General features: G+C 45.4%; 1 protein-coding gene across 3 annotated transcripts; it reads left to right on the top strand.

Moving 5' to 3' along the window:
• Positions 1 to 2,374: 2,374 nt before the first annotated feature.
• PRSS23 (serine protease 23) lies at positions 2,375 to 118,144 on the top strand. Of its 3 annotated transcripts, none has more exons than XM_040340098.1 (2): positions 2,375 to 2,623; positions 116,385 to 118,144. In XM_040340098.1, exon 2 carries the CDS (start codon positions 116,401 to 116,403, stop codon positions 117,526 to 117,528), a length of 1,128 nt encoding a protein of 375 aa, XP_040196032.1. In that variant the 5' UTR covers positions 2,375 to 2,623; positions 116,385 to 116,400; the 3' UTR covers positions 117,529 to 118,144. The 3 variants fall into 3 exon arrangements, with proteins under 3 accessions (XP_040196032.1, XP_040196031.1, XP_040196030.1); XM_040340097.1 differs by lacking the exon at positions 2,375 to 2,623 and adding an exon at positions 17,429 to 17,731; XM_040340096.1 differs by lacking the exon at positions 2,375 to 2,623 and adding an exon at positions 75,810 to 75,877.
• The last annotated feature ends 26,035 nt before the right edge of the window (positions 118,145 to 144,179 follow it).

The raw sequence follows: 144,179 nt of genomic DNA on the forward strand, positions 1-144,179 counted from the left end.
CCTATCAGTGCCCATCTGTGCCACCCATAAGTATCCATCAGTGCCACCCATAAGTGCCGCCTATGAGTGCCCATCTGTGCCGCCTATGAGTGCCCATCTGTGCCGCCCATGAGTGCCCATCAGTGCCGCCTATGTGTGCCCATCAGTGCCGCCTATGTGTGCCCATCAGTGCCGCCTATGTGTGCCCATCAGTGCCGCATACCAGCGCCGCCAATCAGTGCCACCTCATCTGTGCCCGTCAGTACTACCTCATCGATGTCCATCAGTGCCATCTCATCGGTGCCCTTCTGTGCCGCCATATCAGTGCCCGTAATTGAAAGAGAAAACTTACTTATTTACAAAAAAATTAACAGAAAAAAATAAAAACTTAATTTTTTTTCAAAATTTTCAGTCTTTTTTTAGTTGTTGCGCAAAAAAAAAAATCGCAGAGGTGATCAAATACCACCAAAATAAAGCTCTATTTGTGGGGAAAAAGGGACGCCAATTTTGTTTGGGAGCCACGTCGCACGACCGCGCAATTGCCATTCAAAGTGCGACAGTGCTGAAAGCTGAAAATTGGCTTGGGCGGGAAGGTGCGTAAGTGCCGGGTATGGAAGTGGTTAAGGAACTGTATTGATGAGATCTCTCGGAGTTCCTACCTCTGCACACCTGCTGTGGCCATTATGAGGGGCTCTCAATCTCCGTGTTGGAATGTTATTTTATATTATGAAAAATTGGAACAAGAGCCGCTTGAATACACAAAGGTGAGTGGGAACACCAAAGCCTCCCAGGTGGATAGGAACAGAGCTGGGAATTATGACCGAGAGATATCACTGTTGGAGTATCCAAGATATATGAGAAGGCATGTGCTAACTCAACACCCCCAGGCATCGACCATAACCAAAATATCACTTTTTGGCCCTTTCAACTTTATCAACCTTGCAAGAAGTTCTTTGTAGATCCATAAAACGACATTATCTTGTGTTATCACTGACAGTAAAAGTTAAACGGTTACTTACAATGAAGATGTCATCATTGATTTTCCTCTAGCGCTAAGCACCCTGCCAATGTTTTTCTTTCCAGACGTAGACAAGAGAATTCATATTGCAAATTTACACAGCGCTGACAAGTTATGCAGTGCAAGCTCTGCGGAGTACAAAGATGATTCTCATCAGTTGCTTCCCACCTAACAAGCATACAGTGTAACCTTGGGAACATTAGAAACAATGCTAAAGAAGAGTCATAGTAGGCAGTATGTAAAGGCAAGGGTGTGGAGGAAAAAACAATGGGCTAGATTCAGGTAGGGGCGCGCATAGTTACGGCGGCGCAGCGTATCGTATTTACTCTACGCCGCCGCAACTTACAGGAGCAAGTGCAGTATTCACAAAGCACTTGCTCCGTAAGTTGCGGCGGCGTAGCGTAAATGGGTCCGGCGTAAGCGCGCGTAATTCAAATGTGGAAGGGGGGGGGCGTGTTTTATGTAAATCTATGATGACCTGACGTGATTGACGTTTTTTCAATGCGCCGTCCGTGTACATATCCCAGTGTGCATTGCTCCCAAGTACGGCGCAACGACGTATTGGTTTCGACGTGAACGTAAATTACGTCCAGCCCTATTCGGGGACCACGTACTTACGCAAACGACGTAAAAAAATTCAAAAATCGAAGCGGGAACGACGTCCATACTTAACATTGCGTGCGCCACCTAATAGCAGGAGCAACGTTACGCCGAACAAGCCTTACGCAAACGACGTAAAAAACTACCGCCGGGCGCACGTACGTTTGTTAATCGGCGTATCTAGGTAATTTGCATATTCTACGCCGAAAACAACGGAAGCGCCCCTAGCGGCCAACGTAATATTGCACACAATTATACGCCGCCGCATTCAAGTTACGTCGGCGGAGGAAGCCTATTTTTTAGACGTATCTGCCTTGGAGAATCGGCGTAACGATACGCCGACGCAGGTTTGAAATTACGGTGGCGTATCTGGAGATACGCCGCCGTAAATGCTTGCTAAATCTAGCCCAATATATTCAGTGATAAATAACAGCGCAAATATCATGCAACATAAATGTTTGCATTTTATTCTCCAGGGCCTCTTCTTACAGAAAACACATACTGTACTTTTTGAGGGGCTTTACAGTAATTTGTAACATACATTGAGATACAGATGTGTACAAAAAATGAAAATAATTGTCCTGGCAAGTTCCCATGCATTTTATTTCTAGCCAGTTGCTTCCCATAGAGTCTCCAGTGCCACTTGCAGGTGCTGCCATCAGCCAGCCCCCTTCCCCTGGCACTCCCAGTCCATGTAGTATTCTGGGAGAGGCTCCCATAGACTTCCCATTCTCAGTCCTATTGTAGTCCCAGGCTGAGAAGCAGAGAGTCAGATCCCAGGCAGAGAAAGCAGAGGTGTCGGGACTCCCTCTGCTGTTCTGGGTGGGAGGGATCACGTGGCTCTCTGCTGACTTTTCTCCGCACAACTTTCCCTGGAGTTGTCAGATCTGCTCGGAGAGGGTCAGGGGGACACCTGCACTGAGGACTGCTCTATGGGGACACCAACACTGTGATATCCCACCAGGGAGACATGATCCAGCCTGTCCTGCTGGGATCCAAGCTCTGAGCTCTGTCTGCACACATCTGGTAAGACCACATCTCCTGATTCATGGGTTACACACTTCTCTGCTCCAAGGATTCTGTGAATTAGAAAAGAAATGGCAGTTGCAGCTCCTGTGCCATAGACAGACTAAGCTGCTGTGCTGGGGGACTACAAGTCTCAGCATACCCTGACAGTCAGCTGTATCTGATGTTAATTTTTTTTTGTGTTTAATCTTGCTGATCACTATGCATCCTTTCTGGATGATAGAAATTTTTGAATGACATCACATTGACTAATATATTAGGACATTAGCTCATTTAGAGGGACTGTCCTCCTTTTGTGACAAAATCCCATAATAATAAAATAATAATAATAATATTAAAATCCCAACTGTTCCTCACTTTTAATGTATATAGAGATCTATAAAGGTTTATCACAGACATTTTCTGCTTTGAAGATTCAATAAATTATAACAAGTGAGGGTTCTTGCTCTTGTTACAGTTCTTGTTGTATAGGCAGCCTAAACTATTGAGGAACTACAAGTCCCAGGATACCCTGAACAGCCAGCTGTACCTAATGTGCTTTTTTTAGTATAGTTTAATCTTGATAATCACTATGTATCCTTTCTAGAAGTTTTGGAATGCCATCTTGTTGACTAATATATTAGGACAGAGATCTTGCTGATCACTATGGGCTAGATTCAGCAATGATTTACGCCGGCGTACCTATAGATACGCCACGTAAATTCAAATCTGCGCCGGCGAATCTCCTTTCTGTATTCAGAAAGCAAGATACGCCGAAATTAGCCCAAGATCCGACTGGCGTAAGTCTCTTACGCCGTCGTATCTTAGGGTGCATATTTACGCTGGCCACTAGGTGGCGCTTCCGTCGTTTTCGGCGTAGAATATGCAAATGACCTAGATACGCCGATTCACAAAACGTATGTGCGCCCGGCGGAATTTTTTACGTCGTTTGCGTAAGGCTTTTCCGGCATAACGTTGCTCCTGCTTCTATGAGGCGTACGCAATGTTAAGTATGGACCGCGTTCCCGCGTCGAATTTTGAATTTTTTACGTCGCTTGCGTAAGTCGTTCGCGAATAGGGCTGGACGTAATTTACGTTCACGTCGAAAGCAATGACGATTTGCGTCGGAATTTCGAGCATGCGCACTGGGATCCTTTCACGAACGGCGCATGCGTAAAACGTAAAATGCGCGGGGTCAACAATAATTTAAATAAAACACGCCCACATCATCCCCATTTGAATTAGGCGGGCTTACGCTAGCCCAGAATACGGAACTTGCGCCCTAATTTACAGCGGCGTAATGTATCGGAGATACGTTACGCCCGCACAAAAGTACGCTGGGCTACCTGAATCTAGCCCTATGAATTCTTTCTGGATGATAGAAGTTTTTGAATAACATCCCATTGACTAATATATTAGGACAAAGCTCATTTAGAGGGACTGTCCTTCTTTTGGGACAAAATCCAATAGTAAGAAAATAATAATAATAATAATAATAATAATAAAATCCCATCTGCTCCTCACTTTTAATGTATATAGAGATCTATAAAAGTTTATTACAGACATTTTCTGCTCCGAGGATCCAATACATTATAAAACGTGAAGGTTACAGTTCTTGTTGTACTATAGGCAGCCTAAACTGTTGAGGAACTACAAGTCCCAGGATACCCTGAACAGCCAGCTGCACTTGATGTTCTCTTTTGGTTACTGTTTAATCTTGCTGATCACACTGGGGCAGATCCACAGACATCTGCGCTGGGCGCAGCGTATCTAAGATACGCTACGCCGCAACTTATCTTTTTAAAATGTAATCTACGACGAATCCGCGCCATAAGTTACGGCGGCGTAGTGTATCTATCGCGGCGTAAGGGCGCAAAATTCAAATGGATCTAATGGGGGCGTGTTTTATGTCAATACGTCGTGACCCGACGTAAACTACGTTTTTTTGGAACTGCGCATGCGCCGTCCCTGGGGTATCCCAGTGCGCATGCTCGAAATTAAACCGGAACCCGCCAATGCTTACGATGGTGACGTCATTCTACGCAAATTCCTATTCGCGAACGACTTAAGCAAACAACGTAAAAAATTCAAAATTGTACGCGGGAAGGACGGCCATACTTAACATTGAGTACGCCTCAGTATAGCAGCTTTAACTATATGCCGGAAAAAGCCGAATGCAAACGATGGAAAAAAATGCGCCGGGCCGACGTACGTTCGTGGATCGCCGTAAATAGCTAATTTGCATACTTGACGCGGATTTCGACGGGAACGCCACCTAGCGGCCGCCGAAAAATTGCAGCTTAGATCTGACGGCGTACGAAGACGTACGCCTGTCGGATCTAGCCGAGATGCTGTCGTATCTTGTTTTGAGGATTCAAAACAAAGATGCGACGCGGGAATTTTGAAATTACGCCCGCGTATCAATAGATACGCCGGCGTAATTTCTTTGTGGATCTGCCCCTATGTATCCTTTCTGGATGATAGAAGTTTTGGAATGGCATCCCATTGACTAATATATCAGGACAAAACTGATTTAGAGGGACTGTCCTTCTTATGGGACAAAACTATAATAATAACATAATAAAATCCTATCTGTTCCATACTTTTGATGTATATAGAGAGCCATAAAAGTTTATTGCAAGCTTTTTCTGCTCCAAGGAGCCAATAAATTCTACAAAGTAAATGTTTTACAGCTTTGGTTGTACTATAGACAGCCTGAATTGCTGAGGAACTACAAGTCCCAGGATATCCTGAACAGTCAGCTGTAATCTGATTGTACTGTTTTTGTTACTGTTTAATCTTGCTGATCACTATGTATCCTTTCTGGATGATAGAAGTTTTTGAATGGCATCACATTGACTAATATATTAGAACAAATCTGATTTAGAGGGACTGTTCTTCTTATGGGCAGTGCCGGGACAAGGTCATCTAGAGCCCAGGGCGAACATGCTAAACTGTGCCCCCCTGCCCACCAAGATGCATTATGTGCCAGCAAAAATCCCCCCCCCCCCAAAAAAAAATTGAGTGCTAATTTGCATGCTTACCCCCTAAGCATAAATCCCCCTCCTCCCCGTACACATCTGCCTCCCTGTTGAAATCCCTTCTCCCATCCCCCAAATCCCCCTAGCACAAATGCCCACTAGCACAAATCCTCTACCCCTCTTATTTCCCCCTCAGTACAAATCCCTCCACCAATACCCCCTCCTAGCAAAAATATCACCAATCATCCCTACTAGCACCCCCCCCCCCCCCCATCATGACAAGTCTTATCCCCCTACTGCCTCCCAAATTCTCCCTGCCAACACAAATTACCCCCCCCCCAATCTTCATGCAGTGCCCCCCCTTCCTCACATGAAACCACAGTGCCCAGGGCGGCTGTTCCTCCTGCCCACCCCTTGCCCCGGCCCTGCTTATGGGATAAAATTTAATAATATAAAATAATAAAATCCTATCTGTTCCATACTTTTGATGTATGTAGAGATCCATAAATGTTTATTTAGAGGGACTGTCCTTTTTCTGGACAAAATCAAATAGTAATAAAATATTATTAAATCCCCTCTGTTCCTCACTTTTATTTTTTTATAAATTTTTTACACAATCTCTCACTTTTAATGTATAGAGATCTATAACAGTTTATTAAAGAAATTTTCTGCTCCAAGGTTCCAATTCATTATAAAAAGTGAAGGTTACAGCTCTTGTTACAGTTCTTGTTGTACTATAGGCAGCCTAAACTGTTGAGGAACTACAAGTCCCAGGATCCCCCGAACAGCCAGCTGGACTTGATGTGCTTTTTTTTTTGTTATTGTTTAATCTTGCTGATCAATATGTATCCTTTCTGGATTATAGAAGTTTTGGAATGACATCCCATTGACTAATATATTAGGACAAAACTGATTTAGAGGGACTGTCCTCCAAAATCCCATAATATTAATAATAATAAAATCCAAACTGTTTCTCACTTTTGATGCATATAGAGATCTATAAAAGTTTATTGCATGCTTTTTCTGCTCCAAGGAGCCAATAAATTCTACAAAGTGAATGTTTTACAGCTCTGGTTGTACTATAGACAGCCTGAACTGTTGGGGAACTACAAGTCCCAGGATATCCTGAACAACCAGCTGTACCTGATGTTCTCTTTTTAGTATAGTTTAATCTTGATAATCACTATGTATCCTTTTTAGAAGTTTTGGAATGCCATCACGTTGACTAATATATTAGGACAGAGCTCATTTAGAGGGACTGTCCTTCTTTTGGGTCAAAATCCCATAATAGTAATAATAATTAAAATCCTTTTCCTCACTTTTGATGTATAGAGATCTATAAAAGTTTATTGCAGACGTTTTCTGCTCCAAAGATCCAATAAATTATAAAAAAAAGTGAAGCTTATGTTCTTGTTGTACTAAAAGCAGCCTAAACTGTTGAGGAACTACAAGTCCCAGGATACCCTGACAGCTTTTGTAATTTATAGTTGTAGCTGGTGTGAAGGTTTTTTATATTATTATTGTTTGTCCCTGGATTTCATTTTGGTGAGCCCTTTATAGCCCATTACAGACTTTTTCTGCTGCATTGAATTAATAAATAATGGTAAGGTTACAGCTCTTGCACTAGAAGCAGCCTAAACTGTTGGGGGAACTGCAAGTCCCAGAATCTCCAGTTGTTCCTGATGTGAAGTTTTTTAATGTTTACACCTGGGTTTACTCTTGTTGGCATTTGCTGACATCCCATTAACTATTAGGATCAAATAATATATTATAAGTTTATTAAAGGTAGTTTCTGCTCTGACATTTCAATAAATTAAGGGTTATAACACTTGTTGTGCTATATGCAACCTAAACTGTTGAGGAACTACAAGTCCCAGCCAGGATATCATGACATCTCTTGCCAGCTGTACCTGGTGTGAATCTTTTTTTATTGTTTGTCCCTCAATCCTGACAAGCTCTTTATAGCAGCTCCTGTGCCTTAGACAGCCTAGGCTGCTGGGGAACTACAAATCCCAGGATACTCTGACAGCTTTTGCAGATAGGGGAAAGGGAATAGCCGCTCCAGGTGGGAACCCAGGTGAATATCCTCTGTTGCAGACAACTCAGGTGCAGGCAATGCACTTAGCAAAGCAGGAACAAAGATTGTCTCTGGACAGCCGCACTCTGAACAACTTGTAGCCTTTTATTAAAAGAAGGACAGCACTACAAGTCACAGCAAAATAAAATAAAACCTGACTGCTGACGCGTTTCGCACTGAAACTAGTGCTTAGTCATCACTAGATTGGATTAAAAACTAGTAATTGGACTTTGAAGGCACACGATAATATAGGTAAGAGAACTAAGTAAATGTATTAAAGGAATGTCATAAAAGCAGTTATAAACATAAAATCAAAAAGAAATCAGGTTGATAACTGGTCCACATAGGCTGTTTACAATGATATTACAATTCTACCATATAGAGCTCAGATATAAAGCATGATTCTAAAATTGACTCAAATATTGTAAAACCGAGTGGTATCCAGAGGAGTAGGAGGACTTGCCCTACATATTGCGCGCTATGAAAAGCGCTTCCTCAGGAGCATAGACATTTCAATTCACACAGATTGACCTTGTGGGGTAAAAAACGATCGGTCTTTTTTGGAGCCTAACGTTGGCTAAAGTTCACCAGGATACTGATCAAGCCAGTTAGGGGGATAATATCATGGGAGCAACAGAGTTGCATTAAGTGGTAGGGCAATCAGTTGCTGGTAAGCAAAAAAGACTCCAGGTCCAGGGGTATATGCGGATGGCGAGGCTGTAGGCTGGGTAAGTTAGGCCAGATTGCTAGTGAGCCAGTTGCCAGCTTGTAAGTTTCCAATCCAAGTGGATGGAGGTAATGTACAAGCAAAAGCAAAACAAAGGGTCCTTAGAACCAACAGCCTTATTGCATGTCCGTGTGGATATCCCCTGGTTGATGGAGGACGCCTGTACGGTCATCACTAAGCACTAGTTTCAGTGCGAAACGCGTCAGAGGTCAGGTTTTATTTTATTTTGCTGTGACTTGTAGTGCTGTCCTTCTTTTAATAAAAGGCTACAATTTGTTCAGAGTGCCGCTGTCCAGAGACAATCTGGACAATCTGCTCAGAGGATTCAATAAATTACAAAAACAAGTCAAGGTTACAGCTCTGCTTGTACTATAGGGACGCTAAACCGTTGAGGAACTACAAGTCCCAGGATATCCTTACAGCATTTGTAATTATCAGTTGTTGCTGGTGTGACTTTTTTTTATTGTTTGTTTTTTATTGTTGTTTTATTGTTTGTTTTTTTCTTGTCTGAGCTCTTTATATTTCTTCTGGACTATAGAAATTCTTGGCGCCTCTTATATATAATATATTTATAAAAGACGGAGATTATTTGGAGGGACTGTCCAAGCTTTGGGACCAAATCCCCTTGGTCCCTCAGTTTGACATGTAGAAATCTGTAGACTTTTTCTGCTCTAAGAGTTCAATAAATTAAAAAAGTAATGGCAAGGTTACAACTTGTTCTATAAGCAGCTTAAACTGTTGGGGGAACTACAAGTCCCAGGATGTCCTGACAGCTTTTGTTATTGCCAACCAGTGGAGGTTCGTCCATAGAGGGCGCTGGAGCGCCGTCCCCTCTGGCTCTCACCACCACTGAGTCTAATAACATAGATTCATGCATTGCACGAATCTATGTTATTATCGCCGCTGCCGCTGTTCTATTCAGATGGTCGGCGCTCATGTCCGGCCATCTGAATAACGGCAGCTGATTGGCCAACAGCTCTGATAGGCTTTTCCGAGTACAGCCCTCGGGACCCGGAAGCTTATACAAGGAACGCACTAAGGATGCGCTCCTTGGATAAGACTGACAGGCGTCTCAGCCAATCAGGTTGGCTGATTCTGGCTACTGGTAACCTGATTGGCTGAGACGCCTGTCAGTCATCGAGGGCGGTAGAAGACATCGAGGGACGTGGATGGCTGACTCCAGTAAAGGTAAGTGCCGGGCGGGGGGGGGGAGAAGGGGCACTTTACAGGGCACAGCGGCGACATCAATGGGCACAGTGGCGACAATAGGCACAGTGGGGACAATGGGCACATCGGTGACAATTAAAGGGCACAGCGGTGACAATTAAAGGGCACATCGATGACAATTGATGGCACAGTGGCTGTGTTTGATGGCATGGCACAGTGGCTGCGTTTGATGGCATGGCACAGTGGTGACAATTGATGGCACAGTTGCGGCGTTTTATGCCATGGCACAGTGGCTGCGTTTAATGGCATGGCACAGTGGTGAGAATTGATGGCACAGTGGCTGCGTTTGATGGCATGGCACAGTGGTGACAATTAATGGCACAGTGGCTGCGTTTGATGGCATGGCACAGTGGTGACAATTGATGGCACAGTGAGGCTGCAATTTTTTTTCCGTTTGCGCCCCCCAAAAATTTTGAGCACCAGCCGCCACTGTTGCCAACTGTTCCTGATGTGAAGTTTTTTAATGTTTCTCCCTGGATTTAATATTGATGACCCCTTAATATCCCTTCTGAATTATAGAAATTCTTGGCATCCCTTTGGCTAATTTATTAGGGTGGGAGCTCATTAAGAGGGACTGCCCCTCTTTTAGGACATAATCCCCATCCCCTATTTCTGATGTCTATACATCGGTGTAAATTCATTAGATTTTCTATTCTAAGGATTCAATAAAAATAAAAATTAAGCTCTTGTACTATAGGCAGCCTAAACCTTTGGAGAACTACAAGTCCCAGGATATCCTGAAAGCTTTTGTTATTGCCAGCTGTTCCTGATGTGTAGTTTTTTAATGTTTGCCCATGGATTTACTCTTGTTGAAAAGGAAGTATCTGGATTATGTAAATTCTTGGCATTTACTAACATCCCATTGACTAATATCCTAAAAAAAAAAATAGATCTCACTTGGAGAGACTGTCCTTCTTTTGGGACGAAATTTCCTCTGTCCCTCAGTTCTGATGTATAGACATCTGTAAAAGTTAATTATATGATGTTTTTTAACCTCCCTGGCGGTATGATTCTTTTTTGGTTTTAGGTGCTGAAAGCGGTACAATTATTTTGCATGGAAATTTGGCGTTTTATATTGTAGGCCTTTAATTCTTAAGAATAACTCACTTAAATCTGTCCAAACAAGAGTCTAGTAGACATCTCGGGTATGATAAAGTTTGAAACACAAAATTATAATATAATAAATAACTATAAATAATTATACCAAATAATAATATAATTATAATAAAAATTATTCAATAACGTAATCAAATAAAAAACACTGAAATTTGCTCAGTTGCAGAATCGTCGCTGTCATTACTTTTATTTTTTGATGACGAATTTCCCCACAAATCGCTATCGCTCAATTCTGCAAGTGATTATAATTTATTATCGCTGTTTTCTAGCTGCTCTAAAAGCACTTTTGACATAAAGGGACACTTTTTGGTTGCTATGGACAATCTCCAGTTTCCAGGCAGAAAGAACAGTATTTATTATATAAAGTGTGTGTAGGACACTGGGCAGACCACTAGGGACAAAGGGGGTGTGTATTTTTTTCATACAATCTATAAGATTACAGTATACTGTATATGTACTGTGTATTTACTTTTTTGAATTTGGCGCCGATCTCCGCTCCTGTGCGTCGTAACGTCGCAGGGAACAGAGCTCGGCGGCACACAGGCACTGTGTGAATCGAGCGAGGAGGCAGCTCGATCATACAGGATCCAGGGACAAGGTAAGTAACTCTGCCTGCCTGGATACTGTGATGCGAGCCCGAGTCTGGCTCGGGGATACCGCTAATGGTACAGGATTTCCACCCAGAGCCAGACTCGGGAATACCGCTGGGGAGGTTAAATGATTTTGCCTGGATTTAATCTTGACGAGCACTAAGTATCCCTTGTAGATTATGGAAGGTCTTGGCATTTAAGGACATCCCATTGACCAAAATATTAATAAAGGACAGAGCTCACTTGTAGGGACTGCCTCTCTTTTGGGACGAAATCCCTTCTGCTCCTCAGTTCTCATGTATGGAGATCCAGAAAAGTTCATGATGTGTCATTTTTAATGACTGTCCCTGGATTTAATCTTGAGGACCACTAAGTATCCCTTCTAGATTATAGAAATTCTTGGCATTTAATGACATCATGTTGACTAATATATTAATAAAGGACGAAACTCATTTGGAGAGACTGTCCTTTTAGGACCAAATCCCCTCAGTCCTGATGTATAGTGATCCAGAAAAGTTCATCATGTAAACTTTATTAGTGATTGTCTCTAGCAAATGTATCCCTTCTCGAAGGTTCACATCTATGCAGTTGCGGTTGATGTGGTTTTCAAGCACGTTCTAATTTTTTTAACCTGTATTTTTGCATGCAGTTTTCATACCTTTTTCTTTGAAAAACTTTGAATAGCTGGTTGCTAAGGAGCAGGCTGGGAAGCTGGCCCCTGCGTCTTTGACAACCGATGAGTCATCAGCTGTCAGCAGGGTTCCCCGCTGACAGCTGAATGTAAAAAAAAGAATTGACAGCAGAAAAAAAAAAACTGAAAAAAAATACATCATGGAGCCCCCCCCTCCAAATCCATACCAGGCCCTTCGGGTCTGCTATGGATTTTAAGGGGAACCCAAACGTTTTAAGGGGCCAAACGTTTAAAAAAAATGGCATGGGGTCCCCCCCAAAATCCATACCAGTCCCTTATCCAAGCATGCTGCCCGGTAAGGCAGGAAAGAGTGGGGACGAGTGAGTCCCCCACTTCTGAACCATACCAGGCTGCAGTTGATGGTTAGCATTTGTCGCAGGCGGACCTTTTTTTTTCCTTAGCAACCAGCTATACAGAGTGTGTCAAAGAAAAAAAAAACACTTGTGTTTTTGGTGCGACTCCATTGAGGTCTATTACACACAAAATGCAATCTGCTGTGGGAAAAAAGTCCCTGGCCCTTTCCAAGAAACGCAGTGCCACAAAATGCACGGATGTGAACTACAGTGGAACCTCGGATTTCGAGTAACACGGTTAACGAGCGTTTGGCAATGCGAGCACTGAATTTTTAAAAATCGTGACTCGGTTTGCGAGTGTTGCCTCACAAAATGAGCATGATTCAGGCCAAAGCGGTGTGCAGTACCGCTTTTGGCCTGAGGTGGAGGGCACCGGAGCAGAGCAGAGCCGAACCTCGCCGATCGCAGCCGATTGGCGCCATTCGGAAATGCACGGAAAGGCCCAAGGACAGCATGACTGACCTCAGCAAATCTCGGGTAGGAAGTCTTTCCGAGGTTTGCCGAGGTCAGCCGAAGTGTCCTCTGGCCTTTTCGGCCATTTCCGAGGCTCTCCGGCGCCCCCTGCCTCTGGCCACATGCGGTATTGCATCCCATTGAAGTCAATGCGGAACTAATTATTTTAGTTTCCATTGACTTCCATGGGGAAACTCTCTTTGATATGCGAGTATTTTGGATTACGAGTATTCTCCTAAAACGGATTATGCTCGTAATCCGAGGTTCCACTGTACATCCATAGGAAACCATGCTAAATGGACTGTAGTGCGTTTTTGCAAAACGCACCAAAAAAAACACATAGGTGTGAACCGAGCCTTTAAGAATTCTTGGCATTTAAAGTGAATGTAAACCCAATTTATGAAATTTGATCTGGGCACATATATCTGCAGTGCTTTTCTTATCTCTCTTCAAAGAGCTATGTCCATTAGCTCTCACCTGAACTGTTCCTCTGTTATCAGGCTGATAACTCCTGACAAATTCTCTGACACATCAGACAAAAGCAGCCTGAAATTTCTGTCAGGGGAGGTTGCTATAAATAGATTAGCAGGGAGCAGGCCCTGTTACAAAACACCTCTAAGAGGCTCCGTCCAATGACGGCACGATCACTTGTAAACAAAACAGCGTCGTGATGACGCCGTTTCCTCCCTCCCCTCTCTGTACCGAACGGTACAGTGTGAGAGGAGAGGGGAGAGAGCGGATGCAGCACGAGTGCTGTGGGCTGGATCTGTGACAAATGCACAGATCCCTGCTCAGCCATCCCTGCCCCATACCAATACTGTGCAATACCCCACACCACTCTGCAATACCCCACACTACTCTGCAATACCTCACACTACTCTGCAATACCCCACAATACTCTGCAATACCCCACAATATCCTGCAATACCCCACAATACCCTGCAACGTCGCCTATGGGGATTTTTAAGTAGCAAAGTTTGGCGCCATTCCACGAGCGTGTGCAATTTTGAAGGGTGACATGTTGGGTATCTATTTACTCGGCGTAACTTCATCTTTCACATTATGCAAAAGAATGGAGAAAAAATACTAAATTTGCTAAATTTTTTAACAGAAACAAAGAAAAAATCATTTTTTTTTACAGAATTTTCAGTCTTTTTTCTCTTATAGCGCAAAAAATAAAAAACCCAACGGTGATTAAATACCACTAAAAGAAAGCTCTATTTGTGTGAAAAAAAGGACAAAAATCCCCTCTGCTCCTTAGTTCTGATGTGTAGACATCTACACAATTTAGTAATATTTACTTTCTAAAGTGTTACATTACATTACACTTTTCATCCAGTCGCTACATTATTGCAGTTGTTATTTCGAAAATCCAGTCATGGTGGATAAAAGCATTTAAAGGATTAATCCAAGGCTTTGAGTACACATGTATTCTTCCAGGTCCGTATAACTGGGGGCATGGCGGGGGTGTGTCTGTCCTTAGTATACTTTGTGTTACAAGGCGTCCCTCTTTGTTATCTCAGAAAGTTGGAAGGTATGCAGAAATGATTTACAGTATCTCACGAAAGGAAGTACACCCCTCACATGTTTGTGAATATTTTATTGTATCTTTTTATGTGACAACACTGAAGAAATGACACTTTGCTACAATGTAAAGTAGTGAGTGTACAGCTTGTATAACAGTGTATAATTTGCTGTCCCCTATAAATAACTCAACACACAGCCATTAATGTCTAAACCGCTGGCAACAAAAGTAAGTAAACCCCTAAGTGAAAATATCCAAATTGGGCCCAAAGTGTAAATATTTTGTGTGGCCACTATTATTTTCCAGCACTGCATTAACCCTCTTGGGCATGAAGTTCCCCAGAGCTTCACAGGTTGCCACTGGAGTCCTCTTCCCCTCCTCCATGATGACATCACAGAGCTGGTGGATGTTAGAGACCTTGCGCTCCCCCACCTTCCGTTTGAGGACGCCCCACAGATGATCAATAGGGTTTAGGTCTGGAGACATGCTTGGCCAGACCATCACCTTTACCCTCAGCTTCTTTAGCAAGGCAGTGGTCATCTTGGAGGTGTGTTTGCAGCTCAGTCTCTGAAGGGAGAGGATCATGCTCTGCTTCAGTATGTCACAGTACATGTTGGCATTCATGGTTCCCTCAATGAACTGTATCTCCCCAGTGCCGGCAGCACTCATGCAGCCCCAGACCATGACACTCCCACCACCATGCTTGACTGTAGGCAACACAATTGTCTTTGTACTCCTCACCTGGTTGCCGCCACATGCTTGACACCATCTGAACCAAATACGTTTACCTCGGTCTCATCAGACCACAGGACATGGTTCCAGTAATCCATGTCCTTAGTCTGCTTGTCTTCAGAAAACTGTTTGCAGGCTTGCTTGTGTATCATATTTAGAAGAGGCTCCCTTCTGGGATGACAGCCGTGCAGACCAATTTGATGCAGGGTGCAGCGTATGGTCTGAGCACTGACAGGCTGACCCCCCACCCCTTCAACCTCTGCAGCAATGCTGGCAGCACTCATAAGTCTATTTCCCAAAGACAACCTCTGGATATGACTCTGAGCACGTGCACTCAATTTCTTTGGTTGACCATGGTGAGGCCTGTTCTGGGTGGAACCTGTCCTGTTAAATCACTGTATGGTCTTGGCCACCCTGCTGCAGCTCAGTTTCAGGGTCTTGGCAATCTTCTTATAGCCTAGGCCATCTTTATGTAGAGCAACAATTCTTTTTTTCAGATCCTCAGAGAGTTCTTTGCCATGTTGAACTTCCAGTGACCAGTATGAGAGAGTGAGAGCGGTAACACTAACGAGTCACATGACACTGGGGAGGGAAAATGGTTAATTGTGCCCAATTTGGACATTTTCACTTAGGGGTGTACTCACTTTTGTTGCCAGTAGTTTAGACATGAATGGTAAGCCCTTGTGGTGGGGGGACAGCACCTCTGTAAGGGAGGACTTTTCATTTTCCCGGAGTTCAGCATGTCAAATCGGCGGCAATTGCCGGCAATGGCACCGTCCTAATCGGTCTGTACTACTTTTTGCAATTTCGGCCCACGATTTACATTGACATCTGTGCAGAAACCTGCACAGATGTCTGTCATCGCGGTCGAAATTGGGACTGACAAGCGTGAGTGACTCCCGCAACCCTGTGTGAACTTGGGCTAAAATGCAAATCAATTTAGAACTTTTTTGAATTGAGTTTTTCTGGATATTTTTGTTCTGTCTCTACCATTAAAATTATAGACTGATCATTTCTTTGTCAGTGGGAAAATGTACAAAATCAGCAGGGGGTCAAATACTGTATTTCCCTCACTGTATGGGCATAGCTCACATGTGAATGCTGCATTTTTCTGCCCTGCAAACATGCAAAAAAGGCATGCAAACGCACTGAAACACATTACAGTGCACATCGAGGCCCAAGGAAAGAAAGAAAGGACTGTACTGAAACAGTAAAACGCATCAAACGCACCGTAATGCACTGCAATGCATACAAAATGCATCAAAATTGCACCGCACGCCAGTTCAGTGAAAAAGAACCCCGAGAAATAATAATAAAAAAAAACATCTGGAATGATTCTGGAAACGCATCAAAAACACACTGGATTGCGCCAAAAACACGTTAAAAAACGTGCATGCAAAAATGCATCCAGAACGGATCTAAAGTGCGTTTTTGTGGTGTATACCAGTCCCAAGTGCCGGTTCACACCACATGCAGTTCAGTTGGTTCCTTTTCTGTATCAAAAATGCATGGAAAGAAGGCAACATGGTTTCCAATTACATAGTTTACACCAGTGCAGTCAAATTCCAGGGCTTTCCAGGTCCAGAAAAAAAGTAGAACATGCTACATTTTTCCTGCACTGGACTGTACTGTAAAATGCATAAAAAACGCACCGGAATGCACTGGAACTCATCAAAAATACATCATAAGCGCACGAGACCTCCGTACAGTGCCGAAAAACAGGAAAAAAGAAGAAAAAAATAACTTGGAATGCATCAAAAGCGCATTTGGAACATGTCAAAAATGCGTAAAACCCGCGCATTCAGAAATGCATCGGGAAAGGATCTGGAGTGCGTTTTTGTGGTGTGAACCAGCCCTAAAATGCATATCAATGCACCAGAATGCATAAAAAATGCACCAGACCCCAGTACAGTGAGGGAAAAATAGGAGAAAAAAAAGCCCCTAGAAAGCATCCGGAAACGCATAAAAAAGGCACTGCGACACATTAAAAGTGTGCATGCAGAAACGCATTCCAAGATGCATTTGTAGTGTGTTTTTGTGGTGTGAAATAGGCCAAAATGCATGTTAAACGCACGTTAAACACAACACACAAAAAAAAACGCACTGCACAGATGTGAATCGACCCTTCCAGTGACGCGTAGATTTTATCGCATTCCTGGGGTTCAGTTTTTACCTTCTCTTCTCTATCCAGCATAATCATTTATTTTTTTAAGTAAAAACTATTGATACATTTTATTTCTAGCCAGTTGCTTTCCATAGATTCTCCAGTGCCCCTTGCAGGTGGTGCCATCAGCCAGCCCCCTTCTCCTGGCACTCCCAGTCCATGTAGTATTCTGGGAGAGGCTCCCATAGACTTCCCATTCTCAGTCCTATTGTAGTCCCAGGCTGAGAAGCAGAGAGTCAGATCCCAGGCAGAGAGAGCAGAGGTGTCGGGACTCCCTCTGCTGTTCTGGGTGGGAGGGATCACGTGGCTCTCTGCTGACTTTTCTCCGCACAACTTTCCCTGGAGTTGTCAGATCTGCTCGGAGAGGGTCAGGGGGACACCTGCACTGAGGACTGCTCTATGGGGACACCAACACTGTGATATCCCACCAGGGAGACATGATCCAGCCTGTCCTGCTGGGATCCAAGCTCTGAGCTCTGTCTGCACACCTCTGGTAAGATCTCCTGATTCATGGGTTACACACTTCTCTGCTCCAAGGATTCTGTGAATTAGAAAAGAAATGGCAGTTGCAGATCCTGTGCCATAGACAGACTAAGCTGCTGTGCTGGGGAACTACAAGTCTCAGCATACCCTGACAGCCAGCTGTATCTGATGTGATTTTTTTTGTGTGTTTAATCTTGATGAGCACTATGCATCCTTTCTGGAAATATAAAAGTCCATGACATTTAATGACATCCCATTGACTAATTCGTGGTTGCATTCACAACTGAGCGTAGCGATTTATTAGCGTTTTTATTGAGAGTTTTTGAGCGTTTTTAGAAGACTATTACAAGCGTTTTATTAGCGTATTACAAGCGTTTTTATTAGCGTATTACAAGCCTTTTACAGCTTTTTGTTTAGCCAATGTAAAGCACTAGGGGGAGAAGACGGAGAGGAAATTAGGGGTGGAGAGCAGAAAAGCCTAGTAAAACGCTCACATCGGGCATTTCTATAGAGGTGTATGGAGCCAACAACACTTATACAGGGGGTCCCCGACTTACGAACGGGCTAGGGACTGTAGATTTGTTCTTAAGTTGAAAATGTTCGTAAGTCGGAACAGCATGCGCAGAACGGCAATTACGTCATTTTCTGATGTTCCGTCATATGTTAAAAGGGGCCATTGAAATGACTTGGATTTGGCTTGTTGAGCGTTTTAGAGCTTCAAGCAGCACATCGCTCAGGTGTGAATGGACGCAGCTCACTTGGAGGCACTGTCCTGCGACCAAATCCCCTCTGTCACTCAGTTCTGATGTATAGACATCTGTAACAGTTCATCAAGTGATGTTTTTTAATGTCTGTCCCTGGATTTATTCTTGAGGACCACTAAGTATCCCTTCTAGATTATAGAAATTCTTGGCATTTGATGACAATGACATATTAATAAAGGACGAAACTCATTTGGAGGGACTGTTCTTCTTTTGGGACCAAATCCCCTCAGTTCTGATGTAGAGACATCTGTAAAAGTTCATGATATGATGTTTTTTAATGATTGTGCCTGGATTTAATCTTGATGAGCGCTAAGTATCCCTTGTACATTATGGAAGGTCTTGACATTTAATGACATCCCATTGACTAATATATTAATAAAGGACAGAGCTCACTTGGAGGGGTTGCCCCTCTTTTGGGACCAAATTCCTTCTGTCCCTCAGTTCTGATGTATGGAGATCCAGAAAAGTTCATGATGTGACATTTGTTAAGACTGTCCCTGGATTCAATTTTGAGGACCACTAAGTATCCCTTCTAGATTATAGAAATTCTTGGCATTTGATGACAATGACATATTAATAAAGGACGGAACTCATTTGGAGGGACTGTTCTTCTTCTGGGACCAAATCCCCTCAATTCTGATGTATAGACATCTGTAAAAGTTCATGATATGATGTTTTTTAATGATTGTGCCTGGATTTAATCTTGATGAACACTGGGTATTCCTTGTAGATTATGGAAGGTCTTGACATTTAATGACATCCCATTGACTAATATAATAATAATAATTAAATATTGAGGACCACTAAGTATCCCTTCTGGATTATAGAAAATCTTGGCATTTAATGACAATGACATTAATAAAAGACTGAACTTTTTTGGAGGGACTGTTCTTTTTTGGGGACCAAATTCCCTCTGTCCCTCAGTCCTGTTGTATAGAGATCCAGAAAAGTTCATGATGTGACATTTTTTAAGACTGTCCCTGGATTAAATATTGAGGACCACTAAGTATCCCTTCTATATTATAGAAATTCTTGGCATTTGATGACAATGACATATTAATAAAGGACGAAACTCATTTGGGAGGGACTGTTCTTCTTTTGGGACCAAATTCCCTCTGTCCCTCAGTTCTGTTGTATAGAGATCCAGAAAAGTTCATGATGTGACATTTTTTAAGACTGTCCCTGGATTTTATTTTAATTAATGACATATTAATAAAGGATGGAACTCATTTGTCCCTCCGTTCTGATAAAGAAAAGTTCATGATGTGAACTTTGTTAATAATTGTGCCTGGATTTAATCTTGATGAGTACTAAATATTCTTTCTGGATTATAGAAGATCTTGACATTTATCATATTGACTAAAATATTAATAAAGGAACTCATTTAGAAGGGCTTTCCTTCTTTTGAGACCAAATCCTCTCTGCTCTTCAGTTCTGATGTGTAGACATTTACACAAATGAGTAATATTTACTTTCTAAAGTGTTATGCCGCGTACACACGATCATTTTTCGGCATGAAAAAAACGTTGTTTTTAAAAAATGTCATTTTAAATGATCGTGTGGGGGCTTCACATCATTTTTCAGGTTATGAAAAACGACAAAAAAAAAAAATTCGAACATGCTGCATTTTTTAACGTAGTTTTAAACAATGTCGTTTTTCGGGTTGTAAAAAATTATCGTGTGTGGGCTAAAACGATGTTAAAAACCTGCGCATGCTCAGAAGCAAGTTATGAGACGGGAGCGCTCGTTCTGGTAAATCTACCATTCATAATGGAGTAAGCACATTCATTACGCTGTAACAGACAAAAAAGCGCAAATCGTCTTTTACTAACAAGGAATCAGCTAAAGCAGCCCAAAGGCGAATGGAACTTCCCCTTTAGAGTGCCGTCGTACGTGATGTACGTCACCGCGCTTTTCTAGATCATTTTTTAAAAACGATGGTGTGTGGGCAACGTCGTTTTAATGATGAAGTTGGAAAAACTTCGTTTTTTTTTCAACATGCTGAAAAACAACGTGAGATACGCTGATTCACGAACGTACTTGCGCCCGGCGCATAAATATACGCGGTTTACGTAAGTCGTACGTCCAGCGTAAAGTTATTCCCCATCTATGAGGCGCAACTCATGTAAAGGTATGGACCAGGGAACAGCCGTCGTATTTTACGTCGTTTACGTAGTAGTACGTGAATAGGGCTGGGCGTAAGGTTACGTTAACGTCGTAGGCAGTGATTCAACGTATCTTAGGGAGTATTTTCGACGTGATTCTGAGCATGTGCACTGGGATGCGTCCACGGGACGGCGCATGTGCCGTTCGTTCGGCCCATCATTTGCATGGGGTCACGCTTCATTTAAATGGATCACGCCCACTTCCACCTACTTTGAATTAGGCTGACTTACGCCTACGAATTTACGTTACGCCGGCGCAACGTTGGGAGCATTTGCTTTGTGAATTCCATGCTTGCCTCTCTGCGTTGCGTCGGCGTAGCGTAAAAGAGATATGCTACAGCGGCATATACTGTATATGCGCCGATGTATGTGAATCCGGGCCATAGAGTTTATAGGTGGCCGTCCTTGTGATTTCAAAAAGTTGGAAGGTATGCAGGAAGGATTTATATTTAGAATTTTACATTTCCTATAATAAAAGTGTATGTATAGCCAAAACTTTTCTTTTATGTCATTTTGGATAGAGCAGTGGTCTCCAAACTGCGGCCCAGGGGCCAGATGCGGCCCTTTGCTTGCTTTTATCTGGCCCTTGGGGAACTATTTCATTCACTAATACCAACAATGGTGCATTGGTTCTCCTACTGACACCAACAATGGGGCCCAATGACATTAACATTGGGTCACAATTCTTCCCAATGAAACCAACGATGGGACACAATTCCTCACAGCGACACCAAGGATAGGGCACAATTCCTTACAATGACACCAATGATAGGGGACAATTCCTCACAATGACACCAACAATGGGACCCAATGACGGGGCACAATTACTCCCACTGAAACAAACAATGGGGTGTTCATTTTTCCCACTGATGTCAGGACCTTTTCGACTCCCACTGACCACTGTCCAGCCCTCGTAAACTCTGAAGGACAGTAAACTGGCCCTTTGCTTAGAAAGTTTGGAGACCCCCTGGAATAGAGGAAGGAGGGGTTCAATTCAGGTTATTGTTTGCCGGGGAGATTTTCTTACACTTTCTGTCTTGGAGATACAGTGAGAGGCAATCTCCCCTAAGTGAGGGGAATTCCCATTTTATGCCCCGTACACACGATCGAAAAATCCGACAAGAAAAGTCAGATGTGAGCTTTAGGACGGAAATTCCGACCGTGTGTATGCTCCATCGGACTTTTGCTGTCGGAATTTACCCCAACAAAAGATTGAGAGCTGGTTCCCAAATTTTCCGATGAAAAAAATTCCTTTCGGAAAATCTGATCGTCTGTAGCAATTCCAACGCTCAAAATTCTGAAGCATGCTTGGAAACAATTCGATGCATGCATTGAACTTCATGTTCTGACAGTCTAAAGTTCAGAGAACTTTTGTGTGACCATGTGTATGCAAGCCAAGTTTGAGCAGAATTCCATCGGAAAAACCATCCAAGGATTTTCCGACTGAAAATCTGATCGTGTGTACACGGCATTAGGCTTTGTTTACACTTGGGGGACTTGTCATGCAACTTTGAACATCAAAGTTGCATGACATATCGTTCCCCACGTTTTCCAGTGATACCCATTCATATATGTGCGACTTAAAGTTGCAGCAACTTCAAAGTAGTTCATGCACTACTTTGGTCTGACTTTCAACTTGAGGGCCATAGATGATGTCCTAGCGGACGAAACACGTCGGGAGGACTCCATTGTTGCCACATTTTATACAAAGCGCTTGAATATCATCACAAATGTAAGTGCTCTGACTTCATTAAACTTTTGATATGTAATATAGAGTTATGCTATGTGGCAGTTTTTTTCTTCTATTATATGACACAACCCTTCTACATCTATTTGGGATTCCCTGGACCATCATTTCTATGAGACAACCCACTAGGAAGTCACCTTTCCCTGAGATTCTCTCTATCCTGCTGGTGTTTGTCATCTCTGGCACAGCATCCTGAAGTCCATAGGATCGCCCAGATTACATTGTGGTTCCACCACGCAAGCCTTTTTGACCCATTGAACGTAGGTTCTCTAGGGTCCATACATTCTGGTAAGCCTTTTACCTGTGGGGTGGTTTCCTTCACTTCATCACTTCTTCACTTGCACAGATCTGCATGGTTTGAAGTCGTCACCGTATTTTGAACTTTAGCGTAAAATGAAGGATGGATGGCCGCACTCCAAACCAAACAGGTTGTCTTTATTTAAACGAACAGCAAAAACATACCGGATCACAGCAACAGAAACAGGAGGATAACCGACGTTTCGCACTGACTTAGTGCTTATTCATGGCTGAATTTTGTTGAACTTTGTCAACACGGAAGTTTGATCACTCTAAGGACAGATAGGGCCAGATTCACGTATCTTAGACAGGCAAGTGCAGTATTCACAAAGCACTTGCTCCGTAAGTTGTGGCGGCGTAGCGTAAATTGGCCGTCGTAAGGCCACGTAATTCAAATTTGGAAGAGGTGGGCGTGTTGTATTAAAATGATCCGCATGCTCAGTATCACGTCAAATTTTCTCCCTAAATTACACCGGCTCAATGCTTAGTCGACGTGAACGTAACCTACGCCCATCCCTATTCACGTACGACTTACGCAAACGACGTAAAATACGACGCTGTTTCCGACATCCATACCTTAACATGACTTGCCCCTGCTTTTTGAGGGGTAAAGTTACGCCGGTCGTACGCCTTATGTAAACAGCGTATATTAATACGCCGGGCGCAAGTACATTCATGAATCGGCGCATCTAGCTCATTTGCATATTCAACACGGAAATATACAGAAGCGCCCCTAGTGGCCAGTGGAAATATGCACCTAAGATACGACGGCGTAAGAGACTTACGTCAGTCGTATCTTAGACAAATGCTGGCGTATCTGATTCTTTGAATCAGGCGCCGAGATACAACGCCTCACATTCGGACTTACGACGGCGTACATGGAGATACGCCATCGTAAGTCCTTTGTGAATCTGGCCCATAGTCTTTGCATTTTTGCACCTGTTTTGGATTTCCTGCATATAGACTTTCATAGTGTGCTTATGGGAACATTTCTATTTATTTTGTTCACTATCAATATTTGAGCACTTTATTTATCAAGTTTATTATTTATATTTATATTATTTATTAATTCATTTATATATTTTGATTAGCGCTACAATTTTTTTGTTTCCAACTTGAAGGCAATAGACTTCAATTTTAACCCTAAGAAGTTGCTTGAAGGTCGTATCAGGTTCACACTGATCCCAAATGGAAGTCGTACGTCTTCTGATCCAACTTTGCCCTGCGACTTCAGGTCCGACTTCCATGTGACTTCAATGAATGGGATCCGATTTTGGGATGATTGCCACTTGTACTTTGACCAATCAAAACCTGACCTGTCACCAACCTGAATGCATAATCCACTGTTTCGCAAAAATTATAATAAATGCACACAGAGCATTGCAACTGTAATCAGTGTGTTATGGGTGAAATGCGTAGGCTCCTGCATCGTCTACATCCGAGCTGCAGGTCTGTACAGTCTGTTCTTTTATCAGGTCTATTCTTTTATCAGGCTGGAGGAAGTAAACAATGGACTACAAGCATTTTGACATCACTGCACTTGTGCCGGCGAGATTTGTGCGTCCCTCTGCCATGGTGGCCAACTTGTAGTCTTCCATTCACAGATTTCGTGGCTTTACAGCCAAAAGGACATTGTACCAGCTCTGGCGGTCAGTAAGAAGAATGCCTCCCTTACAGGTAAATAAAATGATCATTGATGTCAGTGATTACTTATCTGAGGGGTGGAAATGACTCGTGGCTCCATGAATCCCATTGCAAACTCTGGAGGAACCATGCTTGAGCAAGGCTGGTACACCCTCGCAATTGTTTTTAATTCTGTCTTTTTTCGAAGGATAGACTGAATGAAAATGTCAATACATGTGATTTTTAACCGTAATTCACAGCGTATTTTGGCGAGCATATATGCAAGTCTAATTAAAAGTTACATACAGTTTTTATCGGCGTATACCGCGCACTTTTTCCCCCTGAAAATAGGGGGAAAATCAAGGGTGCGCGCTATACGCCGATAGTGTACCTTCGGCTCGGAGGGGAAGGAGGGGGACGAGCGCTGCCAAGTGCCACTGAGCGCCGCCGGAATTCACGAGCCGTCTCTCCTGTTTACTCGGCTCTAACGTCACACACACAGTCCCGCTTCCACCACCGGCATTGGACCAGTGTTCTATCAATCACAGGAGCTGGTCCAATGCCGATGGCGGAGGCGGGACTGTGTATGTGACTGCCGCCGAATGAACAGGATGAGCAGGAGATGACGGCTCAGTGATTCCCTTACTCCACGAGAGAAGGTGAGGCTGCAAATGGGCACATAGGCTGCATCTAGGCAAATCAAACTTAGGGGCACATAGACTGGAGCTAGGCACATAGGCTGCATTTAGGCACATATTAGGCTGCATTGAGGCTGCAGATGGACACTGACCACAAAATTAAAAAAAAAAACATTTTTTTCCTGAAACTTCCCTCTGAAATTGGGGTGTGCGTTATACGCCGATAAATACGGTAAATACAAACTGATGGAAAACCAATACTTGTGTAGTTGCTTGTCAGCTTGACAACTGTACACCTCAATTATGGGAAGTGTTACAAATAGCCATTTCCATGTGGCTTTTATGTATAGCTTCATTCACTAGGCTGTTAAAAAATAAATAAAAAAGCATATACAAGATATACAAGTTTTTTTTTTTTGTATTACGGATCTGAATGCAGCTGCATTGTTTTCAAAGGGTCCTTTCACAGAGGTGCATAAATATGCACTGCATTCCTATCTATAACACAGAATCCTCAAATCTGCACCTGTACGTGCTTATGCATATAAACACATGTATAAGCATTTGAAAATGTGTAAATTAAGTGAAAACAAAAGAATAAAATAAATTATCATTATGTATTCATACACATTCTTACGTGTTTAAACGCATCCATACACAAGTACAGTGCTCAAAAAAAAAAAATGAAAGGGACACTTTTTAATCAGAGTATAGCATCAAGTTAAAGCGGTTCTCCACCCTAAAGTGGAGTCCCGCTGATCGGAACCCTCCCCCCCTCCGGTGTCACATTTGACACCTTTCAGGGGGGAGGGGGGTGCAGATACCTGTCTAAAGACAGGTATTTGCACCCACTTCCGGCCCAGCATTCGGGCAAAAGACGGGCATTCCGTCACTTCCCGTCACCCCCCCCGTTGTGTGCTGGGAACACTCGGCTCCCAGCACACAGCGGGAGCCAATCGGCGGGCGCGGCGCAACTCGCGCATGCGCCGTAGGGAACCAGGCAGTGAAGCCGCAGCGCTTCACTTCCTGGTTCCCTCAGCGTGGATGGCGGGGGGAGCAGCAGAGAGACGAGCGATCGCTCGTGCTCTGCTGCGATCGGCGCTGGACTCCAGGACAGGTAAGTGTCCTAATATTAAAAGTCAGCAGCTGCAGTATTTGTAGCTGCTGGCTTTTAATATGTTTTTCCCATGGCACATCCGCTTTAATGAAACTCCTAGGATATTGATCTGGTCAGTTAGGTAGCAGAGGGGGTTGTTAATCAGTTTCAGCTGCTTTGGTGTTCATGAAATTAACAACAGGTGCACTAGATAGGCAACAATGAGACGACCTCCAAAACAGGAATGGTTTTACAGGTCGAGGCCACTGATTTTTTTTTTCTCTACTCATCTTTTCTGACTGTTTTTCACTAGTTTTGCATTTGGCTAGGGTCAGTGTTACTACTGGTAGCACGAGGCGATACTTGGACCCTATAGAGCAGTGGTCATCAACCCTGTCCTTAGGACCCACTAACAGGCCAGATTTTATGTATTGCCTTGGAGAGATGCAGACTAGAATACTGCAATAACTGAGCAGCAAATTATATCACCTGTGATGTATTTCAGTTATCTTGCAAACCTGGCCTGTTAGTGGGCCCTGAGGACAGGGTTGATGAACATCGCTATAGAGGTTGCACAGGCAGTCCAACTCCTCCAGGATAGCACATCAATACGTGTCATTGCCAGAAGGTTTTCTGTGTCTCCCAGCACAGTCTCAAGAGCATGGAGGAGATTCCAGGAGACAGGCAGTTACTCTAGGAGAGCTGGACAGAGCCGTAGAAAGTCCTTAACCCATCAGCAGGACCGGTATCTGCTCCTTCGTGCAAGGAGGAACAGGATAAGCACTGCCAGAGCCCTACAAAAATGACCTCCAGCAGGCCACTGGTGTGAGTGTCTCTGACCAAACAATCAGAAACAGACTTCATGGGGGTGGCCTGAGGGCCCGACGTCCTCTAGTGTGCTCTGTGCTCACTGCAGGACACTGTGGAGCTCGATTGACATTTGCCATTGAACACCAGAATTGGCAGGTCCGCCACTGGCACCCTGTGCTTTTGACAGATGAGAGCAGGTTCACCCTGAGCATATGTGACAGACGTGAAAGGGTCTGGAGAAGCCGCGGAGAACTTTATGCTGCCTGTAACATCGTTCAGCATGACTGGTTTGGTGGTGGGTCAGTGATGGTCTGGGGAGGCATATCCATGGAGGGACGCACAGACCTCTACAGGCTACACAATGGCACCCTGACATTAGGTATCGGGATGAAATCCTTGGACCCATTGTCAGACCCTACACTGGTGCAGTGGGTCCTGGGTTCCTCCTGGTGCACAACAATGCCCGGCCTCATGTGACGAGAGCATGAGCCAGTTCCTGGAGGATGAAGAAATTGATACCATTGAATGGCCCCCACGCTCACCTGACCTAAATCCAAAAGAACACCTCTGGGACATTATGTTTCGGTCCATCTGACGCCACCTCAGTCTGTTCAGGAGCTCAGTGATGCTCTGGTCCAGATCTGGGAGGAAATACCCCAGGACACTATCCGTCGTCTCTTTAGGAGCATTCCCTGATGTTGTCAGGCATGCATACAAGCAATTTGGGGCCATTCAAACTACTGAGGACCATTTTGAGTTGTTGCAATGAAATTTCAGCAAAATGGACTAGCTTGTTGCATAATTTTTGCACTTTGATATTCGGGATGTCTTTGAATTCAGCTCTCTGTAGGTGGATAATTTTCATTTCCATCAAATGATGTGCCATCTTTCCTTCCTAACACATTACCCCGTCCATACCAGTATAGATTCTAACACATTACCCAGTCCATACCAGTATAGATTCTAAGACATTACCCAGTCCATACCAGTATAGATATCCAGCATGAGATTTTTCCCCATTGAGATCTGATGTGTTTTCAAAGTGTTCCTTTAATTTTGTTGAGCCGTGTATTTTACTGATCATTATATAGGAACTTTTCTCCTAGAAAAAACATTTAATAACATCAGTAAAATTTGCTTCTCGTTAAAATCTTCAGTTCATTGCCTCCTTCAGAGACGCTGTATACTTGTTACGGTGCTGTAAGAGTTAACAGCCCCCATTGCCAGTCTATAAAAATTATGCCTCTCACCTGCCCCTTTTCTTTTCACCATTAACTGAGCTTCTGTAACTATTATCACACAATGCATTGTATTCTGTGAATGGAAGAGGAGTGGATGAATGACAGGATCTTCACTGCCCATTCACAGAACGCTGTGCATTACCCATTACATACTAAACTTTAGTTCAGTTTTAAGGGTCAGGTTCAGGTTCAGGTTAAGTATTTGGTTGAAGGATTAGGGGCCAAGTTGGATTGAGGGTTTAGCCCGAGAACTAGGTGTTAGTGATAGAGGTTATGTTGACTTTAGGGGTTAGGCATTAGAGTTAACGCAAATCGCTTGTCTGCCAGTGATTTACCTTAACGCCTAACCCAAAATGTCAACATAACCACTAACCTTGACAAGGTAGAGAGAGAAAATAACCGCTCAGCAGTCTTCAAAGAACCTCCTCACTGGAACCAAACCATGGGTGCCGGCAATGCAATAGTGCAAAGATACGAAGGAAGCTTGGACAGCCGCACTCCAAAAATGTTCTTTTAATTAAGATCGATCACAAAACGAACCTGCCACAGCAAAAAGATTGGAACAAAAGCTAATGTTTCGCACTGTAGCTTCAGTGCTTAGTCCTTATGTGCAGTGCTACCTATGTGGGCTGCAGGAAGGGCACTGAATCAAGAGTGGCACGTCCCTAGAAGAATTTGTGATAAATCATTGATACAAATTGATTCATCAGCAAATGTTGATAATGCGTTGTCACAAATAAAGCAAATGTTACCAGACACTGATTACTCCATTGAAGAATTGGAAAGCCTTTATTGACGTTAAACATGGCACTTTGGCGAATGCCGGTGGGTCTTTACATTTTACAAATATACCCCTATGTTGAATTCACTGGCCCAGATTCAAGAAGCACTTGCGCCCGCGCAACCATAGGTTGCGCGGCGCAAGTGCTTACTTGCTCCGGTGTAACGAGTGCTCCTGATTCAGGAACCTCGTTACACCGAATGCAGCCTAGGATGTGACAAACATAAGCCTCCTTATGCCTTCACATCTCAGGCTGCATTCTTGCGTTGGCCGCTAGGGGGCGCGGCCTTTGTGATCGGCGTGTAGTATGCAAATTGCATACTACCACCGATTCACAAAAGTTGCGCGGGCCCTTCTCACGCAAGGTACGGAGTTTCCGTACGGCGCCTTTAGCATAAGGTTGCTCCTGCTATAGCAGGCGCAGCCAATGCTAAAGTATAGCTGCGCCTCCCGCTCGCGACGTTCGAATTTCACGTCGTTTACGTAAGTGAACCGTGAATGGCGCTGGACGCCATTCATGTTCACTTACAAGCAAATGACGTCCTTGCGACGTCATTTGCCGCAATGCACGTCGGGAAAGTTTCCCGACGGAGCATGCGCTGTTCGCTCGGCGCGGGAGCGCGCCTAATTTAAATGATTCCCGCCCCCGGCGGGATCATTTACATTAGGCAGCCTTGCGCCCGGCTGCTTAGCATATTGCCCGCGCAATTTACAGAGCAACTGCTCCGTGAATCGCGGGCAAAGCGCAATATTTGCGTGGGCGCAGAGAAAAAAATTTGCTCTTTGCCCACGCAAATATTGCGCGATTCTACTTGAATCTGGGCCACTGTTTTTGCTTTATAGAGTTTAATATTTGCCTCCAAGCTCATCGAACGCCTTGTCCATGACCGAATGAGTTGCTACCTCACGGACAACAACCTTCTCGACCCCCTACAGTCCGGCTTCCGCCCACAACATTCCACTGAAACTGCCCTACTAAAACTCAACAATGAACTGCTAAAACCAATGGCCATTTGCCAATGGGTTGTAAAAAATGATCGTGTGTGGGCTAAAACGACATAAAAAAAACCACGCATGCTCAGAAGCAAGTTATGAGACAGGAGCGCTCGTTCTGGTAAAATTACCGTTCATAATGGAGTAAGCACATTCATCACGCTGTAACAGACAAAAAAGCGCGAATCGTCTTTTACTAACACGGAATCAGCTAAAGCAGCCCAAAGGCGAATATAGTGCCGTCGTACGTGTTGTACGTCACCGCGCTTTGCTAGATCATTCTTTTAAAACGATGGTGTGTAGGCAACATCGTTTTAATGATGAAGTTGGGAAAACTTCGTTTTTTCGACATGCTGAAAAAACAAAGTTTTTTGTTCATGCTAAAAAATGATCGTGTGTACGCGGCATAAGAAACATTATTTGCAAAGTGCATCAACCCATAGCAACAAATCACATGCGATTTTTGTTGGTGGGTGCAGTTTTTTTTTTACTTTGTCTGATGACAAATGGATATGTTGTCCTCAAGATAATACATTAGCAGTATAAAGAGCAGAGAGTTAGTACTAGGCAACAGAACATTTGCAGTTCCCATACCATGCACTGTATTCTGACATGCGGGGGTGTTCATAGTGTTTGTGATGGAATGGGTACTGTTCTCTATGTGAAATTCTGGTCAGAGTTGAGGAATTTTATGAGCAAAATTCTGAATAGCCTGTATAATAACTGAGCATTGTGACATTGTGAAGGAATGTTCTTAGCAATGAAATTCTTCAAGTGTTCTTCTCTGTTCATATAGTGAATGTCAGATGGGTGGCAATTTGTTCTGAGATGAAGCTGGGTGCTGGGTTTAGACAGATGATGCTGTGTGCTGTGTGTGGGCAAATAGGAGGCTGGGTGCTGTGCGTGGGAAGAGGTGAGGCTGGGTTCTGTGTGTGGGCATAGATGAGGCTGGGTGCTGTGCGTGGGAAGAGGTGAGGCTGGGTTCTGTGTGTGGGCATAGATGAGGTTGGGTGCTGTGTGTGGGCAGAGGTGAGGCTGGGTGCTGCGTATGGGCAGAGATGAAGCTGGGTGCTGTGTGTGGGCAGAGATGAGGTTGGGTGCTGTGTGTGGGCAGAGGTGAGGCTGGGTGCTGTGTGTGGGCAGAGGTGAGGCTGGGTGCTGTGTGTGGGCAGAGATGAAGCTGGGTGCTGTGTGTGGGCAGAGATGAGGCTGGGTGCTGTGTGTGGGCAGAGATGAGGCTGGGTGCTGTGTGTGGGCAGAGATGAGGCTGGGTGCTGTGTGTAGGAAGAGGTGAGGCTGTGTGTGGGCAGAGATGAGGCTGGGTGCTGTGTGTGGGAGGGGATGAGGCTGTGTGCTGTGTGTGGGAAGAGATGAGGCTGTGTGCTGTGTTTGGGAAGAGATGAGGCTGTGTGCTGTGTGTGGGAAGAGATGAGGCTGTGTGCTGTGTGTGGGAAGAGATGAGGCTGTGTGCTGTGTGTGGGAGGAGATGAGGCTGTGTGCTGTGTGTGGGAAGAGATGAGGCTGTGTGCTGTATTTGGGAAGAGATGAGGCTGTGTGCTGTGTTTGGGAAGAGATGAGGCGGTGTACTGTGTGTGGGAGGAGATGAGGCTGTGTGCTGTGTTTGGGAGGAGATGAGGCTGTGTGCTGTGTGTGGGCAGAGATGAGGCTGTGTGCTATGTTTGGGAGGAGATGAGGCTGTGTGCTGTGTTTGGGAGGAGATGAGGCTGTGTGCTATGTTTGGGAGGAGATGAGGCTGTGTGCTGTGTGTGGGAAGAGATGAGGCTGTGTGCTGTGTGTGGGCAGAGATGAGGCTGTGTACTATGTGTGGGAAGAGATGAGGCTGGGTGCTATGTTTGGGAGGAGATGAGGCTGTGTGCTGTGTGTGGGAAGAGATGAGGCTGTGTGCTGTGTTTGGGAAGAGATGAGGCTGTGTTCTGTGTGGGGGAAGAGATGAGGCTGGGTGCTATGTTTGGGAGGAGATGAGGCTGTGTGCTGTGTGTGGGAAGAGATGAGGCTGGGTGCTGTGTTTGGGAGGAGATGAGGCTGTGTGCTGTGTGTGGGAAGAGATGAGGCTGTGTGCTATGTTTGGGAGGAGATGAGGCTGTGTGCTGTGTGTGGGAAGAGATGAGGCTGTGTGCTGTGTTTGGGAAGAGATGAGGCTGTGTGCTGTGTGTGGGAAGAGATGAGGCTGTGTGCTGTGTGTGGGAGGAGATGAGGCTGTGTGCTGTGTGTGGGAAGAGATGAGGCTGTGTGCTGTATTTGGGAAGAGATGAGGCTGTGTGCTGTGTTTGGGAAGAGATGAGGCGGTGTACTGTGTGTGGGAGGAGATGAGGCTGTGTGCTGTGTTTGGGAGGAGATGAGGCTGTGTGCTGTGTGTGGGCAGAGATGAGGCTGTGTGCTATGTTTGGGAGGAGATGAGGCTGTGTGCTGTGTTTGGGAGGAGATGAGGCTGTGTGCTATGTTTGGGAGGAGATGAGGCTGTGTGCTGTGTGTGGGAAGAGATGAGGCTGTGTGCTGTGTGTGGGCAGAGATGAGGCTGTGTACTATGTGTGGGAAGAGATGAGGCTGGGTGCTATGTTTGGGAGGAGATGAGGCTGTGTGCTGTGTGTGGGAAGAGATGAGGCTGTGTGCTGTGTTTGGGAAGAGATGAGGCTGTGTTCTGTGTGGGGGAAGAGATGAGGCTGGGTGCTATGTTTGGGAGGAGATGAGGCTGTGTGCTGTGTGTGGGAAGAGATGAGGCTGGGTGCTGTGTTTGGGAGGAGATGAGGCTGTGTGCTGTGTGTGGGAAGAGATGAGGCTGTGTGCTATGTTTGGGAGGAGATGAGGCTGTGTGCTGTGTGTGGGAAGAGATGAGGCTGTGTGCTGTGTTTGGGAAGAGATGAGGCTGTGTTCTGTGTGGGGGAAGAGATGAGGCTGTGTACATAGGTGAAGGTGGGTTGTGGCTGTGGGTTGCATACAATAGTGTGTGAATGAGCGGGATGTTGCATGCACAGATATGTTTTTGCTGATAAGGCTTGTATTGTGGGTAGGGTGACCACATTTCCAAACTACAATTCAGGGACACCCTCCCTTCCCAAAAATCAGCTTGTGCTGTAACGAATCATAGCACAGTGATTGGACACAAGGGGCTAGATTCAGCATTGATTTACGCCGGCGTATCGATTGATAAATTAAAAAGCTGTGCCGGCGTATCTTCTTTCTGTATTCAGAAAGCAAGATACGCCGAAATTGGGCTAAGATCCAACTGGCGTAAGTCTCTTACGCCGTCGTATCTTAGGGTGCATATTTACGCTGGCCACTAGGTGGCGCTTTCGTTGTTTTCAGCGTAGAATATGCAAATGACCTAGATACGCCGATTCACAAATGTACGTGCGCCGGGTGGAATGTTTTTACGTCGTTTGCGTAAGGCTTTTCCGGCGTAACGTTGCTCCTGCTTCTATGAGGCGTACGCAATGTTAAGTATGGACGTCGTTCCCGCGTCAAATTTTGAATTTTTTATGTCGTTTGCGTAAGTCGTTCGCGAATAGGGCTGGAAAAAATTTACGTTCACGTCGAAACCAATACGTCCTTGCGGCGTACTTTGGAGCAATGCACACTGGGATATGTACACGGACGGCGCATGCGCCGTTCGTAAAAACCGTCAATCACGTCGGGTCACCACCCATTTACATAAAACACGCCCCCCTCATACTCATTTGAATTAGGCGCGCTTACGCCGGCCCCATTTACGCTACGCCGCCGTAACTTAGGAGGCAAGTGCTTTGTGAATACAGCACTTGCCTCTCTGATTTACGGTGGCGTAGCGTAAATACGATACGCTACGCCGCCGTAACAATGCGCCCGACTACCTGAATCTAGCCCAAGAGGCGGGATTTATGATTTCTCCAATCACAAGCAGGGTTCGGGGATTGTGCTCCTCCAGGCATTCCCAGTCAGGACAAGTACTGTCAGCGAGTAAAGTGGTGATGTGGCGGCCTTTTTTGGGGGCATCAGATTGGCCCAGGGAATGGTTGTGTCAGTTTAATTCAGGGACACTGTATTGTCCTGGAAAAAAGGTACCCGGGACAGACCTGCAAAATGCATGACTGTCCTGGGCAATCCGGGACACGTGGTCACCCTAATTGTGGGCCAGTGGTTGGGATGGGTGTTGGCTTTCAGAAGGTATTAGAGGTCAAGGATCAGCATAGCAGCCAGACAACTAGCATTTTGAGAAAGAACTCACCTACTAGAGTCACCTCTCCTACTTTACTGGTAGCTCAAGTTGATATTGTGTATGACTTGACTTCCATCCTGGTTTTGCCGTCATCACATTGGCTGCTCGGTGTAAAGCGAGACGTCTGTCTGCTCCATAGTTGACAGTGTTTAATCCGCCCTCCAGGAAAAGCTCTCTATGGTGACTGTTTGAAAACTTCTGACAGGTATTTTTGTCACTGATCTCCCTGACTGTCTATAAGGGGATCCCTTTCCCGTGGTGTCATGGTGTCAGCTCGTCCTTCATGTAATGCAGAAAGAAGACGTTAATGGCTTCACGCACAATTAGAAGTGGCAGGTGCGCAAACCTGACACGCCATCTTCCCAACAAAGGCAACGGGAGTAAACGCCACAAGGCAGGGCGGCAGAAGACACAAACCGCGGCTTACTTTACTCACATTTTTTAGAGATAATTAAAGGAAAATTATAGCGTTTGTATCAATCAGCACTCATTTTAAAGAATTTTATTTTGGCCTGAAGCTTTTTTTGCTTTTGGTTTCACCGTGTTTCCCCAACCTAAAACATGTCTCTAACCCGACCCCCCTGACCCTTCACCTTGCTTAACTCTTGCGACTTTATGGTGTTTTTTGTATATTTTTTCTTTAATTGTTATAGTCAGGACTAAAAAAAATAATTGTATTCGGGTAAATACGAGAGATGTACCAAATATAATGCAAAAGTTGGCATAACTTAGCCGGGAATAGACGATTCAGATCTCGGCCCGATCAGCAGGAACCGGCTAAGACTGTGTGTATAGGCAGGCTGAATGGACCAAAGTTGATTGATTGATCAACTTGGGTACAACCAGCATGTCAGATTTCACATGCGATTATTGTTAGTGGCTGTTTTAGCTGCTAGCAATAATCAATCTGTTCATCTGGCTGGGATGGCTTCCCCCACTGGGAGAACACAATGGCCAAGCTTCACAAAGCACTTACGCCGACGTAAGTGCAAATGTGCGCCGTCGTATCTGTGCGCCAGACCCACAAACAGACATGCGCCTAAAACCAGACTACACCCCGCCGATGTAGCTTGCTCACGCCGGCGTAGAGTGGGCGCACATTAAGGCTGGGCGCATGGTGCCGCTCCCATTGATTAGCCATTCAAACATGCAAATGAGGAAAATACGGCGATTCACGAACGTGCGTGTGCCCGGCGCATGCTACGCGAGATGCGCGTAAGTTGTACGTCCGGTGTAAAATTATTCCCCATAAAGGAGGTGCAACCCGGCAACAGACATGCACAGGTCTGCACCAGGGAACACAAGCCGGCGTATTGTGCGTTGGACGTGTGTCTGGCTGGGCATACGTTATGTTCACGGCGTACGCAGTGATCCGGCGTAGCTTAGGAAGTTTTGCCGGCGTGGTTGTGAGCAGGCGCATGGGGTTGCGTCCACGTCATGGCGCATGCGCAGTTCATAATACGTACCTGTCTGTCGCTCGGTCCCATCATTTGCATGGGGTCACGCCTCATTTGCATGGGTTCACACCCAGTTCCACCTACGCCGACGTGCGCCTTCAAAACCCGCGCCACGCTGGCGCAGCGCTGGGAGCACTGGCTTGCTGAATGCAATGCTCGCCTCTCTGCGCTGTGTTGGCGTAGCGTACGGTGGTTACTCTACGGCGGCGTAATGTGCGCCTTGCTCTTTGTGAATCTGGGCCAATGGATCCACCCCCCCCATCAACCCATGGTTGCAGGAAAATCGCCCAATCTATGGCCAGCCACGCATAGGTCGTTCAAATTTCATGTCTTGGTAGAGTAACTGTCCCTCTATAGCAGGGTTGCCAGACCTTTTGAATAGTGAGGGCCACTTCAGCGACTTGGTAACCGTTTGCAGACTACAATGAGCAGAGGAGGAGCGGATGACAATGACAGGTCCGTGTTCACTCTGCATGTGCAGAGCAGACACAGCTACAGCCCACTCCCCTCTATGGGCCCTCCAATCCTATCCATCCCAGATGGAAGGGGACGGACCCCCTTCTGTTTTTTGATTTTTTGGATTGGAGGTAGACGGGTGTAAACAGACAAATTATTTTTTCATCTCCCGCTCCATAGAGGTGAATGGAGGGTCCAATTGTTTCCGCCTGAAAGACGGACAGGTGGACCCAATGGGACTGATGGCTGCCCCCCCCCTTTTGGTAAGAGAAACTGTTGGGTACTGCTGGCTAGGGTGACCACGTGTCCCGGATTGCCCGGGACAGTCACGCATTTTGTGGGTCTGTCCCGGGCACCTTCATTTCAGGACAATACAGTGTTCCAGAATGAAACTGACACAGCCACCCCCACGGGACCATCTGATTCCTCCAAAAAAGGCCTCCACAGGTCTTGGCCGGCCAGGACAAGTCAGTGAGTGAAGTGGTGATGCAGCAGCCTTTTCGGGGTGTGATCAGTGTATATGGGTAGAACGCGCAACCGTCGCACCGGCTGTGCTGTGATTTGGCACATCACAAGATGATTTTTGGGAGGGGGGGGGGGGGTGCCTGAATAGCAGTTTGGAAATGTGGTCACGCTACTGCTGGCTACCCCCCAAGTGAGAAAAACTGCTGATGTTTTGCCATCTGCTCCCCCTGGGTCAAACTGTTGGGTACTAATGGCTTCCCCCCTGGGTGAGGAAAACTGCTGGCTTCCACCCCTGGGTGAGAAAAACTGCTGGGTACTGCTGGCTGCCCCCCTCGGTGAGAAAAACTGCTGGGTACTGCTGACTGCCCCCCATTGGGTGAGGAAAACTGCTAGGCACTGCTGGCTGCCCCCCCGGGTGAGAAAAACTTTTGGGTACTGCTGGCTGTCTCTCCTGGGTGATGAAAACTGCTGGGCACTGCTGGCTGCCCGCCCTGGGTGAGAAAAACTGCTGGGTACTGCTGGCTGCCCCTCTGGGTGAGCATGTACTGCTTGCGTCTACTGTCCCAGGCGGAGTGCATTTGGTATCACTCCACCTGTGACAAGATGCCAGACATGTGTTCTTTCACTTGGGCTCATCGCTCATTATCACTTAAACTTTCCCTTTTACAAGGCTATGGGAATTGTGTTGCTCTCTTACAGTATGGCTGCGCAGTCTATAGATTCTACTTTTTTTTTTTTTAATCTGGGGTCTCCAAACATTTTTGTAAGTAGGTGTAGCGCTACCCCCGAAGGAGCCGCTGGTTGATTTGGGATTGGTGTATTAAGTTACCAAATTCTTCTGTCTAGTGGTGATGCTTGTGAGTGTGGATAAAAGAACAAGTGTCTAGCAGGTAGCGTGAGTTTTTAATGCTTTATTCCAAGGCCAACATCAACATGACACACAGTATAGGAAATAAGGTTGATGAGTAGGAAGGACTTGTAGCATCAGGCCTTGGATATCAAAAACATAGGGAGCAAGCCTGCTCTCGGCACAGACAATTCAAACGTCGCCACCCTCGCCAGGGTGGGTAAGTGCCCTTTGGACAGGCAATTAACTTGGACCTGGCAGCCAAAGGGTCACTCGCAATAATCAGAGCACTGGGAGGAAACAATGCCTCTGCCACAGGCGTAGTAAATTTTCTTGGTATAATTGAAGTGTAAGAATAGAGAATCCTCCCAGTAAGTTTTGTTCTACAGGATCACCCACTGACAGAAAAAGAAAAATACCTGTCACGTAGCGCGGTGATCGGATCCCCAGAGGTTCGTCCAGGCCTCACAGTCAACCTCTGCACTTAGGTTCTCCCGAGCCAATCCCCCACCGTTCAGCCTCCAGCTTAGGATCTGGAAACCAGCAAGCCGCTGGGGTTCCTTTCTTCATCAACAGAAGGCTCCGCGAGGTGCACAGCCTCAACCCGGCCGGCCACGAGGATGGGGCCCGCAAATGCACGCACCCTAAAGGTGGATGCCGCACCTGGAACTCGGGCCCCGCAGACTCTCACGAAAAATGGCCGGTGCTCCAGATATACCCCCCGCCAGCATGCCCAAAGAGGGAAACTCCTCTGATTGGCTGCTGGGGAAGGATTCCGTCAGAACCCCTATAGCGCCAACTGTCGCCCAGGGGTGGAAGCGCACCCCTGGACACACAGACTGACCCAAGAGGCAGTTCTGAACTGGCACCAGCACAAACTAACAATTAGTGAATGGGAGCAAGTGAAATCTCCCATTCCCCACTAACTTTAGCGTAACGCCCCACTAACAAAAGGGGGGGGGGCGGTACATAGGCCACATGGTTTATTTTTACAAATGCTCAGAGTCCTTCTTAGTCCCTTCTTACATTAGGGACCCCATCAGAACCCTGTTACATCAGAGCTAATTTTTGGAGTCCCACCTTTTTTCAGGGTCCTCGGCTTAGATCCCGTACATCAGGATCCACCTTAAAAGGAGAAGAATAGCCAAAGCTCGTTGGCTGTATTACTCTTATGGATCCCAGGAGTGCAGTTTGTTTTGCACTCCTGTGACCCTTTTCAACAGAGAGTGGGCTGAAGTCCACTTTCTGCTGTCATCACAGAAGTTGGTCCAGGCACTGCGTCATCCCGACAATGGAAGTCGGGATCCGCCAGGTGCCTGGACCCACACCTGGTTCAGCCTCTGTGAGCCGCTGAGAGCCTGAGACGGCCGTTCCGCCCTTCCACAGCTCAGCGCTCCAATGAGCAAGAAGGGAGCAGAGCGGAGAGTGGTGACTGACAGTCTGCAGCTCTCTGCGCACGGAGCCGTGAGAACCAAGTGATCGTTGGTGTTTGATCGCTCAGTTTTCAGTGCAGAGGTTCCGGGGGAAGGTTCACGGGAAAAATATTACGCCACCATCTGACTTTGTAGAGGCTGCAAAAGTTGGGCTGAACCTGGAGTTTCAAAGAGTTATAAGAAGCCACTGTGTGATTAACATTACCAGCAACCATGTAAAAACGAGATATGAGTTTTGATGGAGTTGACTTTCAATTAAACTGATGACATCCTCGTATAACTACAGATTTGCTTCAATAATGATCTCAGTCTTCCATTTGGTCTTTTGTCCCTTTCAAACCCTGGACATAATGAAGGGTGCAATATGCGTCACTTTTGTTCAGACAAAGTAAACCGATAAACTTGCCACGCGTGATTTCCATGGTAATTGGCTCTATTATTTAACAAAAAAGGGAAAAATGTATAAGACTTTGATAAGTGACCTCTTTGAAACATTTTATTTTGAAACATAGGGCTTCTGATCCCCCTGTATGACACCCCACAGTAGGAGTTTGCTTTTTTTTTGTTTCACGTTGAGAAATTTAATGATTCCAAGCATAGATCTGGTGTGATGGAAAATCATGTTTGTGCTTTGATTGAAGGTTTTCTTGGTAATAATGAACACCGGCTGTACTGGTCAAAGCTGGTCAAAGTGTGTGTGAACCCTAACAATGAACTTTTCCTGTTTGCTTCCTTTTAGTCTGTTAATATACATTTGAAAGAGTTTTGTTATATCTGTTCAATAAGTGGAAAAAAGACTTGTTGATAATGTCAGAAATTCAGAGCTTTCCTGTGCACACTTCTAGTGTTATCTCAAGGAGTCTAATTAGCCTGCCTAGGTCTCATGTTGGAAATATAGATTAAAGAGGGTGTTTACCCTCATGCTCTGTACATACGACCGGGTTTTCCAACGGGAAAACTGTGAGGAGAGCTTTTGTGTATGCTCCCTCGCAGTTTTTCAGACACGAAAACTGCCAAACCCTATGGCCCGGATTCACATACATTGGCGCATATTTATGCCGGCGTAGCGTATCTTTTTTAGGCTACGCGAGCCTAGCGCAGAATGTCAAGCACAGTATTCACAAAGCACTCGCCCCCAAATCTACGCTGGGTTTCCTCGGCGTAAGCCAGCATAGGTGGAAGTGGGCGTGGGCCATGCTAATGAGGCGTGACCCCATGTAAATGATGTACTGAGCGTCATAAAGATACGAATAACGTACGGCACATGCGCCGTCCCGTGGACGCAACCCAGTGCGCATGCGCAGAATCACGTCGAAACGACTCCCTAAGATACGTCGAATCACTGCCTACGACGTGAACGTAACCTACGCCCAGCCCTATTCACGTACTACTACGTAAACGACGTAAAATACGACGGCTGTTCCCTGGTCCATACCTTTGCATGAGTTGCACCTCATAGATGGGGAATAACTATACGCCGGACGTAAGTCTTACGCAAACCGCGTATATTATGCACCGTGCGCAACTACGTTCGTGAATCGACGTATCTCCCTCATTTGCATATTTGCAATGAGGCAGCCAGCGAAAATATGCACCCGTGATACGCCGACGTAGGAAAGTTACGTCAGTCGGAAGAAGCCTATTTTCAGGCGTATCTAGTTCTGTGGGCACGGCGCACAGATACGACGGCGCATAGTTACACTTACGCGGCGTATATCGAGATACGTCGGCGTAAGTGCTTTGTGAATTCGGGCCTGTCTCTTTTTTCCTGTCGGGATTCCCGACTGACTTTTCCCCTCGGAAATCCCGAGCGTGTATATGGGGCATCAGGAGAGACTTCCCTCCTCTCCACTCCTTCTCCCCTCCACTGCCAGAATAGGGCTCTCTATTTTTTTGTGGAGACTGCAAGCCTTAATTTCTCGTCCAACATCAGTGCCTGACCTCACAAATGCGCTTCAGGAAGAATGGTCAAACATTCCCATAGACACACTCCTAAACCTTGTGTACAGCCTTCCCAGAAGAGTTGAAGCTGTTATAGCTGCAAAGGGGGGCAACTCAACCTTGAACCCTATAGACATAGACTGGGATACCATTAACCTCCCTAGCGGTAATCCCGAGTCTGGATCGGGGTGAATTTTTTATACCAAAAGCGGTATCCCGAGCCAGACTCGGGCCGCCTCGCAGCATCCACAGGCACAAGTTACTTACCTTGTCCCTGGATCCTGATGCCTCCTCGCTGTGTGAGCGAGCGGGTCCTCGCTCGATTCGCACAGTGCCTGTGTGCCGCCCATCTCCGTTCCCTGCGATGTTACGACGCATGGGGGCGGAGAACGGCGACAAATTCAAAAAAGTAAATAAACACTATGGGCCAGATTCACAAAGATACGACGGTGTATCTACAGATACACCATCGTATCTCTGACTTACACTGGTCCTATCTATGCGCCTGATTCATAGAATCAGATAGGGCTAAGATCTGACAGTGTTACACTGTGTTACACTGTCGGATCTTTTTTTCAATTTAAAAAATGGCGCCGGGGGCGTTCCCGCTGATTTACGATAAATAATATGTAAATCAGCGAGATACGCAAATTCACGAACGTACGCGGACCCGACGCAGTCTTCTTACGACGTTTCCGTAGCGGCGTGCCCGTCGTATACTTACCCCTGCTTTTATCAGGCGCAGCCAATGTTAAGTATAGCCGGCGTTCCCGCGTCGAATTTGAATTTTCAAACGTCGTTTGCGTAAGTTGTTCTCGAATACGGACGGACGTCGTTTACGTAAGCGTCGAAACCACTGACGTCCTAGCGACGTCAGTGGGAGCAATGCACGCCGGGAAATTTCGCGGACGGCGCATGCGCATTTAAATCGGCGCGGGAACGCGCCTGATTTAAATAGTACACTCCCCCTAGCCGCGGAATTTGAATTCCGCCGGGGGATTTGCGATCCGCCGCCGCAAGTTTGGAGGTAAGTGGTTTGTGAATTACCCACTTGCCTCCCAAACTTGCGGGAGCGGATCTTAAATCAGGTAGATCGAGCGGATCTATAGATCCGCTGATCTACGTGAATCTGGCCCATTACATACAGTATACTGTAATCTTACAGATTACAATACTGTATGTAAAAAATACACCCCCACCTTGTCCCTAGTGGTCTGCATGTACTTTTATAAAATAAAAACTGTTCTTTCTGCCTGCAAACTGTAGATTGTCCATAGCAACCAAAAGTGTCCCTTTATGTCAAAAGTGATTTCAGGGCAGACAGTACAAATACAATAAAATTCAATACAGGAGGAATCAGAGCTCATTAGAGCTTACAATCTAGAAGGAAGGGTCAAGTGATACAAAAAAGGGTAATAACTGTGAGGGGTGAGCTGATGAAGAAAATTAAAGTATGGTTGTTAGGTGGAGGCAGGATAGACTTCTCGGAAGAGAAACATTTTCAGGGATCGCCTAAAAGTGGATAGAGTTGGAGATAGTCTGACAGATTGAGGTAGGGACTTACAGAGGATGGGAGAGGCTCGGGGGAAGTCCTGGAGGCGAGCATGGGAGGAGGTGATGAGGGAGTTAGAGAGCAGGAGGTTTTGGGAGGAACAAAGAGGATGATTTGGTTGCTATTTTGAAACTAGGCTAGTAATGTAGCTGGGGCATAGTAGTAGATGGCTTTGTAAGTTATTGTTAGTATTTTTTATTTAATTTGTTGGGCAAGTGGCAGCCAATGGAGGGATTGTCCGAGAGGGGTAGTAGACGCTGAGCGGTTTGTAAGGTGGATGAGTCTGGCATTAGCATTCATGATGGCCTGAAGGGGGGATAGTCTATTTAAAGGTAAGCCAATGAGGAGGGAGTTGCAGTAGTCGAGGCGAGAGCGATGTTGAAGATGTTGTGGAGGTTGATGCGGCCAACTTTGGAAAGTGATTGGATGTGAGGCCGAAAGGGGAGTTCAGAGTCCAGGATAACACCTCGCACCCTTGCATGTGGGGACGGGTGAATGGTTGTGTCGTTGTTCTTGACAGAGAAGTCAGGGGGAGAGCAGGGCTGTCTTAATAGCATCATGGGCAACTGGGCAAAGTAATGCACTGGGGCCCCACCAGCTTACCCCAATTTACACACCTACTTTCAAGAAATAATGTATAAATAGTTGATAGAATTAAACATATATTCATTAGTACTTCAGAAAAATTGATTTTACAAAAGGAAAACATTCTATAAATCAAAGTCTAGTCAACACAAAGGGCACAGTACTGGGGAGTCCGGAGTACACAACACCGGGATTAGGAGGGAACAGGATAGGTTCTGTGATGCTTCCAAGGACATAACCATATCGGGACAGTTTAGTAAAAAAGAATCCGGGAGAGTTGGCAAGTATGATGTAATGCAACATTATTGTGGGGCTCCCCATGTACCTGGGGCCCCTGGGCAGTGCCCATGAGTCCCCTTGCATTAAGATGGCCCTGGGGGAGAGATACGTGGGGGAGGAAATATTTTGAGCTTGGTCTAGGACAAGTTGAGTTTGAGGAAGTGGTGTGACATCCAGACAGATAATCTATGGCTATGAATAAAGGGGCAAATCCACAAAGCAGATGCGCCGACTTAACTCGAGATTTCTAATTTTACTCCGCGCGTATCTTTGCGCCCGATCCTCAAAACGAAAAATCCGGTTTTTCCGTCCTACTTAAAATAATTACTCCGGTGCATCCTCTGACGCAAATTACGCTAGTCACGCCGCTTTATTTGATAGGCAAAGATGCAAATGAGGGAGATAGGGCGATCCTCAAAATTAAGTGTGTGCGCCATAGATTACGCCCTGTGCGCCGTAGATAACGCCCTGTACGCACCTGTTAGTTTTCTGGAGCAAAATTAGACTTTATAAAAGCAGCCCTAATTTTACACCAGCCCTGTAAAGGTCTGCTGAAGCAACACCATTTAGGAAGAGCTGCCAACACTTCTTTGCTTGACTTCATTGTGACTGCCAAAATGCCCGGGCCATCAATGATTATAACGGCACTCGCAACTTTACAAGCGCAGAGAAGGAGGAGGGCACAGAGGAGGAGGAGGGCACAGGAGAGGGTATACCGCCCACGCCAAGATCTCTTTGGCATGACTGCGTCTGAGGTCATTGGCAACTTCAGATTTAACCAGAAAGCCATCCTGGACTTAACCAGGATCCTGCAGGATGATCTGAACACCCCAACCCAACGATCCCATGCCCTGCCAGCTCACATTAAAGTTATGGCCACCCTGCATTTTCTGGCCACTGGGTCTTTTCAGAGAACATGTGGAGGTCTGGCTGGGATGGTACAGTCCTCGATGAGCAGGTGTGTGCACCAGGTTGTCCCTGCAATACTGAGATGCATGGGCAGTCAATTTGAAAAGCCCACCCAGGAGGACCAGCGAATGAAGAGCATGGCCGACTTCTATCAGATTGCCCGATTCCCACGGACCATCGGGGCCATTGACTGTACCCATGTGGCACTACAGCCCCCCCATGATACAGAGCACCTGTTCAGGAATCGCAAAAACTGGCATTCCATCAATGTGCAGGTAATCGTAGATGCCCATGGCCTCATCTGGCATGTCTGTGCCAAATTTCCAGGTTCGTGCCATGACAGCTACATCTTTAGGCAGACCAACATATCACGTGAATTGGAGCAGAACGTGTATGGAGACAGCTGGCTGGTTGGTGAGTGACATGTGTGTCAGGTTTGACTGTCCCCCCCCATGATGCAGACATCACATGGGGCACATGCATGACTAATATCCTCCTGTCTTTTCCCTTCCAGGTGACTCTGGATATGCCCTGGGACCTCACATGATGACCCCATTCAGGAACCCCCAAACCCCAGGAGAGCAACGCTACAACGAGGCTCATATTCGCACCCGGGCAGTAGTGGAGCGTACATTTGGGCTGCTGAAGTCCCGCTTCAGATGCCTGGACAAGACTGGGGGTACACTGTTGTATTCCCCAGACTTTGTGTGCCAAATAATAGGGGCTTGTTGCATTCTTCATAACTTTGCAATGAGAAGGGGACTGGAGATTAACTTACGTGCTGACCTGACCCCCCACCCAGGCAATCCCCCCCTAGCCCACTCTACCCGGTCTACTGAGGGCACAGTAGCCAGGAGACGCCTCGCAGAAGGCATCTTTTCTCAGTAAATGGCCAGAAATCATGTCACAATGATATTATTTGTTTTCACTGCAAACGCACATGAATTATGTGACAATGATATTATTTGTTTTCACTGCAAACGCACATGAATTATGTGACAATGAGAATGTTGCTTTGCACAGTAAACGCACATGTTTAATGACACATTGAGAATGTTTTTGTCTCTGGAAACGCACATGATTTATGTCACAATGAGAATGCATGAATGCACACCACTGTGGTCCCTAGCACAGACACATCACATGCACATCGAATTGGATTAGATCCAAGTACCCCCCCCCTTTGGTACTTGGGAGCAGTAACGCCCCGCCACGGCTCCAATTATGTCACTGTGCATTCATACACCATTCAGGAACCTAGGATGACTTCTCCCTGGTCCTGGGGATCCCTTCTCCACCAAAACTGAGGGTGACACCCTTATTTTGTCAGGAATGCCACCCCCCCCACATTCACACATCATTCACACACATAAACCAAATCATAAGTACAGTATAATAAACAAAATTTTAAAACCAAAAAAAAAAAAAAAAAAAGTACCCCTGGTATTTAAGTCCGGCGGCGAGTGCTCCGTCTGGGCTGCCCACGGGCACGGCCACGGCCACGGGCACCTGGAGGATCTTCACGGGGGGGGAGCAGGGGAGGGAGTATCTTCATTGGGGGGGGAGCAGGGGAGGGAGGAGCCTCCCCTGGTGTCTGACCTCCGGCTGGCCTGCCCTCCAAGGCCACTGCTATCCTGGTCAGGCAGTCAGTGATGGCAGCCGTATTGGCCTGGCCAGCCCGTGTGTTGTCCTGCACAGCCCGGGTGTTGTCCTGCACAGCCCGGGTGAGGGCAGTCACCTCCTGGCCCACACCTGTTGTGGCGGTATGCAGGGACCACAAACAGGTGATGACACCCAATGAATTGGTGGCCACATCACTGAGTGACTCCCTCATTACATCCAGGCTGTGCTCCATCTTGGCCATAGTTTTTTTGATGTCACCCAGACTGCGGGTCTGCTGGGCATTGTCCCTCAGCAGACTGGCCGGCATATGCTCAGACCCCCCGCTGGTCTCATGGGTCGCCATCCTGCCTGCCCCTGAGGCTTGTGGCCAGGTAGGAGGGGATAGAGTGACCCTTGTGGGTTGCGGCATGTTGTGGGAGGAGTGGGAGGGGCTACCCCTGATGGTGGCCTGACTGGTGCCAGCCTCTGGGGTAGCCTCTGGGGGATCCTCTGGGGTAGCCTCAAGGGGAGCCTCTGGGGAGCCTCAAGGGTATCGTCAAATGTCATCAGATCAGATCCGGAAAAGCATACACATGAGCGGTTTTTGCAACGAGAAGTCAGTCAGTCAGTGAGTCAGTCAGAGTCAGAGGTGGAGTAGGGTGCTTCGGACCTTCCGTTACGAGCCTGCTCCCACCCAGACCTGACAGTCAGCTACTAGGCAGACTACCATTACCTGTCCTGCACAGGAAACAGCTACTAGGAACTACTGGGAACCAGGAATCCAGCTCTCTTCTCTCCTCGTGGACTCCTTCATTCGCCGCAGGTAAGACCCTGCCTCTCAGGGCCTACCATCCAGGGGAACCACTGACGGCCGTCCTTCTCAGGGCAGCCGTCACTCAGACCCCTCACTGCGGCTCTCTTTTCCCCTCTTGGGCTCGGCATCCCCACTCGCACGGCCACCCACGATTGTGGTGGCCCCTAGACACCCCACCTGGGTGTATTCTCGGCGCTTCTCGGCGTTTTTTACACGCCCGCGCCAGCCTGCTACTTTCCGCGGCCGCCGCGCCTCAGGAAAGTCCGCGGCTTCAGCCGCGGCCTACCGGCGCTCCGTCCGTTTTTCTCCCTGCGCCTGCCACCAATAGTGCAGGTCTTTCTGATTATCGCCCCCGCACCCCCAGAGGTCCCCTCCACCCCCCTGCTAAGCAACCAGATTGGGGGAATCATTTTCTTACCAACCTGGTTGCCCCCCCAGCCTGGGTCCTGTATCTTTGCCTGGCGGCCATCTTGGTGCACCCCAGCAACAGTGACACCCAGCATCCCCCCCCCCCCTCTTTTTCCCCTCATTAAGTTCAGCAGTCTTTGACCCAGGGCTTGAAGCCGATCGCCTTTAGGGATCAGGAAGGAATTTTTTTCCCTGCCGCAGCACATTGGCCAGCTTGCCCAGGGTTTTTTTGCCTTCCTCTGGACCAAGGACTGCTGAGAGCGAGGATTCTCCGAATCCTCTCTCACCGATCACCCGCACCCCCGCCCACGGTGACTGGCAACAATGGTTAAATTGCGATACTCTGCGGAAACCATTTGGGGTCTGAGACAATTCGCAACAATTTTACCTGCCGTCACCAAAAAAGCCTTAAAATCAGATCAACTTTTGAGAATCGATCGACGATCGATCATCAAAAATTTCAACCATTTAACACAGCTCAAGCACATATCATGTGCGTTGCTTAACACTAGATCAGCAGTTAAACACCGATCAGAAATCCATGATTTCTTACTACAAAACGATCTGGACTGCCTCTTCATTACAGAAAGTTGGCTGTCAGACGATTGCAACACCATTCTTGGAGAACTGGTACCAGCAAATTATCGTATCCTAACGGAAAATAGAATAGGGCAAAGAGGAGGAGGCCTGGCGGTGATTCATAAGTCTCATATTGCAATCACTAAACCGGTCCTTCAAAATCCTCTACCTTTTATGGAAACTCTTACGCTTCAACTTCAAGCTCACTCTCAGGAGACCGTTCACATTCTCCTCTGCTATAGGCCCCCTGGGCCCAAATCGCATTTGATTTCAGCATTAACGGAGTTCATATCCACTTACTCCCTTAACAGCAATCATCTTTTGCTGCTCGGGGATTTCAATTTGTGGGCCAACTCCTCACAGGATCCCATCGCGGATGCCTGCATCGACCACCTGGAAGGGTTAGGACTTCAGCAACTTATATGCGGACCAACGCATGCTTCAGGTCACACACTCGACCTAATTTTCAGACAAAATCTGAAAATAAACATTTTGGGTAATGAACCTTTGCCATGGACAGACCACCATGCAATCAGCTTCATAATTCCCAGAATTCCACTAGTCATGAAAGTACCCAAGCCGGTGACAATACACTGGGCTAGATCTCAGAGGAAGCTCCACTCGGAACTCTTCAGATCTACCCTGGGAAACCGAATTGGGGCTATTCCTCCTCAGCTAGCAGCCTCAGATACTTTGGATGCCATAAATGCAGCTCTGCTACAGTCAGCCGACTTAGCAGCACCAAAGCGCAAAGTCCGCAGCCGGGCAAAAAAGTCCAGCTGGTTCAATAACCAGCTGTCGCTATTGAAGCAAGAGCGCAGAAGGGCGGAAGCCGCCTGGATAAGAAGTCCTTCAGAAGACCGCCTCAACTTCTACAAAGCAGTAACTACACGATATCACAAGGAAATTTTCAAAGCCAAGAAACTTCACTTTTCCACGGTGATTAACAGCGCAATGAATCGCCCACGTGAACTCTTCAGGATGGTCACCCAGACCATGAATCCGGGATGTCTTGAAGTCCCCACTTCAGACACCCAAGAGTTCTGCAATGAACTATCGGATTTCTTCATCAACAAAATTGAAAAAATTCGGGTAAGTATTCGGCAAAACAATACTCCACTCAGCCCCGTCTTCAATCAAAACAACGACAGAACGCCTCTACAATCAACTAAGTTCACTTTGGAACCCATCTCCATCGATACAACAAAAAAATTCATTGGCCTGCTGCGCGACAGCACAGCACCGAATGACATCATTCCCACCAAGCTACTGAAGGAATGTGCCGACATCCTGGCGCCTCCGATCACACAGCTTATAAATCAGTCATTTAAGGAAGGCATAGTGCCTTCCCTGCTGAAAGAGGGCACAATCCTGCCGATCTTGAAAAAACCTAATTTGGATCCTATGGACCCAACTCACCGCCGTCCCATAACAGGTCTAAATACTCTGTCCAAGATAATGGAGAAAGTGGTGGTAAATCAGCTGCAACAGCATCTGGATACCCACAACCTACTCGATCCATTTCAATCCGGGTTCCGTCCCGGACACGGGACAGAAACGGCCTTACTGAAAATATGGGATGATGCGCTCGAGGCCGCAGACGAAGGAGAATCGTGTCTCCTGGTTCTGCTGGACCTAAGCGCAGCCTTTGACACAGTAGACCATAAATTGCTACTGAGACGACTAACAGAAGTCGCCGGAGTCTCAGAAGATGCCTTACCATGGTTCTCCTCTTTTCTCGGAAACCGTTCACAAACAGTGAAACTGGGATCTTTCACGTCAGAAAAACGCGCGGTGCCATGTGGGGTCCCCCAAGGATCCCCCCTATCACCGGTGCTGTTTAATATCTATCTTCGTCCTCTCTTTGATATTATCAGTAGCCAAGAACTACTCTATCACTCGTATGCAGACGACACGCAGTTGTACTTTCGCATCTGCCAAAAAAAGGATCATCATCTCAGATTAGAGAAATGTCTCTCTTCAATAGAAAACTGGATGACTAAGAGTTATCTCAAACTCAATAGCGCTAAAACAGAACTCTTTATGTTCAATGCCAGTCGGAAGAGACAACCGACAACTAACTGGACACCTTCGCCCATCCTGGGTCAGACCATCTCCCCTAGCTCCAAAGTCAAAAGTCTAGGAGTCACGTTTGACACCTTCATGACAATGGACGCACAAATAGGGTCAGTAGTCAGCGGGACGCACCATTTGATGCGCCTTCTACGCAGACTTATTCCATTTATTCCCAAAGAAGACATAGCAGTCGTGGTGGGAACAATCGTGAATTCCAGACTGGACTATGCAAATGCCCTTTACCTCGGGCTCCCCAAGTACCAAATCGCTCGTCTTCAAGTCGTACAGAATACGGCCGCTAGACTTGTGACTGGGAAAAAATCTTGGGAATCAATCTCACCTTCGCTGAGATCCCTTCACTGGTTGCCAGTGAAAGACAGAATTGCATTCAAAGCACTCTGCCTGACACATAAGTGCATCCATGGGAAGGCTCCTCGATATCTTTGCGACAAGATCAAAACGCACAATTGCAACCGCATTCTGCGATCCACCGACCAAAATCTGGTCAAGGTTCCTAAAACCAAATACAAGTCCAAAGGAGAAAGAAGGTTTGCTTTCCAGGGCCCCAGGCTTTGGAATGCTTTGCCAACCAGCATTCGGTTGGAGCAAAACCACCTGACTTTCAGAAGGCAGATCAAAACCCTGCTTTTCTGAAAGGCATGAGACACTAACAACTAGCGCCCAGAGGCGATTCAGTTCGCATGTGCCGCGCTATATAAATTTTTCATTCATTCATTCATTCATTCATTCATTCATTCATTCATTCATCTGTGGCAATAATGATTTCCTGGCCAATCTGGAGATCTTCTTCCTCCTCCCCCTCATCCTCCTCCCCCTCATCCTCCTCCCCCTCAGCCTCCTCATGAGGGGAGGTTTGGCCACTCCCCTCCCCTGGGGACTCCTCAGCAGCCTCCTGTCTTTGGGGTGGTGCAGCAGCCTGGCCTGATGGCCCAGCAATCTCCTGGTCATCTGTGGAAGACACCAAACAATCACAGGTTTGAGGATCCACACACTTGGCACATGTTCCCTTCCCCCACCCACACATGCTAATCACCAAATAAAAAAACAAAAACCTTACCTGGCCTCACAGGAACATCAGACTGATAACCAGGCAGGCCCACCACCTGCTCTGGCTCGAAACACCGGGCCACTGCCCATTCCTCCTCAGTCAGCCGGATGGGGCATGGTCCCCCTCATCCAGTGCCCCTCCTATGCGCAGTGAGCTTGGCCACCTTATTGCGGACCACGCTCCTCAGATCATTGATCTTTTTCTTAATGCCAGCGGGGGTCCTCGTCTCCCCTCCCCCCGCCGCATTTATGTGATCTGTTATTTTGGCATAGATCCTCTTCCTTTGGGCCGGGGAGGTGTTCCGGCTATCAGGCCCATGTAAATATCTTCCATATTGGATGATATACCTGGCAAGGATTTGCTTTTCAACATGGGAAAAATTCAGCTTCCTGCGTTTGGGAGCCATCACAAACACCACACAGCAACAAGAAAACTCACAGGACAAACACACAAAAATACACACCAAATAAATACACAAAAATACACACAGACGCAGACAGCTACTACAAAGTCAAATACAAACACACAAAAATACACACAGAAGCAGACAGCTACTACAAAGTCAAATACAAACACACAAAAATACACACAGAAGCAGACAGCTACTACAAAGTCAAATACAAACACACAAAAACCAAACACAAAATCCAAGCAGAAAAAAAACAAACAAAAAAATTAGCAGAAACAATCAAACAAAAATTACACTTATCACAAACAAACAACAACTACTATCTACTACTCCTCCAACACTTCTCTATCACACACAACTTACCAACAAACACTGACAAACTAAGAGCAGAAGCAAATTGCTCATGGAAGGGAACACAGGGAAATACTTTTGCAAATGAAGTGTGTTTGACTGGAGCTAGTTAAGCACAGGGCGATCCTCAAACTAAGTACACTTGGCCTTTTACCTATCTCACTGATTGCGCCAAGCAAAGTTCTGCACATGCGCAGTGAGCAGCAGATTCCTGCGCGCATGCGCAGTACGGCCGGACCTTCATTTGCATGGGGTCACGGCTCATTACAATGAAGCACGCCCACTTCCTTCCCACTTGCCATAACCCCGCCTTACGCCTCCGAATTTAGGTTACGGCAGGCGCAATTTTGTGCGCAAATGCGCTGTGGATAAGGCAATTACGACACCAACTTAGGGCGCCGTAACTTAAATGACATAAGTTTGAAAAAACTTATTTTGCGCCGCTGGCTGTGGATTTGGCCCAAAGTTTTTTTTACCGAAACACGTAAGCTGCTGTAACTTAAAGTATTTTTATCGGGAGGACAAGTTACCCGCTTTCCATCTCACTCTCTCATACTGTTTTAAGTACAAGGAAGACACCGTAAACTTTGAAGCACTGCTGGTCTACCTCCTAGGCGGACATCTTCATTTGTGGACAGAAAAACATCTGTTGATCTCCTTGTAACTTGCACTGAACTCATATCTCATTGAACAAAACTCTATTTTTCTGTGTTACTTTTCACCTAACATCGATTGTCAATGTCAGATAGAGTCTTTTGAGCAAAGTGTTTATCTTACAAGTAACATCTCTATATCATTCATTCAAAGTGGTTTCCCTTTAAAAGCAAGGCTTTGTGTGACTTTCTTCTCTAATCCCGTGTAGAAAAAGGTGCTGTTTTCTCAAATCCTTCACCTAATCCTAGATCAAGGACTTTCCTTCTAGGTGTGACCTTAGAGTTATCAGTTCCACCTTGTCAGAAAACAGAGCTTGGAGCTCTTGTGCCTCCCACGTTTACAGACTGAAAGGGCGTCAAAGGGCGTCAAGTGCTTTATTATGTTATCCCCTACGGCTGACTTTTCTATGTGGAAACTATTTAAAGGGAGCCTAATCCTCTCATTTACAGTATTTGCCTAGAACAAATATTGAAGGCCAATTGTACGTTACTTAAAAAAAGTCAGTCAAAACATTTTGTATTTTGTCTGGCTGGCTATCCCGCTAGTAAAACTTCTAGTCAATAATATGCTCATATTTTGATTGGATCTAAAAGTACGCACTGGTTTAACCCTTATTGCAGACATAGGGCCAGATCCACAAAGATCTGCCTATCTTTAGGCAGGCGTAGCGTATCTAAGATACACTACGCCGCCGTAACTTAGAGCGTAGTTTCCGCATCCTGAAAGAATTTGCGGCGTAAGTTACGGCGGCGTAGTGTAACTGTGTCGGCGTAAGGGCGCTCAATTCAAATGGATAAGATGTGGGCGTGTTTTATGTTAATTCTACTTGACCCCATGTAAATTAAGTTTTTTTTGAAAGGCGCATGCACCGTCCGTGGGGGTATCCCAGTGCGCATGCTCAAAATCACGTCGCTAATAGTCAATGCTTTCGACGTGAATGTAATTTACGCAAAGCCCTATTCGCGAACGTTTTACGCAAACAACGGAAAATTCGGCGCTGTCCCGACGTCCATACTTAACATTGCGTACGCCTCATAGACCCAGGGGTAACGTTACGCCGAAAAAAGCCTTACGTTAACGACGTAAAAAAATGAGCCAGGCGGACGTACGTTTGAGGATTGTCGTATCTAGCTAATTTGCATACTCTGAAATCAACGGAAGCGCCACCTAGCGGGCAGCGTAAATATGCTCCTAAGATCCGACGGCGTACTAAGACGGACGTCAGTCGGATTGAACCCACATTCATTGTGGATACAAAACAAAGATACAACGGGGCATCTTAGAACTTACGCAATAGATACGCCGGCGTAAGTTCTTTGTGGATCTGGGCCACTATGTGTTCTTCGGCTTCAAGGGATTGTACCGGTTGGCTTTTTTTCAGTAATCGATGTGGCTAGAGAGCCCCTTGGCTGTTATTACAAGCAGAAGCAAGGGGTGTCTCCTTCCCATCCTGGCGCCTTCCGTAGCTCGCACTGGCTTTTCCGTCCTACCGGGAGGCTCGAGCGACCAACCTGCAGGTCCGCCGGCTGACCGGAGACCCGAACATTGGCGAAATTGCCTTCAATCAGATCTCAGATCTAGAAAGGGTTAAAACCACCTGTGTTGCGGCGCTTCTGAATCGCTTTTCAGGCGCTTTGGAAGCGCTGCCCAGGGGTGGTGGAGGAGTATACAAAAAGGTGCTGCTGGACTTTTTTCCCGTCTCGCAAGCACACCGCCCCAGGGTGAAAGCAGGCTTTCACACTGGGGAGATATGAGAGGCAGTTTTCAGCCACTTTACTGGGGAGCTATTCTTAAGCCCCATACACACTATCAGTTTTTCTGCAGGTTTTTGTCTTCAGGTTTACCAAAACCATCTAATATGAGGTCAAAACCTTAATGCCGCGTACACACGATCGGTTTGTCTGATAAAAACGGTCCATCAGACCATTTTCATCAGACGAACCGATCGTGTGTGGGCCCCATAGGTGAGCCCCATCGTTTTTTTATCCATCGGTGAAAAAACTAGGAACTTGTTTTAAAATTATCTGATGGTTAAAAAACCGGTAGAAAAAAAAACGATCGTCTGTGGGCACGTCCATCGGTTAAAAAAATCCACGAATGCTCAGAATCAAGTCGAGGCATGCAGACCCAACTACAGTTACAGGGAAGGTGGTCACATGCTTCTCCAGTATTTTTGTTGGCTTTAGAAGAGAAAGGAGCGGAGCGACGGGTGGGCACTGGTAAGATAAGTGGGTAGGGGTGCCCTTTGCAGAGACGGCACCCCTACCCATTTATACTTATCTTACCAGTGCCCAACCGTCCCTTTGCCCTGAAAAAGTAACTGCGTCTCTTTAAAAAATAAAATATGTAGGTTTAGAATGCCTTTAACATTTTCATCGGGATGCCCAACCCTCCACCATCTCACCTTTCAGCGCCTGTAGTGGTGCACTCAAATACCTCCATCCAATGTGTGTGTTCAATGTCAGTCACAGACTAATGCACTGAAAGTTTATTTGGCCGGTGCCGGCAACTGGTGATTGTTTTGCCTATTGTGCATTCCATTCTGCTCCGCTCCAGCAGTCCTCGTACCAAGAAAGGGAAAAGAAAGCTTTAGCTACTTACCCATTGTGTTTAAAGAACTCTTTTGTCCATTTGTCTTGTTTGTGCGGCGGGCCGGCTGTCAGTCAATTTTCCCTCCACCCTTCTACTTCTCCTTTTGTCGATGTGTATATCATTATCACCTCTCTTTCGGTTACTGTTTAAAACTGGAAGGGAGCTTGACAAGAAAATGTGGAAGAATGGCTTGAAAAAAAAATGTGCATCTTTTTTTTTTTCTCTTGAACTTCCTTTTGTAAGGGTCAATGTAAACGGTTCTCCGCCAAAAAAAGTATTGTTTCTATTTTTTAAGGAGCTTTTCTAAAGAGTGCTACTAATGCAAACAGCAAACACTCTAGCTGTGCTAAAATCACGAATAAATAAAAAATTAGTGCAGCGCTGTAAGGTGAAATGAACAAGCAATAGATGTGACACGAAAAACTGTTACTAGCCACACAATTAGCAAAACATGAAATGCAACAGCAAATTTAGATGTGAATAACGTGCTATGATCAAAAAGCAAAAAATGCTAATAAAGGTATAACATTCAATAACTCCAAAGTCCATTCAAAGTGAAAAAATGAAAATTGAAAAGTGAATAATGGATAATGAAAAAATAGTCCACCAAGAAGTTGAAATAATAAAGGGGTTGTAAACCTTCGTGTTTTTTCACCCTAATGAATCCTATCCATTAAGGTGAAAAAACACCTTGCGGTGTCCGATGACTACCCAGCGTTTTTCTTACCTGAGCCCCGTATTTCCCCGTATCAATTGCTGCCAGTGTGCCCATCAAATGCCGCCACTGTGCCCATCAAATGCTGCCAGTGTGCATCCCCCGCCCGCCCCGCACTTATCTTGTCTCGGTGGGGCCAGGGCTGGTGCAAGGATTTTCGACACCCTAGGCGAAACCTCATTTTGCCGCCCCCCCCCCTCCCCCTGGCTCCGTCCCAACTCCACCCCTTTGCCCTGCCCCATGTATACGGTAGAGGTGGCGGGTGGAGATTTTTTGTAATCCCCAAATGGAATCACCCAAGTGTAATACCCCCAAAGTACAGTATACAGGTGGAGGGTTGGGGGTGTGCAGTATACAGGTTAGGGGGTGGGGGGTGCAGTATACAGGTTGGGATGTGCAGTATACAGGGTGGGGGTGTGCAGTATACAGGGTGGGGGTGTGCAGTATACAAGTTGGGGGTGTGCAGTATATAGTTGGGGGGGGTGCAGCATACAGGTTGGGGGTGGGGGGTGTGCAGTATACAGGTTGGGGGTGGGGGGTGTGCAGTATACAGGGTGGGGGTGTGCAGTATACAGGGTGGGGGGTGTGCAGTATACAGTTGGGGGTGGGAGGTGTGCAGTATACAGGTTGGGGGGGGGTGTGCAGTATACAGGTTGGGGGGGGTGTGCAGTATACAGGTTGGGGGGGGTGTGCAGTATAGAGGTGGGGGTGTGCAGTATACAGTTGGGGGTGTGAAGTATACAGTTGGGGGTGGGGGGTGTGCAGTATACAGGTTGGGGGGGTGTGAAGTATACAGTTGGGGGTGGGGGGGTGTGCAGTATACAGTTGGGGGTGGGGGGTGCAGTATACAGGTGGGGGGTGTGCAGTATACAGTTGGGGGTGGGGGGTGCAGTATACAGGTGGGGGGTGTGCAGTATACAGGTTGGGGGTGGGGGGTGTGCAGTATACAGTTGGGGGGTGTGCAGTATACAATTGGGGGTGGGGGTGCAGTATACAGGTTGGGGGTGGGGGGTGTGCAGTATACAGTTGGGGGGTGTGCAGTATACAATTGGGGGTGGGGGTGCAGTATACAGGTTGGGGGTGGGGGGTGTGCAGTATACAGTTGGGGGGTGTGCAGTATACAATTGGGGGTGGGGGTGCAGTATACAGGTTGGGGGTGGGGGGTGTGCAGTATACAGTTGGGGGGTGTACAGTACACCCCCTGTACACAGTCAGTATGCAGACAACTGTTTTAGGAGGTCGGTATCCCCCTGGCAGTAGGTCCTCTCACATACACACAAGCAGTCAATGTGTGTGTGTATAATTGACTCACCGTCAGGCAGATGACAACGGAGCCCCATCCCAGCTCCTAACATCACTGGACACTAAATTCGCTCTCCCCCATTACTGACCATAGACTCCGCCCTCTTCTCTTCCACCACTCCGGAGTCCGGACTGTACAACCCCGCCTCCTTAGCGACATTCTAATACAGCTCTGCCCTTCAGAGCTCATCTCTCATAATCCGGGCGGTACAGGACTCCGCCCCCTGCAGATCACTTTCTAAAGGGAGTTACCGAGCGATCTGAGTGGGCGCCGGGGCGGCAGTGTCCGTGCAAACGAGGGGGAGAGGGAGGGGGGTGCCTCTGACTGAACTATAGGAGCAGGACAGGAAGATCCCAGGGGAGGCAGGGCGCGCCATCGCCATTCAGCTGCTCTGACGCCAATTATTTTTCAACACCCTTAGTGGCCAAGGATGCGCCCTAGGCGGCAGGCGCTCTAGGCGGCTGCCTAATCTGCCTAGTGGTAGCGCCGGCCCTGGGTGGGGCAGTGGCTCACAGCGGTTTCCTCTACGCTCCTCAAAGTCTTCTCCCATCCTCTCTTCCCGTCCTCTGCTATGATTCCAATCCCAGCGCCTGTCGTTTCAGCCAATCAGGTGAAAGGTAACAGACCCGAGCACCTGATTGATTCAGTGTTAGGAAAGCGAATAATCATTTGCTTTCCTAACACAAAGCTGAGTGAACTGCGAGCGCCCACTGTTCACCTTTTTGGACGCCTGTTAGAGCCTATGGCCCGGATTCAGATACATTGGTGTATCTATTGGCGGGCGTAACGTATCTCAGATACGTTACGCCGCCGTAAATTAGGGCGCAAGTTTCGTATTCAGAAAGAACTTGCGCCCTAAGTTACGGCGGCGTAATGTATGTGGTCCGGCGTAAGCCCGTCTAATTCAAATGTGGATGATGTGGGCGTGTTTTATTCAAATTACATGTGACCCCACGTAATCGACGGTTTTTACGAACGGCGCATGCGCCGTTCGTGAAAAAATCCCAGTGCGCATGCTCGAAATTACGCCGCAAATCATCATTGCTTTAGACGTGAACGTAACTTACGTACAGCCCTATTCGCGAACGACTTACGCAAACGACGTAAAATTTTCAAAATTCGACGCGGGAACGACGTCCATACTTAACATAGGATACCCCTCATATAGCAGGGGTAACTTTACGCCGGAAAAAGCCGAACGTAAACGACGTAAAAAAATGCGCCGGGCGGACGTACGTTTCTGAATCGGCGTATCTACCTAATTTGCATATTCAACGCAGAAGTCTTGGGAAGCGCCCCTAGCGGTCAGCGTAAATATTGCACCCTAAGATATGACGGCGTAGGAGACTTACCCCGCTCGTATCTAGGCAACATTGAGGCGTATCTGATTCTATGAATCAGACGCCGAGATACGACGGCCCGCATTCAGAGTTACTACGGCGTATCTGGAGATACGCCGACGTAACTCGTTTCTGAATCCGGCCCTATGGCTCTAATCAGGTGCTTCCAAAAAATACCCCGCCGCTGTAATTCAGGCTCCCGGCGCCCGAAAAGGGGCCGGGCACCTGAATAGGGGGTGGCAGCGGCGACCATAGGTAGATTCAGGCATGAATCTCTCTATGGTGATAGAGCGGTGGCAAAAGAGAGAGGGCGGTGCCCATGATCCCCTTATGGACGCACAGCCACTGTATCTGTGTGATGTGATCTCTCTGCAAAAAATAAACCTTGGGACGGTTTGTTAATCCATGGTGTGCTGGCGAATATGTACACTCTTTTGGGTATTCAGACAGCCGCAGGTACTGGCTAAATCTGAAAACACTAGCCAACAGTGTAAATTCTTTCATACACACTGTTTAGTAAGGGTTGAGGAATCGATTGGATTTCTCTGGTTCAACTGAACCAGAGAAATCTATGCAAGTAGACTGTGAACTTCCAGCTAGCAAGGCTTCCTGTTCATTAGGAAGTAAGAGAGAAGGTTTCTGCAAAACATGTACATTTTTTTTTTTTTTTTTTTGTCTTTTAAAACTCCAATAGGAAGGAGAAATCAAGTAAGAGTATTTATTTTTTATTTTATATATATATATATAACAGTGGACGCAAGGAGTTCCTCTTTAAATGCACTGTTCTGCTGCTGCGTTTGTTTATGTCCAAAGTGCAATAGAAAGGAATCACGCCCTTGCACTCTCTGCATTCAGGTATCACATACATTTCCTGCAGGAAAGACGTATCTGTAGCCTGTTCACACCCAGCGATACAATACAGTTCAGGGGGTCACGTTAACACTTATTTTGTTGGAAGAGATATAGAGATAGAAGCGGTGAAGAGTACACAGAGTAGCTATCCATTGGGGTTTGTTTCCTAACGGTGAATAGATTGATCTAGTCATATGATAAATATACTTTGTGATGGAACCATCCAGCTCCCAGCATGGGTGCTTCCGCCAAGATACAGCTTCCTCCAGTCTGGACCCAAGAACCAGGTATTATAGCTAAGCACCCAAGACTCTAGCCGACACTAGCTTAGGTGCATTGGAACTGGAATTCCCTTTATTGCAAAATCACACAAAATATATAGCACACCAGATGAGGTGAGCCTAATCACATTATTGCACGCAAACTGTATACAGGAATATAATTAACATAGATAAGGAACAGCCAACATAAACAGTTTGCTAATCCACCTCTAGCAACTAATAGCTGACAGTGATCTAATTAACATTAACAAATTAACAATTAGCCACTTTAACAAGCCTAGGTGACCAGACCATCTAGCACCCAACCCATAACCCTGGATACAAAGTACATTAAACATTATTATAAGCATAAGCAAATAACATCCCACATTGGTTCCATAACAAGGTAAAGCAGTCACAATATTAATCACATCTCCAAAAGATGATCAGACAGACAGAAACAATAAGTGACTCAATTAACAATGGGAATGCACACCTAGGCGGCACACAATGGGCCAAAGACACTTAAGCTATAACACCTTAAACAGATTATATCAGGAGAACCCCAGCATCAGGTTGCTTTGAGCTGATGATCTTAAAGCGGGGGTTCACCCTTAGAGGGCACTTTTCCCCCTTAGATTCCTGCTCGTTTTTACTAGGGGAATCGGCTATTTGTTTTAAAATATGTGCAGTACTTACCCGTTTACGAGATGCATCCTCTCCGTCGCTTCCGGGTATGGGCTGCGGGAATGGGCGTTCCTTCTTGATTGACAGTCTTCCGAGAGGCTTCCGACGGTCGCATCCATCGCGTCACGATTTTCCGAAAGAAGCCGAACGTCGGTGCGCAGGCGCAGTATAGAGCCGCACCGACGTTCGGCTTCTTTCGGCTACGAGTGACGCGATGGATGCGACCGTCGGAAGCCTCTCGGAAGGCTGTCAATCAAGAAGGAACGCCCGCTCCCAAAGACCCATACCCGGAAGCGACGGAAGAAGATGCAGCTCGAAAACGGGTAAGTACGGATCATATTTTAATACAAATAGCCGATTCCCCTAGACCGAACGAGCAGGAATCTAAGGGGAGAAAAAAAAAATTTAATACATGGGTGAACTCCCGCTTTAACATCTGCTCTGAGTATCAAAATCTAAAGCAGTCATTTCTGGTTATGGGCATAGAGGCCCTAAATATGTATCTGGGTCCTCCAGTTCCCTGATTCTATATGTTTTGGGGAGACATGGACTTAAATCAGAAACAAAACCACTCCAAGGGTCCCCCAGGCACACACTTCCCAAAGAGTAGTCTTCCCTTAAAAGCCAGGGCACGAAGTCAGTAGTAAAGAGGCCCCCCGGCAGTCTCCTCCAAAAGCCTGTGTCCTGGTTGGGTCGGTCACAAAAGTTATTTTGGATAAATCTAAACTTACTTTACTATGCTTCCTGCTTTTGTAAGGCACAGGTGACATAGCCAGGGCCTTCCTGCCCCTTGGGAAGGCTACACGATCAGTGTTTTACAAGGAGCACTTGTGATCACGCTGCAAGATTTTTCCTATTGGTCCTGGTGATCATTGTCTACGATAGAGAATGTAATTCGAATTCCTAATTTTTGGAATTGCCGCAAGAACAGAAGGTGAGGGGAATTCTTCTGATGTGCAAACCTGTTCCGATGACAAATATCCTTAATCTTTTTGAAACTATAAAAAAATGTTTGCTTTACATACACTTTATACTTTAGTAAAGGCATTTGTGGATCTTGCGTTTAAAGTGAACTCCAGCTTTTTGACTGTGAGCCCAGCCTACCTAATGAAGAGCCCCTAGGGAGGCATGTAAACAAATGACTGGGGTTACAAGAAAGTGCAGAATGACGCAAGTTTTATTGAGGCTGAGAATCAATACTTCAATATAACAGAACAGAACACAGCTACTTATAATTATCCTCATAAACAACGTCCGTATGGTAACACAGGTGAACAGCTGGGGGGATCCAAGGTGTGAAGACAAAGAATGACCCCAGTGGAATTGCACTCTAGTAGCAATTGTTCCCTACAGTAGCTGGGTCTTCCGGAGAATCTATGTGCTATTAGGCTCTCGACTGGCTGCCGGCATACTGGTTCTGACATTGGACAATTTAGCACCTGGCTGCAGATCTGGCAGATCTGGCTACCGCTGGCTAATGGGGGGAAGCAGAGAAACTTATTTCCTGAGCATGTTGAGGAACCCAGGGAGTTGTAAGAAAAACAATAGAGGGGCCTGCGCCTGTGTCTGAGGATGGTGAGTAAATAGGCACTTGGCCACAGAAACACCTTGGAGAAGGCTTTTTAAGGTCCAGCATGACTATCCCTTTGTGTGCCAAGTGTGCTCCAAGAGAATCAAGCTTGGGGAAGGAGATGGCAATTCCTTATTTTTGATTAGGACTTTTAACAAACTCATAAATGTGTTATGGTCAGGTGTCTACAAGTCTTTGGCCATATACTGTATTGCCTTAAATTGAGTAGGGATTTTCGGTCTATAACTAGAACAATTGTTGGCACTTTGAGGCCTCGTTTACACGACCGTTTTCCTCGACAAAATCCATCAAGAAACTTGGTGGCAGAGCTTTTTTGCCGAGGAAAACGGTCGTGTGTATGTTGTTTTTTTTTTTCTCATCGGGAGTCTCAATTTCCTCGTCGTGTTTCTCGTCGGGCTGGTTTACAACGAGAAACACGTTTGTGTGTATGCTTAGAAACCCGCGCATGCTCAAAATACCTTCAGTAAAAGTAGCATTCGTAATGGAGATAGCACATTCGTCTCGCTGTAACAGACTGAAAAGCGCAAATCTCTTACCAAACTTTTACTTAACACGCAGTAACATGAGATTAGCAAAAGCAGCCGCCCCCAAGGGTTGTGCCAGTGAAATCAAACTTCCCCTTTTGTAGTGTCGTCGTACGTGTTGTACGTCACCGCGTTTGAGAACAATGAGATTTTGTCTTGACAGTGTGTATGCAAGGAAAGCTTGTCAAGATTCTCGACAAGCCTGACAAGGAACTCGTCGAGGAAAACTATGTTTCTTTTACGACGAGTTTCTCGGTCGTGTGTACGAGGCCGAAGAGTTTTTGGTATAACAGTTATAGTCATGGCGTCAAATGGCTTCAAAGTTGATCAAGGAGTATGCGTTGTAGACCTTTGTGAAATAAGGAGATAGTATTTGTTGAAAGATTTTGTAGTGCCAAGGTCTAAATCCATCAAACCCATGGGCTTTATTTGCTTGAGCTCAGAACTTATCCTCCGACACTGGAACCTCCAACACTTCCAAGGCTTCTGATGATAGCTTGGGCATCCCTGATGATTGTAGATATTCCTGAATTTTAGAGATGTTAGGTTGGGGTTGGGAAGTGGAATACAGTGGGGATTTATTGTGCAATTGTTCATAGTAGGATCTGAAACAAAATTTGTTTTATGGGTATTCATTATATATGCAATATAGCGGGATGAATGTTGTACCACGTGGGATCAGGCTACAAGATTAGTGCATTTATTCCTAAATTAGTAGTATATCCTCTATTTAGAAGTTGCATGCTTAATTTGTAGAGCAGTTAAAGTGGAGGTTCACCCGGAAATGTTAATTTTTAACATTAGATTCATGCTCATTTTGTCAAGGGAAATCGGGTAGTTTTTTTAAAAACAAAGCAGTACTTACCGTTTTAGAGAGCGATCTTCTCCGCCGCTTCCGGGTATGGGCTGCGGGACTGGGCGTTCCTATTTGATTGACAGTCTTCCGACAGGCTTCCGACGGTCGCATCTATCGCGTCACGATTTTCCGAAAGTAGCCGAACGTCGGTGCGCAGGCGCGGTATAGAGCCGCACCTATGTTCGGCTTCTTTCGGCTACTCGTGACGCGATGTATGCGACCGTCGGAAGCCTGTCGGAAGACTGTCAATCAAATAGGAACGCCCAGACCCGAAGACCATACCCGGAAGCGGCGGAGAAGATCGCTCTCTAAAACGGTAAGTACTGCTTCGTTTTTAAAAAGACTACCTGATTAACCTTGACAAAATGAGCATGAATCTAATGTTAAAAACATTTTTTCGGGTGGACTCCCGCTTTAAGATTGTAATTTATCCCTTATTGTGAAAATATTTTGTATTGCATTAGATTGAGACCTCTAGAGACAATCATGAGGCAAGATTTTCACATTGTCCAACACCTACCTTCTGGTTATGTCTGTTGTGTGGTTCAGCTCAAGTGTAGTGCCTTTGATGAACTTCAGTCCAGCCAGTGAAGTACGTTACAGGGCTTTTGTCCCGCTTTTATGCAAAAGTAACGTTCAAAAACGTACACAAAAGGTTACCCTTGCCAAGGTTTCAGTGTCATAATGACAAATGTAAATTTTGCAGCCCCCTGGCTATTTGGGCTGCGTAGTCGATTAGCCTGTAACCCCACAGATTCACCACATTCTCTCATAAAGTCTTGTGAGAAACAAACTGCCCAACCTGGGCTCCAAAGGCTCCTCCCTAATTGCGGACAGTTTCCCAATACCTCTCTCTGGTAACGGCCTGGTCAGATCACCTCTCCTTGAGACCAGATCACTCACTCTCCTAGAGTCTGTTTACACACACTTCTTATTGCAGCAGTTTGTTTCCAGGGTAAGGAACTCTGAGACATTGACAGACCTAATCTTAAAATTGATGTGCACACCTGCACAATCAGGATGCTGGTCTCAAGCAAAACATGGACCCAGCAGTCCCAATTGTCTACAAAGTCTCTGGGCTCCAGACCCCAATCCAGGATTTCCCAATCCTGGAGAAAACTTCAAAACCAGATTCTCCACTCAGAACGGATAACCAAGAGCCTCTTAACCTTATAGGTCAGGGGTGCCCAACAAGTGACCCGAGGAGCCCTCTGATGTGTCCCGCGACCTCCTGCTCTGGGATGGAATAAAAAAATATTACTGTTATTAAAGGTCAGTTTATTACTAAAATCACAGTGTATATATGGGCATATCTGTTCAGCAGTGGTTACTGAGCTGCTTTCAAACTGATCCGGAGCTGCAGAGCAGGTTACCTGCACTGAGCCATAGACTTCTGTTATTACCTGCGAGTTTGGTGAGCTTTTTAAAAGTGCATCAAACCTGCAGAATATAATAGAAGTCTATTGCAAAGTGCAGGAAAGCCAAAGGTACACTGCGTTGCACCCGCGGTGCGGGTAAATCTCAGCTCATCAGTGTGAAAGCAGCCTTAGGGCCCCTTTCAAATGATCAGTCCGACCAATTGGGCCCTTTATTCATCTCTAAGTAGTGGCAGACATAAACCGACTTGTGTCCTACCTCCAATCCGATCCACTAAAAAGTCTGCTCTGCATATGCAGAGCAGACTCGGACATGCCATCCACACGCGCTGCTCATTGTGGCCCCCAACCAGTTACCGAGTCGCTTAAGTGACCCTTGCTCTTCAAAAGGTTGGGCACCCCTGTTATAGGTGAATACCCTAGGTGACATCTAACTCTTCTGACACTGTGCACTTCTGTCACACAGTCAATAGGTTGCCATTGCTCCACTGCCCGCCCGTAACAGTGGAGAGCTTGGGTGTAGGCCACGCAAAAACTAGTCTGTGTCTGCACCACTAGCATATAAAGAAGTGGCTGATGACTTAATCTCTAAAAATCTTTATTGAAAGCCATGCATAATACAGAAAACAGGACAGTCACACCAAAGACCACCTACCTTCTGTGGCTATGGAAGCTGGATTACAGGGCAGAGATGTAGAATTTATGAACAGTCTACAGTGGGGATCCAAAGTTTGGGCACCCCAGGTAAAAATTTGTATTATTGTGCATAACGAAGCTAAGGAAAGATGGAAAAATCTCCAAAAGGCATCAAATTACAGATTAGACATTCTTATATGTCAAAAAAAGTTAGATTTTATTTCCATCATTTATTTACACTTTCAAAATTACAGAAAACAAAAAAATTGCGTCTGCAAAAGTTTGGGCACCCTGCAGAGTTAATATCTTGTACTGCCCCCTTTGGCAAGTATCACAGCTTGTAAACGCTTTTTGTAGCCAGCCAAGAGTCTTTCAATTCTTGTTTGAGGTACCTTTGCCCATTCTTCCTTACAAAAGTCTTCCAGTTCTTTGAGATTTCTGGGCTGTCTGTCACACACTGCTTTTTTAAGGTCTATCCATAGATTTTCAATTATGTTGAGGTCAGGAGATTGTGAAGGCCATGGCAAAATTTTCAGTTTACGCCTCTTGATGTAATCCCCCGTGGATTTTGAGGTGTGTTTAGGATCATTATCCATTTGTAGAAGCCATCCTCTCTTTAACTTCAGCTTTTTTACAGATGGCATCAAGTTACCATCCAAAATTTGCTGAAATTTTATTGAATCCATTTTCCTTCTACTCGTGAAATGTTCCCTGTGCCACTGGCTGCAATACAACCCCAAAGCATGATTGATCCACCCCCATGCTTAACAGTTAGACAGAGGTTCTTTTCATTAAATTCTGTGCCCTTTCTTCTCCAAACGTACCTTTGCTCATTCCGGCCAAAAAGTTCTATTTTAACCTCATCGGTCCACAGAACTTGTTTCCAAAATGCATCAGGCTTGTCTATATGTTCATTTGCAAAGTTCAAACGCTGATTTTTGTGGTGAGGACGTAGAAGAGGTTTTCTTCTGATGACTCTTCCATGAAGACCATATTTGTACAAGTATCTCTTTATAGTGGAATAGTGTACCACAACTCCAGTGTCTGCCAGATCTTTCTGGAGGGATCGTGCAGTCAAACGTGGGTTTTGAATTGTTTTTCTCACAATCCTGCGAGCTGTTCTGTCTGATATTTTTCTTGGTCTTCCAGATCATGCTTTAACTTCCACTGTTCCTGATGACTGCCATTTCTTAATTACATTCCGAACAGAGGATATTGACATCTGAAAACGCTTTTCTATCTTCTTATAGCCTTCTCCAGCTTTGTGAGCGTCAACTATTTTCAGTTTCAGTTTTCTAGACAACTGCTTAGAAGAAGCCATGGTGCTGATTGTTGGGGCAATGTCAGATGAGTCTGGGCATTTAAAACCTTTGAGATTAACATCACCTGGTCTTCCCAGACGATGATTGAGAACAATCCATGACACTGGCAGGTCTCAGCTTTGCAAAGGGGGCAGTGCATGCTATAAATTCTGCAGGGTGACCAAACTTTTGCAGACGCCATTTTTTTGTTTTCTGTAATTTTGAAAGTGTAAATGATGGAAATAAAATCGAACTTTTTTTTACATATTATAAGAATGTCTAATCTGTAATTTGATGCCTTTTGGAGATTTTCCCATCTTTCCTTGGCTTCGTTATGCACATTAATACAAATGTTTACATTAGGGGGGCTCAAACTTTCGATCCCCACTGTATGTTTTGCTGCAGAACATACTCCTCATGCTTTTGGGAATATGGTATGGGCACTGGGGACCATGCTGGAGATTTCTAGTTGTGGTTAGGCTGGGTTCACACTACGGTTTTCCCGTCCGTCAGCCGCATACGATTTATATGAAAAAACGTATGCGGCTGAAACGGACGGGAACGTATGGAACCGCACATATGTACGTTTTCCATTGACATTAATGTTAAAGGAAAACGTATGCGGTTGCCATACTGTTTTTAAAACGACCCCAAAACCGTGGTTGAACACGGTTTTGCGTACGTTTAAAAAACGTTTTGCCAGCAAATCGTACGCACCCGGATGCATCTGAGTGCATACGATTTGCAATGCATTCTCTATCTATACGTTTTCCCGTCCGGGCCCGTACGTTTTCAATACTGAAATCGTATGCGGCTGACGGACGGGAAAACCGTAGTGTGAACCCAGCCTTACACAGTTAATGCTGTAGTTCTTGACATAACCTTTCAAGTACAGAAAAGAGGGGAAGGAATTTTTACAGCTAAATATAGAGAGATATGTGACGCTTTTCAAAGAATTTTAGTGTTCTCTCAAGCATAATTAAATTATATATTCAATTTTAACTTTTTTGTCCTAGATAAAGTTGCAGAGAATAAGGACTTAGTTGGGCTTTTACTGCTCTGGGACCCTGTTATCAGGTTGACAGCGGTTTCACCGGACAGGAAATAAGGACAAATCTACAACAGGGACACAGCCAACAATAAAAAGTTGAGCGAGGGTTCTAGCCTTCCACTCAACTAAACAAAATCATTTTATTTGACTGTTTCTGTTGGAGATTATTCTTCATTCCTTGTCCAGTGAAATCGTAGTCACCATGGGGCAGATCCACATACATTTGCGTGGGGACAGTGTATGTGATATACGCTACGCCGCTGTAACTTACTTTGCAAATCTTTGAATCCTGAAAGAATTCACGCCGTAAGTTACGGCGGCGTAGTGTATCTCTCGCGGGGGAGCGGAATTCAAATGCGGCGAGTAGGTGGCGTGTTTCATTTAAATGAAGCGCGTCCCCGCGCCGAACGAACTGCGCATGCCCCGTCCGTCAAAACTCCCAGGGTGCATTGCTCCAAATGACGTCGCAAGGACGTCATTGATTTCGACGTGAACGTAAATGGCGTCCAGCCCTATTCACGGACGACTTACGCAAACGACGTAAAATTTTCAAAATTATACGCGGGAACGACGGCCATACTTAACATTGAGTACGCCACCAGATAGCAGCTTTAACTATACACTGGAAAAAGCCGAACGGAAACGACGTAAAAGAATGCGACGGCCGGTCGTACGTTGGTGGATCGTCGGAAATAGCTAATTTGCATACTCGACGCGGATTACGACGTGAACGCCACCCAGCGGCCGCCGGAAAATTGCATCTTAAAATCGACGGCGTACTAAGGCGTACGCCTGTCGGATCTAACACAGATGCCGTCGTATCTTGTTTGGTGGATACCAAAACAAAGATATGACGCGCAAAATTTGAAATTACGCGGCATATCAACAGATACGCCGGTGTAATTTCTTTGAGGATCTGCCCCTATGACTGTAAAGCTAGCAGAATTTCACTGGAAAATGTTACTCTTCATTTTGATTTTCTAACATTAGTGGAACCAAATTGATGATCGTTTTTGACTGCAGTGACAAATTCAAAGGTGGAAGATGGAAAATATTTCTTGAACTAACAAATTGATAACAGTGAATGTGTTTTTTGTTAGGGAAATTCCGTTCATACCAAAATTTAACGTTAAAAGAAAATTGCATTTCGAAGTCCTTACGAGTGCCATTTGTCAAGTTGGCATTAAGAAATGTACCAAAGTGATTTTTTTTTTCTTTCTAAAATCCACCAATGTATGTCCAGTTGAACCACTTGACTACTTTTTAGCTTTAAGTGCTGTCGCACTTTGAATAACAATTGACGGTCACGCTGTACCCATATGAAATTTATATATCTAATACAGATAGAATTTTCTTTTGGTGGTATTTAATCATCGCTGTATTTTTGTATTTTTTGATAAATAAAAGAGAAAAGACCCCAAATTTTGGGGAAAGAAACAACACGTTTTTTCTTCGTTTCTATTATAAAATTTTGCAAAAAAGTAATTTTTCTTCTTCAGTGATGTGCACTGATGAGGCAGCACTGATGGGCACGGATAAGCTGCACTGATGGGCACTGATGAGGCTGCACTGATAAGGCAGCACTGATGGGCACTGATAGGTGGCAATGATATGCTGCACTAATGGGCACTGATGAACACTGATGGGGCTGCACTATTAATCAGTGCCCTAATTATCAGTGTAAATGTCCCCTGTCACAGGAAAGCCAGTTATCGGCTTTCCTTTCCTCACACACTGACAGCGCTGAGGAAAAGAAATGCTGATGATTGGACACAGCTGATCACATGGTAAAGTGTCATTGGCTCTTTACCCTGATTGGGGATGTGTTGTGTCCGAGGTACATGATCGCCACGAGGGGCGTGACCAGGAGGACTTCATATAACGTCCACTCGGAAGGAGGAAAGCCTGCCCGGCCGTGAATCTGCTATGGGCCGGGCAGGAACTGGTTAAAGTGGTACCGTATTGAATTCGGATTTGGAAAAACCTCCGACAAGTAGGGTTTTTATAACAGAAAGACTACTGGTCTCTGCCATAAATGTCTCCCTTTGCTTGTCAGCGGTAATGTGTTCTGTGCAGTGGTGGCTGGACACAGCAGCAGCCAATCAGCGGGTCCGGCAGCCGCGATGGCCGCTGCAACCCGCCGATCATTCAGAAGAGAATGTAAACAAGGCAGACCGTTGATCTGTCAGGGAGCAAAAGTGAGATCGTGTGTTTCAGCTAAGCTGAAACATGGATCTCTCTATTCCTCCAGTGTATCCGTTTTCCCACACAGTTGGCAAGCGCCTCCCAGGGACACACTTAACCCTTTGATTGCCCCTGATGTTAACTCCTTCCCTGCCAGTGTCATTTATACAGTGTCAGTGCATTTTTTTTAGCACTGATCACTGTATTGGTGTCACTGGTCCCAAAAAAGTGTCACTTAGTGTTCAATTTGTCCGCCGCAATGTCACAGTCTCGCTAAAAATCGTGAGCACTGCCATTACTAGTAAAAAAAAAAAAAAAAAAAAAAAAATGCCATAAATCTATACCCTATTTTTGTAAACACTATGGGCCAGATTCTCGTAGATCTCCGGCGGCGTAACGTATCTCCTTTACGTTACTCCGCCGCAAGTTTTACGGGCAAGTGGCTGATTCACAAACCACTTTCCTGAAAACTTGCGGCGGCGTCGCGTAAAGTCCACCCGCGCAAGCCCTCCTAATTCAAATGATCCTGGTAGGGGGCGTGGATCATTTAAATTAGGCGTGCTCCCGAGCCGATCGTACTGCGCATGCTCCGTCGGGTAAATTACCCGACGTGCATTGCGCTAAATGACGTCGCACGGACGTCATTTGTTTTGATGTTAACGTAAATGGTGTCCAGCGCCATTCACAGACGACTTACGCAAACAACGTCAAATTTTAAAATTGAGACGCGGGAACGACGGCCATACTTAACATTGAGTATGCCACCTAGGGGGCATGTTTATCTTTACGCCGCGTATCTCTTACGGAAACTACGTTAAATCACTACGACGGGCAAGCGTACGTTCGTGAATCCGCGTAACTAGTCATTTGCATATTCTACGCTGACCGCAATGCAAACGCCACCTAGCAGTCAGCATAGATATTGCAGCCTAAGATACAACGGCGCTGGCCGTCGTATCTTAGGCATGTTTAAGTGTATCTCAGTTTGAGAATACACTTAAACATACGACGGCCTTAGATTCGGACTTACGTCTGCGTATCTGCTGATACGCCAGCGTAATTCTTTGAGAATATGGCCCTATAAGCTGGATTCACAGACACTTACGCTGACGTATCTTGAGATATGCAGCGTAAGTGCACAGATGCGCCGTCGTATCTATGCGCCTGATTCTTCATAGAAGATACGCCTGAAATGTGGCTTCATCCGACCGACGTAAGTTTCCTACGCCGTTGTATCTTGGGCGCATATTTACGCTGGTCGCAAGGGGCGCTTCCATTGATTTACGTGTCGAATATGTAAATGAGCGAGATACGCCAATTCACAAATGTACTTACTCCCGTCGCAATAATCTACGCCGTTTACGTAAGGCGTACGTCCGACGTAAAGTTATTCCACATATAAGGAGGCGCATTCCCATGCAAAGGTATGGACGTCGGAACAGCCGTCGTATTTTATGTTGTTTACGTAAGTCGTACGTGAATGGGGCTGGGCGTAGGGTACGTTACGTCGGAGGCATTGAGCCGTCGTAGCTTAGGGAGTAAATTCGACGTGATTCTGAGCATGCGCGCGCATGCGCCGTTCGTTCGGCCCATCATTTGCATGGGGTCCAGCTTGATTTAAATGGACCACGCCCACTTCCTTCCTACTTTGAATTAGGCGGGCTTACGCCGGACAATTTACGCTACGCCGGCGCAACGTACGGAGCAAGTGCTTTGTGAATACTGTTCTTGCCTCTCTCTGTTACGTTGGCGTAGCGCATATGAGATGCTCTACGCCCGCACAAAGATACGCCGCTCTACGTGAATCCAGCCCTTTAACTTTTGCGCAAACCAATCAATATACGCTTATTGGGATTTGTTTACCAAAAATATTAGGCAGACTACATATTGCCCTAAACTGATGAAGAAATTCGATTTTTTTTTTATTAGGAATGTTTTATAGCAGAAAGTAAAAAATATTGTTTTTTATTCAAAATTTACGGCCTTTTTTTGTTTATAGAGCAAAAAATAAAAAAACACAGAGGTGATCAAATACCACCAAAAAAAAAGACATACATTGTATTTGGGTACAGCGTTGTACAACCACGCAATTGTCAGTTAAAGCGACGCCGTTCCGTATCGCAAAAAAATGGCCTGGTCATTAAGGCCCCGTACACACGACCGGATCTGTGCGCTGAAACTGGTCCGACGGACCAGTTTCAGCGGACAGATCCGGTCGTGTGTAGGCCCGACCGGACAATTGTCCGGCGGATCGGACAGTTTCCAGGGGACAAAAATTTCTTAGCGTGCCAAGAAATCTGTCCGCTGGAAACCTGTCCGTCGGACGTGTTCGGTCGTCTGTACAGACTCACCGGACACGTCCGACCGACCGCCATCCCTCGCATGCGTCGTACTGATTCGACGCATGCGTGGAAGCTTTGAACTTCCAGGGCCGCCCACGTCGCCACGTCCCTGCGTATTGTTTACGCGCAGATTTCTGTCTGATGGTGTGTACAACCATCAGACAGAAATCTCCGGGCGGACATGTCCGCTGCAAACGGTCCGGCGGACCGTTTTCAGCGGACTGTCCATCCGTGTGTACGAGGCCTAAGGGGGTAAATCCTTCCAGAGCTGAAGTGGTTAATGGGATAAAACACATGGGGAAAGGTGCATGTTTTTCATTTTACACGTTAATGTATTGTATATCTGGTGTTTTGCTTTTGACCGTGCCCAGGGGTGACATAAATCTATACACTGCATTCCCCTGTGCTAGAGACATTATAGCTAAGTAAACCTGCCAAGTCTTTAATGTACATTCCTCTGTCAGTTAATGATCAGAACACAGAGTCAAAGTACATGACCACAGAAATCCGTCTAACCTTTAGATTGCAATAAACAATTTGACAAGGTTCTCTCCCTATGGCCAACTAAGCATGGCTTTGTATTAGACGTTTAATGCCCCTTTAAAGCATAATGGACAACTGTTGTCTTTTAATCAAAGCCGCTGAGCGCAGTCCATCAAGTCCTTTGTTTTCGATCCAGTAATCTTTATTATATGGCCTCACCAGGCAGCCTTGCTTCTGAAAACGCCTTCCTCATCCTGTGTATGTGTTTTACAGTTTCATTCAACCCTATGGGGGGAGCTGTACTCTGCAGGACTGCCGGTGGCTGCCAAAAAGCTGCACTCTGGGCAGAAAAACTCTAAAATATATTTAGATATATTCCTCAATAACTTGTATAAATCCACTTTATGCTCAGCAAATGTTTTTGCAAATTCGGAGATTACTATGTAAAGTAGCAGTGACATCAACGTTGGGCTGTATATAAGCTCCCGGCCCCTCCCTCCTGTTGAGCGCCCCCACAGCAAGCATCTTGCTATGGAGGCACCTGAGCTGAGCCGCAGCTCTGTGTGTCCATTCAGACATGGAGCCACGGCTCTGCCCCTTCGCTTCTCTCTCCTCATTGGCTCACTGACTTTGATTGACAGCAGCAGGACCCAATGGCGCCCATTGCTGTGTCTCAGCCAATCAGGAAGGTGAGTCCTGAACTGCCGAGTCTCTCGTGCAACACCACTGGATCCAAATGGGGCTCAGGTAAGTATTAGGGGGGCTGCTGCACACAAAAGGTTTTTTATCTTAAGATAAAAAACCTTCTGCCTTTAGAACCACTTTAAAGCGGGGGTTCACCCTAAAAAATAAAAATAAAATTCTACTATGTCATCCAGCATACTAGCGCGAGCTACAGTATGCCTTTATTTTATTTTTTTGCGACGTACTCACAGTTTAATCGCGTAGTTAAGTTTCAGACTCCCCGCGAGGAGTAGGCGTTCCAAGGCAGAGGGGAACATTATTGACGGCCGGCTATGGCGCGTCACGCTTCCCGAAAATAGCTGAAATAGGACTTGGCTCTTCACGGCGCCTGCGCAGTCAGCTCCTAGTCTGTGTACAGGTGCCGTATAGCGCCGTGAAGAGCCGAGTCCTACTCCGGCTATTTTCGGGAAGCGTGACGCGCCATAGCCGGCCGTCAATCATGTTCCCCTCTGCATAGGAACGCCCATTCCCCGCGGGGAGTCTGAAACTTAACTACGCGATTAAACTGTGAGTACGGCGCAAAAAAATAAAATAAAGGCATACTGTAGCTCACGCTAGTATGCTGGATTTAATGGTAAAAACTTGTTTTTAAGGGTGAACCACCGCTTTAACCGCGATCAATTGTGGATCTATCTTCAGAAGGCTCTGCAAGTCAAAACGAGCCCCTACATGGACTGCCTGTCCATGGCACCTCAGCGTTCTTTTGAATGAGTCCTAAAGAAGCGGAAATGGGAAACTAGCAGGACATATATAGTATTAGGCAGATTCCGAGAGACTTATGGTGACGTATCAGTAGATACGCCGTCATAAGCCCGAATGTGCGCCGTCGTATCTTTAAGCGTATTCTGGAAACCAGATACGTGTGAATTTGGCCAACATACGACCGACGTAAGTCTCCTACGCCGTCGTATCTTGGGTGCATATTTACGCTGGCTGCAAGGGGTGCTTCCGTTGATTTACGCGTCGAATGTGTAAATGAGCTAGATACGCTGATTCACGAACGTACTTGCGCCCGTCGATGTAATCTACGTCGTTTACGTAAGGCGTTTTTCCGGCGTAAAGTTAAACCACCAAAAAGCTGGTCTAAGTCGTTTGGGGTATGGACGTCGGAAGTGCAGTCGGATTTTACGTTGTTTACGTAAGTCGTACGTGAATGGGGCTGGGCGTAAGTGAGGTTTCACATCGTGCGCATTGTGACGTCGTATCGTAGGGAGTAGGGTTGTCCCGATACCACTTTTTTAGGACTGAGTACAAGTACCGATACTTTTTTTTATGTACTCGCCGATACCGAATACCGATACTTTTTTTAAATGTGTCCCCAAATGCAGCCATGTCCCCCCACATATGCAGCCATGTCCCCCCACATATGCAGCCATGTCCCCCACATATGCAGCCATGTCCCCAAACATATCCAGCCATGTCCCCAAACATATCCAGCCATGTCCCCAAACATATTGCAGCCATGTCTCCAAACATATTGCAGCCATGTCCCAAAACATATGCAGCCATGTCCCCCACATATGCAGCCATGTCCCCAAACATATGCAGCCATGTCCCCCCACATATGCAGCCATGTCCCCCACATATGCAGCCATGTCCCCAAACATATCCAGCCATGTCCCCAAACATATCCAGCCATGTCCCCAAACATATTGCAGCCATGTCTCCAAACATATTGCAGCCATGTCCCAAAACATATGCAGCCATGTCCCCAAACATATCCAGCCATGTCCCCAAACATATCCAGCCATGTCCCCAAACATATTGCAGCCATGTCCCCAAACATATTGCAGCCATGTCCCCCATATAGGCAGCCATGTCCCCCACATATGCAGCCATGTCCCCAAACATATGCAGCCATGTCCCCAAACATATTGCAGCCATGTCCCCAAACATATTGCAGCCATGTCCCCCATATACGCAGCCATGTCCCCAAACATATTGCAGCCATGTCCCCAAACATATTGCAGCCATGTCCCCAAACATATTGCAGCCATGTCCCCAAACATATGCAGGCATCTATTTAGGCATTGGGTGTATTTGCAGGAGTACAAGTACTCCCGCAAATACTCGGTATCGGGACAACCCTAGTCGGGAGTATTTGCGACGTGATTCTGAGCAAGCGCGCTCATGCGCCGTTCGTTCGGCCATGCATTCACATGGGGTCACGATTCATTTGAATACAACACGCCCACTGCCTTGCTACTTTGAATTACGCGGGCTTACGCCGGCCCATTTACCTTACGCCGGCGTACATATGGGAGCAAGTGCTTTGTGAATACAGTACTTGCCTCTCAATGTTACGTCGGCGTAGCGCATATGAGATGCGCTACGCCTAACTAAAATGCGCCCGTCTCTCTGAATCTGGCTAATAGTCTATAAATTTAATCACAGTCTCTGAACTGGCATTAAAACATACTGCCGCTTAGGGGTCCAGCTCATACTCGCCTCTGGAAAGCTGCCGACTCCACATGCTATACACATGAATGCATATGTTATTTCTTTTGGTTGTGATCCATCATCTCCTGTCTTCCTAAAAGAAGCCTCTGAACTGTCATCTACACTTCTCTACTGAGGTCAGTAGGAATCTGCTGATCTGCCTTTGACATGTATTTCAAACACACGTCAAACACAAGAAAACCCACGCAAGTACCCATCTGCGTGAACCCGAGTTCAGTCAATATATGGAAGTTCTACTTCATTGGATGTGTGATTGAAGTTTTATTTAGCTTTGTATTGTTTATATTACATTTCTGTATATCCTCTATTTTTTTTTTGCATTGTCTTCTTTTGGTTATAAGATTGTCAGCTGGGGGCTTGCCAATGATTCACCGGGAGAGACAAGGAATGCATTACCTCAGAGCCTGTGTACTAAGCCACATACCTGCCTGGAGCGTGCAATTCCACCTTCTAGTTAACAATTTAACTTGTCTTCCCAAGGAACCTTTGTTCCATATTAAAGCATTGTTCAGTTCTTTGGCTGCAAAAAAAAAAAAAAACTTTCTGACTAGAATGCCAGCAAAATTTTACGAGCGTATTCTTGTGCAACTAAGCAAAAGGCTTTTGTAAGTTCAATTTATCTTAACATTGTTGTTTGCATGAGCTGTAATGTGCATTGATTTCCATTCACAGATTATAAAGAAGTTAATTGTATTATGATCATGTGCAATGATCAGTCATATTGGAGGTGTAGTGTTCTATGTCTGTATAGTCTGTATAGAGTGTAATAGAATTGTATGGTGATAATATCCAGTGGTTGGTCATGTTGGGGGTGTAGTGTTCTGTGCAGAGAGAGTAATAGAATTGTATGATAATAATATAAAGTGGTTGGTCATATTGGAGGTGTAGTGTTCTATGTCTGTCATAGGCATGAGCAGGGGGTGTGCCTGGGCACACCCTAATCCTGGGGTTGGCAACCTGTTAATGGTGGGCAGGTGACAGGTAAACCACAATCCTTCCTTGCCGACACTCAGAACCTGGACAGGAGAGGGGGCGGGGGGGGGGGGGGGTGGAATTTAGTGGAACCGATTTGTATTTTCCTCCTGTAGCAGCTGAAAGTAGGCTTCTCCTCCTCTCCCTTTTGTCAACAGCTGCCACAGGAGGAAAATATAGGGGATCGGCACTAATATAAGTCACCCCCACCACCCCTCCTTTCCATGTTCCTGGTGCCCGGGTCCCCCATGTACTTCGTTGCTCTTCCTCCCATTGTTTTAGGATGGAGAGCGGGGAAGAGGCCGGTAAGTATATCAAATGCATATGTGTTGGAGCTTTGGGGTGCACACCCTAATGCAATAGGCTGCGCACACCTATGATGTCTGTATAGAGTCTGTATAGAGAGTATTAGAATTGTATGATGATTTTAACCAGTGGTTGGTCGGTTGGTTATGTTGGGGGTGTAGTGTTCTGTGTATAGAGAGTAAAATAATTGTATGATGATATTATCCAGTTGTTGGTCATATTGAAGATGTAGCGTTCTATGTATAGAGTGTAATAGAATTGTACTTTGATTATGTCCAGTGATTGGTCAGGTTGGAGATGTGGCGTTCAATATATAGAGTGTAATGGAATTTGTATTATGATCAGGTCCAGTGATTGATCAGATTGGGGGTGTAGTGTTCTATACAAAGAACACTACACCTCCAAACTCACCGATCACTGGATGTCCAGTGATTCAGTTATAGGTCATGTTGGGGGTGTAGTGTTCTGTGTATAGAGTGTAATAGAATTGTATGATGATAATATCCACTGGTTGGTCATGTTGGGGGTGTAGTGTTCTATACAAAGAACACTACACCTCCAAACTGACCGATTACTGGACGTCCAGTGATCCAGTTATTGGTCATGTTGGGGGGTGTAGTGTTCTGTGTATAGAGAGTAATAAAACTGTATGATGATAATATCCAGTGGTTGGTCGGTTGGTCATGTTGGGGGTGTAGTGTTTTGTGTATAGAGGGTAAAAGAATTGTATGATGATAATATCCAGTGGTTGGTCATTTGGTCATGTTTGGGGGTGTAGTGTTTTGTGTATAGAGAGTAATAGAATTGTGTAATGATAATATCCAGTGGTTGGTCGGTTGGTTGTGTTGGGGATGTAGTGTTCTGTGTATAGAGAGTAATAGAATTGTATGATGATAATATCCAGTGGTTGGTTGGTTGGTCGTGTTGGGGGGTGTAGTGTTCTGTGTATAGTGACTAATAGAATTGTATAAATATAATATCCAGTGGTTGGTTGGTTGGTCGTGTTGGGGGGTGTAGTGTTCTGTGTATAGAGTGTAATAGAATTGTATGATGATATTATCCAGTGGTTGGTCGGTTGGTCGTGTTGGGGGTGTTGTGTTCTGTGTATAAAGAGTAAAAGAGTTGTATGATGATATTATCCAGTGGCTGGTCGGTTGGTCATGTTGGGGGTGTAGTGTTTTGTGTATAGAGAGTAAAAGAATTGTATGATGATAATATCCAGTGGTTGGTCATGTTGGAGGTGTAGTGTTCTGTGTACTGTATAGAGTATAATAAAATTGTATTATGATTAGTGTTGCTCACGAATATTCGCATTGCGAATATTCGACTCGAATATAGCATATTCGAGAAATCGCGCTATATTTCGAAATTCGCGGTGAATATTCGCAATTCCGAATATTCGATTTTTTACAATTTTTTTTTTTAATCAGATCACATCCTAGATATCTCCATCGACGTCTAAAAGCATTGCTGGTATCATTAGAGACCCTGGGCCGAGTAGCTGAAGCGTTCATTGAATTTTCCAGAAAGATCGCAATGCGATTATTCGGCAAACGCAATATCGCGCGATTATTTTCCTCGCCCCGATCTTCCGCATCAGAGCGATTTTTACAGTTTCATTTTTAAAACAGATCACATCCTAGTGATCTCCATAGACGTCTGAAAGCATTGCTGGTATGATTAGAGCCATTGGGCCGAGTAGCTGAAGCGATCATTTTATATTGCCGAATATTCGCAATGCGAATATTCGGCAATAGGAATATTGCGCGATTATTTGCTCCGCCCTTTTGCATCAGAGCCAATCAGAGTTCTCCTTCCACACTCGTCACAGGTTAGCAACCAATAGGAACCTGCCTGCATGGACATTATATAAGCTCACTCCCAGCACCATTTCATTGCAGATTCAGAAGCTGGCTGTAGAGTGTGGAGGCTGTTTCTGTGTTCCTGGTTTCCTGTGTCTTTGTTCTTGATTGATTTAGATCATCACCAGCATTGCTATTTAGTGATTCCAGTGGATCTTTTCCAGTATATCAACTGCTTTTTTCAAAGCAATAGACCCAAGAGCTTTTTTCAAAGCTACGTTTTGTGCTGTTTTGTGCTGTTTTTTTCATTTGTGTTACTGTTTGATCCTGCAATCCTCCCTGTTCAGTTATATTTGCAAGAGATTTCAGAACACATTTTGCTGAGCTTTATAAAAGAGCTTTTCTAAAAGCTAAGTTTTGTTCATCTTGTGTTACTGTTAGATCTTGCAGGTTCGCTGTTCAGTGATATTTGATAGGCATCTCAGTTCAAATTTTGTTTAGTTTTCCCTAAAGAGCTTTTATAAAAGCTAAGTTTTGTGTTCAGTTTAGTTAAATTTTGTGTAGTAAGTGTACACACTGTTAGTGTACATTTATTTCATCTAGCTTAGCTTAGTGTGTGTTTAGTGTCTGTGTTTTGTGTTTAAAAAAAAAAAAAAAAAAAAAAAAGTTAGTGTTTGTTTAGTGCTTTTTTTTTTTTCTTTAATTTTGTAGTCCTTGTCTGGTGTACTACTTTTCTTATAGTTTAGTAGCTGTCTGTGTACGTCTTTGTCTGCGTGCCTGTCTTGTAAAAAATACACAAAAACACATTTTGTTCACATTTTCCCCCCCCAATAAAGTTTAACCCCCCCACACACATATCAGCAATTATGAGCGGCATCCGTGGCCGTGGCAGTAGGGGTAGGGGAGTTACTCCCAGTGCTGGATCGCTGCCAGCACGGGGTACCTCTCGTGCCCCTACTAGTGGTAGAGGATCGGGTGCAAGGGGAGTACGCCTGATCCGGGAGTTCTTCCCATCGGGCAGCCGCCCGATATTGCCATCTCAGGCTCAAGTAGTGGTGGACTACATGGGGCACAGCAGTGCCACTGAGTCGTCGGTCCCGACTCACAGTAGTACCACCATTACACCGTTGCCTGTACTACCCCCCCCCAGCCCCCAAGAGTCCAGCATCTTACTGTTCGACAGCGACAGTGAGAGGGATCTCTTGGGGGAGGCCATGCATCAGGCAGACCTCCAGCTCTGTCCTGATGGTCAGGACCTTTTTGAAGGGATGGATGAGGAGGATGGGATACCTGCTGGCAGTATCCCAGAGACATCCCTTCAAACTGGTGCTGCTGTTTTGGTGCAGGAAACAGCAGCACCTAGTCAGACCCAGGCGTGGGTGAGGGGACAGCGGAGCCAGGCTAGAGGCTCCATGTCACGTGGTTCCCTCAGACCAACACATCTCAGCCCTTGGTCTGACATCTCTGGGGGCGAAGAGGGTGACCCATCATGGTTGCCATCTGACGCGTCGGCTCACTACGTCAGTGACGACGGGGAAGGTAGGCACCCTGGTGAAACGGTGCGCCAGGTCACCACCAGGGAGACCATCGTCAGGGTCTCCACTGGTGATGGCAGCAGGAGGTGTCAGGAGGAGGAGCAGCAGCAGCAGCAGCAGCAGCAGGCAGCTCCACCTGTGCGCACCGAATCCCAGCAGGTGCAAGTAAGCGTCACCCCATCTGACAGGAGGGCGGTGCTGAAGTCACCTGTCTGGAATTTCTTTACCCTGGTGGCAGACAACCCTACCGTGGCCATCTGCCGGATTTGTAAAGTGAGGGTGAAGAGAGGGAAGTGTTTGGCTCGGGTGGGTACCACAGCCCTGAACCAGCACCTGAGGATAAACCACTGGGCGTTGTATGACGAGATGAAGCGTGGTGGTGGTAGCAGCGCCACCACCACAAGTGAGCAGGGTACAGCAGCCCCTGCCACATCTTCATCTGTTTCCAGCAGGTCATGCCCCCCCGCTCCCTCTAGTAGAGGTACTGGTACCGGCAGCCAGACCTCTACTTCCACAGCACCCTCCACGTCTGTGTCCCGCACTGCCGTCCGGCGCCAGGCGTCGATTTCAGACGCCTTTGACCGCACCACTCCCTTCCCCCCTGGAGACCGACGTGTGCGTTCCCTCAATGGGCTCCTGGCAAGGGTTATTGCCCAACATCTGCTGCCCTTCAACATAGTTGACAGCAACCCCTTCAGGCAGATGTTGGAGCAGGCCCAACCCCAATGGCGTGTCCCCAGCCGCCATTTCTTTGCCAGGACTGGTGTCCCTGCCCTACACCAGCACATTGTGCAGAATGTAACCCTGTCGCTGGATCACGCTGTCAGCGACAGGGTTCATCTGACAATGGATGGCTGGACCAGCAGGCATGGGCAGGGACGCTACATCAGCTTCACGGCCCATTGGGTTTCCCTCCGAGGCGTCGGTGAGGGATCGTCGGCAACCGATCTTGTGGTGCCGCCCCGGGGTGTCCAGGGTAGAACTGCTGGTCTCCCTCAAGCCACTGTCTCCGCAGCTGCTGAGCCTCCCAGCAAGCGCCCCCGTAGCTACTCAAGTGTGGGGCACGTGCGCTGTCAGGCCGTGCTCCAGCTTGTTAGTTTAGGGGACCGGAGACACACTGCAGAAGAAGTGCTGAAAGCACTTCAAGCTCAGGTCCAGAAGTGGCTGACACCCCGAAGGCTCCAGCCAGGTATGGTTGTCTGCGATAACGGCAGCAACCTACTCGCCGCCCTCCATGCTGGCAGTCTGACGCACGTGCCCTGTCTGGCACATGTCCTCAACCTGGTGGTGCAGAAGTTCCTGCGCACTTATCCAGGGTTGAGTGACATTGTGGCAAAGGCGCGTAGGATTGCCAGCCACTTCAGGCGCTCCCCAACCGCTACCGCGTCCCTGTCCAAATTGCAGCGGAAGTACAATCTGCCCCTTCACAGGCTGATTGTGGACAGTGTGACGCGGTGGAACTCCACCCTCCACATGCTGAAGAGGTTGTGGGAGCAGCAAAGGGCGGTGAGGGAGTACCTGATGGAACTAGGCACTGAGAGGGCTTCACCACAACTCCCTTTCATCGCCTGTGCGCAGTGGGGGCAGATAAACCAGGTCTGCCAAGTGTTGTCCTCCTTCGAGCAGGCGACCAAGATGGTCAGCAGTGAGCAAATTGGCCTCAATAGCGTGCTGCCAATACTGTTCATGCTGGAGAGGACACTAGATCGCCTGCTCGAGGCTGGGGAGAGTGCCTTGGTGGAGCAGGAGGAGTCAGCAATGCTCCACCGAGACCAGGGCCAGGACCAGGAGGAGGAGGAGGAGGAGGAGGATGATGATGAAGAGGAGGAGGAGGTGGTTGCTGGTGTCGTCCCGGAGTCAGGGCCTGGTCAGGAGGGAGAGCCGGTGTTGGGGGCACCGATAGTCCGGGGGTTGGGCATGTCTGAGTTTGACCAGCAGCGCCTCAGGGAAGAAGAGTCGCACCTCATTCACCTGGCCAGCATTGAGGAGTCACAGCGGGCTGTGCTCTTCCCCATGGCTGCCCACATGCTGAGATGCCTCAGGAGGGACCCCCGGGTTAAGACCATCAAGACGAGGGATGATTTCTGGATGGCCACCCTTTTGGATCCCAGGTGCAAGGGGAAACTGGAGCAGTTCATCCCAGCCAGCCGGAGGCAGCACCGGATGGAGGAACTGCAGGCAGCCATTGTCAGACGGTTGGAGCAGGCAACTCCCCGGCCTCCAGTTGTCCCCCCTCATCTCACCCAGCAGGTGGCTGCACCCAGCTGCAGCCGAGCAGGGGACCTAATGGAAGAGATGAGGATGTTCTTCCAAACCGAGCGACCCAGTACCACCACCAGCAGCAGCAGCAGCAGTCACCACCAGCGGCTGGCCCACATGGTGGCAGACTACATGGCGTCCGTCGGTGCTTCTGACAGTATGAGCACCGACGACCCCATGGAGTACTGGGTTGCCAGATTGGACACCTGCCGCGAGCTCGCTCAGTATGCGCTGGAGTTATTGTCTTGCCCCCCCTCCAGCGTACTATCTGAGCGGACATTCAGCGCGGCAGGTGGGGTGGTCACGGACAAGAGGACCCGTCTGTCCACAGACTCCGTGGACAGACTCACATTCATAAAGATGAATGAGTCCTGGATCGGCGGTGACTTTCTGGCACCCGTCGTCGGTTCAGGGCGCTGAAGGGTCCCTTGCCATGCATTCCCTGATGAAGCCCCGGACCTGATGTATTTACAGTGCTGAATATAACTATTTCAACATCAGAGAAAATCAATGTTAATATTTGGTACAGTAGGCTTTCTTTGCAATTACAGCGGTCAAACATTTCTTGTAGTTTTACACCAGCTTTGCACACACTGGAGGAGGGATTTTGGCCCACTCCTCCACACAGATCTTCTCTACATCAGTCATGTTTCTGGGCTATCGCTGAGAAACACGGAGTTTGAGCTCCCTCCAAAGATTCTCTATTGGGTTTAGGTCTGGAGACTGGCTAGGCCACGCCAGAACCTTGATATGCTCCTTACAGAGCCAATCCTTGGTTATCCTGGCTGTGTGCTTTGGGTCATTCTCATGTTGGAAGACCCAGCCTCGACCCATCTTCAAAGCTCTAACTCAGGGAAGGAGGTTGTTGCCCAAAATCTTGCAATACATGGCCCCGGTCATCCTCTCCTTAATACAGTGCAGTCACCCTGTCCCATGTGCAGAAAAACACCACCAAAGCATGATGCTACCACCCCCATGCTTCACATTAGGGATGGCGTTCTTGGCATGGTACTCATCATTATTCTTCCTCCGAACACGGTTAGTGAAATTATGATCAAAAAATTATATTATAGTCTCATCTGACCACATGATTTTCTCCCATGACTCCTTTGGATCAGTCAAGACAATTATGTCAGCAGTTATTTCACACCCTATATACTCTTATTAAGACTGCTGTACATCATGGCAACTCCTGCCCATGTGATATGACTCTGTATCAACTACTACTGTTAATACTACTACTGCTGCTTCTGCTGCTGCTGCCGCCCAGTCAATACACCTATGTCAGCAGTTATTTCACACTCTATATACTCCTATTCCTACTGCTGTTCATGATGGCACCTCCTGCCCATGTGATATGACTCTGTATCAACTACTACTGTTAATACTACTACTGCTGCTTCAGCTGCTGCTGCCGCCCAGTCAATACACCTATGTCAGCAGTTGTTTAACACTCTATATACTCTTATTCCTACTGCTGTTCATCATGGCACCTCCTGCCCATGTGATATGACTCTGTATCAACTACTACTGTTAATACTAGTGCTGCTTCTGCTGCTGCTGCCCAGTCAATACACCTATGTCAGCAGTTATTTGACACTCTATATACTCCTATTCCTACAGCTGTTCATCATGGCACCTCCTGCCCATGTGATATGACTCTGTATCAACTACTACTGTTAATACTACTACTGCTGCTTCTGCTTCTGCTGCTGCTGCCCAGTCAAGACACCTATGTCAGCAGTTATTTGACACTCTATATACTCCTATTCCTACTGCTGTTCATCATGGCACCTCCTGCCCATGTGATATGACTCTGTATCAACTACTACTGTTAATACTACTGCTGCTTCTGCTGCTGCTGCCCAGTCAATACACCTATGTCAGCAGTTATTTGACACTCTATATACTCCTATTCCTACTGCTGTTCATCATGGCACCTCCTGCCCATGTGATATGACTCTGTATCAACTACTACTGTTAATACTACTGCTGCTTCTGCTGCTGCTGCCCAGTCAAGACACCTATGTCAGCAGTTATTTGACACTCTATATACTCCTATTCCTACTGCTGTTCATCATGGCACCTCCTGCCCATGTGATATGACTCTGTATCAACTACTACTGTTAATACTACTGCTGCTTCTGCTGCTGCTGCCCAGTCAATACACCTATGTCAGCAGTTATTTGACACTCTATATACTCCTATTCCTACTGCTGTTCATGATGGCACCTCCTGCCCATGTGATATGACTCTGTATCAACTACTACTGTTAATACTACTGCTGCTTCTGCTGCTGCTGCTGCCCAGTCAAGACACCTATGTCAGCAGTTATTTGACACTCTATATACTCCTATTCCTACTGCTGTTCATGATGGCACCTCCTGCCCATGTGATATGACTCTGTATCAACTACTACTGTTAATACTACTGCTGCTTCTGCTGCTGCTGCTGCCCAGTCAAGACACCTATGTCAGCAGTTATTTGACACTCTATATACTCCTATTCCTACTGCTGTTCATCATGGCACCTCCTGCCCATGTGATATGACTCTGTATCAACTACTACTGTTAATACTACTGCTGCTTCTGCTGCTGCTGCCCAGTCAATACACCTATGTCAGCAGTTATTTGACACTCTATATACTCCTATTCCTACAGCTGTTCATCATGGCACCTCCTGCCCATGTGATATGACTCTGTATCAACTACTACTGTTAATACTACTACTGCTGCTTCTGCTGCCCAGTCAAGACACCTATGTCAGCAGTTATTTGACACTCTATATACTCCTATTCCTACTGCTGTTCATCATGGCACCTCCTGCCCATGTGATATGACTCTGTATCAACTACTACTGTTAATACTACTGCTGCTTCTGCTGCTGCTGCCCAGTCAATACACCTATGTCAGCAGTTATTTGACACTCTATATACTCCTATTCCTACTGCTGTTCATGATGGCACCTCCTGCCCATGTGATATGACTCTGTATCAACTACTACTGTTAATACTACTGCTGCTTCTGCTGCTGCTGCTGCCCAGTCAAGACACCTATGTCAGCAGTTATTTGACACTCTATATACTCCTATTCCTACTGCTGTTCATGATGGCACCTCCTGCCCATGTGATATGACTCTGTATCAACTACTACTGTTAATACTACTGCTGCTTCTGCTGCTGCTGCTGCCCAGTCAAGACACCTATGTCAGCAGTTATTTGACACTCTATATACTCCTATTCCTACTGCTGTTCATCATGGCACCTCCTGCCCATGTGATATGACTCTGTATCAACTACTACTGTTAATACTACTGCTGCTTCTGCTGCTGCTGCCCAGTCAATACACCTATGTCAGCAGTTATTTGACACTCTATATACTCCTATTCCTACTGCTGTTCATCATGGCACCTCCTGCCCATGTGATATGACTCTGTATCAACTACTACTGTTAATACTACTGCTGCTTCTGCTGCTGCTGCCCAGTCAAGACACCTATGTCAGCAGTTATTTGACACTCTATATACTCCTATTCCTACTGCTGTTCATCATGGCACCTCCTGCCCATGTGATATGACTCTGTATCAACTACTACTGTTAATACTACTGCTGCTTCTGCTGCTGCTGCCCAGTCAATACACCTATGTCAGCAGTTATTTGACACTCTATATACTCCTATTCCTACTGCTGTTCATGATGGCACCTCCTGCCCATGTGATATGACTCTGTATCAACTACTACTGTTAATACTACTACTGCTGCTTCTGCTTCTGCTGCTGCTGCCCAGTCAAGACACCTATGTCAGCAGTTATTTGACACTCTATATACTCCTATTCCTACTGCTGTTCATCATGGCACCTCCTGCCCATGTGATATGACTCTGTATCAACTACTACTGTTAATACTACTGCTGCTTCTGCTGCTGCTGCCCAGTCAATACACCTATGTCAGCAGTTATTTGACACTCTATATACTCCTATTCCTACTGCTGTTCATGATGGCACCTCCTGCCCATGTGATATGACTCTGTATCAACTACTACTGTTAATACTACTGCTGCTTCTGCTGCTGCTGCTGCCCAGTCAAGACACCTATGTCAGCAGTTATTTGACACTCTATATACTCCTATTCCTACTGCTGTTCATGATGGCACCTCCTGCCCATGTGATATGACTCTGTATCAACTACTACTGTTAATACTACTGCTGCTTCTGCTGCTGCTGCTGCCCAGTCAAGACACCTATGTCAGCAGTTATTTGACACTCTATATACTCCTATTCCTACTGCTGTTCATCATGGCACCTCCTGCCCATGTGATATGACTCTGTATCAACTACTACTGTTAATACTACTGCTGCTTCTGCTGCTGCTGCCCAGTCAATACACCTATGTCAGCAGTTATTTGACACTCTATATACTCCTATTCCTACTGCTGTTCATCATGGCACCTCCTGCCCATGTGATATGACTCTGTATCAACTACTACTGTTAATACTACTGCTGCTTCTGCTGCTGCTGCCCAGTCAAGACACCTATGTCAGCAGTTATTTGACACTCTATATACTCCTATTCCTACTGCTGTTCATCATGGCACCTCCTGCCCATGTGATATGACTCTGTATCAACTACTACTGTTAATACTACTGCTGCTTCTGCTGCTGCTGCCCAGTCAATACACCTATGTCAGCAGTTATTTGACACTCTATATACTCCTATTCCTACTGCTGTTCATGATGGCACCTCCTGCCCATGTGATATGACTCTGTATCAACTACTACTGTTAATACTACTGCTGCTTCTGCTGCTGCTGCTGCCCAGTCAATACACCTATGTCAGCAGTTATTTGACACTCTATATACTCCTATTCCTACTGCTGTTCATGATGGCACCTCCTGCCCATGTGATATGACTCTGTATCAACTACTACTGTTAATACTACTGCTGCTTCTGCTGCTGCTGCTGCCCAGTCAAGACACCTATGTCAGCAGTTATTTGACACTCTATATACTCCTATTCCTACTGCTGTTCATGATGGCACCTCCTGCCCATGTGATATGACTCTGTATCAACTACTACTGTTAATACTACTGCTGCTTCTGCTGCTGCTGCTGCCCAGTCAAGACACCTATGTCAGCAGTTATTTGACACTCTATATACTCCTATTCCTACTGCTGTTCATCATGGCACCTCCTGCCCATGTGATATGACTCTGTATCAACTACTACTGTTAATACTACTGCTGCTTCTGCTGCTGCTGCCCAGTCAATACACCTATGTCAGCAGTTATTTGACACTCTATATACTCCTATTCCTACTGCTGTTCATCATGGCACCTCCTGCCCATGTGATATGACTCTGTATCAACTACTACTGTTAATACTACTGCTGCTTCTGCTGCTGCTGCCCAGTCAAGACACCTATGTCAGCAGTTATTTGACACTCTATATACTCCTATTCCTACTGCTGTTCATCATGGCACCTCCTGCCCATGTGATATGACTCTGTATCAACTACTACTGTTAATACTACTGCTGCTTCTGCTGCTGCTGCCCAGTCAATACACCTATGTCAGCAGTTATTTGACACTCTATATACTCCTATTCCTACTGCTGTTCATGATGGCACCTCCTGCCCATGTGATATGACTCTGTATCAACTACTACTGTTAATACTACTGCTGCTTCTGCTGCTGCTGCTGCCCAGTCAAGACACCTATGTCAGCAGTTATTTGACACTCTATATACTCCTATTCCTACTGCTGTTCATGATGGCACCTCCTGCCCATGTGATATGACTCTGTATCAACTACTACTGTTAATACTACTGCTGCTTCTGCTGCTGCCCAGTCAAGACACCTATGTCAGCAGTTATTTGACACTCTATATACTCCTATTCCTACTGCTGTTCATCATGGCACCTCCTGCCCATGTGATATGACTCTGTATCAACTACTACTGTTAATACTACTGCTGCTTCTGCTGCTGCTGCCCAGTCAATACACCTATGTCAGCAGTTATTTGACACTCTATATACTCCTATTCCTACTGCTGTTCATGATGGCACCTCCTGCCCATGTGATATGACTCTGTATCAACTACTACTGTTAATACTACTGCTGCTTCTGCTGCTGCTGCTGCCCAGTCAAGACACCTATGTCAGCAGTTATTTGACACTCTATATACTCCTATTCATACTGCTGTTCATGATGGCACCTCCTGCCCATGTGATATGACTCTGTATCAACTACTACTGTTAATACTACTGCTGCTTCTGCTGCTGCTGCTGCCCAGTCAAGACACCTATGTCAGCAGTTATTTGACACTCTATATACTCCTATTCCTACTGCTGTTCATCATGGCACCTCCTGCCCATGTGATATGACTCTGTATCAACTACTACTGTTAATACTACTGCTGCTTCTGCTGCTGCTGCCCAGTCAATACACCTATGTCAGCAGTTATTTGACACTCTATATACTCCTATTCCTACTGCTGTTCATCATGGCACCTCCTGCCCATGTGATATGACTCTGTATCAACTACTACTGTTAATACTACTGCTGCTTCTGCTGCTGCTGCCCAGTCAATACACCTATGTCAGCAGTTATTTGACACTCTATATACTCCTATTCCTACTGCTGTTCATCATGGCACCTCCTGCCCATGTGATATGACTCTGTATCAACTACTACTGTTAATACTACTGCTGCTTCTGCTGCTGCTGCCCAGTCAATACACCTATGTCAGCAGTTATTTGACACTCTATATACTCCTATTCCTACTGCTGTTCATCATGGCACCTCCTGCCCATGTGATATGACTCTGTATCAACTACTACTGTTAATACTACTGCTGCTTCTGCTGCTGCTGCCCAGTCAATACACCTATGTCAGCAGTTATTTCACACCCTATATACTCTTATTAAGACTGCTGTTCATCATGGCACCTCTTGCCCGAGTGATTTGACACTGTATTGTCAATGTCTACTACTACTATTACAGCTCAGTCAAGACACCTGTGTCCCAATTTTTTGGTACACTATTGACTACTATGACCACTACTGATGCTGTAAAGTATTCCCCAAGTGTTTTTATGCTATGTATTACTATTACCACTACTGCTTGTAAATCATGCCTGTGTGATACTTAGTGGGAATGCTTTAATAAGCATTCCCAGTATGGATACCCGTAAATGTATTAATCTTAATTAGTGTGAATGCTTTAATAAACATTTCCAGTATTGATATACGTAAATTTAGTAATCTTATTATTCCTTACGTTTTTTGGTTCTGCGTAACTTCGGCATACTTTCAGCTATTGAGACCATTCAACTGTAAAAATGTTCGTCTCTTTCAGCTAATGATGGGACTTCTTCAAGTTTTTTTCTACTTTTTACACTTTTATAAATTTTAAGCTTTTAGACCCTTTTTTTAACATTGAAGTCAATGAGAACATCCTTTTCCCCTTTGAATTCACATGCCCTGCCAAAAGTTTCAGCTACTTCATACTTTCACTTACAGACACTGAAAAAACTGTAAAGCGGTCACAAAATATTTAGCTATCCGGCTATGACTTTTCAGATCGTCATCGTTTACAATTTTTTGTTGAAAACGCAATTTACGTTTTGCGAATTTTTCACAAAAATGCGATAGGTTATAATGTAATCCTATGGAGGGGATTTAGAGTCTGTCATGTGACCTTAACATTGGAGATCTTTGTAATTAAAAATATCTTTACAAAAAGGGGAAACAAAATGGTCTCACGCCCACAAGATCTACTTTTCATACACAATTTTTATATCAAAACGTAGCTATGCTTGTCTGGTTTCTGGCAATGTGATCAATTCTGCGATACGTATTTTAGTTTTAGTTATTGGAGCAACAGCCAGAAATTATGTCTCATAGACTCTCATGTTAAATTATCTAAAAAATGTTGCTGCAAAACTCACAAAGACGCTCTTTTCTAAATCGCAGACATGGCCACATTTTTAAGTTTATCAACATAAATTTCATATCAATGCGTTCACAAGGGCCGTGTATTTCAAACGGTGTAGTCGTTGTATCGATCGCATGTACGGTTGAGGATTTATTAAGCTTTGTTTGGAGGCTTAAATCATGTATTTGATCTGTGAATTAAAAGCGTTTGTAATGTTATTTCTTTCCATAAATAACTTTCCTGACCTCAGTGCAATATTCCTCCTCACTGACCTGGGGGGGAGGGGAAACCTCTTGAGGGGGAGGGGCGACCAGGAAGTCAGCATACTCTATACTTTGCAGATAGAGAAAGAAGCTGTGTGTCCTAAAGATAGTGTAGTGGTTATGGTGAATGTCTTTGGCAAGGGGCTCAGCAATTAAGCTATTCAGCATTCCCACTCGCATTTTCCTCAGGAAATGCATTGTCTAGTTACATTATATTTTAATACTACTGCTGCTGCCTCCATGCTGAGTAAAGCTTCATGACCTCTCTGGCACAGCGGATTCACCAACAGCCTCCGCTTCAAGCTACCAGACCGGATCGTAACAGCAAGTGTAACTAAAACAATTAACCTTATGTTAAACCCTGGTTTGCGGCCTTTATACTGCAACCATTAGGCTGTCTGCAAGAGCAAATCTGCACTCTCTCTCTCTTTCTTGCTCTCTCTCTCTCTCTGTATATATATATATATATTGTTGCTTTTGTTATGTTCATTTTTCAACAGTTTATTTTGTGTTCGTCGTGTCTGTGTCCGTGTGCTTTAGTTTGTCCTAGGTTTGTGTTAAATAAAATGATAGTATAAAATGTTTTTGCTTATTATGAAGTTAGATGTGTTGATGTTGATTTGTTCGATGTGAAGTTAGATGTGTTGAAAAACCTAAAAATCGATCTCAAAAAGAAATGAAACATTTCCAAAAAATAACATTTTTTAATCAAAAAATTAATTCAGACATAGCTGAGCATGAGCTTCTGAAGCCTTTCCAGCTCAGCAAGATATTCTAATTGCTGCTGCTCTAGCTGCGTATTTTGCTGGACCAGGTAGCGAATTTGTTGATGATTTCCCTTAATCCTCAGATGTGTCTTCTTTAGCAGCGCGTGCTGCTGCATCATCTTTCTTGCTACTGTTAGGATATAATAAAAAAACATTTGGATTTCAAAGAACGTTACCAAATAAATAAAATATTTTTTTTGCTTATTAATCAATCATTATCATGTGTATACACTTGTTATGTGTCTAACACATCCCGGGAGTGCAGAATTATTAGGCAAATGAGTATTTGGACCACATCATCCTCTTTATGCATGTTGTCTTACTCCAAGCTGTATAGGCTCGAAAGCCTACTACCGATTAGGCATATTAGGTAATGTACATCTCTGTAATGAGAAGGTGTGTGGTCTAATGACATCAACACTCTATATCAGGTGTGCATAATTATTAGTCAATTTCCTTTCCTTTGGCAAAATGGGCCAAAAGAAGGACTTGACAGACTCTGAAAAGTCCAAAATAGAGAGATATCTAGCAGAGGGATGCAGCACTCTTAAAATTGCAAAGCTTCTGAAGCGTGATCATCAAACAAAAGAAACGTGTGGAAAAACAAAGGCGCAAAATAACTGCCCATGAACTGAGAAAGGTTAAGCGTGCAGCTGCCAAGATGCCACTTGCCACCAGATTGGCCATATTTCAGAGCTGCAACATCACTGGGGTGCCCAAAAGCACAAGGTGTGCAATACCCAGAGACATGGCCAAGGTAAGAAAGGCTGAAAGACGACGACCACTGAACAAGACACACAAGCTGCAACGTCAAGACTGTGCCAATAAATATCTCAAGAAAGATTTTTCTAAGGTTTTATGGACTACTGAAATGAGAGTGAGTCTTGATGGGCCAGATGGAAGAGCCCGTGGCTGGATTGGTAAAGGGCAGTGAGCTCCAGTCCGACTCAGACGCCAGCAAGGTGGTGGTGGAGTACTGGTTTGGGCTGGTATCATCAAAGATGAGCTTGTGGGGCCTTTTCGGATTGAGGATGGAGTCAAGCTCAACTCCCAGTCCTACTGCCAGATTATGGAAGAGACCTTCTTTAAGCAGTGGTACAGGAAGAAGTCACCATCCTTCAAGAAAAACATGATTTTCATGCAGGACAATGCTCCATCACACGTGTCAAAGTACTCCACAGCGTGGCTGGCAAGAAAGGGTATTAAATAAAAAAAAGTAATGACATGGCCTCCTTGTTCACCTGATCTGAACCCCATTGAGAACCTGTGGTCCATCATCAAATGTGGGATTTACAAGGAGGGAAAACAGTACACCTCTCTGAACAGTGTCTGGGAGGCTGTGGTTGCTGCTGCACGCAATGTTGATGGTGAACAGATCAAAACACTGACAGAATCCATGGATGTCAGGCTTTTGAGTGTCCTTGCAAATAAAGGTGGCTATATTGGTCACTGATTTGTTTTTGTTTTGTTTTTAAATGTCAGAAATGTGTATTTGTGAATGTTGAGATGTTATATTGGTTTCACTGTTAAAAATAAATCATTGAAATGGGTATCTATTTATTTTTTGGTTAAGTTGCCTAATAATTCTGCACAGTAATAGTAGTCACCTGCACACACAGATATCCCCCGAAAATAACTAACACTAAAAACAAACTAAAAACTACTTCCAAAAAAATTCAGCTTTGATATTAATGAGTTTTTGGGGTTCATTGAGAACATGGTTGTTGTTCAATAATAAAATGAATCCTCAAAAAATACAACTTGCCTAATAATTATGCACTACCTGTATACTTCTAGCATCAATACCATATTATGGTTCTACAATCTGACAGGTGCGCTTTATATGTTGTCCATTTTTATATCTACATTTTGTTGTTGAAATGTTATTAATCATTGTGCACATATTTACCTTCCTGAGCGAGGCTCACAGGACCGCTCTCTTCCTCCTGCTCTTCTGCTTGAGAAGTTGGGGTGGTGGGGGGGGGAATCTCCTCAGCTTGCTCCTCAGCAGGAGCTGGGGTTGGGGAGTGGGAGGGCCCTGGCTGCTCCTCTTCATCCATCTCCTCCTCTGCCGCATCCTCCTCTGCCGCATCCTCCTCCTCCTCCTCATCGGCCTGGCGCCTTCTGCGCTTGGCGCGGATAACTGGCATTGGAGCTCCTATAATAACACAATGTTCATATATTATAAAAATGTTTTCTAATGACGTATGCAAATTCTGTGTACTCTGCTGTATTGTATATGAATACAAATTGATTTATATAGACAGTTAACCAATGGGACAATGTTATATTAAAGGGTCTTGTGGGCACTACAGGGGACTGAGCGTGAGCTGGGATGCAACCATGTTAAAATGAGCTGTTTTTGTCTCCTTTGTTTTGTTCAGACCATCTCATGTTAAAAAAAGGGCCTGATGGAGCACACGGGATTACTATAACAACCCCACTCCTAACACAGGAATTTAGTGGTAATCTATATATATAAAACTCAACGTGTGTGTGTGCATAAATGTATGTATGTATGTATGTATGTATGTATGTATGTTCCAGCATCACGTACAAACGGCTAAAGATATTTATATGAAACTTGGCACACAGGTTACTTATATGTCAGCCACAAACATAGGATAGGTGGTTTAAACCTTACCCACCCCCACTTGCCATGGTCGGGGTTTTTCTTTAAAGTCCCATGCAAAGCAATGGGAAAATTATGTTCCCACATAACTTCTGTGTTCCTGTCTGCTGCCCCATGTCTTTTTTCAACAGTACTATGAATACCTTGGCCGGTGGTGATATATGTTAGCACAACATGGCATCTTGGTTAACAACATCTGACCTTACATGAATTACATATGACCTTACATAACTGTCACCAAAGGAGCTGCGGTGGCTCCACGCGATTGCCACTGCACTGACAACTGATTCACCTCTGCAGCTAGGGGTTCGGATCCCGCTCTCGGCTACCTGTGAATTGAGTTTGGTGGTCTCAGCCCCGCCCCTGGTGGGTGTGCTATGCGAGGTTGGGTTGGGAGGACCCCCTCACACCCGCCATTGCCAACCGGGGCATGGAGAAAGGTGGCAGATTGCCTCTGGGGGAGGCCTCCCAACTCCTGCAGGCCGGCTCCTCTCTCTTTCGAGTTCACGCACAAAATACACTTTTTTAAAAAAAAACATAACTGTCAACAATAACTTACCTGGATGATATTTAGCCCGAAGACGTCTGACATGAACCATTTGGCGCCTCTTCAGGTCAGACCACTTCTTAACAATGGCCTTGTGGTCATGTTGGCCGCCAAAGTCAGCGATTAGGGCGCTGACCACAGCCCTTTTCTCTGGCTGCCTCCGCAGCTCATCGTATCCTGTTTCCAGGAACTTCTGCAAGATGAAGAACAAAGTATATTGTAATACTTCTGTTGACAGCCTTATGGATATATGACGTAAATGTATGCTATTCAACAATTGGAAGCATTCTCGCCTTATTAATCAATGACAGGGGTAACATGAAAGATTTTATATCCTGCCATTTCGGTCGCCACCTTTTTTGCATAAATATAGCAGCCATTATCATTTGCATAATTATGAATATATTATTAACAACACAGGATACACGTATAGGGGAGATATGCGTTGCTAACTCTTTTCCCTGTCAGGAGCCTAACGCCCCGGGGGGTCAGAGACGGGACCTTTTTCGGAGGACCACTGACGTATGTACCCGTCGCAGTTTTTTGTGATGTCACTCTTTAGGTGTGTGCACATTTTTCACTGCATCCGGGTGGAGTTTTTGGGTTGTGTTTTGCACGCCACAGGCTTTTCAACAGGAAAAAAACAGCTGGAGGCAGAATGGTTGCAAAACACTACGTGTTTGTTACTTAACTCTGGGTTTCAAGACCAGTCCACCTCCAGCTGTTGCAAAACTACTACTCCCATCAGCCACGGTCTGTCAGTGCATGCTAAGAATTTTACTTTTGCTGCATCTAGGGTGCCACAGTTTAGAGACCCGTGCATAAAGGCCTGAAAAATGGGGGCCTGCAGAACTTACAATACTAGAAGTGCCAGCATTCCCAGGCATGCTGGAAGTTGTAGTTCTGCAACATCTAAAGGGCAATATGTATTCGAACGTCCTTGGGCCTTGAGGACACTGAAGTCAGGACGTTCGCATACGTCCTATGTCCAAAAAATTTTTAAATTCATTATGCTAAATAACAAGGAAAAGTGCCTAAATACACATTTGCCAACCAGGGTGTCTGCAGCTGTCCAGGCATGCTGGGACTTGTAGTTTTGTAAAAGCAGGAGACACATTTTTTGTGAAATACTAATATATGATCATATATACTAACTTTTAAACTAGACTAAAATGCTGGGCTGGGCTGGGACTTGTAGTTTTGTAAAAGCAGGAGACACATTTTTGGTTAAATACTAATATCTGATCATATATACTAACTTTTAAACTAGACTTAAATGCAGTTGAAGATGATGAAATAACAGTGGTCAAAATACTTACACAAATCAGCAACTTTTCCTCAGACTTAGTGAAATTGCTTCCAACCATGTTGCTGTGTGATTGCGCTGCGATCATAAGTTGGAAACTGGCAAGGCTCCAGGAAATGGTCGCGTGTTGTTCGCGTGTTGATTGCGCTGCTTGGACCGAGATGGGTCCATATGGCTTCGGCTGTATGGACCACAGTAACTCTTTTCCCTGTCAGGAGCCTAGGAGCCTAACGCCCCGGGGGGTCAGAGACGGGACCTTTTCGGAGGACCACTGACGTATGCAACCGTCGCAGTTTTTTGTGATGTCACTCTTTAGGTGTGTGCAAATTTTTCCTTGCACCGGGTGGAGTTTTTGGGTTGTGTTTTGCACGCCACAGGCTTTTCAACAGAAAATAACCAGCTGGAGGCAGAATGGTTGCAAAACACTACGGGTTTGTTACCTAACTCTGGGTTTCAAGACCAGTCCACCTCCAGCTGTTGCAAAACTACTACTCCCATCAGCCACGGTCTGTCAGTGCATGCTAAGAATTTTACTTTTGCTGCATCTAGGGTGCCACAGTTTAGAGACCCGTGCATAAAGGCCTGAAAAATGTGGGCCTGCAGAACTTACAATACTAGAAGTGCCAGCATTCCCAGGCATGCTGGAAGTTGTAGTTCTGCAACATCTAAAGGGCAATATGTATTCGAACGTCCTTGGGCCTTGAGGACACTGAAGTCAGGACGTTCGCATACGTCCTATGTCCAATAAAATGTTAAATTCATTATGCTAAATAACAAGGAAAAGTGCCTAAATACACATTTGCCAACCAGGGTGTCTGCAGCTGTCCAGGCATGCTGGGACTTGTAGTTTTGTAAAAGCAGGAGACACATTTTTTGTGAAATACTAATATCTGATCATATATACTAACTTTTAAACTAGACTAAAATGCAGTTGAAGATGATGAAATAACAGTGGTCAAAATACTTACACAAATCAGCAACTTTTCCTCAGACTTAGTGAAATTGCTTCCAACCATGTTGCTGTGTGATTGCGCTGCGATCATAAGTTGGAAACTGGCAAGGCTCCAGGAAATGGTCGCGTGTTGTTCGCGCAATTGCGCATGCGCGATCGAAAAATCGCAATCGCAATATGTATTTTGGTTAAAATATCATACATATTCGATTTCAGAGTGCTGCTACAGCAGTTTTCGAAATATCTGCAATAAATTTCGCATTCGCATGTTGCGATATTTCGATAAAATATCAGGAATATTCTGAGCCAATCAGAGCGCTCCTCCAGCATATCTCGAAATTGCGCAATAAATATCGCATTCGCATGTTGCGATATTTCGATAAAATATCACGAATATTCTGAGCCAATCAGAGCGCTCCTCCAGCATATCTCGAAATTGCGCAATAAATATCGCATTCGCATGTTGCGATATTTCGATAAAATATCACGAATATTCTGAGCCAATCAGAGCGCTCCTCCAGCATATCTCGAAATTGCGCAATAAATATCGCATTCGCATGTTGCGATATTTCGATAAAATATCACGAATATTCTGAGCCAATCAGAGCGCTCCTCCAGCATATCTCGAAATTGCGCAATAAATATCGCATTCGCATGTTGCGATATTTCGATAAAATATCACGAATATTCTAAGCCAATCAGAGCGCTCCTACCGCAGTTATTAAAAAAATCGCAATTATTTTCGCATTCGCAATAGCGAAAAATCGCATTCAATTAATTTCGATAAAATATCACGAATATTCGAATTTAGCGAATATATCTCGAATATTCGAATATATATTCGAGATATATCGCGAAATCGAATATGGCATATTCTGCTCAACACTAATTATGATCATGTCCAGTGGTCGTAATGTCGGAGGTGTAGAGCTCTGTGTATGCAATGTAATATAATTTTATTACGATCATGTCCAGTGGTCGTCATGTTGGAGGTGTAGTGTTCGCTCTCTGTATAGGGTGTAATACAATAGAATTATAATCATGTTGAGTGGTCGGTTATATTGGAGATGTAGTATTCTATGTGCTTGGCATTAAATAATTGGACTATGGTCATGTTCAGTAGGCGAGCATGTTGAGGGTGTAGCATTCTATGTCTGTATAGAGTGTAATAGAATTGTATTAAGGTCACATCCAGTAATCAGTCATGTTGGAAGTGTAGTGTTCTATATATAGTGTATGATAGAATTGTATTATGGTCATTTTAGTGGGCGATCATGTTGGAGGTGTAGAGAATGTAATATCATTTTATGATGATCATGTCCAGTGGTGGTTCATGTTGGAGGCAGCACTGTTTCTTGGCATGGGCTTGGCTATACTCGAGCAGAGGGGCAGTCTCAGCTCACCTCGACTCGACTGTGCTCGGGCGGGGAGGGTGGTCTCCGCTCGGCTGGGCTTAAGCAGAGGGGTGGTCTCAGCTCACCTCAGCTCCGATCTGCTGCTTGGGACAGGGGACAGGCAGTCTTGACTCACCTCGGCTTGGCTGGGCTCAGGTGGAGGGGACGGTCCCAGTGATGTAAGTAATGATCACGGGTAAATGAAGAAGAATGATGCTCATGTTCGAGAGGATGCTGATCATGTCCCCAGCCTCTGACCGTTTCCCCCGCCTCTGACCATGTCCGCAGCCGCCAATCTTGTCTGTAGCCTCTGATCATGTTAGCAGCAGCCTCTGACAATTTCCCAAGCCTCTGACCATGTCTGCAGCCTCTGATCATGTCCCCAGCCTCTGATCATGTCTGCAGAGTCTAACCATCTCCTGTATTATGTCCGCAGTCTCTGACCATCTCGTGTATAATTTCTGCAGTCTCTGATCATCTCCTGTATCATATCCTTAGTCTCTTACCATCTCTTGTATCATGTCTGCAGTCTCTGATCATCTCCTGTATCATATCCTTAGTCTCTTACCATCTCTTGTATCATGTTCGCAGTCTCTGACCAACTCCTGTATCATGTTCGCAGCCTTTGATCATGTCTGCAGTCTCTGACCAACTCCTGTATCATGTTCGCAGCATCTGATCATGTCTGCAGTCTCTGACTGTCTCCTATATCATGTCTGCAGTCTCTGACCATCTCTTGTATCATTTCCGCAGTCTCTGACCAACTCTTTTATAATATCCACAGCCTCTGATCATGTCTGCAGTCTCTGACCATCTTCTGTATCATGTCTGCAGTCTCTGACCAACTCATGTAGTATGTCTGCAGTCTCTGACCATCTTCTGTATCATGTCCGCAGTCTCTGATCAACTCCTGTAGTATGTCTGCAGTCTCTGACCATGTCTGCAGTCTCTAACCATCTTCTGTATCATGTTCGCAGTCTCTGACCAACTCCTGGAGTATGTCTGCAGTCTCTGGCCATCTCCTGTATCATGTCCAAAGTCTCTGAGCAACTCCTATAGTATGTCTGCAGTCTCTGACCAACTCCTGAGGTGGAGCTCTAATACAAAGAGGTGTAGCCTAAAGAGGAATGGGTGGAGTTTACAGATGAAGAGGTGGATCCTAAACAGGAAGGGGTGTGGCAAATTCAGATCGGAGGTGACCAGTTTTAGTCTTGCCTAGGGAAGCGCAAATAAAAATACACCACTGATTGGAGGTGTAGTGTTCTATGTATAGACTGTAATAGAATTGTATTATGATCATGTCCAGTGGTTGGTCATGTTTGAGGTGTAGTGTTCTATGCATATTGAGTATAATAGAATTTTATTTTTATCATGTCCAGTGGTTGGTCATGTTGGAAGTGTAACACAGGTTTATGGTGCTGTTGAAAAAACCAAGAAGCCGTTCACTTAACCGCAGTAAAGCACAGTAAAGCCTTCTTAAAACAGAAGAAGTTAATAAAAATGGAAGATGTGTACAGTTATATTTTTATAGTTATATTTCATAATATAATATATTATAGTTATATTTTTATAAGGATTTATTTACATGGTTCTGACATCTTGTAGAATGATGGAAGTGATGACCTTTAACCACTTCCAGCTTCCATACCGGGCAATTACGGACCTTCCCGCCCAAGCCAATTTTCAGCTTTCAGCACTGTCGCAATTTGAATGACAATTGCGCGGTCATGCTACACTGTACCCAAATGAAATTTTTATCATTTTTTTCCCACAAATAGAGCTTTCTTTTGGTGGTATTTGATCACCTCTGCGACTTTTATTTTTTGCGCAACAACTAAAAAAAGACCGAAACTTTTGAAAAAAATTTAGTTTTTATTTTTTTCTGTTAATTTTTAAATTTTCTGTTTTCTTCTTCAATTATGGGCACTGATATGGCGGCACCGTTGAGGTGGCACTGATGGGCACCGATGAGGTGGCACTGATGGGCTCCGATAGGCGGCACTGATGGGCACCGATAGGCAGGGCTGGACTGGGACAAAAATTTGGCCCTGGACTTCATCCAGACTGGCCCACTTTGACGGGTCTCTCCCATGGCAGCCGGACAACTCCCGCACCCCCCCCTGACACCCAAGCCCCCTCTCCCCCTAGCCACTAGCCATTCTACTTTATTAGAGTAGAGCGGCTGGTACTGGTACTCTTATAGGCAGCACTAGTGGGGAAGCTAGACATTATTTCACCCAGGGCAAAGAATCAGTTCAGTGCCCCCCCTTATGGGACAAGATTAGGCACAAGTGAGAAACTCCCAGGCCATAGCTGTTGAGTCAGCTGTCTGTCCCCTCCCCACATTCTCCTCTATTGTCCCCCCTGCTCCTCTGGTCCTCCCCTTGCTTCTCTGTTCCTCCCCAGGTGAGCGCTGCGGGGAGGGAGAGGAGGTGAGTGCTGAGGAAAGGGAGAGACAGAGGAGCAGGGGGGGGGAGGCAGTCCGCTGTCACTGAACCCGGCCCACTGTAGTCCCAATGGCCAGTCCATCCCTGCCGATAGGCGGCACTGATGGGCACCGATAGGCGGCGCAGGTATGCGGTACTGATGGGCTCTCATAGGCGCACTGGGCACTCTTTGGCGGCACTGATGGGCACTCATGGGCGGCACGGATGGGTGACACTGATGGACACTTATGGGTGGCACAGATGGGCACTGATAGGTGGGCACTGGGCATAGATGGGCACTAAGAGGTGGCACTGATGGACACTGGGTGGCACTGATGGACACTGGGTGACACTGAGGGGTGGCACTGATGGCATTGATGGGCATCATTAGTCAGTGCCCATGTTGCCAGTCAGTGCCCATTTGTGGGCATTGATTGTATTCAATTTTTTTTTATTTATTGTTTTTTTTTATCAATCTGTGCTCTATTGAGCACCGGGGGGCACTCCCTGGTGGTCCAGTGTGGAGATCCGAGGGGGGCTGCGCTGATAAACAATCAGCATGAACCCCCCCTGTCAGGAGAGCCGCCAATCGGCTCTCCTCTACTCGCGTCTGTCAGACGCAAGTGAGGAAGAGCCGGTCAATGGCTCTTCCTGTTTACACCGTGAACAGCCGTGACTGGACACGGCTGATCACGTGGTAAAGAGCCTCCGCCGGACACCCCGGATCACCGATCGCCGTGCTGCGCGCCCCCACGGGCGCGCGCCGGCATGAAATCCTGCAGGATTTCACAACCACTTCCCGGACATCAATTGACCATTGACCGGGCGGGAAGTGGTTAAATACCCTCTGCATTGGGAGAGCTCTCCTCCTCTTCACAGCAGATATGTGAGGAGCTTTTTGGGCTTCTTTAATGATGAAGTCCAGGTATGTAAAGTTTTACATAATTACATTGATCCAGATTGGATTGTAAGTATGTATGTGCCATACCTGTGGAATCCCATGGAAATGGCTGTAGTAGGCACTGCTACTCTAGTGATCTCCAGTAGCTTCAGGACCAATCAGCTTCCAGGGGGATGCCAAAGTATGGCACATACACCTGTAATCCAAGCTGGACCAATGTACCTATGTAAAAATTGCCTTACCTGGAATTCACCTTTAAGCCGCCCTCACTGTCTGATTGTACTTTATTATATAATAATGAATAGCTGCAGTGAGGTGACAAAGAAAAAATCTGTGTAATCACTACAAATGGAATGAGAAAACTACAAATCCAATCCAATATTTTCAAGGTAATAAAATATTCTAGTTTCCTTCAGTGCGTCTGGTCGGCACTCATAGCAATGTGAATGCATTTCGTTCTTTGCTTGCAACTGCTGATAACATACTTGTTGTAGAAAATGACCTTGACACTCATATATATCCGTTTTTTAACACATTATAAAGCATAATCTTTTTCCTCACCGGCTAAGCAAACATATATTCAGGTAAATGTGTAAACACAGTACATTCTGCATCCATCAAAGGTTATTTGTTTCCAAGAGAAGAGCGTTTATAGCCGGAATGTGTTTATTCAATTCCTGAATGAATATTACTGTATAATAAAAACTCATTGGCCCAGATTCAGGTACATTTGCGCTCTATTTGCGGAGGCGCAGGGCAACGATTTTGCCCTGCGCCCCCGCAAATATTTTGCGCTGCCCTCGATTCACGGAGCAGTAGCGGGAATCATTTAAATTAGGGGCGCTCCCGCGCCGAGTGTAGAGCGTATGCTCCGTCGGGAAACTTTCCCGACGTGCATTGTGGCAAATGACGTCGCAAGGACGTCATTTGCTTCAAAGTGAACGTGAATGGCGTCCAGCGCCATTCACGAATCACTTACGCAAACGACGTAGATTTCAAATTTTGCGATGCGGGAACGACGGGTATCCTTAGCATTGGCTGCGCCTGCTATTATCGCCATACGGAAACGACGTAACTTGCGTACACAGGGCCCGCGCAACAATTGTGAATCGGTGTTAGTATGCAATTTGCATACTATACGCTGATCACAATGGGAGCGCCCCCTAGCGGTCAACGCAAGAATGCAGCCTAAAATCAGCGTGGCATAAGAGCCTTATGCCACGCAGATTTTAGGCTGCAGTCGGCTTTACGATGTTCCTGAATCAGGAGCATTCGTAACGCCGGAGCAAGTAAGCAATTGCGCTGCGTAACCTATGGTTACACAGGCACAATTGCTTCTTGAATCTGGGCCACTGTGTGCAGAATACAATGCAATATGAAGCTCTCTGGCATTGAGCCCACTGGCCAACACAGAGGACCTACAATAGCTAGGAACAATTATCTGTAGTATACAGGTACAGAATGCTTTCTAGTCTTGCTCTTGGTTATATAGATCAGTGCTCCCCAACCTTTTTATCGCCGCGGACCGGTAAACGTTTGATAATTTTTCCGTGGCCAGGGGGTTGGAGAACACTGATTAATTATACTATAAAAAAAAGGGAAAATAAACAAAACTAGGAGCCTGATGGATTACTTATGTGAGGGTACCTCCATCAATAATGGTAGGGTGTGTATACAGAGAGCAAAACCTGGCACTGTCACCCACTTCCTCTGTGCACTTGCCTCACAGCAGCTTCTCTTCAGTCCCCGCGTCTCCGACCTCGAGTCCTCAGTCCTCCCGCGGCGCCTCCTCCTCGGCCAATGGCGTGGGGTTTGCCTTTCGGCCAATCAGGAAGCGGGAGGACCCGCACCCTAATTGGCCAGGAGGAGGATCAGTGTAACAATAGCGAATTTTCATTCACTATTGTCACACAATGGGCGGGCTCTGCTCGGTGCCGCCACAGTGAAATTATTTAAAGTTCCTCGGGCGGCCCGGTACCGTTTGATCCACGGACCGGTACCGGTCCGGGGCCCGGGGGTTGGGGAACACTGATATAGATATCCAAGTTTATCTGTCTTTAAAAATTAAAAGTTACTTTTGATTTTGACTCTAACCTAAAATGTGGCCATAGGGGAGTTCTGTACATTGGGTTAACAATCTAGGTTTGCTTTCATGCCTGGAATGTGAATGGAGGTGTGTGGAAGCGATACGAAGGCAAGTATATGAGCCTGTGGGGATTCACATTAAAGTGATCCTCCATCTATTTAATAAGTGCTATAGTGTAGGGCTTGTATGTAACCCCCTCAGTGGCTTGAACAGAAAAATTGTTGGTGGCCGCACACACTATGGATGGGCGTCTAAACTTTATTGTAGCATATCGAAAGATAAAACCGAAACAGCATAATGAGCACAAGGAGGAGAACGTTAACGGGTTTCACGCAAGTAACAGCGCTTACTCATAACATAAAAAAGAGTCCCCTCCGTGGTTAGTTTCAGTTCCATAGTTGAAGATGTGAACCTCAGCTTTTGGAGCCGCCTTGATTTGATGCCAGCCATGCCCCTGCAATTGCACCTTGGAAATGGGGTATATATAATGGGTATAGAAAAGAATCACCTCCCTTTAAAATAATCACATTTTGTAGTTTTGTAGCCTGAAATTAAGACACACATGGTTTTTGTTTTATCCAGCTGTATTTACTCTGTGCAAGTTATAACATCCAAAGGAAAGATATAACCCCAACAAAATATAAAAACAATTCAAAAACAGAATCACTGAGTTGGAAAAAGGATCACCCCTCCTAAAAATGACTTGTAAACTCAATCAGGTGTAGCTAATCAAGATCTCAATAGCACACATAGCCATTTGATTTTCAACTGTGATCAGCTGTGGTCATTTTGATTAGATCAGCGTGAAAAGAGCTTTCCTGTAGCACTTCAGTCCCTGGTAGTGCAACTGAAGCAAACAATCAACTATGGGTGGCAAGGCACTGTCAAAAAATCTCCGGGATAAAGTTGTGGGTAGGCACAAGTCAGGAGATGGATACAAAAAAAATTCAAGGGATTTATCAATGCCTAGAAGCACAATGAAGTTTATTATTAAGAAGTGGACAGTATTTCGTACAACACAGACCCTCTCTCGATAGGGACGCCGCTCCAAACTGGATGAAAGAGCCATGAGGAAACTGGTCAGAGAGGCTACCAAGAGTCATACAGCAACTCTGAAGCAGTTGCAGGAATTTATGGTAAAGAGTGGTCATTGTCTTCGCCCCTCTTTCTTCCGGGAACGCGGACTCCCGCATGCAAACACGGGAGCCCCCAGTCACGGCACCGATGACATCATCGGCGCACTATGTCACATGGCGCACTTATTATAGGCTTTCCTATGATTACAACTTCCACCTCTTTAAACCCTTTGAAATGCCTTAAAGACGTAGGCTGCTGTACTCCTGGGTACAGAATGACATTGACAGGCCTAATTTTCAACCTGATCCTCCATGGCCTTGGTTATAATTTTTCTTGGTGTTTATTACGTGTTCATGTGCTATTTCTTAATTTTTTGTGCTGTCGCCCCTGCGATTCTGAAAATCCATTAAAATATTGAAAAAGAAATGCCTTAACCACTTGCTTACTGGGCACATATACCCCCCTCCTGCCCAGGTGAAATTTCAGCTTTCGGCACTGCATCGCTTTAACTAACAATTGCGCGGTCGTGCGACGTGGCTCCCAAACAAAATTGACGTCCTTTTTTCCCCACAAGTAGAGCTTTCTTTTGGTGGTATTTGATCGCCTGTGCGGTTTTTATTTTTTGCGCTATAAACAAAAAAGTGAGACAATTTTGAAAAAAATACAATATTTTGTACTTCTTGCTATAATAAATATCCCAATTTAAAAAAAAAAAACATTTTTTTTCTCAGTTTAGGCCGATACGTATTCTTCTACATATTTTTGGTAAAAAAAAAAAAAAATCGCAATAAGCGACTGGTTTGCGCAAAAGTTATAGCGCTTACAAAATAGGGGACAGAATTATTATTTTTTAATTATTTTTTTTTTACTAGAAATGGCGGCGATCTGCGATTTTTAATGGGACTGCGACGTTATGGCGGACACATCGGACACATTTTTGGCGCCATTCACATTTATACTGCGATCAGTGCTATAAATATGCACTAATTACAGTATAAATGTGACTGGCATTGAAGGGGTTAACACTAGGGGGTGAGGAAGGGGTTAAATGTGTGTCCTATGAAGTGTTCTGACTGTAGGTGGAGGGGGGGTGACTGGGGGGGTGACCGATCTGTGTCTCTATGTACAAGAGACACAGATCGGTCTCCTCTCCAGAGACAGCACCGCTGCCTCTGTGTAAAACGGCAATGACAGATGATCTCATATGTTTACATATGAGATCATCTCTCATTGGCCGCACAGATCGCATCGCGAACGGCCACTCTGATTGGCCGTTCGCGGCGATCTGTAATTGGCTGTGTCCGAGGGACACGGCCAACACAGATTTTCCCCGCAGCGCGCTCTGGAGCGCGCGCGGGGACCGCCCTAAGGGGCGGACATCAATTGACGGCAGTTTGGAGATTGGGATCCGCACTGTAGCCGTCAATTGACGGCAGGCGGATCCCAAGTGGTTAAAGACTGCCGTCCACAAAGGTCACCATCAAATTTAACTGAACTTGAGCAGTTCTGCAAAGAACAGTGGGCAAATATTCCAAATGCCTAGTACACACGATCGGTTTTCCCGCTGGGAAAACCGAGGGGAAAACCGAGAACCTGCTCGGTAACTTTTTCCCCCTACACACGACCGAGCTTTGGTTGGGAAACCCGGCTGTGTGTATGCTCCACCGCAGTCTTTTCCCATAGGAAAACTGCCGGCTTAAAAACTGCCGGAAATCCCGGCTGGAAAAAAGAGAGCTGGTTTCCTTTTTTTCCCCGGGAACATACACACGGCCGGGATTCCCAGCCAAAAGCTTTCATGGCAGTTTTCCCGACAGGAAAACCGGTCGTGTGTACGAGGCAAAAGTCTAGAAGTTAGTAGAGACATATCCCAACAGACTAAAAGCTGTAATTAAAGCAAAAGGTGGTTTAACAAAATACTGACACAAGGTCGGTGATCCTTTTTCCAACTCAGTGATTCTGTCTTTGATTTGTGTTTCTTTTTTTTCTGACATGTTGGTGTTATATGCTTCACTTAAAGTGGTAGTATACTCTGTACTACCACTTTCACTTACAGGTAAGCCTATAATAAGGCTTACCTGTAAGTATAAAGAATATCTCCTAAACCTGTACGGTTTAGGAGATATTCCCCTCGCAATGCGCCGCTGACTGCAGTGGCGCATGCGCAGCGGGATCTTCGGCTAAAGGCCCGGCAGCCGCCGGACCTTGCCGGACAGAAGTCTCCCGCGCGCAGCGGCTTTACTACCGCTTTAAATGTTATAAGTTGCACTTAGTAAATACAGCTGGATAAAACAAACTGTTAGATAGATTCAGGTAGAGTTAGGCCGACTTATCACTAGATAAGTCGACCTAACTCAGAATCTACGCCGACTTATGTTTAAGCGTATGCTCAAACAGAGATACGCTTAAACATATCAAAGATACGACGGCTTGCGCCCGTCCTATCTTAGATTGCAATTTTTCGGATGGCCGCTAGGTGGCGCTTCCATTGCGGTCAGCGTAGATTATGTAAATGAGTTGATACGCCGATTCACGAACGTACGCCCGGCCGCCGCAGTCGATTTACGCCGTTTCCGTAAGGCCTTAGGCGGCCTATAGTTATTCCACCTATGAGGTGGAATAACAATGTTAAAGTATGGCCGCCGTTCCCGCCGCGAGGTTCGAATTTTTTACGTCGTTTGCGCAAGTCGTCCGCAAATCGGGAGTTACGTCGTTTACGTCCACGTCGAAATCAATAGGCCCGTACGACGTACTTAGCCGCAATGAGCACTGGGAAATGTAGGCGCCCGGCGCATGTGCAGTAGCCAAAAAACGTCAAAAACGTGAGGTCAAGCCTCATTACCATTAAACACGCCCCCCTCCAACCCATTTGAATTAGGCGCGTTTACACTACGCCGCCCTAAGTAAGGAGGTAAGTGCTTTGAGAATCATGTACTTGCCTCTCTTACTTAAGGCGGCGTAGTGTAAACACGCTAGCCTCGCTGTCTTAAAATTGCGCGCCCCTACCTGAATCTACCCATGTGTCTGTATTTCAGGCTGCAAAGCAACAATATGTGATTATTTTTAAGGGGGGGATTCTTTTTCATACCCACTGTACACCTCATATTATGGAGGTTACCTGAGGGTAGAAAAAAACTGTGGATCCTGCCAGAAATCTTGTGAGTTTATAGCTCTCTCTATGAATTATAGAGAACCCCCATGTTACAGAGTGGTGGGGTATTCAATAGTTCTGGGGCAACAGCGCTGCTCACCCATAGACGCAGTGCAGTGAGTGAAGTCGTCACCCTAGGACGCGACGTGTGAAAGAAAAATGAATTCACCAGCTAAGCACCGGTAAGCTGCATTATATTTCAGTTTTGTTCTTGGCTTTAGAGATTCTGTAGAGCTGACTGTAGTATTGGTACAAACCTTCTGTTGAGTGGGTGAAGCATTGACAACTTGCTGTAACTTTGTACTCTTCTGGAAAAACAAGGCAATCATGCATAGCAGAATGTGAAAAGGAATCAGAGAAAAGATTGCCCATGGTCACATTCTACTGACATTCCTGCTAGGCGGCAGATTCCTGAAGGCAGGTTATTGGTTTATTGGCTTCTTTCAGAAAACTCATTAAGCCACACTTAGTGCATTTAATAAGCGTGCACTTTTTATTTGTGAGCGTCCATAGCCGGGTCCACTATTTGGGATTTGTTAGGCAGCCAAACAATATAAAATGGTGCAGACTTCTAGGAGACCTGCTGATTGATATTGTTCAGGCACAGAAAACCATGACCGCAGCTGATGATTATTATCAGGGTCCTTTCCCCGGGGGCACATTTAAAGGCAAAGTTCACCAAAGGGTAAAATAGGTTTTAAGGAAAATAACGGTACCTGTGCTGCAAAATGACCCTTGTCTGTACTAATCTGAAAATCTGCTGCCTTCATGTGAACCCGTGTCGTCCTCATCCGGGGACCTTTATATTTTCATTTCCAAGAAATTCACAAAGGGACTGAATAAAACTGCACAAAAATAGCATAAAAAAAAAAAACATTTCAAGAGTATCTAAAGCCAAAAAGTTCCCCAGCAAAAGTTCTATTTCATGTGCTTGCATATATATGTAAAGCCGCACTGCTGCGTCAAGGCACATTCAGGGCCGTCTTTAATGTTGATCGGACCCTGGGCAAAAATTTTCTTGGGCCCCCCCATGCAATTTTGCTTTCCACTTGCTCTGAGACATACAATAAATATCAGCTAGACTTAAAGCGTAGGTCCACGCGATTTTTTTTTTTTACAAATACTGTAGCTGCTGACTTTTAAAAAATGGACACTTACCTGTCCAGCGTGCCCGCGATGTCAGCAGACGAGGCTGAGCAATCGCTCGGTCCTCGGCTGCTTCCGCCGCCATCCTCGGTGAGGGAATCAGGAAGTGAAGTCTTGCAACTTCACTGCCCGATTCCCTACTGCGCATTCACGAGTATCGCGGCGCGCCGTCACTGGTCCCCGCTCTCTCCTAGGAACAGTGTTTCCCAGAAGACAGTGGGGGGGGAGTGACGTGAAGGGCTGGACTCCTGCCCGTGGGAGTCAGAACCCAGAAGTGGTGCAATTACCTGTCTTAGACAGGTATTTGCATCCCCCTCCCCCTGAAAGGTGCCAAATGTGACACCGGAAGGGGGGAGGGATCCAAAAAGCAGAGGTTCACTTTTTGTGTGAACCTCCGCTTTAAAATCAGTTTACTGTATCAGATCAGGCAGTGATTGTGATTGGTTGCCAGAGGTTACAGCATATTATTACCACTTACTGACTTGTTTCTAGAGGTTACAGCACATATTACTGCTCTCTGATTAGTTGCTAGAGGTTACAGCACATTATTTCTTCTTGTTGATTGGTTTCTAGAGATTACTGTACAGTAATACTGCTCACTGATTGGTTTCTAGAGGTCACAGCACATCATCTCTTCACTGCAGAGGGGCATGATATACATACGAATTCCACCTTTATTTACATATGAATGCCGCCTGCTCTGCCTCCCTGTGATAATTTCTACTGACCCCTGCACTCTGCTTTTCTTACTACTGAACTCTCTTTTCTGTGTGACTTACTTCTGTTCTGAACTCTGAACTCTGGGTTAGTGCCGACACCTGCACCCTGCATTATTTTCTACTGACTCCTGCACTCTGCATTTCTTACTGCTGACGTCTGCACTCTGTGTTATATACTACTGACCTCTGGATACTCTGTTACTTATTTCTGACACCTGAGCTCTTCAAACTTTCCTTAATTTTTAATAAAGCCTTGTTAAGTTTACCTTTGAATAAACAGCATGGTGCACCCTGGTGATCTATGTTTTTTCCCATTTTGTTCAGATCTCCACCTTATTAGGGTTGCCCTCCATTGAGTTATTTGGTTAACACTGAACAGGTCTGGACTCCTTTAAGGAAGAATAGGTTGCCTCCATGGCATACCTGCTCCTAATTGAGTCATTGCTATAGATGTCCCATGTTGGGAGCTTTGTTAGACCAGAGTTAGGGACCACACTGTAACGGAATGACCCATGACACCCAGAGACTTTTGAAGGATGGGGGGTACTCCTGTGCCAGCGTCACTAATGACTCTTGGGTCTAGGGCCATCCTGTGCCCCTTTTGGGCATAGGGTGACTGAGAAAAAATAATTATAAATTTCATGAGACGGGACATTACTGATAATTCATGTTTTGCAGGATATCTTGGAATATTACAAGTTGTTAAAGTCTGACTCCAGATGGAGTGTTTTCATTCAATGGGGGGACACATGCTTTTGAGGTCACATTCCATTGTGAGATGCTAATTCAGTCCGTAAAGGTCAGATGTCTAGCTTTTAGGTGTTAATTCAGCCTGGCTCCTAAGAACTCTCATTATGTATGCTAATACTGTTTTGTGTGTGGAATGTACTTGTCAACTGTAGTAATTAGGTCATGTTAAATGGGTGCCAAAACGTCTGACATAGAAATGTGTATTATGCAGGTGAATCACTTATTGTCGGAGACGGGACGTCTGGGGGATGACTAATAATTAACTCCTCTGAATGTCATTATCTAAAAGAATGCGATTAAAGCCCCATTGTGTGATGTGTGGGTGGAGAGTTTCTTTGTTCCTTTGATTACTGTAACATGCTTGTAACTGCATAAAAAGCTGAGAGTGTACCATTAAAATTCATTCATTTGACTCAGAACACAGAGCGTAAGTCTCGTCTCTCTGAGGGAATTCTTATGGATCGTGTCTGCTGGCTTGTCGGACTGTCGGATAAGCTGTTGTGGGTTGATGGAATGGGAGATCGTAAACGGTGGTGATCATTACACACACTTTGCACGAGGCAGTATGGCTTCACAAATATTCACAGGTGTATGCAGTAAAACACTAGACCAGGTCAGGGGGGAACACTTTTACTTGCATGGAGTATCTCTTTATGCTCTACATCAAGTTCTTACCATCATGCTTGCTCTAGGTCAGAGACCCATCCAAGTTGGACCAAGTATGGAAAAAAGATCATTCCTAGAATTCTGCTGTAAACTTTCATGAAATAAGCAGTTTCTGCCTCAACAATTATGACTTCCAACCAATAATTTCTAATGTCTGTTTTTTTGTAAAAATGCAATGTGGGAATTTCCATTCATTTCTCATGTGTGAGTCATACAGGAATGAAGGGAGTACAGGATAAGACTGTTCCAACTTAGTTTTATGGTCAGGGAAACACATCCGTGAGAGACGGGATTATCCTGTTTAATGTATTAACAATCTTGGCAATAGCACTCCTTGTGTTTGATTTTAATAGGTTTAGTTGATATGTCCGGCAGATAATTGGTAGGTTAGGTTCTTGATGGATATTTTATCTCAAATAGTCTTTTTAGCTGGCCTCAGCTAAGAGCTAAACAACCGCAGGGCCTACTAACCTCAGCGCTGACCTGCTACAGGTCATAAATTAAAAAGGAGTTACAAGCGACCTGTTATAACTGTGCCAAATTCAAAAAGTCCATGGCATTAACTTCAACCTATCATTAAACTTCACATGAATTAGTGGGTCATAGTTCAGTATTAGCAGATAGCAACGTTTTAGCTGTCTGTGCGGTAAAACTCTTCATTTATGGCTCTTGGCACTAAAGCTATTGAAGCAGACCAAGATATGGCGAATGTAAACAATGCATGCACCGATATGGGTCTGCAATTATAGCATTTGGACTACAGGAAAAAATTAGGTAGCAGTAAATCACTATGGTTGCCTGCTGATATATGTTAAAGAGCTAATATGGTATGGTATGCTTAAAGCGGGGGTTCACCCTTAGAGGGCACTTTTCCCCCTTAGATTCCTGCTCGTTATTACTAGGGGAATCGGCTATTTATTTTAAAATATGTGCAGTACTTACCCGTTTACGAGACGCATCCTCTCCGTCGCTTCCGGGTATGGGCTTCGGGAATGGGCGTTCCTTCTTGATTGACAGGTTTCCGAGAGGCTTCCGACGGTCGCATCCATCGCGTCACGATTTTCCGAAAGAAGCCGAACGTCGGTGCGCAGGCGCAGTATAGAGCCGCACCGACGTTCGGCTTCTTTCGGCTACGAGTGACGCGACGGATGCGACCGTCGGAAGCCTCTCGGAAGGCTGTCACTCAAGAAGGAACGCCCGCTCCCGAAGACCCATACCCGGAAGCGACAGAAGAAGATGCAGCTCGAAAACGGGTAAGTACTGCTTATATTTTAATATAAATAGCCGATTCCCCTAGACCGAACGAGCAGGAAGCTAAGGAGAGATTTTTTTTTTTTTTTTTTAAATGGGTGAACTCCCGCTTTAACACAGCCTCCCTTACCCTAGAGCAGTGATGGCAAACCTTGGCACACCAGGGGCCAGATCCACATACCCGAGCGCATTGTTGCGGCCGGCGTAGCGTATCTCTGATACACTACGCCGCCGTAACTTACAGCGTAATTTCCTGATCCTGAAAGAATTTGCGCCGTAAGTTACGGCGGCGTAGTGTAACTTTGGCGGCGTAAGGGCGCGCAATTCAAATGGATGTGATGGGGGCGTGTGGGTATCCCAGTGCGCATGCTCGAAATTAACCCGCAACAAGCCATGACCTTACGACGTGAACGTCATTCTACGCAAAGCCCTATTCACGAACGACTTACGCAAACCAGTGGCAGACAATGTGCCCTCTAGAGGCAGATACGAAAAGTTCATTTTTAACATTAAATTGATGCTCATTTTGTCTAGGGGAATCGGGTATTTTTTTTACAATCGAAGCAGTACTTACTGTTTTAGAGAGCGATCTTCTCCGCCGCTTCCGGGTATGGGCTGCGGGACTGGGCGTTCCTATTTGATTGACAGGCTTCCGACAGGCTTCCGACGGTCGCATACATCGCGTCACGATTTTCCGAAAGTAGCCGAACATCGGTGCGCAGGCGCCATATAGAGCCGCACCGACGTTCGGCTTCTTTAGGCTACTCGTGACGCGATGTATGCGACCGTCGGAAGCCTGTCGGAAGCCTGTCAATCAAATAGGAACGCCCAGTCCCGAAGACCATACCTGGAAGCGGTGAAGAAGATCTCTCTCTAAAACGGTAACTACTGCTTCGATTTTAAAAAAAAATACCCGATTCCCCTTGACAAAATGAGCCTCAATCTAATGTTAAAACATTTTTTTCGGGTGAACTCCCGCTTTAAAGAGGAGCTCCAGGCTCCTGCAGAAAAAATAATGCAGCTGTTGATTTTTATTAATAGGACACTTACCTGGCCAGGAGTCCAGCAGTGTCTTCACCAGAGTCAATCTTTCAATCGGCTCTCTGGTGCTGATGCCTCAAGGGGGGGGGGGGGGGCAATTTGGGGTAGGGGTCAGAGCAATAAGTGGGGCTTTAAACTGGAATTCAACACCTACACCCAACTAATCTTAAAAATGCTCCCTACCCCGTCCTAACACCTATAGCTGACTAACCTCTAACCCAGCCTCCAATTTAACATATTAAAGCCAGCGACAGCCAGGGAACTAGCATTTTCAGGTCAATCTCGGCGTGGAATGGTATGTTTTTTTTGTAAAAATGTACAGATGTAGATGTAAGTATGAAAACAATGAACAGGCAAGGGACGGTCTTTGGCATACAAATTGATGCTAAAAAGCATCCCTCTTGGAGAGTTCAAAGGTGTACATTTATTGTATTTTTACAGATTGAAACAGCTTTCTGCGGACTCAGAGAACTCAAGGGATATATAGAATTTTCCATGACCACTTATAGAGCCAGGAATTCAAGCAGATCAAGAAAAATAAAAAAAAGCAGTCAAAGCAAAACTGTGATTGAGTTCTTACTAGTGTAATATGGTCACATGGGTGGGACATAGAAGTAGAAGCGTGGTTTGTATGATTTACACCATGAAATAAGGCCCTCTGCTGGCTGAATTCTGAATAACAGCATTCTTTTAACTAGTATATTACAATAAAGTATTGCTTTCAAAATTTAAAAGGCACCTTTTACATAAAGTAAGATATTTTACATCTATGTAACGTAACTGTGGGGCTAACGGATGAAACACATTATTGGCTATCTTTTTATGGAATTACAAGACAGGATGTTTGCTGTGTGCTATGACGTAGTCTACTAGGTAGATTCACATACATGGCCGCAACTTTAAGGCGGCGTAGCTTAAGGCATTTAAGCTACGCCGCCGTAAGTTAGAGAGGCAAGTACATGATTCACAATGTACTTGCCTGCTAAGTTACGGCGGCGTAGCCTAAAGCGGGCGGGCATAATGGCGCCTAATTCAAATTTAGCTGAGGGGGTGTGTTTTATGTTAATGGGGCTTGACCTGACGTTTTTGAAGTTTTTTTTTAACTGTGCATGCGCCGTGCGCCTACATTTCCCAGTGTGCATTGCGGCTACGTCCGCCGCACGGGCCTATTGATTTCGACGTGGACGTAAACGACGAAAATTCCTATTCACGGACGACTTACGCAAACGACGTAAAATTTTCGAATTTCGACGCGGGAACTGCGGCCATACTTAACATTACTATTCCATCTATTTGATGGAATAACTTTAGGCGGCCTATCTCTTACGTAAACGGCATAAATGTACTGTACGTTCGTGAATAGGCGTATCTACTGATTTGCATATTCTACGCCGACCGCAATGGAAGCGCCACCTAGCGGCCAGCAGAAATATTGCAACCTAAGATAGGACGGTGCAAGCCGTCGTATCTTAGATATGTTTAAGCGTATCTCTGTTTGAGAATACACTTAAACATAGGTCGGCGCAGATTCTGACCTAACGACCTAACTCTTACTGAATCTAGCTATACATTTCTACCTGGGAACATGGCTATATGGACTGATAGGAACCTGGCTTACCTGCCAACTTTGTTTCGTTGTCAATGCTTCATATGCCAGTTCTCTAAGGCTAAAGCTCAGCTTGATTATATTGAAACAGTTTGATCCTTGCACACCATACTATGAACAATTCATAAGGGGTGTTATAAATTCAAAAGGGTGCCATCCTTTCTCATGTTCATATCACAAAGCAAATGCAGTATATGACAATGTGGGGGACACAGCAAACACATAGAAAAAGGTGCTCTGGTCAGATGAGACCAAAATTGAACTTTTTGGCCTAAAAGCAAAACGATATGTGTGGCGGAAAACTAACACTGCACATCACCCTGAACACACCATCCCCACTGTGAAACATGGTGGTGGCAGCATCATGTTGTGGGGATGCCTTTCTTCAGCAGGGACAATGGAAACTGATCAGAGTTGATGGGAAGATAGATAGAGCCAAATACAGGGCAATCTTAGAAGAGAACCTGTTAGAGACTGGGGCGGAGGTTCACCTTCCAGCAGGACAACGACCCTAAACATACAGCCAGAGCTACAATGGAATGGTTGAGATCAAAGCATATTCATGTGTTAGAATGGCACAGTCAAAGTCCAGACCTAAATCCATTTGAGTACAGTGGAACCTCAGGTTGCGAATAACGCGGTTAACAAGCGTTTCGCAATACGGGCACTGTATTTTTTTAAATCCTAACTCTGTTTGCTAGTGTTGTCTCGCAAAACAAGTAGGATTCAAGCCAAAGCGGTGTGCAGTACCGCATTTGGCCTGAAGTGGTGGGGGGGGGGGGGGCGCGGGTGCCGAGTGGAGCCGAACGGCACCGATCTGCACCGTTCGGAGGAGTTTGGAAATGATCGGAAACACTTGGAAATACGCCATTCTCGAGCTGTCCCCAGGCCTTTTCGTGTGTTCCCGAGGCTCTACGACGCCCCTCACCTCTAGCCGCAAGCGGTATTGCATGCCATTGAAGTCAATGCGGAACAAATTATTTATATTTCCATTGACTTCAGTGCAGAAACCCACTTTTATATGCGAGTACTTCGGATTACGAGCATTCACCTGGAACGGATTATGCTCGTAATCCAAGGTTCCACTGTATCTGTGGCAAGACTTGAAAATTTCTGTTCATACAGTAGACGCTCTCCATCCAATCTGACAGAGCTTGAGCTATTTTGCAAAAAATAATGGGAACAAATGTCCCTCTCTAGATGTGAAAATCTGGTAGACACATCCCCAAAAAGACTTGTGGTTATACAAAGTATTGACCCAGGGGGGCTGAATACAAATGTACACCACACTTTTCAGATATTTATTTGTAAAAAGTTTGGAAAACCATTTATCATTTTCCTTCCACTTCACAATTATGTGCCACTTTGTGTTGGTCTATCCCATAAAATCACAATAAAATACATTTACGTTTTTTTGTTTCAACAGTTTTTGAATAAATAAATAAAAAATGTGATCCTGAAAAAAATCCAGTGAGCTCATAACTTCCTATTGTGAGCTAAAACAAGAGTGTGTGTTGTCACCCTAGGACAGGTAGTAACAGATCACTAATGGAAAAAAAGTTGAATAAAAAAGAAAACATTTGAAGCCATACATTTTAAAATTCTTCTTCTTTGTTTTTGTTTTTACAGATTAAAAGAAATAAAGATGGCAAGTAAAATGTCCACGGTTTGGGTCCTCTTGTTCTTAGTGCCATGTGTACAACTTCAAGGAACTAATATGAAACCGACTTGGCCAACCTATAAAGTCCCCGTCATCGTTCCTGAGTCTACAACTGGTTTGGAGAAGCCTCACTTTGATGCGGCGCCAAGGCTAGACGTGCCATGTTCCTGCGGTCCTGATTGCCACAAACATTTCCCAACACCAACAGTTGAGGACCTGAAAGAGAACATGGCATATGAAACACTTTATGCCAATGGGAGCCGCATACTGACTGAAGTAGGCATCTACGTTCTTGGCACCAATGCCGGGACTAGAAACGGAGCCAGCAAGTCCCGTCAGAAGAGACAGATCTATGGTCATGACACTAGATTTAACATATATGGAAAGAACTTCTTACTTAATTATCCCTTCTCAACATCAGTAAAGTTATCCACAGGCTGTACAGGTACTTTGGTAGCTGAAAAACACGTCCTTACAGCAGCCCATTGTATCCATGATGGTAAAAGCTACGTTAAAGGAGCACAGAAGCTCAGAGTGGGCTTCTTAAAGCCAAAAACAAAAGATGGTCGTAAAGGTTTCAACCACACATATTCGGGAACAGGCGATAAAATGAAGTTCCAGTGGATTCGGGTGAAAAGGACACATGTCCCAAAAGGTTGGATTAAAGGTAATGCTAATGATATTGGCATGGATTATGACTATGCTTTGTTAGAGCTCAAAAAGCCACATAAAAGACAGTTCATGATGATCGGAGTAAGTCCTACAGGTCGCCAATTGCCTAGTCACCGAATCCACTTCTCTGGCTTTGACAATGACAGACCGGGAGACCTCGTGTACAGGTTCTGCGAAGTTAAGGACGAAACGTATGACCTTCTATACCAACAATGCGATGCCCAACCCGGCGCCAGCGGATCTGGAGTCTATGTCAGAATGTGGCGGAGAGATAAGCAACAGTGGGAGCGAAAAATTATTGGAATATTCTCCGGGCACCAGTGGGTTGACAAAAATGGTGACAAACAGGATTTCAATGTCGCTGTGCGCATCACGCCCCTTAAGTATGCCCAGATATGTTTCTGGATAAAGGGAAACTATATAGATTGTCAGGATCGTTGATTCCCAGTCCAAATACTTCAGAGTGACTGTCTTATAATTTCGAGAAAGGCCAAATATGAACAAAAAGAGACATTGCTAAAGCATTCCACCAAACGGTTCAATGAATCCATTGTTTGAGGTGTTGTCAAGGAAGACTGGAGTGAAACACTGAGGCACAATGCTCACATAGATCTTTATACTTCACAGATACTAAGTGCAACGGTTGCATAAGACAGCTGTTGATGAGAGATGTTAATATATTTTTACAGAATGATGGATTTTTGCTTTTGCCTTTTTTAAGTTTATTTTTGTTTCTTACTGGGCAATCGGCATAATTAACCAGCATTTTTACGCCAACCTGCAATATTGATTGGTGGATTTCTTTTTGAATATAAGACATTGAAGATACAGAAAGTTATTTGACGGTGACAGCTTGCCGCACAATATATAATCTGCACTTTCCTGGTCTAAAATAGAATTGAAAATACTCGTCTCTTTTAAATTACTATTTCTGTACTGATGTTTGATTACTGCTGTGGATGAGCAACTGTATTTTTTCCCCCCCTAAAGTGGCTTTTAATCTCAGGATGTACAAAATATGCAGATGGAAACTAAAATGTATTATTATGATGTCAAACGAGAACGTTTTTTTTTAGCAGAACTCATTTAGAGAGCAATATTTTATTTTTCACCTTAAATGTACAGGATGATAAAAGGGATAAAGTTGGCACTGGGGTAGATTCAGGTACAGCTGCGCGCTCCTTACGGAGGTGCAGTGTACCCTTTTTACCCTGCACCTACGCAAATTATTTCATTCATGAAGCAGTAGCCACGTAATTTGCGTGGGCGCTCCTCAAAAATGCCCTGCGTAAGGGCGCCTAATGTAAATGATCCCGTAGGGGGCGGGAATCATTTAAATTAGGCGCGTTCCCACGCCGAGCGTAGAGCGCATGCTCCGTCGGGAAACTTTCCCGATGAGCATTGCGGTAAATGACGTCGCAAGGACGTCATTTGCTTCAAAGTGAACGTGAATGGCGTCCAGCGCCATTCACGATTCACTTAAGCAAACGACGTAAAATTTAAACCTCGCGACGCGGGAACGACGGGTATCCTTAGCATTGGCTGCCCCTGCTTTTAGCATGTGCAGCCTTACGCGAAACCGGACGTACGCAAACAACGTAAACTGTGTACGCAGGGCTCGCGTAGGGTTGTGTATCTTGTAGAAATGGCTGTGTAAATAAGATATTACAAGGTTGTCTCAAGTATTTGCTCTCAGCTACAGATTGTCTACTTAAAGGCAGCCATACATGGTTGAATTTCGAAACAATTGTCTTTTGAAAATCAGAAAATGTGTGCGTTTCGTGATCCGATGGCGCCACCATTGATTTCGAAATTCAACCTACCAAACCTTCAATTTCACCTCATGTTCCTACAGAAAATAATTTTCATGTCTGGGAATCTTCTTTTCTTACACATGCGCATTTCTTTTTCAATTACATTTCTCGCACGATTCTCCCATCATTGATTCGAAAATCGTTAGTTTTTCAAAAAATGTCCAACATGTCCGATTATTAACCACTTGCCTACAGGGCACTTTCACCCCCTTCCTGCCCAAGCCATTTTTCAGCTTTCAGTGCTGTCACAATTTGAATGACAATTGCGCGGTCATGCAACGCTGTACCCAAATGAAATGTTTATTATTTTTTCTCCACAAATAGCGCTATCTTTTGGTGGTATCTGATCACCTCTGCGGCTTTAATTTATTGTGCCATAAACAAAAGAAGAAGGCTACGCCCGCCTAAAGATAGGCAGATGTTTCGGAATCCGGGCCAATATTTTTTACTTTTTGCTATAGTAAATATCCAATTTAGTTTTTTTAATTTTTTCCTCGTATTCTTCTACATATTTTTGGTAAAACAAAAATCGCAATAAACGTATATTGATTTTTTTGTGCAAAAGTTATAGTGGCTACAAAATAGGGGGTAGATTTATAGCATTTTTATTATTTATTTATTTTTTACTAATAATGGCGGCGATCTGCGATTTTTATCGTGACTGCGATATTGCGGCGCACACATCGGACACTTTTGACACATTTTTGGGACCATTCACATTTATACAGAGATCCGTGCTATAAAAACACATTGATTGCTGTATAAACATGACTGTCAGGAAAGGTGTTAACACTAGGGGGCGATCAAGGGGTTAATGTGTTCCCTAGGGAGTGATTCTTACTGTAGGGGGGAGGGGACTGACTGGGGGAGGTGACCGATCGGTGTCCCTACGTACAAGGGACACACCATCGGTCTCCTCTCCCTAACAGGATGTGGATCCACGGTCCTACTCAGTTACTGGGCAATCGCGGGTGCCTGGTGGACATCGCGTATCGGGTTCCCAGTGATGCAGCACGTGCGCGTCCCCTATCGGCTCAAGAAGGCGCAACGTCATATGACGTCCCCCCAGAATGAGAGGGTCTTCGTCCCGCCATCCTATGACGGCGGGCGGTAGACAAGTGGTTAAAATTCAATGGCCGCACGAAAATCGTCTGTTGCTGCAGCCTACTAATGGTGCGAACTACGAACGAAAATTCTTAGATAAGATTTTCGAAAGAAAATTATTTCGGAATTCGACCCATGTATGGCCTGCCTTAAGCTAAGTTGTCTCTTGAGATCGTTCCATACAGTCCTATCACAACCAGAGAACAAGTTGTAGCTTATATAGGGCTATGAACTTCCCATGATACAGCTTGGTGCATACAGTAGGCGTACGCAGCCTATTGCAATAGGGTGTGCACCCTAAAGCTCAAACACACATGCATGTGTATGTCTACGTATATATGACCCCGGCACATTGATTTCCCTGCCGGCACAGTGAAAGAGAGGAGCATAGAAACTTCTCTTATGGCCGAACAGGTAAGGCCTTCGCGGACCGTTTTCATCTGACATTTTGGTCTGATGGTTGTACACACCATCAGACCAAAATCCCCACGGACAGAGAACGCGGTGACGTATACGACACTGACGTTCTCTGACGCGGAAGTTCAATGCTTCCACGCATGCGTCGAATCACTTTGACGCATGCGTGGGATTTCGGGCGAGCGGACATGTCCGATGAGTCGTACTGACCATCGGACATGTCCGAAGGACAGGCTCCCAGCGGACAAGTTTCTTAGCATGCTAAGAAACTTTTGTCCGCTGGAAACCTGTCCGCTAGGCCGGAAAACTGTCCGGTCGGCCCTACACACGACCGAACATGTCCGCGGAAACTGATCCGCAGACCAGTTTCAGCGGACATGTTCGGTCGTGTGTACAAGGCCTTAGAGGTAGATCTTTCACATGTTCCTGCTGCTACACAGAGCGATATTACTAATGCGCATGGGGTGATTAGGTTGTGCCTGGGCACACCCATCACACCCTGTGCGCACGCCTATGGCTTGGGGATTGGTCCAGCACTGTCACATGGAGTGAGTCACGTGCTCCATCATACCCAGAAGTACCATCTATTTCCTTTGATGTGAAGCATCAGAGAAGTAAAAGAAAGGTTACTACGGTCTGGTGGAGAGAGGAGAATAAAGCCCTAAATGTGCAATGTAATGTTTTTCTTTAGGCTTAGCCTAAAATAATATTTCCGGACACGTGGATGCTGGTTAGTTGAGCTATCAACAAACTTCACCTATGTTTTGGGGACTCCGGTTACAAGATGCCTCCATCCTATATTCACAACTGATATCTGCAGCCATTGCAATGAGGTCTCCAACTTGCTGATAGAGCTTTTAGAATGTTGTATTGTACCAAGTAATTGAAACCCGCTTTCTGTGTGCTACTGGGTATATTAGCCAGGACATCTGGCAATGATATAAGGTTTTGCTTCTTGAGTCTCCAAAATAAGTTGCCAGTGGGTGACTCAGCCCCAAACTACAAAATAAATATATTGGTGGACGTCCAGCCTTACTTTTGGTCTCACTTAGCTAACATAGGTGTGGTTAAATCTAACTTATCTGGTTAAATGTCTCATGTAGGGGAAAACAGAAAGGATCATGTGGAGGCACAGATGTGGTACTCATCAGGCGTCCTAACTGTTGAATATAGAAATTAAAGTTAATTTATAGGATGGGTTCATGTAAAAACGTATCTACACAAGTTTTGATTGTAGTCCCAAAAGATTGCATCAGCTGGTAGGTATCGAAATTCCAAGGTCACCTATGTTGCAGGATCCCCCACCCCAAATAAAAAAAGTAAAGTAAACGCTATGAAAAAATAAAACATTAAAAAAAAAAGGAAATAATACCGCAGCTGCTGCTTTTAGCCGATGGTGATGTCACTGGACTTTCTTGTGCAGGCCCAAGGATCCCAGATTCCATGAGAATGAGCTCCTGCCTAATACTGGTGTGTCTTCTCACAAGATCTGGGATCCTCAGGTATCCTAAGATTCCAAAAGAAGACCCAGTAATGTTACAACAGGAAGGTGAGTATTCCTTTTTGTTTTACAAATATTTTATTTCTTCATAGCTTTCACGCATATTTATTCATGGGGTAGACCACTGCAACATAAACAAGTGGCTACTAATGTAATAGGTTGTACAGTCCTCTATGTAAAATACTACAAAATATGTTGGCCCTAAATAATTCTGCATTTAGTTAATGACATAACAATTCTTATCTAAATAATTTACAAAGGGAACTTATTTTGGTGAGAACCATACTGCATATGCAACTTTGTCGCGTCATTGATTTGATTGACAGCAGGGGGAGCCAATGGCTGCGCTGCTATCAATATAACCAATAAAGAGCCTTTAAGCCGCTTGGAAAACGACACAGGAACAAGCCCAAAGGAAGTTCGGGGCTCAGGCAAGTAATAAGGGGGCAGAGGGTGAAAGATGTTTTTTCACCTTAATGCATAGGATATATTAAGGTGAAAAAACACAAAGGTTTACCCACTTAAGGACCGCCTAATGCCGATATACGTCGGCAGAATGGCAAGGCTGGGCACAAGCATGTACCTGTACGTGATTGTTAAATGCCCAGCCGTGGGTTCCCGGCGCGTGTCTGCGACCCGGTCCGAAGCTCCGTGGCCGCGGGACTCGCGGACCCGATCGCCGCTGGAGTCCCACCATCGATCTCTGTAAACACAGCTTCCCGGTTCTTCACTGTGGCGCCGTCATCGATCGTGTGTTTCCTAATCTAGGAAACCACAATCAATGATGTCATACCTACAGCCACACCCCCCTACAGTTGTAAACACAGATGAGGTCACACTTAACCCCTTCAGCGCCCCTTGTGGTTAACTCCCAAACTGCAATTGTAATTTTCGCAGTAAACAATGCAATTTAAATGCATTTTTTGCTGTGAAAATGACAATGGTCCCAAAAATTTGTCAAAATTGTCCGAAGTGTCCGCCATAATGTCACAGTCACGAAAAAAATCGCTGATCGCCGCCATTAGTAGTAAAAAAAAAAAATTAAGAAAAATGCAATAAAACTATCCCCTATTAGTAAACACTATAAATTTTGCGCAAACCAATCGATAAAGGCTTATTGCGATTTTTTTTTATACCAAAAATAGGTAGAAGAATACGTATTGGCCTAAACTGAGGAAAAAAATTGTTTTTTATATATTTTTGGGGGATATTTATTATAGCAACAAGTAAAAAATATTGCATTTTTTTCAAAATTGTCGCTCTATTTTTGTTTATAGCGCAAAAAATAAAAACCGCAGAGGTGATCAAATACCACCAAATGAAAGCTCTATTTGTGGGAAAAAAATAATAAACATTTCCGATGGACGCCTAACCGATAGGTCAAAACCGATGGTTAGTACGCAAAAGCATCGGTTCCAAACCCACGCATGCTCAGAATCAAGTCGACGCATGCTTGGAAGCATTGAACTTAATTTTTCACAACACTGGGTGAAGTTCCTCTTTAAAGCAGAACGAAAACTCCACAAAAAAGAAAAAAATGGGCCTCAGTGGTATTGTGCCATAATTTGGTGATATCCACAGCATACTAGCACATTATGGCAGACTTACCGAGCACGTGATCACCTCCAGCACTGCTGTGTCAGTGCTCCCGTCTGACACGGATGCTTCCATCTTCTCCAGGTCTTCCTTCCGGGTTTGGACTCTTTGCCTGCTTGATTGGCTGGGTCATGATGAAGTCACTCACACACATGTTTCTGGAAACCAGATACGCTTAAATTAGGCTAAGATGCGAGCGTAAGTCTCCTACGCCGTCGTATCGTAGGTGCAATTTTTCCGCTGGCCGCTAGGTGGCGCTTCCATTGAGTTTGGCGTAGAATATGTAAATGACTAGATACGCCGATTCACGAACGTACGTGCGCCCGTCGCAGTAAAGATACGCCGTTTCCGTAACAGGTACACCGGCGTAAAGATAAAGCTGCCCCCTAGGTGGCCTAGTCAATGTTAAGTATGGCCGTCGTTCCCACGTCGAAATTTGAAAATTTTACGTTGTTTGCGTAAGTCGTCCGTGAATGGGGCTGGACGTAATTTACGTTCACGTCGAAACCAATACGTCCTTGCGGCGTACTTTGGAGCAATGCACTGGGATATGTACACGGACGGCGCATGCGCCGTTCGTAAAAACCGTCAATCACATCGGGTCACCAATCATTTCCATAAAACACGCCCCCCATCCTCATTTGAATTAGGCGCGCTTACGCCGGCCCCATTTACGCTACGCCGCCGTAAGTTAGGAGGCAAGTGCTTTGTGAATACAGTACTTGCCGCTCTGACTTAAGGCGGCGTAGCGTAAATACGATATGCCGCCTTAAAGATGCGGTGCCCTACCTGAAACTAGCTATAAGTGTACAAAATGTTCTCCAGTCTTCTGTAGCAATTTTTCATCCCCTTGGGATTATGGTGCTTGTTTATTTGCTTCCAGTTGTTTACACCATTGTCGGTGTGATTTATTTACTTTAGTTCTGTCCTACATAATAGCAAGCTAATGTTGAATTTCAGTGTACTGTTCTCCCATATGTTTCTCATTGTCTAGAACAGTGGCCTCCAAACTGAGGCCCTTTGGTTGCTTCTGTTCAGCCCTTGTGGCACTGTTCTTCCAACTGATACCAATAGTGGGGCGTAATTTCTTTTAGCAATATAAATTATGGAACACTATTCCTTCCACTGACACCAACAATGGGGTATAATTCCTCCCAATGACACAGATGTGACATCACAGTTCCTACTGGCCACGGGTGCTATGTTATTTTTTTACTCCACTAACCAACAAGCTTGAGACATTACTTACTCCCACTGAAGCTGGGAATTTTTCTACTGCCACTGGCCACAGTCTGGCCCCTCTAATGCCGCGTATACACGATCGGAAAATCCGACAAGTAAACGTGGATTTTTTTCCTGACGGAATGTTGGCTCAAACCTGTCATGCATACACACGGTCACACCAAATTCCGACTGTCTTTTTTCTTTTTAAAGTGTATTTTGTGCATGTACTCGAGAGAGGAGCCGGACTGCAGGAGTTGGGAGTAGGCAGGCCTCCCCCAGAGGCAATCTGCCACCTTTCTCCATGCCCCGGGTGGCAATGGTCCTCCCACACAGCCCGCCCTACCTGCTCCGCTTTGAAGCCCAACGGGGCAGAGGGACTCCCTACAAGGGAGTGAGAGGATCTAGCCCGCTCAACCAGCCCCGTTAGTCCTTCGCCTCTCTTTTTAGAGGCCGCGTGGTCAAAGTGCGTGCATGTTAACTCATTTTCGAGTGCGTGTAAGTGTAGTGGTTTTTGTGGGAGGGGGGTGGGCGTACTAAGCGCAGGCTTACCTCGCATAGCACACCCACCGGGAGCCGGGCTGAGACCACCAAACTCAATTCACATGTAGCCGAGACCGGGATCCGAACCCCTGGCTTTAGAGGTGAATGGCTTGTCAGCGCAGTGCCAATCGCGTTGAGCCACCGCAGCTCCAAATTCCAACTGTCAACAAAGTGATGTACAACACTACGACAACCCGAGAAAAATGAAGTTCAATGCTTCCGAGCATGCGTCGACTTGATTCCTTGCATGTATGGTTCTTGGTGGAATTTCATACAGACAATCAGAATTTCCTCCAAGAACTTTTCTTGTCAGAAAATTTGAGAACAAGCTCTCAAATTTTTCTTGGCGGAAATTCCGACAGAAAAATTCCAATGGAGCCTACACACGGTCGGAATTTCCGACCAAAGGCTCACATCTGACTTTTCTTGTCGGAATTTCCGATCATGTGTACGCGGCATAAGTCTGAAGAACAGTAAACTGGCAACTTGTTTAGAAAGTTTGGAGACCTCTGGTCTAGAACAATGGTGCTGAACCTTCTAAGAAGTTTGGACCCCAAGTTCTGTGTAGATTCAGTAGAGAATCGTGCCAATTTGGCAGTGATGGGCTATGAAAATCTTATTTTTAGATACTAGGTTGAAATCACAGGGCCAGATCCACAGACGAAGTACGCCGGCGTATCTATTGATACGCCGGCGTACTTTTAAATTTCCTGCGTCGTATCGTTGTTTTAAATCCTCAAAACAAGATACGACGACTTCTGGGTTAGATCCGACAGGTGTACGTCTTCGTACGCCTTCGGATCTAAGATGCAATACTTCGGCGTCCGCTGGGTGGCGTTCACGTCGTTTTCTGCGTCGGGTATGCAAATTAGCGATTTACGACGATCCACGAATGTACGCGCGGCCGTCGCATTTTCTAACGTCGTCTGTAGTCGGCTTTTTCCAGCGTATAGTTAAAGCTGGTATTTTGCGGCGTATAGATAGACTTGCCATGTTAAGTATGGCCGTCATTCCCGCGTCGAAATTAAATTTTTTTTTTTTTTTTGCGTAAGTCGTCCGTGAATATGGATGGACGTAACTCATGTCTAAGTTAAAAAAATTACGTCGTTGCGACGTCATTTCGCGCAAAGCACGGCGGGAAATTTCTGGACGACACATGCGCAGTTCATTCGGCGCGGGGACGCGCTTCATTTAAATTAAACCTGCCCCCAACCCGCCCAATTTCAAATCCGCCGCCAGAAATACACTACGCCGTCGCCGTAACTTACGGCACGAACTCGCTGAGGATTCGAATATACGCTGATCCAAATGTATGTGGATCTGGCCCACAATTCACAGGTTGGGCTGCTTTTCTTTTGGCTGGTGAATGTGTAGGCAACACTTTAGGTGCTAATGGGTGTCTGGATTTGGGCACAGCCATCATTCCTTTAGAAACACTGTAGAAGAGGTATATAAGTGTATTTATATTTCATTTCTTTTTAAGTAGTTCTTAAGGAGAAATGAGATACTGCTTGGGCGGATAAGTGGTAGGCCCCAAAAGCTTGTGTTCAAAATGTAACTGTTACTGCAAATAATAAAAATGATCATGGACAGTACTCAATTGTGTTGCCTAAAAGGAAGTCCACAATATTTATCTGAGATGTTTTTAACAATTGTGCAAGAAGAAATTGAAGACCAGTAGGCCAATATTACGGGGCTTCACAGTTTGTTGAGCTTTGGCAATAATATTTCTTTTTTGCTTTTCTTATTCATGATGTAAAAGGTGACTTCAACTCTTCTGAATGTACATCACTGGAAAAAAATAATGAAATGAGACTAAACAAGTGTGTCATCTGTTGTCTGATCATTTTAGTTTATTTCTTTTTCACAGATTTGATCAATTTTGCACACAGAATGAAAACACTATCACACATTATGACTTATGAGGCCCCGTACACACGTCCGAGAAACTCGACGGGCAAAACACATTGTTTTGCTCGTCGAGTTCCTTGTGAAGCCGTCGAGGATCTCGGCGAGCCAACTTTTCCCATTGACTAACGAGGAAATAGAGAACATGTTCTCTTTTTGGCCCGACGAGATCCTCGTCGGTTTCCTCAGCGAAAAGTGTACACACGACCGGGTTTCTCGGCAGAATACGTCTCCCATCGAGTTTCTGGCTGAATTCTGCCGAGAAACTCGGTCGTGTGTACGGGGCCTAAATCATTTCTTGGATTTTTGTTGAAAGGTCACATTGGGAATGTGTAACTTAGAATAAAGAGAACGAATGCAACATATATTATACAGTTTAACGTTATAGTTTATTTCCGCTTTTGCAGTCAAATTGGGATAACACCTAATTTATATTTGCATGTTGCCATTTACATAACTTAAAGCAGAGTTCCACCCAAAAGTGGAACTTCCACTTATCCGTCTCCTCCCCCCTCCGGTGCCTCTTTTGGCACCTTTCAGGGGGGAGGGGGGAATGGGTACCTGTTTTTGACAGGTACCGGTCTCCCAGAAGTTTGGCCTCATCCTCCTTCCTCCACCGCCATACCAATTAAAAAGGGCAGCGCACTTCCCACATGCACAGTAGGTAACCGGAGGTGTAGCCGAAAGTTCCCTTACCAGGAATGGCCGCGGCTGCCCCCGACATCTGATCCAAAGATCGGCTGGGGTGCCGACATAACGGGCTCCCTGGAGCGGGAATTGTGTCCGTATATTAAAAGTCAGCAGCTGCAGTATTTGTAGCTGCTGACTTTTGACAATATAGGGTAGTTATATTAGTCCAGCTCGGATCATTGTAACTATGTATATATACTATACTTGCCTGATCCCCTGGAAGCTTGAAATCACTGTTTGTAAGGGCTGTTACTACAGTGATCTCCACTAGCTTCTGGGTCTTGTGCTGTACTGCTGCATTGGAAACAAAGGAGGTTGCTAGCTTGGTACATGGAGCATTCAGAAGACACTTTGCATTCATTCAATGTATGCACAGCATTCTGTGATTGAATAAGGTGGGGTAGCGACATCATGATCCCCACCCTGTCCAAGTTTTCCAGCCAGCTCCTTCAAGAAAAGTCAATTACACAAAGGGCTAGATTCAGGTAGCCGGGTGCATTATTACGGCGGCGTAGCGTATCGTATTTACGCTACGCCGCCGTAAATCAGAGAGGCAAGTGCTGTATTCACAAAGCACTTGCCTCCTAAGTTACGGCGGTGTAGCGTAAATGGGGCCGGCGTAAGCGTGCCTAATTCAAATGAGTATGAGGGGGCTTGTTTTATGTAAATGGGTGGTGACCCGACGTGATTGACGTTTTTTACGAACAGCGCATGCGCCGTCCGTGTACATATCCCAGTGTGCATTGTTCCAAAGTACGCCGCAAGGACATATCGGTTTCGACGTAAACGTAAATTACGTCCAGCCCTATTTGCGTACGACTTACGCAAAGGACGTAAAAAATTAAAAATTTGACGCGGGAACGTCGTCCATACTTAACATTGCGTACGCCTCATAGAAGCAGGAGCAACGTTACACTGAAAAGCCTTACGCAAACGACGTAAAAAAATTCCGACGGGCGCACGAAAACGACGGAAGCGCCACCTAGCGGCCAGCGTAAATATGCACCCTAAGATACGACAGTGTAAGAGACTTACGCCAGTCGTATCTTAGGCTAATTTCGGCGTATCTTGCTTTCTGAATACAGAAAGAAGATACGCCGGCGCAGCTTTGAATTTACGCGGCGTATCTATAGATACGCCGGCGTAAATCAATGCTGAATCTAGCCCAAAGACTTTTGTAGAATACAGCAAGGCTGGCAGGGCAAAAACACTGCTCGAGTTTCGGCCAAGCCAGCAGGAATAGGTAAAAATTCGAACAGTGTGCAACTAGCTTAACTCCAGGGCAAATGGTCTCATACACAGGCATGCATGATCGTCAGATATGTAGACCCTTTTTGTATTTATTTTATTTCCAGGGAAGAATATTGTTAATGGTGCGCCATAAAAAGACAATTTCGGAAATTGTGCACTTTCAACCTTGTGGTAACAGTTTGGCGAAGGTCCTTTTTTTGATCCAACACAACTGTCCCACCTTTACACAAAGCTAGCTCCATAAAGACATGGTTTGATGAGTTTAGTGTGGAGGAAGTCAAAAGTGGACAACACAGAGCCCTAACGCCAGCCCTACGGAACACCTTTTGTGATTGAATGAATGAACAAATGAAAAACTTGTATAGCGCTACACATGCGAACTGAATCGCCTCAAGGCGCTTGGTATCCATTTCCTTCCAATTTGGCCTTCAGAATAGATGGGTCTTGAGTTTTTTTCTGAAGGCCTGGTGATTCATTTCTGTTCGGATATTGGTTAGTAATGTGTTCCACAGTTGGGGGGTCCTTGGACTGCTAATCTTCGTTCTCCTTTTGTCTTGTAACGGGCCTTGGGGATTTGAAGTAAATTTTGGTTGGTGGACCTGAGAACGCGATTGGGGTTGTGGTATTTTATATTCTCACATAAATATTGGGGAGCCATTCCTTGCACACACTTGTGCGTCAGGCAGAGGGCCTTAAATGTGATCCGGTCCTTCACGGGCAGCCAGTGGAGGGACCTCAGGGAGGGAGTGATCGATTCCCAGGGTTTTTTCCCTGTTATAAGTCGTGCCGCCGTATTTTGGACGACTTGTAGACGAGCAACCTGGTATTTTGGAAGACCGAGGTAAAGGGCGTTTGCATAGTCGAGTCTGGAGTTGATTATTGTTCCCACGACTACTGCTGTGTCTTCTTTTGGGATGAAGGGTACGAGTCTGCGTAGCAGGCGCAGCAGATGGTGAGATCCGCTGACTAATGTGCCTATTTGTGCATCCATTGTCATGTCGGAGTCAAAAGTGACTCCAAGGCTTTTGACTTTGGTGCTCGGTGATTAATAGGAACTCCAGTTATGAGCCAAATCTTCTTGTCCTACATCAGTACCTTATCTCACAAAGGCTTATTTGACTGAATGGGAACACATTTCCACAGACTCACTTCAAATTTTTTGGAAAGCTTTTCAAGAAGAGATAAGAGTGTTATAGCCAAAAAGGGGGGAGGGGGGGGGCAACTCCAAAATAATGTGTAACTCAAGAATAAAAAACCTGAATTTAGCTTAACCACCTCCACACTAAACAAGACAAAGAACTCTCACAGCCCCCCGTACATCTCAGTAAGGCAAAAAACTTTAATAGTATGAAAAAGTTATAGAAAGCTTAATGTAAAAACACACACATATGACAAAACACATACATTGCTAAAAGAATGTGACCAGACCACCTCTATGGTTGTATTTTGAAACCATAAATGCTATTATGTTGTATGCATTACAGTATATATAATGTCCTCTATATAAGCACTAAGGGCCAGATTTAGGTAGAAGTGCGGCGGCGTAACGTATCGTAGATACGTTACACCGCCGCAAGTTTTCATCGCAAGTGCCTGATTCACAAAGCACTTGCGATGAAAACTACGCTGGCGGCCTCCGGCGTAAGCCCGCGTAATTCAAAGGGGCTTGTGTCATTAAAATTAGGCGCGCTCCCGTGCCGGACCTACTGCGCATGCTCTCTTTTGAATTACCCGCCGTGCTTTGCACGACGTGACGTCATTTTTTCGAACGGCGACGCGCGTAGCGTAATTCCGTATTCCCGGACGGCTTACGCAAACGACGTTAATTTTTAAATTTCGACGCGGGAACGACAGCCATACTTTAAACAGCAATACGATTGCTGAGTAAAGTTAGGGCAGGTCAAACGACGACTAACTTTGCGACGGGAAACTAGACTAGCAGCGACGTAGCGAACGCGAAAATCCGTCGGGAATCGCCGTAACTCCTAATTTGCATACCCGACGCTGGTTTACGACGCAAACTCCCCCCAGCGGCGGCCGCGGTACTGCATCCTAAGATCCGACAGTGTAAAACAATTACACCTGTCGGATCTTATGGATATCTATGCGTAACTGATTCTATGAATCAGTCGCATAGATAGAAACAGAGATACGACGACGTATGAGGAGATACGCCGTCGTATCTCTTTGGTGAATCTGGCCCTAAGCTACTTGGAGCAAGAAATATTGAAGGAATAATACACCTTGGTAAAATTGTCCTGTGAGTTAAAAAATTAAAGATGATCCACAGAAAACATGGATGTTGCACCAAAATCCTAATGAACACAGACCGATGACAATTGTGAGAGCAATCAAACACTGGAGTACATGTATCCGAAAGCTGGTAATAGTGATCTGATGGAGTTTCAAATGTCAGGTACAAGATGTGAAAGTAAAATGTCCTTTATATATTAAATAGTGGGATCATAGGCGTGCGCACAGGGTGTGGCAGGTGTGCCCAGGCACACCCTAATCATCCTGCGCAGCACAGATTCCCCCTACTTGCCTAGCTACCATCTCCCCCCGCAGCGCTACCCTCCTCTTCTATCGGCTGTTGCTGTTGGGATGTTTTAGGAGTGGGGAAGGGACCAGTAAATATGTAATTTACCAGCTCCCTCCCTTTCTGAATGAACATGTGAGTGATCGGTAGTGTGTGTTTGGGCTTTGGGGTGCACACCCTAATGCAATAGGCTGCGCACACCTATGAGTGGGATCACTCTGTATTCTAGACTCCCTCCCTCACACTAAAAGTGGATTAACAGTCTATAAAGCACTGGGCTACCAATGAGAATCCCGTGGGGCCCTTATGGAGTGCATAGGCTGTACTAGGTGAGTTGTTACATAGTCAATATTCCTTTTAGATAAATTATGAACAGGTACTTATCCGGTCATAGGGTACGCGATCAAACTCAATGCAGCTTATGCCATGCTTCAAATCCTCAGGGTGATACTGTTATGGTCACAAAAAAAATCGCCTGACCGGTTTCACCGGACTCTCCCGGCTGCTTCAGAGGCTAAATCAAAAAGTTTTTAAGCAGTTGGGAGAGTCCGGTGATTTTTGGCTGCTAGTCAATGGATAGCCACTGGCACCTGCTACCGTGTTTCCCCAAAAATAAGCCGGGTCTTATATTAATTATGCCAACAAAAGACACAGTAGGGCTTATTTTCGGGGTAGGTCTTACCATGTAACGTGCTGTCTTCTCTCCCTCCCTGCCTATCAGGAATCCCCAGTGTGAACTGAGTTAAAATGCTTGTAAAATCCTATAATCCACTCTATTACAGTAGCATATAATGTACAATGTGTGCGTTTCTGTAATACAATTGTGCCAAATACATTTGTTATAGCGCGGCTCTGCATTTTTGTTACTCGCCGGAGCTCTCTTCTCCGCAATTATATTACAGAAACACACACATTGTACATTATAAACTACTGTAATATAGTGGATTATAGGATTTTACAAGCATTTTTAACTAGGGCTTATTTTCGGGGTAGGGTTTATATTGCTGCCCTCTTGGAAATTAACGCTAGGTCTTATGTTTGGGGAAACAGGGTAATAGTTGAGGAGAGACACAGAACAGAGCTCTACATATGTAAACAAGGCAGAGCTCTGTCCTGTCAGCAGGCATATGAGGGATGCAAAGCGGGGAATAAAATCCAGCACATCCCTTATTAAAAACACCACACTGTGTTCACATAAACACTGGTTAGGCACACATTTAACCCTTTGATCACCGTAGATTTTTAACCCCTTCCCAGCCAGTGTTATTAGTACAGTGACAGTACATATTTTTTAGAGTTGATCACTGTATTAGCGTCACAAGTGTCAAAAATGTCAGATTGTCCATCTCAATTTTGCAGTCCCGCTATAGGTCACTGAACTCTGCTATTTACTAGTATAAAAACAATGAAAATTCCAGTATATATATATATAGACACTATTAGCCAGATTCAGATACAATGGCGTATCTTTTGGCCGTCGTAGCGCATCCCATTTGCACTACGCCGACGTAACATAGTGAGGCAAGTGCAGTATTCCCAAAGCACTTGCTCCGTAAGTTGCGGCGGCGTAGCGTAAATTGGCCGGCGTAAGCCCGCCTAATTCAAATGTGGAAGAGGTGGGCGTGTTTTATGTAAATTAATCGTGACCTCACGTAAATGACGCTTCGAACGAACGTCCGTGAAAGTATCCCAGTGCGCATGCTCCAAATCACGTCGCAAAAAGTCAATGCTTTCGACGTGAACGTAACTTACGCCCAGCCCCATTCACGGACGAGTTACGCAAACGACGTAAAATGTGAAAAATTCAACGGCTGTCTGACGTCCATACTTAACATTGGCTGCGCCATGTTTTTGGTGGTTTATCTTTACGCCTGAAAACGCCTTACGTAAACAACGTATCTTTACTGCGACGGCCGTGCGTACGTTCGTGAATAGGCGTATCTTGCTGATTTACATATTGTAGGCGTAAATCAGCGTACATGCCCCTAGCGGCCAGTGTAAATAGACAGCTAAGATACGACGGCGTAGGAGATTAATTCAAATTGTGACGAGGTGGGCGTGTTTTATGTAAATAAAACATGACCCCACGTAAATGACATTTCTAACGAACAGGGCATGCGCCGTCCGTGAACGTATCCCAGTGCGCATGCTCCTAATCACGTCGCAAATAGTCAATGCTTTCGACGTGAACGTCATTTGCGCAAAGCCCTATTCGCGAACGACTTACGCAAACGACGTTAAAGACGTAAAATTCGACGCTGTCCCGACGTCCATACTTAACATTGGCTATGCCTCATATAGCAGGCATAACTTTGCGAAAAAATCCGCCGGGCGCACGCACGTTTCTGAATCGGCGTATCTAGCTCATTTGCATATTCTATGCGGAAATCAGTGGAAGCGCCACCTAGCAGCCAGCGTAAATATGCACCCTAAGATACGACGGCGTAGGGGACTTACGCCGGTCGTATCTTAGCAACATTTAATCGTATCTCAATTTGAGCATACGCTTAAATATACGACAGCGCGGATTTGGACTTACGACGGCGTATCTACTGATACGCCCATCGTAAGTCTACCTGAATCTAGCCCTATATCTTTTGCGCAAACCAATCAATATACGCTTATTGGGATTTTCCTTCCAAAAATATGTAGCAGAATACATATTGGCCTAAATTGTCCGAATTTGTTTGCAATGGTGGAAATACACTTTGAACAATTTAGATATAAATAGTACTTTCTGGCTCTCCTCTTGGGAGTCCATGGATAGCTTTAGTGTTATTTGGGGATTTTTTTTTATAGTATAAATATAATCAAACTATACAGCAACAGCCACAAGTCAGACTTTAGTATTCCTGGTATGTGCTAAAAATGCCGAAGTAATGAAGTTGGCATTTGATGGAGAATGGCGTGGAGATTAGATCCTTTTGTCATCGCCCCATGAAGTGTGTTGCATGCCTGGCATTCCTGCCCTATTCTTCACCTAAGCAGTTCTTTCTTATGTCCCCGGATGGAATGCCGATCACATCTGCTTGGAACCTTTGTCAGAGTGCGAGGACCGAGGAGACGGAGCTCCACCAAGACGCCCATTGCTAGGCATGGCTGCTGCTATAATATTCGGGCAAAATGTAGCACATTGGCCCAAACAAACGATTTAAAGTGATGGGCTTACAATCTATTAGATTGTAAGCTCTTGTGAGCAGGGCCCTCTTAATCCTTTTGTATTTTATTGTATTGTAACTGTTTTGTCTCCCTTTTATATTGTAAAGTGCTGCATAAACTGTTGGCGCTATATAAATCCTGTATAATAATAATAATAATAATAATAATAATGGGAAACTTGGACTTCACCTTTAAATGTGCTGTAATCCTACACAGTGATGTCATACAGATCATCCCTGGGTGCAATACTCTGCATATCAAAAGCAAAAGTACCATTCCACTTCTCTAAACTTGAAGTTCAATTGACAGAGTGACAATAATGAGGCACAACTGGGAGACAGGAACAGAGGCCCAGATTCACAGCTGAGATACGACGGAGTATCTCAGATACTCCGTCGTATATCAGATACTCCGTCATATATCAGATACTCCGTCGTATATCAGATACTCCGTCGTATCTCTCAGAGTATCTATGCGACTGATTCATAGAATCAGTTACGCATAGATAGCCCTTAGGCCCCATACACACGAGAGGATTTTGATCCGATGGAGTGTACTCACCATCGGATCGAAATACGCGCCGAAATCCCATCGCGATGACGTGTCGCGCCGTCGCCGCGATGATGACGCGGCGACGTGCGCGACGCTGTCATATAAGGAATTCCACGCATGCGTCGAATCATTACGACGCATGCGGGGGATTTATTCGGACGGATTGATCCGGTGAGTCTGTACAGACCAGCGGATCAATCCGTTGGGATGGTTTTAAGCGGATAGATTTGAAAGCATGTCTTCAAATTTTTATCCGCTGGAAATCCATCCCAGGGGATAAAAATCCGCGGAAACAGATCCGCTGGATCGTACACACCAGGGGATCTATCCGCTGGAGCCGGTCCGCGGATCAATTCCAGCGGATGGATCCTCTCGTGTGTATGGGGCCTAAGATCCGACAGGTGTAATTGTTTTACACTGTCGGATCTTAGGATGCAATACCGCGGCCGCCGCTGGGGGGAGTTTGCGTCGTAAACCAGCGTCGGGTATGCAAATTAGTAGTTACGGCGATCCACGACGGTTTTTCGCATTCGATACGTCGCTGCTAGTCTAGTTTCCCGTCGCAAAGTTAGTCGTCGTTTTTGGTGCCCTAACTTTACACAGCACACGTATGTGCTGTATAAAGTATGGCCGTCGTTCGCCCGTCGTCGAAATGTGAAATTTTTTCCTTCTTGCGTAAGACGTCCGGGAATACGGAAGTACGCTACGCACGTCGCCGTTCGAAAAAATGACGTCACTTCGCGCAAAGCACGGCGGGGACTTCTAAAGGGAGCATGGCACACGCCCCTTTGAATTACGCGGGCTTACGCTGGAGGCCGCCGGCGTAAGTTTTCTCGCAAGTGCTTTGTGAATCAGGCACTTGCGATGAAAACTTGCGGCGGTGTAACGTATCTACGATACGTTACGCCGCCGCGATTCTACGTGAATCTGGCCCAGAGCGTTGTCACCCTTTACCCAGGCGTGCCTGAACAGGGAGCTTCATAATCGGGTCACCTGGCATTGTTTTAATAAAAGCTGCTGATAAAAAAAATAAAAAAATACTAACCTTAGAGAATGACCATAGAAGTTATTTTACTGAGTTGATACCTGGAGCAGACTTCCAGCAGAGGTAGTAAACTAGTTAGTCGACAATGAATTTGAACATGCTTGGGGTAAGCATGCATGTAGAGCAGGGGATTAGTATGGGAGCCACATCCTATATTTTACAAATATTCACAGACTCAACAAAATCTCGTTAAATTGGTTGTAAACTCTTTTACGACCACTTGATGCTACAGGTATGTTAAGGCTTACCTGTAGCTACCCAGGATATCTCCTAAACATGTACGGCTTAGGAGATATCCCCTGTCCCCTGCATGTGCCGATGTCATTGGCACATGCGCACTGGGGAAAACTAAAGCAACGGCACCTATGTGCCGTTACCAGCGGCTCTCGCGTGCATGCGCGGGAGTGACGTCATCGCGGCTCTGTGATTGCTTCAATCTGTGTGCCGTTACCAGCGGCTCCCGCGTGCATGCGCGGGAGTGATGTCATCGCGGCTCTGTGATTGCTTCAGTCTGTTTGCCGTTACCAGCGGCTCCCGCGTGCATGCGCGGGAGTGACGTCATTGTGGCTCTGGAGCCGCGATACCCAGAAGTAAGAGCCTGGGAGAAATTACGGCGGCCGGAGGGGGAGACGTGGACTGCTGCGGGGGCTTCGATCTGAGATAAGTAATACATAATGAGTTAGTATGCTATGCATACTAGCTCATTATGCCTTTGTCTTGCAGGGTTTTTTTTTCTAGGGTTTACTTCCTCATTAAGAGTCTCTCTTACAAAATTGCGCATCCTCACACGTCAGGATGGCGCGCACGTGCACGTGCACGTGAGGACGCGCGCTCGTAGGTGGGGAGAGTGAAGCGCTGGGAGCCTGAGGGGGGATGAGGACGGACCGCATCCAATGAGGGAGAGGAGCTGGCAGCTCCCCGTCTGTTAGCCGCACGCCGCACGCCGATCGCGGCTTCTGCAAATCAGCTGGCCAGGCACAACAGTGGCGCAGAGGGGGACGGCTCCCTGCACGGACCGAACGAGCCCAAACAGCACAAACGACGCCAGGTCAAAGATGCCAGGAAGCAGGTCAGTGCAGAGGAACACAGCAGGTGAGAGACGGAGAGAGCGCTGCCGGAGGTCTGTATCCTAAGGAACGTGGTAAAAACAGCAAAGCACTCCCACCACCACCAGAGTCAAGGTCGGATTTTCCTTTTATGTTTGTATTATCTGTGTCCTCTCTCTACCTACCCTATTGAGCACTTGGAGGAGGAAGGAGAGGTAAGATAGAGGACTTTTAAGGACCCCTAAGGGGAAAGGATTAATTATGAAGAAAGGGTTAACGCAGTAAAGATTTGGAAAAAAAAAAAAACTGTGATGTTACATGACTGTTGCCAATGACACTGGGAAAGTAAAAAATGCACAAAATACCTCCTGATTCAACGATAAGTATAAAGTAATATCCTGGTGCCGTAGCAAGAGTGACTGACTTATATAAGGGGTATCGTTAAAGCCGGTCTAAGGGGACTAGACTAACCCTTAATCTTAAACACCAATTTTTCAAGAGACATTCTTTACTTGAATATAGAAGCATCTCACAGGGCATAGATAAGTGACCAAAAAAAAAAAAAAAGCACCATACTATGCCTGGTTGGGCCGGGGCCGACAGCGGCTAAAAGAACCGGCAAATAGAGGGGTGAGGGGGTGAGGAGGAGAGTGGACTGAGTGGCAGGAGGTCTGAATTAGGATAGACCATATAAGCTCTCTCTCTTGTTTCTTTTTGGGAAGTGACCCCGTGGAAGGTATGTAGAGGAGACCCCAAAAAAGAACGGGGGAAATTTGCTGAAAAAACCAGAGGAGTGGCTCAGCAGTAAAGTTTGAAAAAAAAAAAACGGTGATGCTACATGACTGTTGCCAATGTACTGGGAAAGTAAATAACGCACAAAATACCTTTTGATCCAATGATAAGTATAAAGTAATAACCTGTTGCCATAGCAAGAGTGATTGACTCATATAAGGGGTACCGTAAAAGCCGGTCTAAGGAGACTATACTAACCTTCGACCTCAATCGCTAATTTTTCAAGAGGAGGAAGGTTTGTAGAGAAGACCATTATAAAGCGGGGGAAATCTGCTGAAAAAATCAGAGGAGAAGCCCAAGTGACCCCCCCCTCCCCCCGGATATAATGTTCTAATCCCACAGGGTCTACAAAGTGATTTTTAGCAATGTCATAAATAAATATAGGATAAGATCCCAAATCCTCTGAGAACTCACCCAGGACTTCTAGGGTCAGGAAGACAAATACATAAACAAAGACATCTGGGATTATTCCCCCTAGAACGGAGGGGAATTTATATATGCTGGACTTGTGGGGTACCATTACTTAGAGTATCTACATAACTAGGGGTTTTCTGAAAAAATTGGAAAACTAGGGAACAAAAAAAAGGGAACAGACACCCCACCTAGTACTTCCCCCCTCGCCATTTGGAAGGTAGGGGGGGCTAGGTGGAGAGTAAAGAGGAACCCGGGGGAGGCAGTTGAAGGTCAAGCTGGGGAAAAGAATTAGAAAAAGGGAAAATATGAGCAGAATGACGAGTAGGTCTACAAGGGGGGGACCTCCGACAACCCCGAGTAATACATCAACAACAAGCTCTATAAGACCTTTCATGACTAAAGGGGTAAGTCCGCAAACACAAGGAGCCCCGGGAGGGACAAAGCAACAGCAATCCAATAAAGACCAAAAGTCTGTAAACAAAAAACCCCAGGGGGAAAACACCAGCGAAACATCAATAGAGTCAAGAGAAGAAGGCAATATAGAGCATGGATCGGAGGGCAATGGGAATAAGGGACACCGATCAGATGCACAGCCCCCCCATAACGGAGAAATTGCAGAGATGCTACAAAGGATGGAAATGGCGATTAAGGAGGAAATCAAAGGAGAAATACAGAATCTGCGTACAGACCTCGGACATTTTATGTCCAGAATTGAAACAATAGAAGAACGAACAGAGACGGCCGAACAAGAAGTAAAAGGGTTAAAACATCAAATTGACCAGACACAACGACAACAGAGACTTATCCTCTACAAAATAGAAGATCAGGAAAATAGAAACCGCAGACAAAATCTAAGGATAAGATCGATCCCAGAGGAAAGGGGAGAAGATCTCAGGAAAAAAATGCAGATGATATTCAATCCCCTCCTGGAAAAACCAATAGAAGAACCCATAAGGATAGAAAGGGTCCATAGAGTGGGGAATCCACAAAGAGTTAACTCAGAGCGAACAAGAGATGTGATAATCAGATTCCGACTCTATGAGGATAAAGAAATAGTGTGGAAGAAACTGCGGGGTCAATCTCCGATAGTGCTGGATGGGAGAGAGTTACAGATATTCTCTGACCTATCCGCCGAGACCTTGGCAAGGAGACGAGTACTGAAGCCACTTCTAAAGCAGATGATAGACTTAAACATTAAATATACTTGGGGACATCCGGCATGCCTAATTGGCACAAAAGATGGAAGATCGGCAACACTGAGATTTCCGGAAGACCTAGAAGAATTCTGCAAAAAATTAGATATTCAGATACCCGACCTACCAGGATGGGAATAGAGGAGTAGGAGATAAGGGAGGAGGGAGAAAAAAAAAAAAAGAAAAAAAAAAAAAAAAAATTCATAATGATCTAATTTTGGGAGATCCGTTTTTTTATTGTCCTGACTTTTGTTGGTGGTGCTGGGTGTGTTGGGGGATCTACCCATCCCCCCTCCCCCCGCACAATGAGTGAAGCGGAGGAGAGGTAATCCCAGGACCCCACCTAGAGGAAACTGGGCCAGACATGGAGGATGGTCCAGAGGCCAAAAATTGGCCGAAAGGGGAGGGAGGGGGAAGGGGGGGGGAGTGGGGATGGGAGGGGATGGGGGGGAGGAGGGAGGGAGGAGGGGAACGGGAGGAGAGGGAGGGAAGGGGGGGAGGGACCTATCTCACCAAAATAATCAGAAAGAATGGGAAGATTAAAAGATGCCACAAATCAAATGTATATCTTATAATGTGAAAGGTCTCAATAGCCCGACCAAGAGGCATAAGGTTCTCAAGGAATTGAAGGGTTACAAAGCAGATATATCCTTTTTACAGGAAACTCATATTACCCTAGGATCAAATATTAGACTATATGCCCCAGATCTCCCCACTTGGTACTATGGGGATTCTATATCCAAAAGAGCAAGAGGAATAGCAATCGGGATCTCAAAAAGGGTACGGTTCGAACTAACCGATAGACTGACAGATCCAGAGGGGAGATTCCTTTTCCTGAGAGGAAAATTGGAAGGATTAGAATGTACTCTGGTAAATGTCTATGCCCCAAATGACTCACCGACAAAATTTCTCTTGGGGATACTAGGGAAATTGACAGACTTCAGGAGGGGAAGAGTAATCATAGGAGGAGACTTCAACCTAAGTATGAACCCAAAAATAGATAGGACATCCCAGACATCGAGCGTGCGGGGCGTACAGTTAAGAAAGCTCAGGGACGCTTTATTTAGGAGTCAATTGATAGACGCTTGGAGAGTCTTTAACCCGGACAAACGAGACTACACTTTCTACTCCCCGGTGCATGGGACTTATTCTAGGATCGACCACATACTAGTCGATCACAGAACCCTAGATATCGTGGTGGAGGCAAAAATAGAAACCATGACGATCTCTGACCATGCACCGGTTAGTACCACAATAGACATTTCAGGAAATCCGAGGCCGAAACAAAATTGGAGGTTAGACGAACATTTGTTGATAGAGGAGACCAGTTTAACAAGAGTAAAAAAAGAGCTGGAAGAGTATTTTAGGTTAAACGAGATGAAGGAAGTATCGGTGGCAACAGTGTGGGACGCCCATAAGCCAGTGATAAGAGGAACTTTGATCTCGGAAGGGGCAAGAAAAATAAAAGAAAAAAATAGGAAAAAAGAAGAATTAATAGAAGAAATTTTCCTCTTAGAACAAGAACATAAAAAGATAGAGAAACAACGGGATCTATATTTAAAACTGGTTAATAAACGTAATGAACTGAAAGATATTATGAATCAAGAAACCCGAAAGGAATTTAATTTAATCACTAGGGAAAGATATACGTGGGGGAATAAAACCAATAAACATCTAGCAAGAATGGTGCAGAAAAAGAAATCAAAAAACTATATAGACAAAATCAAAAACGAAAAAGGAGAGATGTTACATACAACAAAGGAAATCGCGGAGACCTTTAGGCTATATTATGAGAGACTGTACGCGGTGGAACAAAGGAAAGGACAGGAGGGAGAAAAAATAAATAAAACTGTAAATTTCCTAAGGGAAGCAGGACTGCCAAAAATAAATAGAAGTGAATCTGAGATAATGGATAGACCAATATCGGAAAAAGAGATTAATTCTGCATTAGCGAGTACAGCATCAGGTAAAAGTCCGGGACCCGACGGTTTCACCAACCTGTATTATAAAAAGTGTAAGGAGATCCTTCTACCAAAATTACGCCAATATTTTAATGGGTTGGGCGAAGATTTCTTTTTGAGCCGGGAGGCCTCAGAGGCTATCATAACAGTTATCCCCAAGGAGGGTAAGGATAAAGGGGACTGCTCAGGGTATCGACCAATATCTCTGCTAAATACAGATGTAAAACTGTTTGCAAAGGTCTTGGCCGAGAGAGTAAAACAAGAAATGGCAAAGATGGTACACCCAGACCAGACAGGGTTCATCCAGGGAAGAGAGGGGAGGGATAATGGAGTCAGAGCGGTATTGATAATGCAAAAAATGAAAATAACCGGAATCCCCAGTCTGCTCTTGTCGATAGATGCGGAGAAGGCATTTGACAGAGTAGACTGGGGATTCATGCTGCGTACCCTGGATGAAATGGGGTTTGGCCAAAGGATGAGGAAGTGGATAACAACTTTGTATCAGGAACCAAGGGCAAAAATTAAAATAAATGGAAGCCTATCCCAAGAATTGTTAATGAAAAACGGAACTAGACAGGGGTGCCCCCTGTCTCCACTCCTGTTTGTGCTCTCCCTGGAACCATTATTGGCCAGGATACGTAAGTGCCCCGACATAAGAGGAGTCAAAATAGGGGAGGACGAACATAAACTCTCAGCATTTGCTGATGACGTCCTCTTCTATTTGTCAGACCCTAAAACCTCAATCCCAAAATTATTAGATCTATGCACGTCATACGGAGAAATATCAAATTTCAAAATTAACGTAGCTAAAACCGAGATCCTAAGTATCAATGCCAACGGACGAGAGGAAAGGGATTTAAAACAGAAATACTGCTTCTCCTGGGTAAAAGCACTCAAGTACCTTGGTATTCTTCTTGTCCCATCAATAAAAAAAATGTATGAGAAAAATTATATTACTTTGCTAAACGAAATTAGGGAGGAAATTGGGAGGATAAAAAATAGACCAATATCCTGGATAGGACGAATAAAAATGGTAATCCTACCAAAGATTACCTATAAGTTCCAGATGATACCCATAAGTTTACCCGGAACACTCTTCTCAGCTCTTAAAAAACAGATTATGAACTTCATATGGAGAAATAAGAAACATAGAGTATCCCTCCAAACCCTAAGACAACCCAAAATTAAGGGGGGACTAGCGGTACCAGACATTAAAACATACTATGAGGCTGTGGTTCTGTCGAGGGTGGTGGAGTGGGCTAGGGCCAGTAAGGAAAAAAGATGGGTTAATATCGAAAACGAAATGGCAAAAGCCAGCTTGGACAAGATTATATGGAACCCACCTCAATATAGGACACTAGATAAGAACTCACACGAGATAACTAAAAATGCACTAAAAATTTGGGACACTAAATATAAAAAAATAGAAAAGGAATTTAACTCACCATTACTGGCACTAAAAAACAATGACTATTTTGCACCGGGCAAAACACAGATTGGTGGAAATTGGATAAAAAAAGACACCACTCAATTAAGGGACGTAATAAAAGATGGGCACATTGTAACACTACAAGAATTAAAGGGGAAATTTTTTTTTGGGGAAATTGACGAATGGAGATACCATCAGCTAGCCCACTTTATACAAAGACTGCCGCACCCATTGAGGTCAGGGGAGCAGTTAACCGATTTAGAAAAATGATGCACATCGGAAAAGGGAACGATCTCAAAATTATATAAGATTCTGATAAAGGTGGACGAGCGGATGATCCCTCCTTTTGTTAAAAAATGGGAGAGGGAACTTGGATCAAAGCGAGATAAGACCTCAATAGAAAAAATGCTGACACTGGTCCATTCCTCGGCAGTAGACAGCCGTACAGCTGAGATGAGCTATAAATGCCTGACTGGATGGTACATGACCCCAGATAAACTATCTAAATTCAACGAAGGACAAACGGGAGAGTGTTGGAGGGGATGTGGCTCCCCGGGAACTATGGCTCACCTGTGGTGGAAATGCCCTAAGGTGGAGGAATTCTGGAAAAAAATATTGGGATGCATAGAAGAGATCACAAAAGAAAAAATTAAGCTGGACCCGTGGGTAGTATTGTTTCATGGGGGTGGGGAAAAAATCAAAAAATATAAAAAAACCCTGGTCCCACATCTATTAAATGCTGCCAAAAGAATAATACCGAGAAATTGGCAGGAAGTAGACTGCCCCCACATTTGGGAGTGGATAGACTCCGTGGAAGAAACTTATAGAATGGAAGAATTGAGAGAAGGAGTGGAAGGCAATGATATAGTTCAAGATAAGAAGTGGGAAAATTGGAGGATTTTTAAGAGATCCTGGAG

The sequence above is a fragment of the Rana temporaria genome, chromosome 2 (assembly GCF_905171775.1).
Source record: "Rana temporaria chromosome 2, aRanTem1.1, whole genome shotgun sequence".
NCBI classification, from domain to species: Eukaryota; Metazoa; Chordata; class Amphibia; order Anura; family Ranidae; genus Rana; species Rana temporaria.

What these genes read in the sequence shown, in the direction of transcription:
- PRSS23 (XM_040340096.1), top strand. Translation starts at nt 75,825, where the DNA reads ATGCCAGCAAAATTTTACGAGCGTATTCTTGTGCAACTAAGCAAAAGG. An exon ending in CAACTAAGCAAAAGGCTTTT is followed by an intron (nt 75,878 to 116,384) that starts GTAAGTTCAATT and finishes TTGTTTTTACAG; the next exon opens with ATTAAAAGAAATAAAGATGG.